The sequence below is a fragment of the Ornithorhynchus anatinus genome, chromosome 14 (genome assembly GCF_004115215.2).
Source record: "Ornithorhynchus anatinus isolate Pmale09 chromosome 14, mOrnAna1.pri.v4, whole genome shotgun sequence".
NCBI lineage: Eukaryota > Metazoa > Chordata > Mammalia > Monotremata > Ornithorhynchidae > Ornithorhynchus > Ornithorhynchus anatinus.
The window spans coordinates 44,178,392-44,320,237 of NC_041741.1; the positions used below are offsets into that span (position 1 = coordinate 44,178,392).

General features: G+C 50.7%; 4 protein-coding genes across 7 annotated transcripts; 1 reads left to right on the forward strand and 3 right to left on the reverse strand.

Annotated features, from left to right (window-relative positions):
• Positions 1–18,488: 18,488 nt before the first annotated feature.
• C1QTNF6 (C1q and TNF related 6) lies at positions 18,489–29,014 on the reverse strand. Of its 2 annotated transcripts, none has more exons than XM_001521323.5 (3): positions 28,936–29,014; positions 22,077–22,335; positions 18,489–20,387 (listed from the first exon to the last, which is right to left on the reverse strand). In XM_001521323.5, exons 2-3 carry the CDS (start codon positions 22,327–22,329, stop codon positions 19,840–19,842), a joined length of 801 nt encoding a protein of 266 aa, XP_001521373.2. In that variant the 5' UTR covers positions 22,330–22,335; positions 28,936–29,014; the 3' UTR covers positions 18,489–19,839. The 2 variants fall into 2 exon arrangements, with proteins under 2 accessions (XP_001521373.2, XP_039770068.1); XM_039914134.1 differs by lacking the exon at positions 28,936–29,014 and adding an exon at positions 25,789–25,917.
• A 9,245-nt stretch (positions 29,015–38,259) lies between these two features.
• SSTR3 (somatostatin receptor 3) lies at positions 38,260–45,701 on the reverse strand. The gene is made up of 2 exons (XM_007656599.3): positions 45,191–45,701; positions 38,260–41,454 (listed from the first exon to the last, which is right to left on the reverse strand). The coding sequence occupies exon 2, from the start codon at positions 41,379–41,381 to the stop codon at positions 40,086–40,088; it is 1,296 nt and encodes a 431-aa protein (XP_007654789.1). The 5' UTR covers positions 41,382–41,454; positions 45,191–45,701; the 3' UTR covers positions 38,260–40,085.
• A 3,570-nt stretch (positions 45,702–49,271) lies between these two features.
• Positions 49,272–69,369, reverse strand: RAC2 (Rac family small GTPase 2). Its single transcript, XM_001513510.5, has 7 exons — positions 69,184–69,369; positions 67,402–67,473; positions 55,129–55,246; positions 54,386–54,448; positions 53,972–54,131; positions 50,515–50,647; positions 49,272–49,518 (listed from the first exon to the last, which is right to left on the reverse strand). Exons 1-6 carry the CDS (start codon positions 69,216–69,218, stop codon positions 50,517–50,519), a joined length of 579 nt encoding a protein of 192 aa, XP_001513560.2. The 5' UTR covers positions 69,219–69,369; the 3' UTR covers positions 49,272–49,518; positions 50,515–50,516.
• A 7,797-nt stretch (positions 69,370–77,166) lies between these two features.
• On the forward strand, positions 77,167–106,393 carry CYTH4 (cytohesin 4). 3 transcript variants are annotated; one of them, XM_029078470.1, is made up of 13 exons: positions 77,167–77,290; positions 84,862–84,944; positions 86,301–86,365; positions 88,100–88,166; positions 89,193–89,311; positions 89,727–89,807; positions 91,454–91,566; positions 91,733–91,881; positions 98,770–98,881; positions 102,342–102,418; positions 102,669–102,740; positions 103,594–103,748; positions 105,175–105,345. In XM_029078470.1, the coding sequence occupies exons 1-13, from the start codon at positions 77,272–77,274 to the stop codon at positions 105,245–105,247; spliced, it is 1,185 nt and encodes a 394-aa protein (XP_028934303.1). In that variant the 5' UTR covers positions 77,167–77,271; the 3' UTR covers positions 105,248–105,345. The 3 variants fall into 3 exon arrangements, with proteins under 3 accessions (XP_028934303.1, XP_028934301.1, XP_028934302.1); XM_029078468.2 differs by lacking the exon at positions 102,342–102,418 and having other exon boundaries at positions 105,175–106,393; XM_029078469.2 differs by lacking the exons at positions 77,167–77,290; positions 86,301–86,365; positions 102,342–102,418 and having other exon boundaries at positions 84,859–84,944; positions 105,175–106,393.
• The last annotated feature ends 35,453 nt before the right edge of the window (positions 106,394–141,846 follow it).

Sequence of the window (141,846 nt, forward strand, 5' to 3'; positions counted from 1 at the left end):
GGGAGGGGAGGGGGCTGTGAAGACCAAGCTGCAGTGGTGGCTGTTAGGGGTGGGGTAGGGTATTTCCTCTCCTCTGCAACCGTCTTGCTCCAGGGTTAAAATTCCTATTCACTTTGATCCATCCTTAGGGAATAATAATAATAATAGAGGTATTTGTTAAGCGCTTACTATGTGCCAAGTACTGTACTAAGTATTGGGGTAGATCCAAGATCCTCAGGTCAGACACAATCCCTTGAGGAGGTCATCTCTGGAAAAAGCTGTCTCTGGAAGAAGGGGGTTCACCGGTTGCCAGCTAATCGTCCCTCCTGCCCTCTCATCTCCGCGGGTGTAGACTAGCCAGGCCCCCTCGGACCACCCGCCCGGGACCCGGCCTTCCGGGAGGGGACGTGGGTTGCTCCTGTGATCCGGACGAGTTAGTCGTATTTATTAAGCCCTTACCGTGTGCAGAGCACTGAACTAAGCGCTTGGGAAAGTACAACATAACAACAAAAAGACACATTCCTTGCCCAGAACAAGCTTACGGTCTAGAGAAGGAGACAGACGTTAATTAGATAGGCGCAAAAACAAATCCACCTTGGCTCAGACCTGAGCTGGTCCTCCCAGCTTCGTGTTTTGTCCCCTACCCCCATCCCATCCCACTCCCACCCCCCCTCCATTTCCACACCCTCATCCCCCCTACTGCAGGTGGGGTGCAAGCTGCTCAGAGGGGAGGCTGGCTGACTGGGTGTGGAGGAATGGAGGGGGATGAGAGGCGGCCACAGGCCCCAAGGTGCTTACAGTCTAGAAGGAGACAATCTAGTAGCAGGATGAAAAACTATAACGATAATAATGACAATACTAATAATTGTGATATTTGTTAAGTGCTTATTATGTGCCAAGTATTCCACTAAACGTTGGGGTAGGCACAAGATAGTCGGATTGGACGCAGTCCGTGTCCCACGTGGGGCTCACAGCATAAGTAGAAGAGAGAATAAAACTATTTGAATGCTTAATTGCTTAAATTCCACTGAGGTGGAAAAGAATAACTCTTATTTTGTAGTCCAAAGGTTTCAAGCTTCTGTGGACCAAAGATTTATGAGATGATGGAAAGATTAAAATTTAGTGCAAACTAGCTGTCTGAAGATGAAACACTGCACCAGGGCTGAAGAATTTAAGCCAAAACTGCAATTCTGGAACTCTTTTAGATTCTTTCATTAGAGTTAAAATAGCAGCTGGAATAAGAAACATGGACCCACACAAAAAGGTAATGAAAGTGGATGAACAAATCCATTAAAACATGTTAAGCTGCAGAAGTTAATTCATTATGCAGTCAATTGATGAGAAACATCCCAGCTCTGCAGCTTACCTCCTGGATGACCTTGGCCAAGTTATTTAACTTCTCTGTGCCTCAGTTTCCTCAACTGCAAAATGGGGATTCAATACCCATTCTCCCACTTACTTAGGCTGTGAGTCCCAGGTGGGTCAGGAATAATGTTCAACCTGATTAACTTCTATCTTTCCCAGCACTTAGTGCTTGACACAGAGAAAACACTTAAAAAAATACCATAAAAAAGACAAGGTTATGTGGCAGAGAAAGACTAGAATTTGGACAGGGTGGATCAAATCAGAAAACATGGCTACACAGTAAGAATAGAAAAAATGATGCATTGAAAAAATATCATTCAAGTCACCTACCAAAAACAGTTCTGCATTTGGTAGAATCTGATACTGATGCAGAAGATGAGATGATTTTTCAGTAGTTATAGGAAGAGAAACATAGGTGCTCAAAATGAATGATGTGCACAATCAATTGTATTGAATGTTTACTCTGTGCAGGGCACTGTACTAAGTGCTTAGGAGAGTACAACACAGTATAACAGACACATTCCCCGTCCATAACAAGCTTATAGTCTAAAGGGGGACAGACATTAATATAAATAAATTATTCATTCAATAGTATTGAGCCCTTACTGTGCAGAGCACTGTCGTAAGCGCTTAGTTACAGATATGTACGTAAGAGCTGTGGGCCTGGGGGAATGGTTGAAAAAAGGGAGTAAGACTGGGCTATGCAGAAGGAAGTGGGAAAAGAGGGAATGAGGGATAAATCAGGGAAGGCCTCTTAGTTGAGATGTGCCTTCAGTAAAGCTTCAGAGGTGGGGAGAGTAATTGTCTGCTGGATTTGAGGAAGGAGGGCATTCCAGGCCAGAGGTGGGACGTGGGTGAGAGGTTGCCGGTGAGATAGGTGAGGTAAATTAAAAATGACAGCAGAAACACTGAACAATTTAAAGTAGAAAACCTAGATACGATAATGGGAAATATAAAATTGAATGGATACAGGCCAGAGTGGAGTATAAAGCTAACGTTAAATGAGTCTGAAGTTGAGTTTTGGTGGGACTCAGCTGCCCAAGCTAATATTACGCCACAAGAGATAGACAATATGCTAAAAATTAAACCAAAACTATATTCCAAGCACTGGTTTTTTCAATATACCAGTAAAGTGTAAGGATAAAAAGGAAATTATACAATTCATTACCATTAAATGCATTATTAAAAGAAATAGTGTACATTTGTAAATAGTGTACATAGTGTAAATAATACACGTTTATTACTTGGGTATTATTTATCTCTGGAAGGCAGTGTCAGTGTTGTAGGTAGAGATCAGGAACTGGAACTTACGCTCTAGCTTTAAAACCGAGCTTAAGGAAGATTGCATATCAGTGGTTCACACTGAAAGGAAATTCAAGGGACAAATTAAAATTTTAAATACAAGGATTTTTGAGAAACGGCATGGCCTAGCGCTGGTATTAAAATACCCAAAGTGGGGGCAAAACAGAGTAAAAGCAAATACGCATTTAGATATAGGTGTTGGGGGTAGGGGGAGAGTTATAGGCAGAAAGTGTAGAATTCAAAATTCCAGTGACTAAAAACATGGCTCTTTCAAGCAATCAATCAATCACTGGCACATATTGAGCACTTATTGTGCGCAGAACACTGTACTAAGCACTTGGGAGTGTCCAATGTCATAGAGTTGAGGACAATGAGGGTTCCAGAAGGCAGTGGACATAGTTACTGCTGTTGGAAAATCTTTGCCCAATCTGGAATAAGAAACAAGTTTTAGAAGGGCGCTACTGAGACTTCGGGCCTCATTCATTCAATCATTCATTAAATCATATTTTTTGAGCACTTACGGTGTGCAAAGCACTGTACTAAGCCCTGGGTAGACTACAATGTAACAGAGTTAGGGAAACGTTCCCTGACCATTCTCTTGAGAAGGCATGCTCTCCTAGAAAAGGAGGTTTGCGTGCTTTCATGCCTTGTCCCGTTTAGAGTCTAATCAATCAGTCAATCAACAGTATTTATTTAGTGCTTAGTATGTGCAGAGCACTTTACTAAGAACTTGGGAGAGTGCAATACAACAGAATTAGCAGACCTGTTTCCTGCCCTTAACAAGTTTACCACCTAGAGGGGGAGACAAACATTAGTATAAATAAATGATTTATATTGTATAATTTAAAGATATGTACATAAGTGCTGTGGGTTTGGGGATGGGGCGAATATCAAATACCCAAAAGCCACAGATCTAAGTGCAAAGATGATGCAGAAGAGAGAGAGAGGCAGGGAAAAGAGGGCTTAATTGGGGAAGAAAGCCAATTCCTTGCAGAAGCTGGTCATGGACTGCTAGTAGCAATTTTCTTTTTTTAATCTGGGAGCTTCCACCTCCACCATTTCAGAGGCCTTGGCTTGAACCTCAGTTATAGGTTATGGAGTGTGGTCCCGGAAAAGACTGATTTTTGCAGTTCACTGTCGAGAGCATCTGAAGAAGAATATCCCAACTTAGCCTCTGAATCGGATATCAGATGTTTAAATTTATTATTTTTTAAATGACAATGATATAAATTGGTGAACGGTTTTTGCAGAGGCTGCACATGGAGATAACACACTGAAAAAAACTACAGATGAAATACAGTTGGCGGTACGCCAGTGGCTATCTCATTACCTTCTGAATTGACTCATGAATTAAAATCAATGGATGGAGTTATTTCCAAAGATAATGGAGGTAGTGGTGCAAACTATCCTATTAATGATAATTGATCATTATGGCATTTATTGAGCACTTAATATAGGCTAAGCACTGGAGTAGAGCCGAGGTAATCAGATTGGACACAGATCAGACAAAGCCTCTGTCCCACAAGCTAAAAAATAGGGAAAACATTAAGTAACTTGCCCAAGGTCACACGGCAGGCAAATGACAGAGCCAAGACTATAACCCAGGTCTCCTGACCCCCTGCCTGTCCCCCGTCAGTCAGTCAGTCAATCGTATTCATTGAGCGCTTACTATGTGCAGAACACTGTACTAAGTGCTTAGGAGAGTACAATACAACAATAAACAGCTTACAGTCTGGAGGTGGGGAGACAGACATTAATATAAATAAATAAATTACAGATATGTACATAAGTTCTGTGGGGCTGAGGGGGAGATTCATTCATTCATCCAATCATATTTATTGAGCACTTACTGTGTGCAGAGCACTATAATAAGTGCTTGGAAAGTACAATTCAGCAATAAAGAGAGACAATCCCTTCTCATAGCGGGCTTACAGTGTAGAAGGGAAGAGACAGACATCGAAACAAGTAACAGGCATCAATATAGATAAACAAAATTAGATATATATATATATATATCTCAAAACAGGTAAACAGGCATCAATATAAATACATGGAATTATAGATAAATACATATCTCCATAAGTGCTTTGGGGTGGGGAAGGGGGGTAGAACAAAGGGCACAAGTCGAGGGGATGCAGAGGGGAGGGGGAGCGGAGGACAAGGGGGGCTTAGTCTGGGAAGGCCTCTTGGAGGAGGTGAGCCTTCAGTAGGGCTTCAAAGGGGGAAAGAGTGATTGTTTTGGCGGATTTGAGGAGGGAGGGCATTCCAGAACAGAGGTAGGACATGGGCCTGGGGTCGACAGTGGGATAGGAGAGAACGAGGCAAAGTGAGAAAGTTAGTACCACAGAAGCAGTGTGCGGGCTGGGATGTAGAAGGAGAGAAGGGTGGTGAGGTAAGAAGGGGCAAGGTGAGCTTTGAAGCCAGTAGTGAGAAGGTTTTGCTGAATGAATGAATGAATGAATGAATGAATGAATGAATGAATGAAGATGAATGAAGGGAGCAAATCAGGCCAATAGAGAAGGGACTAGGAGATAAGGAAATGAGGGTTTAGTTAGGGAAGGCCTTTGGAGGAGACAAGGCCATTGGAATTAAATCCTATTCTGCAGGAGTCTACATAAGGTGTGAGGTTGTGGCAGATAATGGGTCATAATTTAGAAGCACCAAATTCAAGAAATTTACATTGGAATAAGACTTCCTACATTTTTCTTCTAATACCGGATTCGCTCAATCCAAGAGATTAGTAGAACATTAAGAGATGATTGGCCAAAACTAAAGATTTAAAAGTGATCCCATTTTGGCCTTGTTAAAATACATTTCTCTTCCAATCCAGGATCTGCTCAGTCCAAGAGATTAATTGAACATTAAGAGATTATTAGCCCAAACCAAAGATTTAAGAATGATCCCCTTTTGGCATTGTTAAATTACATTTCTCTTCCAATCCAGGATCTGCTCAGTTAAAGAGATTAGCAGAACATTAAGAGATTATTGGCCAAATCAAAGATTTAAGAGTGATACTCTTTAGCACCTTTAAATTACCAAACCACACTAGAGAAGTGAGTGGGAGGAAAGTCAGAAGTACACTTGGGACAGTTGGGAAATGAAAGCAGAGATGGGGAGAAGAGTGAAGAGAGACAATCAGAAAATGAAAGAAAAGGTGTAGAATGGAGGGTGTTTGCCTACATTTCAGAGGTGACGCAGGATAGGGAGTCAGTGGAAAGGAACCGGGAGTCCGAGGACCCGGGTTCTAATTCCTGCTCTGACACATATTCATGGTATGGTATTCATTGCACACTTACTATATGTCAAGCACTTTCTTAAGAACTGGGGTAGATACAGGTTATTTTTAAAATGGTATTTGTTAAAGACTTACTCTATGCCAGGCACTGTACTGAGTTCTGGGGTAGTTACAAGCCGATTATCTTGGACACAGTTCATGTCCCACAAGGGGGTCACAGTCTTAATCCCCATTTTTCTGAGAAGGTAACTGAGACATAGAGGAGAAAAGTGACTTGCCCAAGGTCACAAAGCAAGCAATTGGAAGAGCTGGGATTAGAAGCCAGGTACCCTGACTCCCAGGAGCATGCTCTTTCCACTAGGCCAAGCTGCTTCTTGGTCACACTTGCCGGCTAAGTAACCTTGGGCAAGTCACTTAATTGCTCTATGCCTCAGTTACCTCATCTGTAGAAAGGAGATTCAATTTCTGTCCTCATTTACCTCCTGTGTGACTTCGGGCAAGTAATTTCACTGCTCTATACCTCAAGTCCCTCATCTGCAAAATGGGGATTCAATACCTGTTCTCCATCCTACTTACATTGTGAGCCCCATCTGGGACCTGATTGCCTTGTATCTACCACAGTGCTTGGCACGTAGTAAGCACATTACAAATACTACAGGAGGGCTTTAAAGATGGGGACTGCTGTACTCTGGTGGATTTAGTGTGTGTGCATGGTGGGAAGGGAGAGTGATGGGGAGGGCAAATCTGCTGACTATTGCAATATCCTCCACTCCAACGGCAGGGTTTTCCAATCCACATCCTAATTAGTCCAGTTGCCAGTTATTTGGGAAGACGGGGGGGAAAAATTCTTGTCCCACTCCTAGCTGGAACATGAAGCGAGGTGTAACAACTGAGTCTCAAGTCATCCCCACCCCTCCAACAAGCCACCCTGTTCCCCCCAGCTACCCTGTTCTGATGAATAACTCACACTCTGAACAGCACCAAAACCACCAACATTCACACTTGAACATAACATTGACACTCGTTTCTTTATTTTTAGTCTGCTTTCGCGTGTTTGTCCTTTCATCTCTGTTCACGGTCTATAGTAAGAAATCAGAGGGCAAGGCCTGGGCCCGTCTGACTGGCTTTGTACAGATCCTGTCAGGTTGACCTGTGTCAGAGCTTTGGAAGAAGGAGCAGAAACCACCGGGCAATAATACAGGTTGATGACCTATGAAATAGTCCCTTATCGAATCAATCTAGCAAATCTATTGACCATTTGCTGTGCGCAGAGCACTGTACTAAGTGCTTGGGAAAGTAAAGTAGAACAGGGTGAGGAGACATGTGCCCTGCCCACAACTAACTCCTCAAGTCAGCAGCAGCGTTGGCTTGAGTCTGAGGAGGAGACTGCCGATGCCCACTGTTTGGGCTAGGGGAAACTCAATCAATCAACGGTATTTATTGAATGCTTACTATTTGGAGAGCACTGTACTAACCGCTTGGGAGAGCACAATGCAACAGAATTAGCAGATATGTTCCCTGCCCTAATGAGCTTACAGTCTAGAGGGAAAAGTGGCGTGGGCTGGTAAATATCTTGTATTTATCAGCAAGGCTGAATTACAGCCCACTTGGCATAGCAGGGAAGGGGACGGGGAGGGGGGGGGGGGTGCCGGGAGTGTTTTCCCCAAGCTCTTTGGGCTGAAGGGCCTTTGAGGACAAGTCTTCTCAGGACACCTGGACAACTCTGACCTCATGTATCTCAGGCATCCTGTTTCTCAAAGCGGAGCATGACTTAGTGGATAGAGCACAGCCCTGGGCGTCAGAAGGACCTGGGTTCTAATCCTGGCTCCATCACTTGTCTGCTGTGTGACCTTAGGCAAACCACTTCACTTTGTGCCTCATCTGTAAAATAGGGATTAAGACCGCGAACCCCATATGCGACAGAGGCTGTATCCAACCTAACAAATCTGCGTCTATCGCAGCACTTAGTACGGTGCCTGGCATACAGTAAGCACTTAACAAATACCACCACGATTATTATTATTAGGTTGCAGGGGTGACCCGAGGAATGGGCAGAGACTGGAACCGAGGACATGGACACAGGTCCTCGGCACACCCTCCTCCTCCAGCACAGTGCTCTGCTTCCCGTCCCCAAATAAAATAATAGTAATATTTGAGTGGTCTTTTAAGCGCTTACTATGTGTTAAATACTGTTCTAAGCACTGGGGTGGATATAAGATCAACAGTTCAGACACAGTTCCTGTCCCACATGGGGCTCATGGCCCAGCGCTTAGAACGGTGCTCGGCATATAATCGGTGCTTAACAAATACCAGCATTAACAAATACCAACATTAAAGGGGAGAACGGGTATTTAATCTCCATTTTACCGATGGGGAAACTGAGGTTCGGAGAAGTGAAGTGACTTGCCCAAGGTCACACAGCAAGCAATTGGCAGAGCCGTGATTAGAAACCAAGACCTCTGACTCCCAGGACCGTGGCTGTTCCTTCCCACCCTTTCTCAGTCCTCATCTTCCTCCTTCTCCTTTCTTGCATAGTCCACAGATCAGGAGCTGAAATGAACCAAGTAAGAAAAGATGTTACTTATCACTTTCACTGCCAGGGTTGTTTTCTCTTGATGAAAGAGTTGAGGCATTGGGGAAGGGGTCGGGGTGGCGAGGGTGGAAGGAAGGAGGGAGAAAACAGAGAAGGAGAGGAAGACAGAGAGTCAATCAGTCAATACTGTGTTCAGGACTCTGTACTAAGCGCTTGGGAGAATACGATATAACAAAATAACAGACACAGACCCTGCGCACAGCAAGCTTAGAGACTAGAGGGGGAAAAGGTTGCAGACACAGTAACGTGGAGCAGAGAAGTGGCTTTCTGGCAGGTGGCTTAGTGAGGCAGGGGCAGTATATGCGGTTTTTCAATCAGACATTCAATCATTCTATTTTGATTGCTTTGTTTGGAAATACTTTTATTTCTGCCTCCCGGGGTAGAACGTGGGCTCCTCGTGGGCAGAGACTATGTCACTTGCTTGTTTTGTTCTTCCCAAGCACTTAGTAGGGGGAATTGCACCCAAGGGATGCTCAGGAAATGCTCCTGCTAGAGTCAGGACACAATACCACCCACGTCCTTCCTTCTGCAACTCCCTGGACCCCCGCAGCCCCCCGACCCTAGCATAAGGGGGTGCTGGGGAATGGGGGCAGGGGAAAGGGAACACTGATCTTTTATTAGAAGGGATGTGGGCTGGTTATTTCAGACCTGTGGTTCCACCCTCTTCGGGCCCAGAAGTGATGCCGACGGCTTGGCGAAGATCACCTGGGCCTTTCCCGAAGCCCCTGGCAGGGTGCGAGGAAGATGGGGGGCCGGGTTGGGGGTGGGGATGAGAGAAGAGGAAGAGGAGGAGGAGGAGGAGGAGGAGGTGGAGGAGGAGGGGGGGACGGGTTGGGTTGGGGGCGGGTTGCGTGGGCGGTGGAAGTCGAGCTGCGGTTTGCAGACGTGTTAAGTGCTCCGGGGCAAAAACAAGCAGCCGCGGACACGCGAGCGGAGCGAGAGCTTCAGGGAAAAGAGATGCAGGCCCGGGTCTGCGTCACTGACCTCTTCCTGTTGCTCTTCTCAGGCCTTTCTTGACCGCCTCCTCCCCCTCCCTGCCGCATGCCCCCATTCCCAGGCCCCGTCCCCAATTCCGTCGAGGTCACCCCTTGCTCAAGGTGGCGGGGCGGGAAAAGAGCAGGTGCAGAAAGGCATCCCCTAGCTCATGGCCTGGAGAGCTGCACATGGCGCCTCCCCTTCCCGTACCTTAATAATAATAATCATAATAATACATAATAATGATGATGATAGCATTCGTTAAGCTCCTACTATGTGTCAAGCACTCTTCGGAGCGCTGGGGAAGATACCAGGTTGTCCCAGGTGGGGGGTCACAGTCTTTATCCCCATTTGACAGACGAGGTAACTGAGGCACAGAGAAGTGAAGCGACTTGCCCCAAGTCACATAGCTGACAAGTGATGGAGTCGGGATTAGAACCCACGACTTCTGACTCCCAAACCCATGCTCGTTCCACTAAGCCACGCTGCTTTCTCTTAATATAATATACATTAATTAATTCACTCATTTATTCATTCATTCATTCCATCGTACTTACTGAGTTCTTACTGTAATAAGAACTGTGGTATTTGTGAAGCGGTTACTAGGTGCCAAGCACTTCACTAAGCACTGGGGTGGATACAAACAAATCGTGTTGGACACAGTCCCTGTCACACGTGGGGGTCCTAGTCTGGATACAAACAAATCGTGTTGGACACGGTCCCTGTCACACTTGGGGGACTAAAAAAACCCCATTTTACAGATGAGGTAACTGAGCCCCAGAGAAGTGAAGCAATTTGCCCAAGGTCTATCCACCAGACCACACTTACTATATGCAAAGCACAGTACTGAGCGCTTGGGAAAGTACAATGCGGCAATAAAGAGTGGCAATCCCTGCCCACGAGAAGCTCACAGTCTTGAGCATGGCCTAGTGGCAAGAGCCCAGGTTTGGGAGGCTGAGGATGTGGGCTCTAATCCCGATCCCCTGCCATTTGTCTGCTGTGCCACCTTGGGCAAGTCACTTCACTTCTCTGGGCTTCAATTACCTCATCTGTAAAATGGGGATTATGACTGTGAGCCCCGTGAAGGACAAACTGATTACCTTGTATCTACCCCAGCTTTTAGAACAGTGCTTGGTACATAGTAAGCGCTTAACAAATACTATAATTATTATTATTATGGGGGGGGAGACAGACATCAATACTAATAGACATTCATATAAATAAAGTTACAGATGTATACATAAGGGCTGTGGGGTGGGGAGGGGGGGGAAGAGCAAAGGGAGCAAGTCAGGGTGATGCAGAAGAGAGGGAGGGATGAGGAAAAGTGGGGTTAACTCCTGGACTTTCCCATCACTATAGACGGCACCACCATCCTTCCCGTCCCACAAGCGCAGAACCTTGGCGTTATCCTTGACTCCACTCTCTCATTCAACCCACATATTCAATCTGTCACCAAATCCTGTCCGTCTCACCTTCAAAACATCCCTAAAATACACCCTTTCCTTTCCACCCAAGCTGCTACTAATTAAATAATATTAATTATGGGATTTGTTAAGCATTTACTATGAGCCAAGCACTGTTCTATGTGCTGGAGTAGATACAAGCTCATCAGGTTGGACATAGTTCCTGTCCCACATGGGGGTCACAGTCTTAATCCTTATTTTAAAGATGAGATAAACTGAGGCCCAGAGAAGTGAAGTGACTTGCCCAAGGTCCCGCAGCAGTCAAGTGGCAGAGCTGAATTTAGAACCCATGACCTTCTGACTCCCAGGCCCATGCTCTCTCCACTACACCAAGCTGCTTCTCAATAACCAGAATTTAGTTTTTTTAAATGGAATTTATTAAGCGCTTCCTGTGAATTAAGCACCGTTCTCAGTGCTGGGGTAGATTCCAGGTAATGGGACTCACAGGCTAAGTAAGAGGAAAAACAGGTATCAAATCCCCCATTTTATAGTAGAGAAAACAGAGGCACAGAGAAGTGAAGTGACTTACCCAAGGTCACACAGCAGGCAAGTGGTGGAGCCAGAATTAGAATACAAATCCTCTGGCTCCCAGGCCTGTGCTTTATCCACTAGGCCACAGTGTTTCCCATTTTTTCAACTCTTGCAAGGCATCAAGCACTGTGCTAAGTGCAAGGAAATTGGATCGGACACAGTCCCCGTCCCATGTGGAGCTCACATTCTGAGGGGAGGAAGGAGACGTATTCCCATTTTTACAGTTGAAGAAACTGAGGCATAGAGAATGTAAGTGACTTGCTCAAGTTCATGCAGCATTCATTCGATCGTATTTTCATTCAATCGTATTTATCGAGCACTTACTATGTGCGGAGCACTGTACTAGGTGCTTGGCACCGTACTAAGAGCAGGCAAGTGGCAGGAGCCAGGAATAGAACTCAGGTCCTCTGACTTGTAGCCAAGTACCTCCCCACCCTCTCTTCTCCGCAAGAGTCTAAAAATCTGATCTGGCTGGCCACCGAGGGGAGAAATCACCCCCTTTCCCCCTCTCTTTCCCCTCTAACATCTCCGCTTTGTCCTTCAAGAGGCTCTCAAGCCTCAAGAGGCAGAACCTGCTCTCCCCGTATTCAAAGTCCTCAAAAACACATCTCCTCCTGGAGGACTTCCCGGATTAATTTATCACCTCCCCACCCTAACAACCCCACACGGGCTTTTCGGCACTTCCGTGTCACCTAATTACCGTCGACCTCATGTACTATTTTGAAGCACAACTTCCTATCCATGGTCCGCGGAAAGGGTCACCATCACCTGATCAGAAAGAGGATATTTGGGCAAGCTTAGACTGCATGTTTTGTGTGTGTGTGTGTGTGTGTGTGTGTGTGTGTGTGTGTAAGCCCCCATCCAAGCTCCTATGTTTGCACGACCTCTGACTCCCAAGCCCATGCTCTTGACACTAGGCTCTCCTCCCTCTCCCCCAGACTGGGGAGGAGGAGAGTAGGCCCTACAGAGGCAGGAGGGGAAATTGCCTTCCACTTCCAATAATCATTGCAACAATAACAATAATCGTCAAGTGCTAGTGTCACGCATTGTACTAAGCACTGGTTAGAGAGAAGATAATCACGTCGGACCCTGTCCCTGACCCATATGGGTCTCACAGTCTAGGTAGGAGAGAGAACAGGTATTGAATCCCCATTTTACTGATCAAAGTCGCTTCACTTCTCTATGCCTCAGTTACCTCATCTTTAAAATGGGGATTAAGTGCGTTAGTCTTATGCAGAATAGGGACTCTGTCCAACCTGATGACCTTGTATCTCCTCCAGCGCTTAGAACGGTGCTCGGCACATAGTGCGCTCTTAATAAGCACCATAATAATTATCATCAAAGCCCGTTGTGGGCAGGGCTTGTCTCTCTATTTTGCTTTATTGTAATTTCCTAGCAATCAGTACAGTTTTCTACACATAGTAAGCGCTTAGTAAATACGATTGAAAGAAAGAATGAATGAATAAATGAATGAATGTGGACAAAGGTGGCTCTGCCATGCACGTGCCCGCGGATGGAGCGAAGCAGGGCCTGCGGGGGCGCGCAGGGGAGGGAGAGACCCATTGCAGCTCCAATGTCCGCCACCAGGGGGCGGTGTGCTCCCAGCCCGCCTGATCCTCCTGGCATCTTGAAATCGGATAGTAATAATAATAACAATAATAATGATGGCATTTATTAAGCGCTTACTATGTGCAAAGCCCTGTTCTAAGCGCTGGGTATCCCCCCACCCCGGCCAAGGTCTCTTCCCTTGGGGCACTGATGCCCATCTTAGAGGAGGGTAAAGCTGGGTTTATTCAGTCATTCATTCAATAGTATTTATTGAACGCTTACTGTGTGCAGAGCACTGTACTAAGTGCTTGGAATGTACAATTCGGCAACAGATAGAGACAATCCCTGCCCAATAACTGGCTCACAGGCAAATCTCTGTCTCCACCTCCCCTCTGCCTCAGCATTGGCTAATCCCTCCCTCTGCTCTACCCCCTTCCTCTTCCCCCACCCTCAGCACTTGTATATATTTGCACATATTTATTGCTCTATTTATTAATGATGTGCATTTATCTATGGATCTATTTACCTATTTTCATGGTAGTGATGCCTGTCTACTTGTACCTGTCTACTTGTTTTGTTGTCCGTCTCCCCCTTCTAGACTGTGAGCCCTATGTTAGGTAGGGATTGTCTCTGTTGCCGAATTATACATTCCAAGCACTTAGTACAGTGCTCTGCACACAGTAAGCGCTCGGTAAATATGATTGAATGGACGAATGAATGAATCTGTTGACAAATTGTACTTTCCAAGCACTTAGTACAGTGCTCTGCACACCATAAGCGCTCAATAAATATGATTGAATGAATGAATTATCAAGCACTCAATCATATTTACTTAACATCTACTGTGTGCAGAGTACTAAGCTCTTAGGAGAGCTCCCTGGAATTACTGGAAAAGATCCTTGCCCTCAGAGAGTTTATAAACAAGAGGGGGCTAGAGATTTTAAAATAAATTACAGATGGGAGAAAGAGGAATATGGATAGGAAGTAGCAGATATACCACCAGAAGCAGCGTGGCCTAGAAGATAGAGCAAGGGATTTTAAAATAAATTACAGATGGGAGAAAGAGGAATATAGATAGGAAGTAGCAGATATGGATAGGAAGAAGCCACCAGGGCAGGGATTGTCTCTATCTGTTGACAGATTGTACATTCCAAGTGCTTAGTACAGTGCTGTGCACACAGTAAGTGCCGACTTGTTCATTCCAAGCGCTTAGTACAGTGCTCTGCACATAGTAAGCGCTCAATAAATACTATTGAATGAATGAATGAATGCTCAATAAATACTATTGAATGAATGGATGAATGAATGAAGCAGTGTGGTCTAGTAGATAGAGCAAGCGCCTGGGAGTCAGAAGAACCTGGGTTCTAATCCCGACTCCGCCACTTGTCTGCTCTGTGATCTTGGGCAACTCACTTCACTTCCTGGGCTTCAGTTACCTCATCTGTAAAATGGGTATTAAGACTGAGAGCCCCATGTGAGACAGGGACTGCGTCCAACCTAATAATAATAATAATAATATTGGTATTTGTTAAGCGCTTACTATGTGCCGAGCACTGTTCTAAGCGCTGGGGTAGACACAGGGGAATCAGGTTGTCCCACGTGGGGCTCACAGTCTTAATCCCCATTTTACAGATGAGGGAACTGAGGCACAGAGAAGTTAAGTGACTTGCCCACAGTCACACAGCTGACAAGTGGCAGAGCTGGGATTCGAACTCATGAGTCCTGACTCCAAAGCCCGTGCACTTTCCAAAGAGCCACGCTGCTTCTTTGCAGCCTGGTTAGCTTGTATCTGCCCCAGCATTTAGTAGAGTGCCTGGCACGTGGTGAGTGCTGAACAAATTCCAGAAAAAGCAGTGCTTCAAAGTAGTACACGAGGTTGACAGAATGCCCTGCACACAGTAAGAGCTCCATAAATACGATTGAATGAATGAATGGAAGTGTTAAAGTGTCTGCCAGGGGAGGTGGGGGGAGTCAGAGTTAGGGTGGAGAGGTGATAAATTAATCAGGGAAGCCCTCCCGGAGGAGATGTGATTTTGAAGACTTTGAATATGGGGAAAGCACTGGTCCATCACACTCTGAGCCTCTTAGGAGGCAGGATCTAAATTCCACTTTTATATCCTTCCCAGTGATTTCTAAGAGAGATGCTTCCCACTGACAGCACAGAGGTGTTTGGGTATCTCTGAAGAACTGAGCTCTGGGTAACTCTATATTCAATTAATCAATCAATCCATCAGTGGAATTTGTTGAGCACTTTCTGTGTGCAGAGCACCGTACTAAGTGCTTGGGAGAGTACGATACAACAGAATTGGTAGACACAATCCCTGCCCAAGAAGAGTTTACAGTCTAGAGGGGAGACAGATATTAATGTAAGTGCTGTGAGACCGAGGGAATAAAGGATGCAAATTCAAGTGCAAGGATAATGCAGGAACGAAGAAGAGGAAATGAGGGCTCAGTTAGGGAAGGCTTTTTGGAGGAGATGAGCTTTTCATACGTCTTTGAAGGTGGGGAGAATGACCTGCTGTTGGATATGAAGAGGAAGGGCGTTCCAGGCCAGAAGGAGGACGTGGGCGAGGCTTCAGAGGTGAAATAGATGAGATCGAGGTTCAGATACATGTATCTGTGTTAAGTCACAGCTGCTCCATTCTCTTCTGGGTATCCGGAATCCTGGATCCAAGCGTCTGAGTAGGATGGAGAGAAAGAGAGAGAGTCTGGGTGTGATCATGGTGAGACTGAATCCTGGGGAATATGAGCTTGTGAAATTTGCTTTCCAGGCCCAGGGATGTCCCCTGGACCCTGTGCTTCTCCACTGCCCTGAACCCTATAACCACGTTGTGCTCAGCGCAGCGTTGCCAGTAACAAGTGGAATGGCAGTAAGAACATCACTCGGCGGTGAGGCAGAGGGACCGCAATCCCCTCCTGCCTCATGGCTCCAACTTCCCCTCCTCTTTCGTCCCAAAGCCTCCCTTGGGGTCCTGGACAAATCTCCACATGGCAGGTGGAAAAATCCCAGCTCTTGTCCTCCCCTCAAACCTCCTCCCGAGCCCTTCTCTGGCCCTGGATGCCTCCTGGCCCCTTCCCTCTTCTGGCACCAGCTCTCTTTGCTCTTTTTCCTGCTTCTACAATTTCCCTAGTGTCCATTTCTGACGATGCTGGAGTGAGTTATTTTCCTCTTCGCTCACACGTGGCAGTGAGCTGCTGTGAGGAGCCAGGGGAGGGAGGGAGGAGGGGCTCGTACCAGGAAGATCGTCTATGATTTCCCTTTTAGCAAAGGGAGTTTCTCTTCCCTTCTAGCCCTCCCGCTTCTCTGTCCCCTGTAACCTTACGGGACGAAGTTATTGGGCAGCCTTTCCACTCCAGCTTCCCTCCCTCAAGGCAATAATCGTAACTGTGGTATTTGTAAAACACCCATTCCGTGCCAAGCACTGTGCCAAGTCCTGAGATCGGTACAGTAGTCAGAATGGACCAGTCCCTGTCCCACACCGGGTTCCCAGTGTAAGGGGGACGGAGGTCAAGTATCGATTCCTCATTTTCCAGGAGAGGAGACTCAGGCCCAGAGAAGTTGAATGATTTGACCATGGTCACACAGCAGGCAACTGGTGGAGCCAGGAGGGGGAATTCCATACTCGCCCAGCAACCCGCAGAAAGGGAAGGGAGCCTCCGGGAAGAGAGGGAACCTTAGCTGAGGAGTCAGGAGCCACTGTTCCATTACTGGCCTCGTCTCTTCACCCGCTTGGGAGACCTTGGCCAGAGGGAATTTCAGGCATTGATTGACTCATCCCCATCTCCCAGGATCACTTCCTGTAGACTGTAAGCTCATTGTGGGCAGGGAATGTGTCTGTTTTATTGTTGTATTGTACTCTCCCAAGAGCTTAGTACAATGCTCTGCACACAGTAATCACTCAATAAATATGATTATTTGATTGGATTGATCAGGAAGCTCCTCAAGGCCAGCGCCTGGGTCTTATTCCCCCTTGAAACTCCCAGGCCTCCAACCCTCAGCCCCATCGCCCCACCAGGCAGAGACCATGATCACAGTCACTTCCTACCCCTGTGACGGTCATACCCTCACTCCACTCTCCCACTCCACCTCTAAGCCCAGTCCTTAGCGGGGTGGAGAAGAGGACAGAGGAAGAAGGGGGTTCAGAAGAGGGGGAACTCCTGCCCAGGGTGCCCCCCGCCCTGCTCCACCGCCCCACAGGGCTCAGTACTGAAGCCGGGGAATTCTGCGCTCGGTCCAGGTTGGGCCTCTATTTAATAATAATAATTGTGGAATTTGTTAAGCACTTACCTTGTGCCGAGCACTGTTCTAAGTGCTGGGGTAGATACAAGGTCATCAGGTTGTCCCACGTGGGGCTCACGGTCTTAATCCCCATTTTACAGATGAGGTAACTGAGGCCCAGAGAAGTGAAGTGTCTTGCCCAAGTCACACAGACGATATGTGGCAGAGCCGGGATTACAACTCACAACCTCTGACTCCCAAGCCCATGTTCTTTTCACTAAGCCACGCCGCTTCTAATTCTGCGGTGAGGAGAAGAAGCCGAGAGGAGCAGCCATCCACTCCAGGAAAATCCCAACCCCGGAGACCCTGGACCGACGTCCCGACTCCCCCATCCTCTCCCTCCCCGCACCCAACCCCACCTCCAAAACTGGGCCAATCGTGGCTGGCCTTGCTGGACATGGGCTCCTCCCTGACATTTCCCTTGCTGTTTCCTTTGCCCGTCCCCCATGTCAATTTAGTGTCTGGGCCTGGGAGGTAAGAAGCAGAGAGCCTTCAGACTGGTCGGGGGTGCAGGGGTGGTGAGGGGGCTAAGGGGGCTCATTGCCGAGGTAGAGCTGGGAGGGGCTCGCCGTGCAGCTGTAGCCACAGACCCTCAGTATCCCAAAGACCCCTCCCCCCGAAGCCCCTGCACCCCGACTCCTTCTGGTATTCTCCTGCCTCTGCCCAATTCCTCTGCAAACCACAGAATACCGAGACCATCGCAGACAAAAGCCTTAAACTTCCACTGCCAGACTTCCAGGCCCAGGAAATTCAAGCCAAATAAGCAGAACTGGATATCTGGTCGAGGGGGAGCAGGAGAGAGCGTGGAAAAGGGGAAGCAACATGGCTTAGTGTAAAGAACATGGGTTTAGGGATCAGAGGACGTGGTTCTAATCCCGACTCCCCTACTTATCTGCTGTATGAGCTTGAGCAAGTCACCAAACTTCTCTGGGCCTCAGTTCTCTCATCTGTAAAATGGAGATTAAGACTGTGAGCGCCACGTGGGACTACCTGATTACCTTGTATCTACCCCAGCGCTTAGAACAGTGCTTGGCACATAGTAAGCGCTTAACAAGTACTATCATTAAAAAAGTAGCATGCTTCCCCTCACCACCCTCGGGACTGACCCCCATATCCATCCTTGTTTCTGGAGCCACTGCCCACGAAGGCTGACAGGCTCCCTTCCCCCACCCCTCCGTCCCCACCTCAGAGCCAAGACCAGAGAAAGCAGTCTTGAAGTGCAAACGACCAAAAAAAAAAAAGGTTTAATGAAAACTAGAAAACAATATACAAAAACTTTTTTCATGGTTTGGTTTTGGGGGTTTCATACACATATAGGTCAAAGAAAGCACCAGAAAAATCCACAGTACATCATTGTGAACTCTGTCCCTTCCTAGAAATCCCTTCCCCCTCCCAGGGAGCCCAGCAGGAGGCCCTCCCTCTGTGGACCAAGCCAGCACCGGCGGGCCAACCGGCGGGGCAACCGCCGAGCCCGCGGACGGGGTCGGACCGAACCGGCCCGGTCTGTCGAAGGGCAAAGAGGAGGAAGCGTCTCTCCTCCCTCCCTCCCCCGGCCAGCCGGCCCAAGCCCATCTAGGCCCGACCTCTCCTCCGGGTCACAAGCCCAGGAGTTTCCAGGTAGCCAGAGAAGGGGACAGGGCAGTTTCCCATTTGAAGATTTCCCTGCCTCTGGAGGATCTGCCCACCCCCAATCCTGCTGATTCCCACTGGGATTCCAGGGGGGATTCCTTTGGGGGGATCCCACCCTTGCCCTTCCTCCCCCTCTCCTCGTGAGGGGCCGAGAGGGTTTGATTGGCTCTTCAAAGCTCCTTAGCACCTTGGACAGGGAGGGCAGGGCTCATGAGCATCAGAATAAAAATGAATCAAGTTTCACATCATGGGCCTTGGCCCACCCTCCTTTCCTGGAGGAGGAAGAGGAGGGCTGGGGTGGACAGGCCGGCCCATAGAGCACCTCATGAAGTGGGGAGCGGGGGAAAGGGGAGGCCTGGGAGATCAGGGCGACTGTGACGGCCACAGCTGCCCATCTCTCCATCTCCACCTCTCCCCCAGAGGCCCGAGACCAGTGCTGACCGGAGGGAAGGCGGGACGGTCGGAATGGAGCCTCCGGGCTTTGTCCTTCTGAGACGGGGAGACTCTCTGGGCGGAGACAGGGGACTCATCAGGTTGCGATGCTAGACCGTAAGCTTGCTGCGGACGGGGAATGCTTCTACCAACTCTTATATTGTACTCTCCCAAGAATTTAGCTCAGTGCTCTGCACGCGGTAAGCGCTCAATAAATACCTTCGATTAATAGAGTGACAGCTGTGGCCCAGATGTCGAAGGGGCTGAGCGGGGAACGGGAACTCCTCCACTCCGGCTTCCCTTCCTCAAAACGTCCGGATCGGACGTCTCCCCTCAAGATGGCTCAACCGTTTTCCAGGAATCCCCCACCAGATTTGCCATCGGATCTCAGACGCTCCCCTCCAGTGCCCTTTGGCCCAGACTAAGGGAGCCACGGGCAGAGGGAGCGAGGAGGCTGGGAAGGCAGGGTGGGGTGGGGAGGGGAGGGGACCGGACGAGAGGGGGAGGGTCACTCGTCCGCGGGCTTGATGAGATGGCCACTGAAGGTGATGTAGGTGTCCACGTCATCACTGTAGATGGCATTCTCCCGCTCCCGCTTGAAGAGCCTCACCCATGCCTGGTCCCCATCCTGCAGCTCCATCATGAAGCTCTGCCCCTGCATGATGCTGCGGTCGCTGGGTTGCGCGTACAGGATCACGGCCGGCTCCTCGTTCCGCATGATGTGCATGTACGTCTCCTTGAAGTTCCAGGTGTGGACGTTGAGGCTGAAGAAGTACAGGCCGGCGAAGGGGCAGAAGAAGCGGCCGGAGAACATGTCGAAGCGGCCCTCCAGGTTGACGAAGACCGTGTCGAACACCAGCGGCTGGTAGCCCTCGCTGCTGTGGAGGGCCTTCTTGCGGCCCACAGAGAAGGCTGCGAACCGGGCCTGGCAGGGCTGCCCGGGGACGCCCGCCTGACCCTTATTGCCCTTCAGGCCCTGAGGTCCGCGCTCGCCCTGGGGTCCCTCTTTGCCCAGCTTTCCTGGCGTCCCTAGGAGCCCACGGTCTCCTTTGTCTCCTGCAGAGCAGAGAACAGGGGGTTCAGTTAGACCGGCTCCCTTCCTGCAAAGCTCTGACAGTTCTGTCTTTGACCCTCTCTAGCCCGGAAGCTCATTGTGGGCAGGGAATGCATCTGGTTATATTGCTGTATCATACTCTCCCAAGCACTTAGTACAGTGCTCTGCACACAGTAAGCACTCAATAAATACCACTGACTGACTGACCTTGTGTTCTGGCCACGTATCTGCCCGAAGTCAGGGGATTGGGTCCAGATGACCTCTTGAGGTCCCTTCTGGCTCTAGGGTGCTATGATTCAATCAATCAACCCATCGATGATATTTATTGAGCACTTACTACGTGCAGAACACCTTACTAAGCATTTGGGGGAGTACGGTGCAACAGAATTAGCAGATACATTTTCTGCCCATAACGAGCTTTCAGTCTAGAGGGAATTCATCCAGGAATCAGGGGAACGGATGAAGAGGTAGGGTTCGGACCAACCCTGCAGGCTGTAATAACAATGGTGGAATCTGTTGAGTCCTTACTATGTGCCAAGCACTGCGCTAAGTACCAAGGTAGATACAAAACAGTTACAACCCAGGTCCCAAAGGGAGCTCACAGTGTTAGTGGGAGAACAGGTGCCGAATCCCCATTTTACAGTCCAGGAAACTGAGGCACAGAGAAGTGAAGTGACTTGCCGAAGGTCACGCAGCAGGCAAGTGGCGGAGCGGGGATCAGAATCTAGGTCTCCCCTGTCTACTGCTTCTCTGCCATTCGCCCAGAGGTGGGATCGAGGCTTCTATCCGCCAAGATGACAGTGTCCAGTCCAGCTTGAGCCAAGCCAGTGTGAATGGGGTCTATTTTTGGTCTGGCATCAATCATCAGAATTTGTTGAGCACCTACTGGGTGCAGAGCACTGTCCTAAACGCTTGGGAGAGAATGACAGAATTGGTGGACATGATCCTTGTCCTCAAGGAGCTTTCACTGGAGTGGACTGATTCTTTCGGCCAGGCCTCTTTCACTGACCGGTCATCTGGGGCGCATGGGTGGCCCACAGGTGTGCACTGAATCAGACCCACCTGTCTGACTCTGGGTCTTGCCGGGATTTTCCACCCCAGCAGGGCACGTCTAATTCTGTACGGGTCTGAAGTTTCGTATGGACGTGGCCGCACTGTGGCACCATTTATTCTCAATTCTGGAGCTGTGCGCTCCTAGTCTGTAGACACGCTACATGTAGGGGTGGTGGGACAGGAGTTGGGGAGGAGAGGGGAGTGCAGACATCTTGCCCTGGATCAAGGCTGGTTGTCCTTTCGGAGGCCGGGCTGGATTCTGTCTGCAGACTGGGCTACTCCCTACCCCCCTGGGAGTCTCTGCACATAGTAAGCACTCGATAAATAGGATTGAATGAATGAATGAGTCCACATCTCTCCAGGGTAAGTGGGCAAGGAGTAGTGACTGACCTCTGACCTGCACCTCCTCCGCTCACACCCTTTTAGTGACCTTGCATAGAGTGTCACCACCCCCTGAAGCACTGCCTTCTCCAGAGGTTCATGGGTTCCCGGGCCCCTGCCCAGGGAGGTGGTCCAATTCAAGGTGGGGGCTAGGGGCAAGGTTGGACTATCACACAGCCCTCCCTGACACCAACATCTCCACCTCGAAGGGGCAAGGGGCCCCAGGGCCCAGCAGATGCCCACGCGATCCTACTCACCCTTTAGGATGGTGATGTTGATGTAGGGGCGCACCTCAGGCAGGATATATGCGGGGGTCGAGGGGCTGGCGGGGCCCGGGGGTCCCGTCGGAGGGTCCGGGGGTCCTGGGGAGTCACAGCAGCGTTGGCAGCCCCCAGGGGGAGTGGGAGACATGACTTCCCCGGAGGCAGCGGGCTCCTCCGTCGGCAGGCCGAGCACCAAGAGAGGGAGCAGGAGAACGGTCCAGCGGGGAGGCTGGGGCGTGGTCACCATGGCGACCTGCAAGGGGAGACGGAGGAAGAGGCAGGGAAGAGGGACTGTTGTGCTGGAGTGGAAGTCCGCTTGCCTCCTTGGTGGAGGTGGTGGTGGCCGGGGCCGGGGAGGGGTTAATCTGGATTCGAGTTAAATAATCCACCTGGCTCAGGGAAGGTTTGATCTGGGTCGGTGGTGTTCCTCTGCAGATAGACCAGGTTTAAGTTACAGGTCCACCCTTGACTGACTGAGGGATCTAAACTGCTGCTGCTGCCATCTACCAATAAGAGGAGTGTGGAGAGATGCAGCTAGAAGATCAGTTCTGTACATATCCTTAAACATTCTATTCTAAATGATTTATTTATATTAATGCTTTCTCCCCCTCTAGACCGTTCGCTCATTGCGGGCATGGAACGTATCTACTAACTCTGTTATATTGTATTCTCCCCGTAGTGAGCGTTCGTTAAATACCAAAGATTGAGAGAATGGAGAGGGAGCTGGGAAGTAGAGGCTGGCTGAGAGTCTTGAAACTGATCACGGAGAGTCTTTGGTTGACGTGGAGGGCAGCTTGGGAAGCCATCGGAAACTTTTGAGGAGGGGAGAGTTGAGGGACACTTTCAAATGATGATCAGGGCAGCAAGGTGTTGGAGAGGGGGTGAGGCTGGAGAGAAGGAGGCCAGTGAGGAAGCTGATGCAGTAGTCACGCGATTGTATGAACAGAGCTTGGACCAGCAGGGTAGTAGTCTGGGGTGGTGAAGAATGGGCAGATGTGGAAGCTGTCATGTAGCCCCCTATGATACATGACTCAGTATCCTTAATTCAGGACCTCCCCACCTCACTCTGGCCTCCTGTTGGAGTCTCCGTCAGATCAGTCGATGGTATTTACTAAGCGCTTATCGTGTGCCGTCCGCTGTACTAAGCACATCTCTCCCCGGGGGCGAGATGAGGACAACCAGGACCAGACCCTCTAAGCTCGGGCAGCAGCGAGGCGGTGGGTAGAAGAAGGGGTCTGGGGGGCAGGTCCAGCTGACGCTCTCGACAACAGGCTCCGGAAGGCCACGAGCTTGGGGGGGGGGAGGGGCTTTGCCACCCCCCTCCCATCCCAAGCCCTCCAGGTCAGCGGGGCTACGGACACTCAGGCGTGGGGGATGAAGGCGAAAAAGTCTTCTCTGCCAGTGCTTGGAGACCACAGTCGGGGACTGGGCTGCCCTTCCCAGGCCTCTTTCCCACTATGAGAAAAACCCAAAATAATACCAGTGGGGACAGGGTGGCAATTCACTTTGTAAATTACTGTAATTTACTTTAAAGTCTGCTCCTTCCCTTGGTTGTAAACTCCTTGAGGTGGTCTGTGTTTTCTGACTCCACTATATTTGCCCAGGAAAGTATATACTGTGCAGAGTAAGTACTCACTAAATAGCATTGACTGATTGGTTGGCTTAGGAACCGGAACCAGGGTCCTCGAAGATCTACTGCCCCGGTGAGCCCCTCCTTGGGAAAGGAGACTTCAACTCCATGTAGCGGATAGAGCAGGGACCTGGGTGTCAAAAGGTCTTGGGTTCTAATCCTGTTCTGCCACTTGCCTGCTGTATGGACAAGTCGCTGCCCTTTTCTGTGCCTCAGGTACCTCAACTGTAAAATGGGGATTAAGACTGTGAGCCCTATGAGGGACAGGGACTGTGTCCAATCCAATTTGTTTGTATCCACCCCAGCGCTTAGTACAGTGCCTGACACCTAGTAAGTGCTTAACGAATACCATTATTATTATTATTACTATTCAATCATTTAGTCGTATTAATTGAGTGCTTACTGCGGGCAGAACACTGCCCTAAGCCCTTGGGAGAGTACAATACAATATTAATTAGACACATTCCCTGCCCACATTGAGCTTACGGTCTAGAGGGGGAGACAAACCTTAATATAAATAAAAATATACAAGTCGTAAGGCAGGAAAAGGGGGTGAATAAAGAAAGCAAGTCCTTGCTCCCCCTTAGCCTGTGAGCCCCATGCTGGATAGCAGCAGATTGTATGGCACCTACCTAGTGTTTAGCACATCAGTAAATGCTTAATAACATTTTTATGTTATTTGTTAAGCTCTTATTAGGTGCCAAGCACTGTACTAAGCACTGAAGTAGATGCAAGTTGATCAGGGTGGACACTGTCCCTGTCCTATGTGGGCTCACAGTCTTAATCCCCATTTTACAGATGAGGTATCTGAGGCACAGAGAAGTGAAGTGACTTGCCCAAGGTCACTCAGCAGACAAGTGGTGGAACTGGGATTAGAACCCAGGGCTTTCTGACTCCCAGGCAAGGGCTCTCTCCACTAGACTAGGCTGCTTCTCTAATTATTATTATCTGACTAGGGACTGTGCATTGTGGAAGAAGGGGAGAGAGGGGGATCAGTGGAGAGAGGGCCCCATTCTAAGAAATACCCTCACCCACCTCTTGACCCATTGAAGAATTTGGCAGACTGTGCATCAAATGAGAAGCAGTGTGGCCGAGTGGAGAGAGCACAGGCCTGGGAGTTGGAAGAATCTGGGTTCTAGTTCTGACTCCACCGCTTGTCTGCTGTGTCACCTCGGGCAAGTCATGTAACCCCTCTGTGCCTCAGTTTCCTCATCTGTAAAATGGGGATTAAAGAGAGCCCCAAATGGGACAAGGATATATCCAACCTGAGTAATCTGTGTCCACCCCAGCGCTCAGTACAGTTCCTGGCACAGAGTAAGCGATTAGCAAATACCATAAAAAAATGTGCACTCTCCTAAATTTGGTGGGGAAAGACCAGCTTCCTCCAACCCCACAAAAGATTAGCCTCTGAGCCCCGCTTTGGGGGAAATATCGCCTTCCGCCTTGGCTGGTGAAGCTTTCAGGATGGGGTCGCAGCGCTGCAGTTTCGCAGGATCAGGGTGCGAGGCTGGAAGGCGCTGGGAACATATTTAGTCCAGCTTTAAAATTACACCTTTCCCGGGATCTGTCTTAGAGCTGGGGGTCTTGGCAGCCCCTCCGTAATAATAACGATGGTATCTGTTAAGTGCTTACCCTGTGCCGAGCACTGATCTAAGCACTGGGGGAGATACGAGGTCATCAGGATGTCCCACGTGGGGCCCACAGTCTTCAACCCCAATTTACGGATGAGGTAACTGAGGGCCAGAGAAGTGAAGTGACTTGGACCAAGCTGATAAGTGGCGGGGTCGGGATTAGAACCCACGACCTGAAACTCCCAGCCCGGGCTCTTTCCACAAATCCATGATGCTCCCAGAGGAGCGAGGGAAAAAAAAAAAAAGGGAAGGGGAGGCAGGGAGAGGGAAGCAGGCCAGGGAAGCGGCCGGGATTGCGGGGAGGAAGAAGAAAGTCTGCTCAGGAGCAAATCCAGAAGCTCTTGGAAGCCCGCCTGGAAAGCAGAGGCTGTCGCGGTGACCCCTGCCCGGTCCGGGGTGAGTGGCAGGGTGACCCCCTCGCCCAATGCCCCCCCAAGCGACTCACCACTGAGGAGGAGAGACGTTCAGTCCACTCCGTGTCCGATTAGCCTTGGGTAGGCATGGGGGGCCTTTAACGAGAGCAGGGGGAGGGGGGGGTGGAGAGAGCCTCCCTCTCCCCTCCCTGCTCCGGCCCCTCTGGCCTGGTTAAGATAAAGAAGTGTTAGATTTCTTCCTTAACTCGTTAGTGGCTCGGTGGGAAGGGAAGCTTTTTAAACTCCCTCTAGACTCTTAGCTCCTTGAGGGCGGGGAACTTGTCCGTCAACTCAGTCATCCTCTCCCAGGCGCTTAGTACAGTGCTCGGCACACAGTAAGCGCTCATTTAGGACCCCTGATGATCAATCGCTAATATTTATTGACTACTGACTGTACGATGATGAACACGATTTCTTGATGGAGAGGGGGAAATAGGGGAAAACCGGGAGTCAAAGAGGCAGCTCTGGTTCTCTGAGAAGCCCCTTGCCAGGACCTAAGGCTCTCTCTGTGAATATTAATAATAATAATAGTAATAAATATGTTTAGAGCTTACTATGTGCCAAGCCCTGTTCTAAACACCGTGGAAGATACAAGATCATCAGGCCCCGTGTGGGGCTCGTATTGTAAGTAGGAGGGGGGACAGGCACTGAATCCCCATTTTATAGCTGAGGGAACTGAGGCACAGTTAAGTGACTCGCCCAAGGACACACAGCAGGTGCCGGTTTACTTGTTTTGATGTCTGTCTCCCACCCTCAGACTGTAAACCAGTTGTCTCTCTTTATTGCTGTAATGTACTGTATTGAGAAGCAGCATGGCTCAGTGGAAAGAGCCCGGGCTTGGGAGTCAGAGGACATGGGCTCCAATCCCGGCTCTGCCACTTGCCAGCTGTGTAACTTTGGGCAAGTCATTTAACTTCTCTGTACCTCACTTCCTTCATCTGTAAAATGGGGACGAAGACTGTGAGCCCCACGTGGAACAACCGGATTACCTTGTCTCTCCCCCCCGCAGCGTTTAGAACAGTGCGTGGCACGTCGTAAGCGCTTCAGAAATACCATCATTATTATTATTTCCAAGAGCATGGTAGAGTGCTCTGCACACAGTAAGAGCTCAATAAATACGACTGAAAGAACGAAGTGGCACAGGTGGGATTAGAACCCAGGTCTTCCTGACTCCCAGTTCCTTTATTCCCATTAAGTTACGGGGTTTCAGAGGGAAGAAATCCCACTCGATTAGACTGGGAGCCCGTCACTGGGCAGGGATTGTCTTTGTCTTTTGCCGAACTGTACATTCCAAGCGCTGAGTACAGTGCTCTGGACATAGTAAGCGCTCAATAAATAGTAGTGAATAAAATCAGGATACCCCAGGCCTGCAGCACCTCCTGCTGGCATGGGCAGGGAGCAGCGCTAGGCCGCACAAATTACAGCAGTCACAGTAGGAATAATACAAAAACTTCCTCAGTAGCTCACAGTCCCGGGTCTGGCACGGGCCCCAAAGCGGCTCCACGTGGCATCGGGGTTTCCCTGCAGTAGAAGGGACTGGAGGAAGCAGGGGAGGGATGAAACAGGCATCTGCTAGCCGGGCAGCCTAATAATAATTACGGTATCTGTGAAGCGCTTACTATGTGCCCGGCACTGTTCTAAGAGCTGCGATGGATACAAGATAAATGGATTGGAAACAGTCCCTGTCCCACTCGGGGTTCGCAGTCTTAATTCCCATTTTACAGAGGAGGGGCCTGAAGCACAGAGAAGTGAAGTGACCTGCCCAAAGTCACACGATAGGCAAGTGGCAGAGTCAGGAGTAAAGCCCATGACCTTCTCATTCTCCGATGGTCAGTACGTGTCAGATTAGGGGCTGAGCAACTCAGGGGCTAGGCTAGGCACTATCTCCAGGAAGCGAGGCTGGGGAGGGGGAGACAAGGAGAGAAGACTGAGGCGAGAAGGGAATAATAACAATTATGGTATTTCTTAAGTGCTTACTACGTGCCAAGCACCGTTCTGAACGGTGGGGTAGATATGAGGCGATCAGGTTGTCCCACAGCAGACAAGGGGCAGAGTAGGGATTAGAATGCACGTCCTCTGACTCCCAAGCCCTTACCACTAAGCCACGAATGGAAACAGAACTCAAGAATCCTGTTGCTGGTTTCTGTCCCCTCCCCGTCGCCCCTTACGCACACATGTAATTCCAGAAAGGACCAAGTCAAGAGTGCTAAACGTTGTGGGGTGGGGGGGATGCTGACCAGAGGGAAACTTGAGAGAAGGTGCCATGGCAGAGCCCGGGCTCCCAGCCAGGAGCAGCCGGGCCCCAGGAGTTCCGGTTGGGAAGCTGAGGCCGGACTGGAGACGCTGGTGGAAAGTCTGGGAAAATATGCGGCGAGGAGGGGGGTAAGAGGAGAGGGGAGGATGTGGAGAGGAGGAACGGCAGCAGGGCGGTGATTGGAAGGGGTCATTTCTTTTCCTAGCAGTTTGGTTGGCCCCACTGAAGGGGTCTGACAAAGAAGAAGGGCCTGTTTCAGCCAGGCGCCTTGCCCGTTTGGCCCCTACTGACCAGGGGGCTGGAGGTGGGTGGACGGGGGATGCTGAAGCCAAGCGGACCCACGGTAGGAACCCAGAGCCGGTCTGCAGCACCCTGGCATTGCGAGCCCCTGCCTGCCTCCTGAGGGTTGTGGGGGGTGTTTAGGGGACAGTGACCGCAGGCCGGTCCTAGTCTGACTTCCCAGGTCAGGGACTCCGGGCATCCGGGCCGGGCCCGTGAGACGGCTGAGCTGACGTAGGACCAGAGGGCCCGCTGAGGCCGGGGTCCCCGCCCCTGCTGCCCCAAGCTGCAGGAGCCTGTGACCCAGGGGTGACCTCGTCCGCTTCAGCCTCCTGAGGGACCCAGAAGAGTTCAGATGGGAACACAATCCCCTCCCCCTACTGACCCCTCGACCCACCGGGCTCTCTGCTTTGTTACCGGCTGTCTCCCTCTCTGGGAGTCTGCTGTCACCCCAGCTCTGGCCTTGGTTGTCCCTTTGTCCCCTGATCCCATTTCCTGAACAAGCCTCCTCCTCCTCCTTCCCCTCCTCCTTCTCCCCCACCCCGCCTTCTCCTTCCTCCTCCTCCTCCTCTTTCCTCCTCCACCTTCCCTTCTCCCAGTCCCCTGAGGAAGGTGGCAACGTGAGTGACAGAGAGTCCTCCCTTACCTCTAAGCACCCGAGGAGAGGGTCCGGGGAGGGTGTGGGCTGGCGGGGCCGGAGCTCGCCTGTATCCTCAGCTACTCCTTGGGAAGGGGTGGGAGGGAGGAAGAGAGGGAGGGAGGGAGGGAAGGAGCAAGGCCAAGTTGATTGAAGCCAGCTGCGGGGCCAAGGGCTGTTATGTAATTGCTGTCTCTGCCATCCGGCTGCAGCCCCTCCCCTGCGGTTGGGGTCTGACCAGCTGGGGCTCCGTCCCTACCATTACGTGAGCTGCGGAGAAGCAGAGCGGCTCCCCTCCCGGGCAGGCTGCCAGTCGCCTCTGGCAAAGCCGCAGCAGGCTCCGTCCCCAGAGCCTTCCTCCCAAGGCCCTTCACGGCTTATTGGCCCCCCAGAAACCAAGATCTCAGGCCCCGCCACTTCCCAACTTCGCTCCCCCAGTTTAGAGGTCTTTGGGGACACCATGGAATTGGCGGGGGGGGAGGGTCCCCCTAGAAGGCAGAGATGAGAAGTGGGAAAGGAGAGAGTCAATAGCTTCAGTCTTGGTCCCAACCTCTGCCACTGCTGGGTGGTTTTGCAGTTACTGTCCCGACCTTCTGACCAGCCTGGTCCTGGTCCCCTCCCCACCTCGGCAGGATGAGGTGAAAAGGGAGGAGATGGAGCAGAAGAGAAATCTAACGTGGGTTAGATTTCTGGGGGGAGAGGGACATTTGTTAGATGCTTACTATGGGTCAAGCACTGTTCTAAATGATGGGGTAGATCCAAGTTAATTAGGTTGGACACGGTCCTTGTCCCACATGGGGCTCACAGACTAAGTAGAGGGGAGAACAGAACTGAGACACAGAGAAGTTAAGAGATTTGCCCAAGGTCACAGCAAACAATTGGCAAAGCAGGATTAGAACCCAGGTCCTCTGACTCTCAGTCGCATGCATTTTCCACTAGCTATACTGCCTTTCATCTTCTGGTACTATGCTCTGCTTTATCTTAGATTCTGCCTCTTTCCAGTGTGTACCCCCTCTCTTCCCCTAAACCTGTGAGGAGCTGGGTGTCTGGGGAGAGTTTGGGCACCGGGCTCCACTTCCTTTCCTCCCTATGCCCCCCACCCCTGGTCCTCATGTTCCTTTTCCCTCAGCCCCTCATCTCTTCCTCCCTCCAGAAGCAGGATGGCCAAGTGATCGAAGGATTAATCCCAGCTCCACTACTTGCCTGCTCTGTGACCTTGGGCAAATCACTTAATTTGTCTGTGCCACATTTTCTCACCCGTAAAAATAGGGATAAGACATCTGTTCTCCCTCCTACCTAAAGTCCACTTGGTACACGGACTGGGTTAAGATTCGCTTATCCATCCGGACGCTTAGTACAGTTCTTGGCACGTAAAAAGTGCTTAACCAAGACCACATTTTTATTATTATCGTTATTGCCATCTTCTGCCTCTTGCTCTTTACCGCAACATCCAGCAGCCACACAGAGAGGCCCTATGTGAAAACCAAACTCCCTGCGATCCTCGGACCCATCAGACACTTTCCCAAACAAGCAGAGCTATGGCCTAGTGGATAGAGCACCGGCCTGGGAATCAGAAGGTCATGGGGTCCTAATCCGGGCTCCTCCATTTGTCTGCTGTGTGGCCTTGGGCAAGTCGCTTTACTTCCCTGTGCCTCAATTACTTCATCTGTAAAATGGGGATTAAGACTGTGAGCCCTATGCAGGACAGGCAGGGTCTATGTCCAACCCCCTCTGCTGTGTCCACCCCAACACTTAGTATAGCGCCTGGCACATAGTAAGGCACAAACACTTTTTATTGCTACCGTTATTATTATTATTGCCTCAATTACCTCATCTGTAAAATGGGGATTAAGACTGTGAGCCCTATTCAGGACAACGACTATGTTCAAACGAATCTACTGTATCCACCAGTGTCTGGCACCTAGTAAGGGCTCAACAAACACTTTTATTATCAAACACTTTTATTATTATTATTATTGCCTCAGTTACCTCATCTGTAAAATGGGGATTAAGACTATGAACAGGACAGAGACTCTGTCCAACCCAATCTGCTTGCATCTCCCCCAACGCTTAGTACAGTGCCTGGCACACACGTAAACACCTTACGAACACCATTATTAAGATTATCAATATTATTAACGAGCAATTCATTCTTTCAGTGGTATTTATTGAGCGCTTACTATGTGCAGAGCACTGCTCTAAACGCTGGGAATGTACAGTGAGATAGGGTGAGCTCTGGGGCTGCAGTGAGAGAGGTGGACACCGGAGTTCAGTTCCAACCTAGGCCCTCCCGCTTTAGGAGCAGCAGCAACCTCAACCCCTAGAGACGGTGCAGATCGTGACAGGCAGGGTTGAGGCCGGGTGAGAGAAGGAGATCCAGGATCTCCTTGTATCTGTTGCTACATTCCAAGCGCTTAGCACAGTGCTCTGCACTTAGGAAGCGCTCAATAAATACGATTGAATGAATGAATGAAGCGGGCCTGGATCGGCACGAGGCCTCGGTGGACAAACACCGCCCCCTGCGGGACAAACGGGGAACAGCGGCGGAGGCCTTAAGTGCTAATTTCCCTCCGCCTGATTTCGGCCTGTTCCGCCCTCCTTTTTTAACCCCTGCTTCCCACTTCTTCAGGACCGGACCATCACGGGTTCCTTTTCAGGATAGGACGAGAACAGGTCCGGTCTGCGTGTCCCCCCTCTGTGTCTGGATGTAGAACAGTGCTTCGCACATAGTGAGCGCTTAACGAGTACCATCATTATTATTATTATTACAAGTATGAGAAGCAGTGTGGCCTAGGGGAAAGAGTACGGCCTTGAGAGTCGGATGTCGTAGGTTCTAATAATAATAATAATAATGGTGACGGTATTTGTTAAGCGCTTACTATGTGCCGAGCACTGTTCTGAGCGCTGGGGAAGATGCAAGGTAATGAGGTTGTCCCACGTGGGGGTCACAGTCTTAATCCCCATTTTACAGATGAGGTATCTGAGGCCCAGAGAAGTCAAGTGAGTTGCCCAAAGTCGCACAGCTGCTCACTGGTGGAGTCAGGACTAGAACCCACGACCTCTGACTCCCAAACCCGTGCTCTTTCCACTACGCCACGCTGCTTCTCATCCCAGCTCCGCCACTTTCTCAGCTTTGTGACTTTGGACAAGTCACTGAATGTCACTGCTATTGTTGTGTCTCACTTTCCCAAACGCTCAGTACAGTACTCTGCAGCAGCGTGGCTCACTGGAAAGAGCACGGGCTTTGGAGTCAGAGGTCATGGGTTCGAACCCCGGCTCTACCACTTGTCAGCTGTGTGACTTTGGGCAAGTCACTTAACTTCTCGGTGCCTCAGTTACCTCATCTGTAAAATGGGGATTAAGACTGTGAGCCCCACGTGGGACAACCTGATTCCCCTGTGTCTACCCCAGCGCTTAGAACAGTGCTCGGCACATAGTAAGCGCTTAACAAATACCAACATTATTATAAATACGATTGAATGAATATTTGTTAAGCGCTTATTATGTGTTAAACACTCTTCCAAGTGCAGTGATAGATAACGCATTAATTAAGTTGGACACAATCCCTGTCCAGCATGGGGCTCACATACCAAGTAGGAGGGAGAACAGGAGAAATGAGGCACAGAGAAGTTAAATGACTTGCCTAAGGTCACGCAGCAAGAAATTGACAGTGGTGCTCTTTCCGCTTGACCCAAGGTGTGTGTGTTTTGAATGGAGTAAGGGGAGGAGGAGTTGTATGTTGGGGGCTAGACGTGTATGAAATTAAAGTATTTGATGCCCCCAGCAGGTCCTCTTCTCCCTCTCCCTTCTCCGTCGACCTGATTTGCTCCCTTCATTCAATCCCCCTCCCAGCCACACAGCACTTCTGCCCATAAATGTCATTTATTTATTTATATTAAAGTTTGTCTCCCCCTCTAGACTGTAAGCTCTTGGTGGGCAGGGAAGGTGTCCGTTATATTGTCCTTTCCCAAGTGCTCAGTACAGTGCTCTGCACCCAGGAAGCGCTCAAAAAATACAATTGACTGACAGAAGGACCAAACCGCAGGTGTGCTTCTGTCTACTAAGTTGCAGGCTGGTCGGTCTGTGTTTGCTAGTGCATAAGGGTGTCCCTGGGGGCCCAGAGAGTTGTGGGAATGGGTGCTCCGTCCCTGAGATTCGCAGTGTACGCAGGAAGAGAGGATCCGGGCTCACATAATATTTACATATTTTATGGTTGGAAAGGTAGAGGGCGGTAGGTTTCCATGATCAAATATTTGCATGTTTTCTAGTCATTGGAACAGGTAATGAAGCTGAAGCTCATGTGTCCTCTCCCCTGGGAGACCTGGGGGCTCAGCAGCCTCCCCCCACCCCCCGAGGCTCACTTCCTTCTCTGCTATAAAGCCCTTCCATCCCCCACCTGCCCTCTGACCTCACAGGGACAGTTCCTTTTTCCACCCAGCGACCAAGTTTGTCATTCATTCATTCAATCGTATTTATTGAGCGCTTACAGTGTGCAGAACACTGTACTAAGGGCCTGGGAGAGGACAACATAACAATAAACACTGCCCACTGTGCTGGTCTACCTGTGTAACTCTGTTGGGTCTGGCCAGGACGGGCAGGAGGTCAAGCCTGGGGGTTTCGTTTTCAGACGTGTACCTTTCGCCTTCTAGAAGGGCCGCCGTGACCGTGGAGAACGTTTTGTGACGTGTTGTCAAGCTTGGGTCGCTGTGTGATAGAAGTGACTCACTTCCAGCTCGCTTAATGCACGTTTATCACCCTACGCACATCCCCGGGAGGACACAGAGTGTGCACAGTAGGTGTAGGCACTGCCCTCCCAGGAGCACATATAATAATAATAATAATGGTAAATGTTAAGCGCTATGTGCCAAGCACTGTTCTAAGCTCTGGGTTAGCTACAAGGTAGTCAGGTTGTCCCATGTGGGGCTCGCAGTTTTAATCTCCATTTTCCAGATGAGGTAACTGAGACCCTGAGAAGTGTAGTGACTTGGCCACGGTCACACAGCAGACAAGCGGCGGAGATGGGATTAGAACCCACATCCTCTGATTCCTAAACCCGAGCTCTTTCCACTAAGCCAGGCTGCTACAAGGTGTAAATAGGTGTGGGCACATCCCCCAACGGGTGCCCATGAATTAAGCACAAATCTTAAGGAGCGCATAGCCCAAGGAGTACCCAGTGGGCTCACAGAGGGCAGGTCCACACCCCAAGGAGTGCCCCCGCTGCACATAGGGCAGGCCCACACCCCAAGATGTGCCCTCCAGCTGCACATAGGGCAGGCCCACACCCCAAGAAGTGTCCCCCGCTGCCCGTAGGGCAGGCCCACATCCCAAGAAGTGCCCTCCAGCTGCACTTAGGGCAGACCCACACCCCAAAAAGTGTCCCCCGCTGCACACAGGGCAGGCCCTCACCCCAAGGAGTGGCCTCCGAGCTCAGGGTGGAGGTAGGCATCCACCCCAAAGGGGGCATGGGGCCGGGTCCCGCGGGGCGCCAGCTGCAGCAGCCAGACCCTGCAGGAGTTGCTGGAAGCGTCCGGCCTCGGGCCAGACACGCCGCGCTGGGCTCTACGTGAGGAGACTAAAACCCTGGCTCGGTGCGGCAGCCACTTGGCCGCATCTTTCTTGGCGTCTGTGCCCCCGGCGTGGCCCAGTCCGTCCCCACGGGGGCCTGGGGCGCCCCCCGACCCCCAGCCGCAGCCCACGGCGGCCTCGCCGTGATGTCGGCGGGATGCGGGGAGGACTCCCGCTCTCCTCCAGCATAAACGGAAGCGTCGAGGCCCTTCCCTGCTGGACCCTCCTCCTCCTACCCAGCTGGACCCCGTTCCTCCCCCGCTGGGCCCCTCCTCCCGTGCTGGGCCCTCCTTCCCCTCTGGACCCTCCTCCTCCCCTCCTGAACTCTCCTCCTTCCCCGTTGGACCCTCCTCCGCTGTTGGACCCACCTCCTATGCTGGACCCTTCTCCCCTCCCCTGGACCCTTCTCCTCCCCTGCAGGACCCTCCTCCCCCGCTGGACCCACCTCCCCCCTACTGGACCCTCCTCCGCCGCCGCTGGACCCTCCTCCTCCTCCCGCTGGACCCTCCTCCCTGTCTGGACCCCTCCTCCCCCACTGGACCTTCCTCCTCCCTTGCTGGACCCCTCTCCCCTCCTGGACCCTTCTCCTCCCGCTGGACCCTCCTCCCCAGCTGGACCCTCCTCTCCCACTATGCCTCCCTCTCCTGTCCAGCTATTCCCCAGGCAGCACCCTCTCTCCTCCTCTCTTTAACTGCCGATTTTCCACTGGGCCCAGGGAATTTTCGAAGGGGGCGAAGGGCGGGGGATGTACAGGACAACCAGTAAAGGCTGCGTGGAGAGCCAGTGGGTCAGAAAGCTCTGATGTGGGGCCCTTTCAGACCCTTTCAGAGTCTTCCTTTTTTTTGCTGCCCTGTTCAGAAGCCCTCTCAGATCTTGCTGGGGCAGGGCTGGAGATCCAGTCCCCAAAACGGTGGGCCCCAAAACGTTGGCCAAGTGGGCAGCTGTGGGCTTCCCAGCAGCCCCAGGGTCTCCCACCACTTCTCTGCCAAAGGGCTTTCTGCACCCTGGCAGGTGGTTAATCCCGGGGCTGGTACTGGTGGGGTCCAAAATTCCACCCTCTACTTACCCTCTTTTCTCCCCACCCTGTCCCTTCCTTTGGGGACAGTGGGCCCTGGCTCTGATAGGCCAGGGGGCCGGGAGATAATCAATCAATGGTATTTATTGAGCACTTACTAAGTGCAGAGCACTGTACTAAGTGACTGGGAGAGGACAATACAGTACAAAATAAGAGATAGAGCTAGCCAAGGGCAGCTGAGTCTCCTCTCTCCTTGAGGATGCTCTGGAAATGGGAGATCTCTCCCAGGAAAATGCCAGTCTCATCTCATGCCCCCATGTTCTCATCTGAAGGCACCAGCTGGCTCCTCTCTTTGCAGCCCCACTGCCCCAGAGAGCTCCCTCAAAGGAGCCCCCTGATCCTACAAGGTGGATAAGCTAAAAAAAAATCAGATCAGTGACTTCACCATTGTCTTCCCCCTTCTCTCCTTATTAATTCCTGGCCTCTCCCCACCTCATCTTCTAAATCATCCTCCCTCTCAGCTCTCCTGCATCTCACCCCCCGGCCCTAGCTGGATTCACTGATTCATTCAATCGTATTTATTGAGCGCTTACTGTGTGCAGAGCACTGTACTAAGTGCTTGGAAAGTACAATTCAGCAATAAAGAGAGACGATCCCTGCCCACAACGGGGCTTACAGTTCCCAGCCCGGAGTGCCCTCCCCTCAGACCTCAGATCTCCCCATCCAACACCTCCATAAAATATCACCTCTTCTAGAAGGCCTTCCCAAATTAACTTCCACCTCCCCAGTCACATCCTGCCAATTACCACCTCAGCACTTATGGACTCACTGCCACCCATAGCATTTTTGTGCATAGTGATTTGCAGACTCTACTGTTAAAGCATATATATATTCATGGGAGGTTTTTATAATGTTTTTTTTATAATGGTATTTATAAAGTGCTTACTGTGTTCTAGGTACCGTACTAAGCACGGGGGTAGATGCGAGTTAAGCAGGTTGGACACAGTCCATGTCCCACATGGGGCTCACGGTCTTAATCCCCATTTTACAGATGAACTAACTGAGGCACAGAGAAGTGAAGTGACTTGCCCAAGGCCACACAGCAGACACGTGGAAGGTCTGGGATTAGATCCCAGATCCTTCTGATTCCCAGGCCTGTGCGCTTTCCACTAAGCCACACTGCTTCCCTGAGATCAATCTTGTCCCTGACCCTTTCTTTTCCACCCTGCTTTTCCTCTTCCCCATCCTGTTCCTTTTTTCCCCTCCTCTCTTTCTTCCCTGGCTTCCAGCCCCTGCTTCCTCCCTGCTTTTCCTAGTTTTTGTTCCCTGGGACCATCCTATCTCTTGCCAGCTGACCCCTCCGGTCCCCCCTCACCCCACCCAAGCCCCCTTGTTCCACCCCCTCCCCCTCCCCCACCTAGTCCCACGGCCCTGGGCCCATCTTGCAGCTCGAGGCCCTGTCCCGCTGCTCGCGGGACCCTGGGCTTTGAGTCAGTGTTACCAGAAACGGTCGCCTAGCAACCACCTCTTAGAGAAAAGTTCAAGGTGACGCTTGGTGCAGGCGGGGGTGGAGGGAGGCGGGAACCTGCGAAGGCAGCAGGAGCCTGAGAGGAAGATGCACAAACAGGGACCTCCCTAAGCTCATTCTGCTCCATCCCATCCCCATATCTCCCCTGCATATTCCTGGCCTAAGTGCTAAAGGTGCAAACACATACATGCACACATATGCACACAGCCATCCTTAAATGACAGTTCTCTTCCCCGCAAACCCTAGGAGCCCTATCAGTTACACCCTTTGCCCTGGAAGCAGAGGACATTCTGGGGGCTCTGGGTGCCAAAACCTACCTTTGCGTCTCCCCCAACACACACACACACACACACACCGCCCTCCACCCCCCGAGACTAAATGTGACTGGACTAAATGTGGCGCTGGAGCCAAGAACCAAGGTGCTTGAAGCAGCATGGCCTAGTGGATAGAGCACAGGCCTGGGAGTCAGAGGGTCGTGGGTTCTAATCCTAGCTCTGCCACTTCTCTGCTGTGTGACCCTGAGAAAGTCACGTTACTTCTCTGGGACTCAGTTACCTCATCTGTAAAATGGGGATTGAGACTGGGAGCCCCATGTGGGACAGAGACTGTGTCCAACCCAGTTTGCTTGTATCCCCCACCCCCAGTGCTTAGTACAGTGTCTGGCACATGGTAAGCACATAACAAATACCATAATTATTACTATTATCATTACTGTCTGCTGTGTGACCTCGGGTAAGTCACATCGCTTCTTTTTGCCTCAGTTACCTCACCTGTAAAATGGGGATTAAAACTGTGAGCTCCAAACAGGACTTGGTCAGTGTCCAACTTGATTAGCCTGTATCTACCCCAGTGCTTAGTAAATACCATTTTTTTAAAAAAAGAACGAGCAGAAGCCACTGCTGTGTTCTGGTACCCCAAATGCCCCCAAACTGACTCCGGTGACTGCCCAAATGACTCCGGTGACTGAGGAGTCAGTTGGATGATTCCCAGAGACCAACTCCCCTCCTCCAGCCCTCGTTCCCTCACGGGCCTGCACGTGGCTGCTGCTGGACTCTCTGGACCCTGCCCTGGCCCTGGCTGGAGGTCTCCCCTGCTTGACTGGGAACTCCTCAAGGGTAGGGAATCATGTCTGCCTACTGTATTGTGTGTGCTCTCCCACGCACTTAGTCCAGTGCTCTGCAGTAAATACCATCAATGGACCGCTTGCATTAACAGATTTTTCCAGTCAATGTCTGATCCTTCATCTTTATTAATGGCAGACTGACGCTTTTGGGGCCATCAAAGGTGCCCCCAACCCCATGTCCATCTTAGATTTCTCCAGGCACCCCGAAGGAACAGGATGGGGACAGGGCCTCAGATTGTCCCCCTCAAGCCCCAGATGGGGCTGGACAGTCCTGTGTTTGGGTCAGACCATCTACCCATTGGCCCTGTTTCCATCTCCCCAGCCTGTCCTTCTCGGATCCTGGATTCCTCCTCCTCCTCCCTGTCCTGGTCCTCTGCGCCTCCATTCTCTGCTCCCTTGAAAACCTCACCTTTCTCCTCCACCTCCTTGCCGCAGCCTTTCCCTCATCTCCCTCATCAGCTGTGTGGCTGAGATCCAAGTGGTTAAGTAAACGGTGCAAAGGGAAATATAGCCAAGGCTCTGAGATGGGGGTGAGGAGGGGAAAGAAAACAGAAGTCCATACTACCATTGAACCCTCAGTATCCCAGTAGCACTTCTGAACATATCCAATATATTCTACTATTTCCTCCTATCTGTAATTTACTTTGGTGTCTTGTTTTCCCTCACAGCTGACCCTAGACTATGAGCTCCTTGAGAGAAGGAATCATGTCTGCTAATTCTCTTGTACTCTCCCAATAACTAAGGGCAGTGCTGTGCATACAGTAGGTCCTCAATAAATACTATCAACTGACTGGTTGGTTGGTTGGTTGATTGAATGATTGCTTCTCACCAGCCTGAGTCACTCCCTTTCTCCCTTGGCCTCCATCCAGCTGGTCTTTCTGATTGACAGTTTGGGGTCCCTGGATCCAGGCCCGCCTTTCTGTTCTCTTGTTGGTACCTTCCAACTTTCCATGGAGGAGTGGGTCTGTGGGCCCCTCTCTCTTCACCCTTAACCAGAAGCTCATGGGAACAGGGTGGGCAAATACTCCTCTTGTGATATAAAGCCCTGGATTCTGGGATGCTGCTATCTTTGAGTTAACTGAGTAGGTGAGGTTGTGATTCTGAGCATGTGCGATCGGGCTCCTGAAGTCAAAGATGGCGGCACCCGGAACTTCTTGAGGGACCCCAGGGAGACTGGGGAAGCCTCTGCTCTACACATCAGCCAGAGACCTGAGCTCTCTGCTTCATCCTTGTCCTCATCCTCATCCCAACTACATTTTCAAAACATCAGGGTGGATCCATGTTAAAGCCACGTGACCCAGGACCTGCTCTTGTGTGTATGAGGAGGAGATGGGCAGAGGGAAGAGGCTACCCCGTGGAGAAAGGAAACTCCCTAGAGGAGCTTGGACGAATTCCTGGAAGAAGCCCTAAGGGGTTCCTGGGGACAGTGACCAGACTTGGGGTCGGGAGTGAGGTGGATAAATGCGTTCCTGTAGTAAAAGAATCCAGTTACCCTTCCTGCAGCATGAGCCAGGGCTGGGCAGGGGGGAAGGGATAAACTGAAGCAGGCCCTAAGACAGCAGGAGGCCCTCAAGGCAGATCCTAAGCCCCCGTGACCCCCAGAGCTTAGGCAAGAGAATCATCTCCCCGTCTTGTCCGGTTCTGGCCTCCCCACGCCACCCTCAGTCCAAGTGGTTCTTTATGATACTGGCTTCAGCTCGGGCCCACAGGAAGCCTGGGACCTGAATTCTAGGGGTCCCTAAAGTTCAGACAGCAGCAGCCAATCATTGGGTGGGAAGGATGGGGGACTTGGAGAGCGGTGGGGGACTGTGGAGAGGAGGTTGGTCTGATTCCAGGAGCTCTCAGGCCCCAGCAAAGACCCGAGGATCTCCTTAGCCTCCTCATCACGCTCCCTCGGCCTGGGTCCCGCCTCCCTGCCCGGACCCACCCTACAAGTAGCTGATCTGCAGAGCACTGGGCTTTTCCACAGTGCTCGGCTCCTCGGGCAGAGGCTTCTGCTGGCTGCTGCCCGCACTGCCCCCGGGCGGGGCCTCCCGCCTGCCTCCTCCTTTCCGGGAGATCTGGCTGACGGTCCCGTTCAGCTCCTTGGCTCCTACCCTTTCCTCCTCATCCTCCTCGCCCTCTTCATCCTCCTCCTCCTCCTCCTCCCCGTCTGTCTTCGGGGGCCCGACGGCGACGGCGACCTCCTGACTCCGGACCCGGCGCGAGGGCCTCAGCAGGGCCCGGCGGAAGCCCTGCTTGAAGCGGTAGGAGAGGAAGCCGTAGATGACGGGGTTGGCGCAGCTGTTGGCGTAGGGCAGCACCACAACCAGGAAATAGAGGCCGAAGAGCGCGGGCTCCTCGGGCAAGGGGCACACCACGTTGACGATGTTGAGCACGTAGAAGGGCAGCCAGCAGAGCACGAAGACAGCCACCACGGCCACCACCATGCGGGTCACCCGGCGCTCCGACGGCTTCCGCTTGGCCGCCGGCCCCCGCACCCGGCGGCCGGCCGAGCGCACCTTGACGACGATGAGCAGGTAGCAGAGGCAGATGACCAGCAGCGGGCCGAAGAAGCCCAGGGCGGCCGTGTAGACGATGAAGCCTGTCTGCCAGGCGGAGGCGGGCTCGGGCCACTGGATGTGGCAGGTGCTCATGCCCCGCGGCACGCTGGAGAAGACCAGCACGGGCAGGACCACCACGGCCGAGACGGCCCAGATGGTGGCACTCACGGCGCGGGCCACGGGGGCCGTGCGCCATCGGGAGGACCTCCCCGGGTGGACCACGGCCAGGTAGCGATCCACGCTCATGACCGTCAGGCAGAAGATACTGGTGAACTGGTTGATGGCGTCCAGCGCCATGAACAGGCGGCACATGAGGGAGCCGAATGGCCAGTAGGAGAGGGCGTTCTGGGCAGCCAAGAAGGGCAGCCCCAGCATGAAGAGCTCATCCGCCAGGGCCAGGTTCAGGATGTAGACGTTGGTGACCGACTGGCTGACCGAGTGCCGCAGGACGGCGTAGATGACCAGGGAGTTGCCAGCCAGCCCCGCCACGCACACCACCAGGTACACCAGTGTGATGAGGACACCGCTCACGTCCAGACCCGGGGGGGCCGCGAGTGACAGGTTCCTGGGGCCCGGCTCCACCCAGGCCAGAGAGGCGTTGCCCGGCTCCGACGATGGGGCCGACGATGGGACCGACGAGGAAGCCGACGGGGCCGGGGTGCCGAAGCCCAGAGCCTCCATGGAGGAGGGAGGTGGCCGGGGGGCCCTTTGGCCGGGGGTCGCCCTGCCTGGTCTTGGTCGAACGGTCACGAGCCTGGGGGAGAGAGAAAACAGCCCAGTCGTGTACCCGATAGTGAACCTGACCGAGCTGGTGGCAGGTGCGGGGTGGGTAGGAGGAGAAGGTATTTGGTAGTTGGTGACTGCCTCCCCACCACTAAGTTGCCCCCCTTGCGCAGACGAGATTGTCCCAGCCTCGACTGAACCCCTGGGGTGCGGGCCCCTTTAATAATGATGCCGATCATGATCATGGTATTCTGTAAGCTCTCACTCTGTGCAGAGTACTGTTCCTCCCTCGACTGTAAGCTCACTCTGGAAAGGGAATGTGTCTGTTTATTGTTATATTGTACTCTTCTAAACACTTAGTACAGTGCTCTGCACAGAGTAAGCACTAAATAAATACGATCGAATGCGTGGGCCCAATATCTGCAGGCCAATGGCAGTGCCAGAATTAGAACCCCAGTGTCCTGATGTTCAGGCCCATACTCTTTCCACTAAGCCTGGCTGCTTCTCTATTGATGGATAGATGGATTGATTCATTGATTGAATGACTGAACGATTAGTTACAGGGTCAGAAGGGAGGGCCGACGCTTCAGCCGCCAGTTCCCCAGACTCTGTTCTCCACCTCCTCTTCCCTCCCTTCTTCCCTGGTCCTCGGTAGCTCCGGGTTCCCTAGAAACCAGGGGGCCCTGCATCCCCCCGGCCTACCGGCCCTCAGCCCCGATGTGACACCGAGCAACGCGTGGAGCCAGTCGGCCTGGGTCTTGGTTCTAGCTCTTGGGGGCAGTCTGCCCTGGGCAAGAAAGCTTGGGGGTCTCTGCATAGCCCATTCTCCCCACCTGCACCATTTCCAGACATGCCCCCGTGCACACGTGTGCACACACACAGACACACACACATACACTTGTCAGCTGTGTGACTGTGGGCAAGTCACTTCACTTCTCTGTGCCTCAGTCACCTCATCTATAAAATGGGGATTAACTGTGAGCCTCACGTGGGACGACCTGATTACCCTGTATCTCCCCCAGCGCTTAGAACAGTGCTCTGCACATAGTAAGCGCTTAACAGATACCAACATTATTATACCCACAGACACTGGAGAAGGGGCAAAAGAGGCAGTGTGGCCTAGTGGCACGAGCACAGCTGGGAGTCAGAAGACCCAGGATGTAGTCCCAGGTCCACCTCTTGCCTGTTGAGTGACCTCGGGCAAGTCCCTTAATTGTTCTGTGCCTTAGTTTCCACACCTGTAAAATGGGGATAAAATATTCTCTCCTTCCTTCTTAGACTGTGAACACAGTATTAGAGCAGAGACTGTGCCTGATCTGATTATCTTGTCTCTCCCCCAGGGCTTAGGACAGTGCTTGGCAGTTGGTGACAATTTAATGGATACCTTTCATCTGAATCTTTATTAAAGGGGCCTTTATCTCAGGGCTTCTGTTTAGCTCAGGTTTGAGCGCAAGTAGAATCTTCTGTAAGAGTTCGAAAACTGGGGAATGGGGGCTGGGGACTGGGGGGATGCATCCAGGTTTTCTCTCACAACTACCCCACAGCCATGTCCCAAACCCAAACTCCTTTGTTCTCAAGTTATGTGTGTGCTTTTGTCCACTCTCAAGTGCTCAATGCAGTGCTCTGCACGAAGTGGGTGCCCAAGACGATTGATCGATGGATGGTATCAGGATGGGGGAGAGAAGTGGGAGAAGGACCATTTTTCCACAGGAAAACCTAGTGCTGGGCCCCAAAGAGCAAGTAGAGGCACCTGCCGCCCAGCCATTTCTCTATTTGTGGGAATTCATTGTTTTTCCTGGCCTTTTAATAATCTCGGTATTTGTTAAGCGCTTACTATGTGCCGAGCACCGTTCTAAGCGCTGGGGTAGACACAGGGGAATCAGGTTGTCCCACGTGGGGCTCACAGTCTTAATCCCCATTTTACAGATGAGGTAACTGAGGCACCGAGAAGTTAAATGACTTGCCCAAAGTCACACAGCTGACAAATGGCCGAGCAGGGATTCGAACCCATGATCTCTGACTCCAAAGCCCGTGCTCTTTCCACTGAGCCACTCCTGCCTGGTCAACCCTTCTGACCCCTCTTCTCTTACTCTCCTGGGCCCCTGCCCCCTGGTCCCCCGTTCACGGCCCTTCTGCCCTCCTGGCTGGCCAACTCACTTGCCTTCCAGCCTGCCCTTCTCCGCTCTAGGCTCAGCTCCATTTCTGTGGCGACTGGGTCTCTGGATCCTCTCTTCTTCTTTCCTAGCCCAGCCCAGGGATTTGTCTGAAGGGACTTATCTCTGCTTATCATCTCTGCTTATTTCTGCTTCTCATCTCGGCTTAATTTCTGCTTATCATCTCTGCTTATCTCTGCTTATCTCCGATGGGCCCTGGCAGCCTGGGTGGATGGGGTCCAGCAGAGATAAGCTGAGAGAGTGGCTCTCGAGCTGAGAGAGTGGAGGGGAAAGGTGATGGATGGACTCTTCAGTGGAACAGCCTTGGAAGGACTCTAGACTGGAAGCTCCTCCTCTAGACTAGAAGCTTTTCTAGACTGAAAGCTTCTTCTCTAGTCTGGAAGCTCTTCCTCTGAACCAGAAGCTTCTCTAGACTGTAAGCTTCCTTTCTAGACCGTAAGCACCTGTGGGCAGGGAACACCTCTACCAACTCTAATGTACCGTACTCTCCCAAGTTCTTAGTATAGTGCTCTGCACACAGAAAGCGCTCAATAAATGTCACTGATCGACTGATTGATTGAAAGAGGACTCACAGGCCTGTCAGGGATGAATAATGAAAGGCCCAGCATGGGATGGGGGCTGGAAGAGGAGGGTGCAGTGGGGGTTGGGGAGCACCCCATGCCAGTCTCCCGGGTGGCCCGGAATTATCTGTCCCTGGAGGTGTGAACCCTCCTCTGGGAGGGAAGAGTTGAGTGACCAGCAACGGAGTCCCTCCCTGGGGGCAAGGGAGGCATCTGGGCCCTGCACATCCAACCCAAGCCTGGACTTCCGGGGCCTGCTAGATGTGGGCCACGGCGCCTTGATTCTGAGGATGAAAATGTCACTTGCCCTTCCAGGAGAGTCCCCAGTCAGTCCCCAGGGATGAGGGTTCAGCGGTTGGGGAGAGAAGCCTGTGGATGGCCTGGCCTGGTACTGAGGGCCTGGGGTGGTGGGTTATAGAAGAAGTAAAATCTGATGGGGGGCAGGGGATGTGTTGTAGGAAAGACAGGTGTCCCCAGAAAATCAGAGATCCTCCCTCCACTTCTCCCCCGCCCCAGGCGACTGGCCTAGAGGAAAGAGCCTAGGCATAGGGAGTCAGAGGACATGGGTTCTAATCCCACATTTGCCACGTCTGCTCTGTGGCCTTGGGCCAGTCATTTAATAATAATAATAATAATAATGATGATGATGGTATTTGTTAAGCGCTTATTATGTGCCAAGCACTGTTCTAAGCGCTTAACTTCTCTGGTCCTCAGTTCCCTCATCTGTAAAATGGGGATCAAGACTGTGAGCCCTGTGTGGGACAGGGATTTTGTCCAAACTGATGTGCTTGTATATACCCCAGCACTTAGAACAGTGCTTGGCACATAGTAAGTGCTTAAAAATACCACAATTATCGTTATTATTATTGTTCCTGGCCAGCTCCCTTCCCCGCCCACTCCAAGCCTGGCCTGGGGGCCTGGAGCAGAGGGGGCCACAGGGCCGATCAGCCAATCCTTTACCCACTCCACCCAATCCCCGGCAGCCGGTCAACGAGAGCCTCAGTAGACCGAAGCCCTCGGCCATGCTACTTACGTGCTGCGGGCCTCGATTTCCCCCAGAGCAGTGAAGTTCACATGTTCGCCGCCTTCCTCCCGCTCCAGGGAAGCAGGGACGCCCCAAACACCAGGCCCCCGCAGCCCCCTGGGGACAGAAACCTCTGGAGCTCTTCACCCGCTGCAGGTCTCCCTTGGTGGCCTTGGGCTCCCAGCTCCCAGCAGGCCACCCAGGCCGCCTAGCCCCGGGCCGGCCACATCTGGCTGCCTGAGCTCTTCCATCCAGGCTGGTTTCTGCCGGCTGTCGGGGCCAGGGCCTGGCTCCAGCATTTCTCGGTGGAGCCCGGAGCCCGATGCTCCATCACCAGGAAGGGGTTGGGGCCGGGAAGGCCTGGCACGGGGTCAGAGAGAACACCCAGGGTGCCGGCCCTTCCCGGGAACAGCTTCCCTGACCAATGGAAATGAAGAGATGCTCGGGAGGGGAGTGAGAGGGAGACAGGGAGATTGACTGCTGGGGAGGGAAAGGGAGAGAGAGAGAAAAAAGAGAGGAGAGAGAGAGAGGGGAGAGACGGGTGAGCGAGGGTGAGGGGGAGAAAGAGACAGATAGAGAGAAAGGGATCCGTGACAGGGAAGAGGAGAAGAGGGAGAGAGGGAATGATGCAAGGGGAGAGGCGGTAACAGAGGGAGAAGGAGAATGAGGAGGTGGTGAGGAGTGACAGAGAGTGATTGTGCCACAGATGGTGACAGAAGGAGAGTGAGAAGGGGAAAAAGAATAAGAGGGAGAGCGAGAGAGAGTGGGAGACAGAGAGAGGAGAGGGAGAAGGGGAGGGGCAGAGGGAATGCGGAGAGCAGGTGACTGGAAGGAGGAGGAGGAGGAGGAGGACAGTAGGTTATGCTGAAGGAGGGAAGAAGAGGGGAGGAGGAAGGCGGAGGGGAAGGGGGGCACAAACTGGTTGCCAGGGGAGATTTCTGCCACCCACGTTCACTGAGGATCTGTGGACACTTGAGGACCGCCCAATCTGGCTAAGGCCCCGATCCCAGGGGCCACTCCAGCTGCAGGAAGTCACCTCTCCTACCCCTGGCAAAGGAGCCAAGTCTCTCATCAACCCTCAAGCTCACTGGACTGTGAGGGCCGAGAGCAAAGACAGCTGGGCTCCTGTCAATTCCCAGACTCCCGCTTTCTCCTCTCTCCCCGGTCCAGCCCTCTCACCCCACATCCTCAGGGATGCCTGGATGCTGGCTCTCTGAGAGGTCCGGGTGCTGCTGGGGTCCACCCCTCTCCCTAGATGCCCCCCACCCTCAGCTTCCCATGACCTTACGTGCCACCTTTGCAGATGCTAATGGAGGCAGCATGAGTGGCCCAGACCTTTTGCTCATCCTCAGCGCCCCCAAGCCTGTCTGGCTCCACTTTCCGGGGCCTTCCCAGGCTAGGATGCTATTCCACAGGTAGGTGGGCTCCTCGGCAGGCTAAGGGCTACTCTGCAGGCCGGGGGGTGGGCCTACTTCACAGGGTGGTGGGCTACTCCACAGATTATTGGGCTACACGTTCATGGGCTGGTGGTCAGGGTCTCAGAAGGTGGGCTAACATCTGCCTAGGCTAATTTCTATAGTGAGATGCCACAGGATGGAGATTCCAGGGGTGAGATCCATGATGCTCCATGTGACATCACTAAAGGGGCTTGGGGATGGGGGATGGGCTGGGGAGCAGGGCAGAGGTAGAGCTTGGAGGATCAGTGTCAGTTCCCCTGAGGATCACTGGACCAGCGTGGCCCAGGAGACAGCAGCCGGCTCTGCTTTCTTCTCTTCCAATAGCCCTGGGGACCCCACACTGCCCAGCCCAGACCAGCACCCCAGCCAGGCGGAAGCCACTGCCGATTGCATTACGTGACTGGAATCCTTTTTCTCCCGATTCCAGGTCAGTAGACGGAGCTGGGTATCCGGCTGGGTGACTCATACTTTGTATTCATTCTCATTCCCTTTTCCTCCCTACCTTCCTCCCACTTGCACACACACACACACGCAAGTGCGCATGCACACACACACACACACTCACTCACACAAACACACACCCTTCAACTCTGCACCTTTGCCTGTCTCTCCACCTCGTGCTCTGTTGGGAGGGAGTAGAACGGCAGAGGCAGCATGGCCTAGTGGATAGAGAATGGGCCTGGAAGTCAGACCAGGGCTCTAATCTTGGCTCTGCCATTTGTCTGCTGTGTGACCTTGGGCAAGTCACTTAACTTCTCTGGGCCTCAGTTACCTCATCTGTGCAATGGAGATTAATATCGTGACAGGGACTGTGTCCAACCTCATTAGCTTGGATCTACCCCAGCACTAGTACAGTGCCTGGCACATAGTAAATGCTTAACAAAGATGATTTTAAAAAGAGTGGTGGCACGGGAGTTGATCAGTATAACGTCTGGATGGGGTTAGAGAAATTTGGAGGGAGAGGCCAAACATCTGGAACGGTTTTGGGGGCCCTGCTCCCAAACTCCAGGATTTCTGGGTTAGGATGACAGCTCCTGGACTCAATTAAAAATCTTGATCTTGCTCTCCCTGAACCCAAGCCAGAACCCTTCCCGGCCCCCTCCTTTACGGTGTCTTCCTCACAAGGGAGTGGTGTCATGATGGGGAGAAGGATTATCTATCATCCTAATTCCACGTGAGGCATGGAATAACCCCCTGTCCCTTCTTGCTTGAGGTCCTTGAGACCTCTTTGGGGGACTCACTGAAACCTCAGCTGGAAGCTGCTCTCAACCAAGAAGAGAAGGGTCAGAGGGCTAGGGAGATACTGGACTGTTCTCCCTGGAGGGAGCTGGGGGCCTGCCCTTGAAGGTCACACCCCCAACTCTGTCTACTGACCTGGAATCAGGAGAAAAAGGATTCCAGTCACGTAATGCAATCGGCAATGGCTTCTGGCTGGCTAGGGGTGCTGGTCTGGACTGGGCAGTGTGGGGTCCCCAGGGCTATTGGAAGAGAAGGAAACAGAGCTGGCTGCTGTCTCCTGGGCCACACTGGACCACTAGTCCTCAGGGGAACTGACATTGATCCTCCAAGCTCTGCCTCTGCCCTGCTCCCCAACCCACCCTCAGTCTCCATGACCCTTTAGTGATGTCACATGAAGCGTCATGGATCTCACCCCTGGAATCTCCATCCTGTGGCCTCTCACTATAGAAATTAGCCTAGGAAGATGTTAGCCCACCTTCTGAGACCCTGGCCATGGAACATGAGCAGAGAGGGTGTGCCCGATTCAGGTTCTACATGGGACCCAGAGAAGGGCTCCTCACACAGCAGATGATGACAAAAATGAAAATGATAACATGGTCCCAAGATGGGGGAAGGTAGGATCCCCTGACATAAGAAGAGACCTTTGACCCTGACTACTTCAGAAACACAGTAACATCATGGACAAGAATCACCGTTGTATAATCTGCAGTCTCCCCCTTCAGGGTTTCTACTGGAAAAGAAAGTAGGTGGTGGTGCTAACAAGGTGGTTTGGGGGCAAAATAAATGCAATTCCTAGGTATTCAGGGGTGTGCTGACAGACACACGGATGGATGGAGAGGAGGATGAATGATGGATGGTTGGGTGGGGGGGTTGGGTGGATGGGTGGATGGATAGGTGGATTGATGGATGGGCGGGTGGATGAAGAGAAGCAGCGTGGCTCAGTGGAAAGAGCATGGGCTTGGGAGTCAGAGGTCATGGGTTCTAATCCTGGCTCCGCCGCTTGTCAGCTGTGTGACTTTGGGCAAGTCACTTCTCTGGGCCTCAGTTATCTCATCTGTAAAATGAGGATAAAGACTGTGAGCCCTATGTGGGACAAACTGATCACCTTGTATCCCCCCCCCCAGCGCTTAGAACAGTGTTTTGCACATAGTAAGCGCTTAACAAATACCAATATTATTATTACTATGAATGATGGATCAGTTGGTGGATGGGTGGGTGAATGGATAATTGATGGGAGGATGGATAATGGATGGAGGGCTGGGCAGGCTGAAGGTGTGTGTGACTGCCTGGATGGACCAAGACAAGAGTTGGAGGGGTGGTCCCTGGAGAAGGAACGACCTATTTCACACTCCAGGACCCCAACCCACCACCACAGTGACAAGAGAAACCACTGCTAAAAGAATGTAAGTTTTATTTGTCTCCTTCTGCCTCTCCCACTGGAACTGGAGCAGAGGGGTAAAGGTCAAGGAAGAAGGTGAACGCTCGGACCTAGAAACATCTCTGCGGGCAAAAGATAAACAACCAAGCATAATATCTGCTCATCAACACATTGGGGAGGAGAAGTCTCACCAGCAGGGAAATCATTTCCATCTGGGGGGCAGAGGAGCCAGGGAGACGGGTCATAACAGGCACCCACGGCACCTAGATGGATGAGAAGCAGAAGATGAATATCGGTGGGCATGCCAGGCTCACCCACCATCCCCCTCCTCCCTGTCATTCATTCGATCGTATTTCATTCAATCATATATATTGAGCGTTTCCTGTGTGCAGAATACCATACTAAGCACTTGGGAAAGTACAATATAAAAATAGACACATCCCCTGCCCACCCTTAGGACACCGGAGCCTGTCTGCCAACACAGGAGTCAAGAGACCACCTGAGAGTGAGGGTTTGGGACCAGTGGAATCTGTCTTGTGAGTGGACCTTCAGGAATGGTCCAGGAAGGACCAGAATCCAAAGGAAATGGACCCAGGGCAGGGCCAGGGGCCAAGGGAGGTGTTGGTGACCACACCTCTGGTTAGCCCAAGGACTGAGCAGCTGGAAAGCTTAGTAGTATAGGGGGTGATTGCTCATACACCATATCTCACCACCTAGAGGTCAGACCCAGGGTCCAAGCCAAGGGACATCCAGTATTGATTATATGGTTTGAGACAAGCCTGGCCCTAGAATTTGGTCACAGTCCAGCTCCCTCTTGGACAGTCCGGAGGGAAAGAGGCAGGGAGAGGATTAACTGGCACGAACGTGCCAGGTGACACACATTGACATCTGCTATTTTGGAAGCCCTCTTTTGGGCTGAGGATGGGGCAAGGAGGGGATTAGACGGGCAGGGGCAAGTGCAAAACAGCAGTCCACTCTCTCAGGGTGATCCAGCCCCCCGATCAGTTGACCCAGTGGCCAGATCCTCTTGTTCCACTGACAGGACTCATGTAGGGAAACTGAGGCATGGTGGGGGCGGCAGCAGGGGAGCAGCCAGGGCAATGAACACCCTACCCAAGGCCTGGCATCTAGATAAGGGCTGAGGAGGATCAGGGCTCCAGCTGACAACCTTTGCCTCAGGAAAGGCCCTGGCCCTGCAAATCTGAATTGGGGAACAGGGGCCATGGAACGGGAGAGAGGAAGTCCTTTCTGGCACGTACCTCTAGAGAAGTTGGCAGCCGCGTTTCTGCGGCCGGGTTGGCTGGGGGCAGAGGACGGCCCGGATGGCCTCGTCGAAGACGGTTTTCAGCCCCCGTTGGGTGAGTGCTGAACATTCTAGGTACTTCACAGAGTCTGGAGGGAGGAGAGGGAGGACCAGTCAGTGAAGGACAGAGGCTCTATAATTCCCCCAAAAGCTCCCTCAGGAGAAGCAATACTCAGGGGGACAAAGTCGGGAGCCAGAAGGGCGGCAGGGGCATACCCGAGAATGCCACAGCCTTGTCTGGGCCAGGAATGACTGTCAAGTAAAAAAAAGTTTCATCTTTAGGATCAAACTGGAGAGGCTTCTGGTTGGATGGCTTGGGGGAGGGGAAAGGAGGCTGGTCAAACTTTTGGGTGGACTGGTAACACTTTGGGTTTTATCTGCAAAATTAAATGCCCTTCTCACTGAGCTTGGGTCAGAGGAGAACGGAGGAGCTTCAGCACTAAGTAAATGAATTGAGAACAGGAAAAGAAACCTTCCCTATTTCTCCCCTGCCCTTGGAAATTCTCATTCAGCTCATAGTTTCCACCCTTCCACCTGCTGAGTCATTTTCTTTTAAAACTAGATATAAAATTCACTTCCTCCAGGAAGCCTTCTTTGATTGGTTAGTGCTGGATCCCAAAACACCACTTAGGCCCTCACTAATCAATCAATTGATCATTTAGTGGTATTGACTGAGCACTTACTATGTGCAGAGTCCTGACCAAAGCACATGGAAGAGTTTAATACAACCGAGTTGGCAGACACAATCCCAACCCACGACGAGTTTACAGTCTAGCTTTGAGGTCTTGCACGTATAGTCGTCTATACGAATGGCTCCATATACATGCTATCAATGGGTAGGGTATTATCCAACAGCTCCTCTTCCAACACAAAGGGCAGGGGCAGGGAGCAGGGGCATCTTCTTTCTCTGCCACCCTGTGGAGTGTTGGGCATCTGGGATGTTTATGATGAGAATTATATCTGGAACTGCCCTCTTCTCCCTGGTTCTCCCTGTTCTGCTCTATTCTCCTCTGTTGAAGTAATAAATGTGGAATTTGTTACTATCCATCGATGAAAAGTATTTACTATATGCGAAGCACTGTATTAGGTGCTGGGGTCGATACCATATAGTCAGATTGGCACAGTCCCTGTACCGCATGAGGCTCACAGTCCAAGAGGGAGGGAGATGAGGTAAGTGAGGCACAGATATAATAAGTCACTTGCCCAAGGTCATGCAGCAAGCAAACTGTGAAGCTGGAATTAGAACCCAGGTCCTTTGACTCCCAGGTCTATACTCTATCTACTAGGGCCACAAGATCTCTCTATTCTACTATGCTCTCCCTGCTCTGCTCTACTTTGCTCTGCTCTATGCTGCTCTGCTCTGCTCTCACCCTGTGGATGGGCATCAGTTCCAACATCCAGTCCTGCAAGTCCTTCCCTCTAACTGTGCGTGTGACGGAGGTCGGCGAGAGGGCAGACCTAGCGCCTCAATGGATGATAGGCATTGGCACCTGGCTGGGGAGGCAAACGAGGGGTAGCTGAGAAGCGGCACGGTGTAGTGGATAGAGCATTGGTCTGGGAGTCAGAAGGTTATGGGTTCTAATCCCAGGTCCACTACTTGTCTGCTGTGTGACCTTAGGCAAGTCACTTCTCTGTGCCTCAGCTATCTCATCTGTAAAAAATGGGGATTAAGTGTGTGAGCCCCATGTGGGATAGATACTGTATCCAACCTGATTACCTTATATTTAGTGCTTAGAACAGAGCCTGGCACATAGTAACATAACAAGTACCATAACAAAAGGACCCGCCACAGCTGACAGGGCCCCAGAGCCCTTTCAAATCAGGAGGAAGGAGGTGGTTTGTGGGTGGCGGATGACAAGAGGACCAGTGGGTGAGGGGCAAGGAGGGTTGGGGCACCGCTGCCAGTCACTGGCACAAGTGCCAGGCGGGACTGAGACCTGCAGTAGAGCAGTGGCAGCAGGAGCAGGAAGGAAAGATGAACTCTGCTAGATTGTCAGCTCCTCCAGGGCAGGATCATGTCTACCAGTTGAACTGCAGTCTCCCAAGCGTTGAATACAGGGCTCAGCAGTCAGTGCTGCTGCTGGATTGATTGATTGACAAACTCGTTTTGGAGACAGGGCAGGCGGTCTTCCTCAGGCAAGGGCAGCACCAAGCCGAAGAGGCAAGAGAGGGTGTGAGGAGGAGAGAGAGGAGGCAAGTAGAGGGACAAGCCGACAAACTTCATTTTAGATTAAGCTGGTCACAGGAGAGGAGAAAAGGAAGCTGTGGGTTCCCTTCCTGTTAGAGGAGATGTTCGATACCTCAAGGGCCCTCCCAGTTCCGGTGGCGGAAGGTGGTGGTGGTGAGAGTGAGAGGCAGACCGAGAGAGTGGGGGAAGGGCAGAACAGAGCAGGGTAGAGCGGGGCAGAACAGGGCAGGCCAAAATTTTCTGGACACTAAATACGAGCTCGTGTTTCTCAGCCTGGATTTGGAGAGGGAGGGAAAAGGTGGTCAGTGAAGACCTAGCTCCCAAGACGGAGACAGAAAGAAAGGTGTCGTCTGGGGGCAGGGTGGGAGGACAAAGGGGATGGTAGGGATGCCAGTTCTTTGTTTTTTAACGGTATTTGTTAAGTGCATACTATGTGCCAGGCACTATACTAAATACTGGGGTAGATACAAAATATTCAGGTTGGACACAGTCCCTGTCCCACTTGGGGCTTACTGTCTTAACCCCTATTTTACAGATGAGGAAGCTGAGGCCCAGAGAAGTAAAATGACTTGCCCAAGGTCACACAGCAGACAAGAGGCAGAGCCAAGGTTAGAAGCCAGTTCCTCTGACGCCCAGGCCGAGGATCTTTCCGCTAGGCCAAGCTGCTTCTCTGCTAATCCCTGCTAAGGGTCCTTTTCTGCAAGAGGAAGGGTCCTTGGCTGGCAAAGAGGCATATGACAGAGTAAAGAGGAAACTAGAGGGGAAAAGATTCAGCTCTTAAGGGACTGTATGGTAGGGTGATCTAACGGAAAGAGCATGAGTCAGGAGACTTGTGTTCTTGTCCCAAATTGGCCACTTGCCTGCTTCATGGCCGTGGGCAAGTCCCTTAACTTCCCTGAGCCTCAGCTTCCTCATCTGTAAAATGGGGATGAAATACCCATTCTCCCTCTCCCTTAGACTGTGAGCCCTGTGTGGGACAGGAACTTTGTCCAACCCATTTAATTTGTGTCTACCCTGGCCCTTAAACACAGTGCTACCTTTTTTATAACACTACCTTTTTTATGGTCCCGGTGAGTGGTCGGGAGTTAGACCGCCACCCCCACTCCACACCCCCAGACTCCCCACAGCTGGAATCAGCTCCCGTTCAACCTCCCTCCACTGGTCCTAGGCCCCGGAGGGGAGACCATCTTGGCCCCAGGTGCCCGCTGGAGGGGGAGGCTCCTACCAATCTCCTTGGCTAGTGCGAGACCCTGGGGGTAGGTGATGGGTGCCAGCTTCTTCTCCTTCAGCTTCTCGATGGTGTCCTTGTCGTCCCGCAGGTCCAGCTTGGTGCCCACCAGGATGATGGGGGTGCTGGGGCAATGGTGCCGCACCTCGGGGAACCACTGGCCCCGGCCAGGGAAGAGGATCCGTGAGGGTTCAGGGAGGACAACTTTCTGCCCACCATCCCCACCGCCGACCCTGGGAGCCCATCCCAAACCCAGGCTGAGGTCTCTTCCCCCCACTCGGGAGCATCCCCTGCTGCCTGATGGACTGAGGTCCCAGGCACGGATTCTCTTTGTGGGGGTTCAGTGGAAGCTGCTCCCCGTGCCCTGCTCTGCCCCACCCCAGGACCCCCACCGGGCCACATGGCTCTCACCTTGGCTCGGACGTTCTCGTAGGAAGCTGGACTGACAAGGGAGAAGCAGATCAGGAAGACATCCTAGGAGCAACCAATGTTGGGGCAGAGTGAGGATGAGGGTTACCTGGGGTCAGGGGACACGTGCCTGATCTTCCCCCATGTGCCTCAACTCCTTCACTCTCTCACTGACATACACAAACACAGACGCACAAGTGCGCGCGTGCACACACACACACATCCTGTGGGCCACGTGCGGTGCAGGAAGTCCTGAGCTGAGCTGATGGTGGGGCCAAGCTGAGGGCCACACCAACTAAGTCAGCACATGCCTGGAGTAGCTACCCATTCCAGAGACCCTGTTACCTCCTGAGCTGACAACTCAGTTCAGTAGGCGGGCCACTGGCCAGAGGGACAACAGTGTCTTTCCCCCCAACCTCCCACACTGCCTCCCTCAATCCTGCAGGAAGTGACCCCTAAAATGAGGCCAAGTCAGAACGGGGGTGAGGGCATTGGAGTGCCACTCCCCGCCACTTCTCCACCTCAAAGACCCTCCCGACAGGCCCACAGTCACCCCCCACGGGACCCACAGCCACCACCCAGGGGCCAGGAAGACGCTGAAGATTGGAGTGGATTGGAAATAATCCAAGGTCAGCCATCCCAGCAACATCTCCCGGGAGTGAACAGAAGAGTCAATAGACGGATAATCAGGCGGAGAGGAGTAGTCAGGGGATGGAGGGTAGAGGAGACCTAGAGACCACACCTACCGTTTGGGGGTAGGAGAGGGGCCGCAGACGATCGTAGTCCTCCTGACCGGCTGTATCCCACAGTCCCAAGTTCACCGGTTTGCTGTCCACCATCACATTGGCTGAATAGTTATCGAAACTACGGGGTGTAGGAGATGGTGAGGAGGGGAGAGAGAGAAGCAGGGAGTCAAGAGGGAGTTAGTCCATCCTGGTGTGGGGGTCTGGGGCAGGATCTAGGGAGGGAGCAGTCTCTCTGTCTCTGTTGCTCTCTCCTGTCGCTACGCAGATCCTTCCCATAGTCTCATGGTCGGGGACAGTGAACATTTTGTGAGACCTTGCTTGGTCCCACTGGCAACACCTACCCTGCCTCCTCCTTTCTCTTTTTCTCCTACTGCTCCTCCTCCTTTCTTTCTCCTTCCTCTTTCCCCTCCTCCTGCTCCTCTCTTCCATCCTCCCCTCCCCTCCCCCTTCTTCTTCCTCTTCTCCCTCCTCTCCCTCTTCCCCTTCCCAGCCCAGCAGCATGGGATATACAAAAAAAGTAAAATTGATTATATTGATCAATTCCCCTAACCGAGGAAATGGAAATAGGCTTTTCCATTTAAAAATGTTATTTTACAAATGCTTCAGCCAGGGTACAGTCCTACCACATGATGTTAGTTTAACATTTTGTACTCCTCACTTGGGAATCCAGCCACTTTAGGCGAAGCTAGAAGGCTAAACACCTCCTCCCCACCAGCAACGCCCTCCTCTTGACCTCCATATGAAGTCCCACCCCTGGACCCTTCCTTTCTCTTCTCAACCAGGCTAATGCCCACCTACTCACATGCCCAGGGTCTAACAGAGAGGGCAGGCAGTAACCCACTAAGCTTGGCCTCACCATTCTCTCGGTAAGTTGTGGTTGGGTTTTCAGGAGAATTTGTCTGTGGGGAAAGCTATTTGACTCTGGCGGGTGTCAGCGCATAATACCATGTAATTATAGTACCTCTTACTTCTGAACTACTCGAAACATTTCCGTTGTGGGCAGGGAATGTATTTGATGTTATACTGTACTCTCCCAAGTGCTTAGTACAGTCCTTTGCACACAGTAAGTGCTCAATAAATACAATTATTTAAATAACAATAAATAATACAATAATAATAATAATAATTTCCCCAGGTTGCATTTGCACAATCTCTAGGCATATAATGAGGGCCGCTAGCGAGTTTGGAAACTGGGCAGGGGCATCTAATCCCTGCTCTGTCACTTGCTTGTTCTGTCAATCGCGGTATTTAGTGAGCACTTATTGTGTGCAGAGCACTGTACTAAGACTTGGGACAGTGCAATAGAGTCTGTAGATACGATCCTTGCCCTCAAGGAGCTTACAATCTAACTTCTCTGTGCCTCAGTTTCCTCATCTGTGAAATGAGGAGTCAAAACCCATTTTCGTATTCATTTATGGTATTTGCTAAGCACTTACTATGCGAAACAGTGTTCTAAGCACTGGGGTAGATACAAGCTAACTAGGTTGGACACAGTCCCCGTCCCACATGGGGCTCGTAGTCTAAACTGTGAGAATAATGTTGGTATTTGTTAAGCGCTTGCTATGTGCAGAGCACTGTTCTAAACGCTGGGGTAGATACAGGGTAATCAGGCTGTCCCACGTGAGGTTCACAGTTAATCCCCATTTTACAGATGAGGTAACTGAGGCACAGAGAAGTGAAGTGACTTGCCCACAGTCACACAGCTGCCAAGTGGCAGAGCCCAGATTCGAACCCATGACCTCTGAGAACCGAAGCACAGGGAAGTTTGACTTCCACAAGGTCACACAGCAAGCATTTGGAAGAGCCAGGAATGAGAACCCACGTCGCTGATTCCCAGGCCCGTGTGCTTTCCACTAGGCCATTCTGCTTCTCATACGGCTCTCTCTCCCACAATCTGTCTGTGGGACAGGGAATGTGTCTGACCTGATTGGATTGTGTCTGCTTAGCATAGTACTTGGTACAAAGTAGGCATTTAGCAAACACCACAATTATTTTTAAAGGTTATATCCTCCCTATTCACAACTGTGCCTGGGGAGACTGAAGCATGGAAAAGGTAAGTGACTAGCCTAAGGTCACTCCGCAAAATTTGTTCTTGAACCCACAACTCCTGAGTCACAGAGGGTTCAGTACCCAGCCTCTGAGTCCTAGGGAGTAGTCTTATAGGGAGCAGCAGGAGGTGTGGACAGAACCGGAAAGGAGGAGGAGAGAGAATTAGGGGTATGTGGAAGGTTTAGAATATTTTGTGGGTTGTAAAGAAGTTGAGGCTGAGGTTTCCTGAATTAAACCACAAGACAGCGTCCATTCTGCACCGCAGAAGCACAGTTTGGAATAGGGTTATATTGTACTCTTCCAAGTGCTCGGTCAAGTGCTCTGCACACAGTAAGTGCTCAATAAATACGACTGACTGACTGAAGAAACCGCACACACTGTGAGCAGGAGACCTGGAGGAGAGGGTGAGTTTTCAGTGCCTTCCTGGGCGTTCAAAGAGGATTTGGTTGTGTCATCCGAAGCAGGGAAGTCTGCATGAAGTCTGCAGTCTGAGTCTGTTTCCACATCACCACAAAGGAGAATAAAATCAAAAGTCCCAGAGCCCAGCCCAGGATGAGCAGGCCGGCCATTCCTCTGTGCGACAGCTTTCTAGAATATATAGCAAATATCCACGCCCAACCAAGCCCCCATCATCTTTTCCCAAGTGTAGTAAGTGTGATCTGGGGTGGTTGGGTGTGACTTGGTTTCTATAGCATCTGAAGACACAACAATAATGTGGTGGGTTTTCTGGCTGGCATACGGTGGCTGATTCTCTGAAGTTTTCCCTGGGATGAGGCAGAATGGGGAAAGCTGGGAGAGAGGAAGGAAGCGCAGGCTCTTTCCAGGAAGGGTTGGCCAGAAACAGGTGAGGTCTGGGTCCCCAGACCGATTGCTTATCTCTGGTATGAGGATTGCAGAAGAGGCATGAGGCCCAGGAAGATACTGGGAATATGCAGTCAGCCCTCGGCTGAGCAATTGGCTCCTGAACTAGACTTTTTTTTTAATGGTATTTGTTAAGCACTTACTATGTGCCAGGCACTGGCCTAAGCACTGGGGTACACAGTCCATGTCCCACCTGGAGCTCACAGTCCTAATCCCCATTTTACAGATGAAGTAACCGAAGCACAGAGATGTGAAAAGCCTTGCCCAAGGTCACACAGCAGACAAGTGTCAGAGCTGGGACTAGAACCCAGGTCCTTCTAACTCCCAGGCCCGGGCTCTATCCATTAGGCCACACTGCTTCTCCACAGTGCTCAGTAGACTCCTAGCACTTCACTCTGCCTGAGACATTTACACCGACATATTTTTAGTTTGTGTTTACTGTGTCCTCATTTGGGTTTATATTTGAATCTGCCCACTTAACCACTCGATTGTTAACTACTTGAGGGCAGGAACAGGGGAGACAGTGTACCCTAGTAAAAAGAACATGGGCCTGGGGGGGCCAGGGGCCCAAGATCTAATTCCAGCTTCATCACGGGCTGCAGTGTGACCTCACGCAAGTCATTTAGCCTCCCTCTGCCTCAGTTTCCTCATCTGTAAAATAGGGATAAGACACCTGTTCTCCCTCCCTGTGAGTCTATGTAGAGCAGGGACCGTGCCTGAAATGATTATCATGTATCTACACCAGTGTTTAGCACAGTGCTTGGCGAATAAAAAAATGCTTAATAAATATCATGATTATATACTTGGCTATCCTCTTGCTCTCCTTCCTGCATCTTCTCTGCATTTGGATCTGTGATCTTTTGGGCATTTGGTAATCACTCCACCCTCAACCCCATGGCACTTATGTACATATCTTTAATTTATATATTATAAATTATTTATATCGATATCTGTCTCCCCCTCTAGGCCGTAACCTCATTATGGGCAGGGAACGTGTCCGCTAATTCTGTTGTACTGTTCTCTCCCAAGTACTTAGTTCAGTTCTCTGCACATAGTACATGTTCAATAAATATAATTGATTAATTGATTGATCGCACACATTGTACTGAGCATGTAGGGTAATATAAGGATGTCCCAGATGACATTTTGTGGATGTCCAAGACCACCCAAATCCATAATAAGTTTCTCCAGGGGGATTCCTAGTCACCCTGACTTGCTCCAGAGACATTGGTTCCCAACTCCCAACTCCATAAGCCCTTATTTCCCAACTCCATCTTTCTTCTGTGTCACCCTTGCACTATGATCTGTACCCTTTATTCACCCCACCCTCAGACCCACAGCAGTTATGTACATATCTATAGTTTGTTTTTATGCCTGACTCCCCCTCTAGATTATAAGTGCCTTATGGGCAGGGAATGTGTCTACCAAATCTGCTCGATTGAACTCTCCCAAGCTCTTAGCACAGTGTTCGGCAAACAGTAAGCACTCAAAAAATGCAGTTGATTGATAGATTGATTGATTGTACAGAGAATTAAAAACAGTTTGGTCCTCTTCTGCTCATTTTCAAGTGTCTGCTCTCAAGTGGCTATAGCACTCCAGTGAAAGGGGCTCTCACAGGACAGAAGCAGAAACAGCAGGTCAGACGGGAGTCTAAAGCCCCTTAACCTAAGAGAGGCCACCACCCCAGATCCTAACCCAAGGACTAAGACACAGACCCCGGGATCCTGGCTCCCCAAATCCTGCTGTTTTCTAAGAAGATGGAATTATTTAATATTTTGTGCCAAAGATTCCCTCCTGAGACTTTTTGAATTCCCTGGAGATCACAGGAATTTCTGCCTGCTTGAGGGAGTTCTAGCCAAGTGGCAACTTTGGCAACCTTGTTGCCAAAGGGTCTCTAAACACATGGAGTTATTTAGCACTGAATGCCAGTAGAGTAGTAATAATCATAGAAGTCAGAGTAGTAGTAATAGTAATAATAATAGTGGTAGTCACAGTAATCGTAGCGGTAATAATACAAATAATTGTGGTATTTTTTAAGCACTTACTATGTGTCAGGCACTGAACTAAGCACTGGAGTGGATACAAGCAAATCGGGTTGGGCACAGTCCCTGTCCTACGTGGGCTTCACAGACTTAATCCCCATTTTACAAATGAAGGAAATGAGACACAGAGAAGTGAAGTAACTTGCCCAAGGTCACACATCAGTCTAGTGGAGAAGCCGGGATTAGAGCCCAGGTCCTTTTGATTCCAGGCCCAGGCTCTATCCACTAGGAAGCACTGTTTCTCTAGCAGTAGAATTTCATCGGGTGCAAAATACTGTTCTCATCCCCTTAGACTTTGGAACAGGGAAATGTCTGACTGGATAGTATTGTATCTCTCACTTGGTGGATAGATTCTTCCCACCCACAGACTTTGCCCACCTAATAGTGGAACTTGTTAAGCACCTCCTATGTACCACACACTCTACTTCGTGCTGGGGTAGATAATTATTTTAAAAAAAAGGTTGGACACTGTTCCCGATCCACATTGAGCTCACGGGCTAAGAAGGAGGGAGGAGAATATAATCCTCATGTTACAGATGAGGTAACTGAAGTATAGTGAAGTTAAATGCCTTGCTTAAAGTCACACAGCAGACCAATGATGGAGCCAGGTTAGAACCAGGTCATCTGATTCCTGGGTCCATGCTCTGTCCATTAGGCCACACTGGTTTCCTCTAGAAGCAGGTATTTATGGGATACTCTGTACTCACATATTGAGAGCTGCACAGCAGTGTAGCATCAACAATATTGAGTGCTTACTTGCCAAACAACATACTGAGCGACATCTGATGAGATGTTCATCCCCTTGAGTCTATTTATTGCTATTGTTCTTGTCTGTCTGTCTCCCCCAATTAGACTGTAAGCCCGTCATAGGGCAGGGACTGTCTCTACCTGTCACCGATTTGTACATTCCAAGTGCTTAGTACAGTGCTCTGCACATAGTAAGTGCTCAATAAATACTATTGAATGAATGAATGAATGAATCTGTGTGCCTACCACTGAATTAAATGCCTACTGAATTCAGAACACTTTACTGAGAGTCCACTGTTTGCCAAGTACTGTGCTGAGTGCCTACTGTTCTGAGAAGCATCAAGGCCTGTGACAAGAACATAGGACAGAGTCAGGAGATCTGGGTTCTAATCCTGACTTCACTACTATTCTGTTGTGTGACTTTGGGCAAGTCACTTGACTATTCTTTGCCTCAGTTTTCCCATCTGTAAAATGAGGGTTCAATATCTGTTCTGTAGACTGCAAACTCTTGGTGGGTAGGGAATCTCGTCTTCCAATTCTGTTGGATTGTACTTTCCCCAGCACTTAGTACAGTGCTCTGTACACAGTAAGCAATCAACAATTGCTAGACATAGTCTAGGGGAAAGGAGAACAATCAGTCAATCAATATCAGAGTGCTTGGCCCATAGTAAGCACTTAGCAAATGAATTAATTAACTGCTGTATGTAAAAACTGTATGAGGCCACTAAGGAAAAAGAAGTAAAAAAAATGCAGTCCTTGCCCTTGAGGCGCTTCCAATCTAATGGTGGTAAACAAGAGCTATAAATTGATGGATATATCATAGTCATTGAAGAGAATGGATAAAAATGATGGACATAAGTGAATTACACAAAATCCATGGGAGCTTCTGGCTAGATTGTAAATTCCTGAGGAGCAGGGATCATGTCTACCTACTCTATTGTATTCTCCCAAGTGCTTAGTAATGGGCTCTGCACGCAATTAGATGCTCAGTAACTACTGGTGATTGACTGACTGATTGATTGATTGATTGATTGATTGATTGGGGGCTGATGAATTAGTAAGACTGTTATGGAAGGGGAAGTAATCATGGACTGCCTCCTGGAGGAGAGTTTTTTCGCAAGGTCTGAAGGAGCAGAGGGATATGGGTAGGTGAAAATGAGTGGAAGACGATGAGCAAGAAGAGGTTAGGTCTGAGAAGGTCAGAGACGGGAGAAATAAGAGTTGTGGGCTGGAGGCACATTGGTTGAGACTCTGGGCCCCGTGTGGGACAGGGACCTGATTAACTTGTATGTACCCCAGCGCTTAGAACGGTGCTTGGTATGTAGTAAGTGCTTAGCAAGTACCATAATTATTATTATCATTATTATTATACACACACACACACATACACACACTTACACAGACACTCACACAACATACTCACTGGCTCAGAGAGGGTTCCCTGTTGGGGTAATTAATTCATTTGTTAAGTGCTTACTATGGACCAAGCACTGTAATTGATATAATACTATCAGATCAGACAAAGTCTAAGGCTCTTCTTCGTCCAGGAGACAAAGTCTAAGGGTATGATTGAACACATCTATATCTCTGACATGGGCTGCAGAGAGAGAGAAAAAGCAGGATCTTTGGGAGTCCCCATCCCACTCAATTGGAATGTTCTTCTTGATGAGAGGAGAAAGGAAGCTTGAAAGTCTGAGAGTGGGACTTGTCCCCATTCTCTCCTCTTGATCCAGCACAGAGAAATCCAGAACCTGGCCTCTTCCCCAACCCTGACTTCCCCCAAGACAGTTCCTCCAGGCTGGACTTGTGCCCACCCCAGCAGAAGCTTCTGGTCGTCTCCTCAGGTAGCCACCACCGACCCTCTAAATATCCACCATCAGAAACAAGCTGCCTATCTTAGCCTAGTTGGACACTTTCTCACCCCGAAGTGGCATTTTTTTAATGGTATTTGTTAAGCACTTTCTGTGTATGAAGCACTGTTCTAGGTGCTGAGGTAGATACAAGTTAATCAGGGCAGACACAGTCCATGTCCCACAGGGGCTCACAGTCTAAGTAAGAGGGAGAACAGGTATCGAATCCCCATTTGCAGCTGAGGAAACTGAGGCACAGTAAAGTTAAGTAGCTTGCCCAAAGTCACACAGCAGTCAAGTGGCAGAGCCAGGATTAGAACCCAGGTCCTCTGGCTCCCAGGATTTCCACTAGGCTTTGCTGTTAGTGAAACCCAAATAATGGACATAGGTGTGTTACACAAAATCCATGGGAGCTCTTGGCTAGACTGTAAACCCCTTGGGGGGCAGGGATCATGTCTACCTACTCTATTGTATTCTCCCAAGCGCTTAGTACAGGGCTCTGCAAGCAATTAGATGCTCAATAACTACTGGTGATTGATTGATCGACTGGGAGCTGATGAATTCTTCTCCCTCCCCTCCACCTCAGCCCTCATCACCGTTCCCGTCCTGGAAAAAAATCTCCCTAAAATATGCTTTCTTCCATCGCCAAAGGAAAAAACAGTCACGAATCTATTTTCACTCGAGCAGTGCATTTTTTCCATAAGGAGTCAGCTACTTCATGTGTGGCAGGGGGGGAAAACGGTGCTAATCCTCAATCATTTCTCACTTAAGGGGAGAAGGGATCATCAATATATGAAGAAATCTAACCACAGAGTGGGTTGTCAGGGCACCTGGGAATCCTGCCTGGGATTGCAATATCTGACCAATGAGAAGCTGAGGACAGAACACAATACCAACCAATCAGGAGCTGGACTTGTGGAATCTGACTCTTTGGATTGGTTAAAGCAGAAAGCTCTCTTTCTGTAAAATGCCTTTTAAGTAGCTGTTGATAAGCCCACATAATAATCATCATCATAGTAATGTTTGTATTTGTTAAGCGCTTACTATGTGCAGAGCACTGTTCTAAGCGCTGGGATAGATACAGGGCCATCAGGTTGTTCCACGTGAGGCTCACAGTCCTCCTCCCCTTTTTACAGATGAGGTAACTGAGGCACAGAGAAGTGAAGTGACTTGCCCACAGTCACACAGCTGACAGTGGCGGAGCTGGGATTCGAACCCATGACCTCTGACTCCTAAACCCGGGCTCTTTCCACTGAGCCACGCTGCCCACAACCCAGTGGGGGCACCACATCAGATTTTAACTTTATCATACTTTAACTTTATAGGACTCTGCTATTCCACCATTAATTTTAAAATGACCAGCGAAAGGTCTCAATGTTTTTGTTTTTAAGTAGGGGGAGTTCCCCCCAGGTATTTATGGGCTTATATGATGTAGTGAACCATATATGTCCTCTCAATAAAAATAATTATGGTATTTGTTAAGCGCTTACCGTGTGCCAAGCCCAATATAATTAAATCGGGCAGAGTTGACCAGCAAAAGGTCTCAATGATTGTTTTTGTTTTTAAGTGGGGGGAGTTCCCCCCAGGTATTTATGGGCTTATATGATGTAGTGAACCATATCTGTCCTCACAATAAAAATAATTATGTTAAGCGCTTACCGTGTGCCAAGCCCAATATAATTAAATGGGGCAGAGTCCCCATTCTACATGGATCTCACAGTCTAAGGGGGAGGGAGAACAGGTATTTTATCATCATTTTACAGATGGGGAGACTGAGGCCCAGGGAAGTTAGGTGATTTGTTTGTGGTCACATAGCCAAACAGTGGCAGGCCCAGGATTAGAACCCAGGTCTCCTGACACCCAGTTCCATGCCCTTTTCCACTAGATTCCGCTGCTTCTCAGTACTAAAACTTGTCTCTGTTCGGTCTCATTTTCACAGGGCATAGGGCAGATACCACTCCAGTCATTGCCTCTGAGGCTTCCTGGTGCCCTCCCTCAAAGAATACTAACTTGTCCCAAGGGGAAAGATCCCAGAGTTGGGAATGTCGGGAGCTGGAATCCTAACATGCTGAGGTGATCTTGGGCAAGGCCCTATTCCTCTCAGCATCTGCTTCTCCCTCCAATAAGTCAAGGGGTTAGTAAGACCTGCTCCCTTCCTAGAAACTGCAGCATGGCCTAATGGATAGAGCTCAAGTCTGGGAGTCAGAGTACCTGGGTTCTAATTCTGTCCCCCCCACCTACTTGGTGTGTGACCTTGGACAAGTCACTTAACTTCTCTGTGTCTCAATAGACTCATCTGCAAAATGGGGATTCAATACCTGTTTTCTCTCCTACTTAGAATATGAGGCCCAAATGGGACCTGATTATCTTGAATCTACTCCAGTGCTTGGCACATAGTAAGCATTTGATCATTATTGTTATTATTATTATTACTGTTGTTATCATTTTTATTATTGGGCATTAGGGAGACTTACCCATAAACAATTGTAAAGCACTTTGTAATAACAATAATAAAAATAATAACAGTAATTGTTTAGCACTTACTATGTGCCAAGCACTGGGCTAAGAGCTGGAATAGATTCAAGAAAATCAGGTTAGACATAGACACGGTCCCTCTCCCAAATGAGGCTCGCTGTCTTTTTATTTGTAAATATAAAGTGCTAGCTCCTTGAGGGTAGGGATCCTATCTATGAACTCCCCCAAGCACCTAGTTCAGTGCTCTGCACACTGTAAGCACTCAATAAATACCACTGATTGACTGATTGATTGATATGTCCAAACTCGAGCAGAGCACAATGTGAGATGCCATGGGTTGGGCTGGGCTGACTCCTTTCTCTTCTGCCAAGCTGGGTGTTTTTTTTATTATTATTGTTATTTGTTAAGCGCTGTACTAATTGTTGGGATAGATACAAGCTAATCAGATTGGAAACAGACCATGGCCCACATGGGGCTCAGAGTCTCAAATCCCATTTTACAGATGAGGTAACTGAGGCACAGAGAAGTTAAGTAACTTGCCCAAGGTCACACAGCAGACTAGTCGCAGAACCAGGATTAGAATCCAGGCCCTCTGATTTCCACCCCCATGCACAAATCACAAACCCTTGCTGCTTCTCACTGCCAGGCTTTCAGGAGCATAAGAGTGGGAAAGAGAAGCAACATGGCCTAGTGGATACAGCATGGGCCTGGGAATCAGAAGGACCTGGGTTCTAATCCCTACTCTGCCACTTGTAAGCTATGTGATGTGGGCAAGTCCTTTCACTTCTTTTTGCCTCAGTTGTCTGTAAAATGGGGATTAAGACTATGGGTCCCACATGGGACAGGGGACTGTGTCCAACCTGATGAGCTTGTATCTACCCCAGTGATTAGGAGAAGCAGCGTGGCTCAGTGGAAAGAGCACGGGCTTTGGAGTCAGGGCTCATGAGTTCGAATCCCAGCTCTGCCACTTGTCGGCTGTGTGACTGTGGGCAAGTCACTTAACTTCTCTGTGCCTCAGTTCCCTCATCTGTAAAATGGGGATTAAGACTGTGAGCCCCACGTGGGACAACCTGATTCCCCTATGTCTACCCCAGCGCTTAGAACAGTGCTCGGCACATAGTAAGCGCTTAACAAATACCAACATTATTATTATTATTATTATTAGTACAGTGCCTGGCAGACAGTAAGCACTTAAATACCATTAAAAAAAACAAACAAGAAAAAAGCAGTAGGGCCTGGTGGAAAAAGCCCAGGCCTGGGAGTCAATCAATGAATCATATTTATTGAGCACCTACAATGTGCACAGCACTGCGTACTAAGTGCTTGGGAGAGTACACTACAACAGAGTTGGTAGGCCCGTTCCCTGCCCGCAAGGACCGTACAGTTTAGAGGCAGGGTACTTGGGTTCTAATCCCAGCCCTGCCACTTACCTGCTGAGTGACATTTCACTCATTCACTTCTTCAGGGCTCAGTTTCCTCATCTTTAAAACGGAGATGAAATACTTGTTTTCCCTTCCCCTTAGACTATGAGTCCTATGAGAGACAGGGACTGTGTCCAATGTGATTATCTTCTATCTACTTCAGCGAATAGTACAGAATACGTGCTTAACGAGTATCATTATTATTTATTATTTATGTAAATATCAGTACAATAATGATAATAATCCCTTTGTCACAGTGGAAAGGGAAGGGTGACATGGTAGAGTCCTGAATATGTCACCAACCTGTTGCCACCAATCTCTGGACTGGATGATAACAAGTCTAAAGCAATCAGGGATTTGCTTATGTTTTATAAGCCAGCTGGTTGGGCTGTTCTAAAAGCACAGATGTTCCCACGGATAATCCACGGTGCGGATGATCCAGACTGTGGAAAATTGAGAGTCACCTGTGGCCTCAATCAATCAAGGGTATTTATTGAGAGCTTACTGTGTGCACAGCACTGCACTAAGCACTTGGGAGAGTACGATATAACCGAGTGGTAGACACATTCCCTGACCACAAGGAGCTTACAGTCTAGAGGGGGAACCAGACATTAATATAAACTGGGACTGAAGGTAAGGTGAATAAAGGGTACAGATTCTAGAACAGGCCTTTTTGCCTCAGCTTCTCCACAGGGGACGGGCCTGGTGGGTGGGCAGTGACTTTCTATGTCGCCCCATCCCCAGACTTCCTGTCTGAAGGAAATGCAAACCCAAGTCCTTCCCATCTTCTCCCCACTGCCCAACCCCTTTTGCCCACTGAGTACTCACACGGTGGGGATGTACTCTCCAGGAAAAGCATTGGTGGTGTAGCTGATAAGCAGGCAGGTTTTTCCCACAGCTCTGAAAGACAAGAGGCATAAAGGGAGTGGAAGGAAGTGAGGATGGGTCCCTCTCCCCCTTTCTCCCTCTCCCGCCAGCTCCACACCCTCCACCTCTCCTCTCCCACCCTCTGTTTCCAGCAGAGGGACAGGGTGGATCACGGGAGGATGAAAAATGGTATCGGAAGGCTGATCTAAAGGAAGAAACCAGCAAGTTTCAGCTTAGATGGGTGGTTCCTAAACAGGAAATAGAGACTTCCCAAGGTTTGTGGAGAGATGGGCTTTTAGAACAGCCCATCCAGCTGTTTCCCAGTTGGGTGGTCTCCTCCCTCTCCCCAGTTCTCCCCTGCCTTCCTTAACCTTGTCCCTTCCTCCCTTCTCTCTTCAAGCAGCAGCAGCAACAGCAGCAGCATTTATTGACACCCATTTTGTGTGGTGCACTGTAACAGGCCCTTGGAAAGTACAGAATAATTACAGGTGACGTGATATGTTCTCTCCTTCCTTTCCTCTGCCTTCCTCCCCACCTCCCGCCCCCTGCCCCCACCCCCAGTGTCTCTCTCTTGGTCCTGAAGACCATTCCCCAGACATTTTTTTCTGAGCAGGCTGGCGGGGGTGGGGGTGACATGGAAGGAGTCGAGAGTGGGGGTGTCAAGGGATGAAAATGAGGGGATCCGTGACCCAAGTCGACCCTCCCAACAGGAAGTTCCAGGTGCCTTTCCTTGCCTTCTTCTCTGGGTTCTCTATTTCCTGAGCTGGAAGCCATAGCCACTTTCATCCCCTTTTAAGCTATTTCTGCTCAGCAACAGCACATTTCTCCTCCTCCCACTCTCCACCCCAAAGGTGAAGGTATTGAACACAAACTTCTTAAATGCAAACTCCTTCCTCTCAGGTTCAAAGAAGATGTGAACTAGGTGAGTCCTTACCAGGCAAAGCCACAGCTAAAACACCCACGGTCGTTAACCCTCCAAGTGCCATGGAGGGGCTCGCCATGCTAGCACTTCTCTGACTGGGAGAGACACCAGAGGAAGCCATTGCAGCACACCGCAGCAGGACCAGAAAGAGCTGGCATCTTTCCAGGCCCAGTCCAACTTCCTGCCCGCCCATCCACCCCGACCTCCGCTCACACATCTCCATCCTTTCTCTCCCCAGTTGCCCCCCATCCTGTCTCCATCCTTCTGTTCCCAGGCCTCCCATGAAGGAAGGAAGGGAGAATCAGCAACTAGCACCCACAAGACTCCCCCAAAGACCAGGAGGACTGGGACCAGTGGACCAGCGGTCGGGTGGACCAGGTGGCCGTTTGCTCCGGCTCTGAGCCAAATAGGTTCCCCGGATTGGATCAGAGGCCCGCCCCTGGGCCAGCACAGCCCAACCAGTGGTGGTCCCATGACCTCTGGCTGCTCATCCCACGCACCCTTCCTCCTCCCCCTCTTCTGAGCACTGCATCAGGGTACTATGGAGGGCGGGGATGAACTAGCCCGCTAACCCCCTCAGGGTGGCACTTCTCCCCCAGGCCTCGATGCCACAGGAAGGAGGAAGGTGCTTGTCGAGGTTGCCCCTGGAAGCTTAGAAGCCATCTCCGGGGCTGGCAGATCTTCTGCCTGTGAGTGAGTTTGTGCAGCAACCAGAGAGGTGACGAGAAAGAGAAAAGGGACAGCCCGAGCCAGGGAAAGACACAGAGAAACCCGGCTGGGGACCATGCCCACCCTGTCCCAACACAAACCCTGGTACCTACCCATCTCCCACCACGACACATTTGATGGCCTGCATTGCCTCTGGGTTCCCGGAGCCGTCGGAGGTGGGGTTGGGGATAGGAGGCTGCCTCCTTTCGGGGACACAAGGGGCAAAGACCCAGGCCCCGAAAGAGAAAAAGAAAAATAAAAGTCTGAGGGAGTGTCAGGTCGTTGTAGTAGAGGGAGGGAGAGAGGAAGCGGAACGGGAACTTACTCAATCTGCCTGCCCTCACCCCCGCTCCACAGTTCAGCCGTTTGTAGAGGCGGGGCCTGTGGTTTGTTGCATATGCTTAACCCCCTTCTTATGCCTACTGCCCCAGCTGCTCTGCACTTCCTGAGCGTGCCCACCTGCTGCCCCAAGCCGGCCCCCCGGCCCCCTCTAGCTCCCCCTCGCCTACTGGTCTGTCCACCTCCATCCTGGAGGAGAGCACTGGGAGCCTCTTCCCAAGGCTCTCTCCACTGGTGGGGTTGGGAAATTAGTTACAATTGGTTACACATGTCCTCTCAGGTGGGAAAACTGAGGCAGGGTGAGGGAGATGGAGTAGTGTATGGGGCGAGCTGGCCAGGCTGCGGTGGAGCTAGGGACGTCTCCCAGACTTCCTGGAACTGTGGGGTTTCAGGTCTAGGCCCTGCAGGGCCCCTGACCCAGGAACTTAGCTAATTGGGGAGACAGGGGAGGGGCCCAAAGGACGGGGAGGAGTCTCTGCAACGCCGCTCACCTCATGCTGCCTCTTCCAACACTCATCGTTTCCCCATCTCTGCTGGAAACCAGAGCCAGTCAAGTCAGGCTGGGAAATGGGGCTGCCAGGGGTTTCCGCTTGGGCCCCTGGCCTTGGCCAAGAGAAGTGCTGGGCTGGGCCCCGGACAAAGGCCTGGGCACTTTTCCCAACCCTCCAGGGCCCCTGTTCTCTCCCATGGGGCAACTTCTCTCCATGAGGTCCCATGGACCAGAGAGGAGAGAGCTTCGTTTATTCATTCAATCCAATTCAATCCAATTTATTGAGCTTTTACTGTGTGCAGAGCACTGTACTAAGCCCTGAGGAGAGTACAATACAACAATAGACAGACACATTCCCTGCCCCAAACGAGCTTATCTCGAGGTGGGGAGACAGGCATCAATAAAAATTAATCAATTACAGATATGTACATAGGTGCTCTGTGGGGCTGGGAGGGGGGGGATGAACAAAGGGAGCAAGTCAGGGTGACACAGAAGGGAGTGGGAGAAGAGGAAAGGGGCAGTTAGTCAGGAAAGGTCTCTTGGAGGAGACGTGCCCTTAATAAGGCTTTGAATCGGTGGAGAGTAATTGTCTGTCAGATTTGAGGAGCTTCCTTGGAAAGCAGCATGGCCTAGTGGAAAGAGCAGGGACTTGGGAGTCAGGAGGCCCGGGTCTAATCTCGGCTCCACCACTTGCCTGCTGCGTGATCTCAGGCAGGTCGTTTAACTTCCCTTGGCCTCAAATTTCCTCATTTGTAAAACTGGAGTTCAATACCCATTCTCCCTCCCCCTTAGACTGTGAGCCCTAGGAGGAACCAGGGCTGGATCTGATCCAGCTGTACTGTATCTACTCCAGCACTCTGCACAGTGCTTGGTGCAAAATAGACGTTTAACAAAGATGACAATTATTATTGTTGCTGCTATTATTATTGCTATTTATTAACATTATTCCCACAGAAGCAGGGGACAGAACTCATTATCGCAAAAGTTCTGGCATTCAGAGTCCTGGCACAGAGATCTCCAAAGACTCTTTGATACCTCAGTGTCCAATGGGGCACTTTGGACAGGAATGGGTTTGTACCTCAGTTGCCTCATCTGTAAAATGGGGATTGACCCAGGAACTACATCCGACCTGGTTAACTTGTACAATAATAATAATGTTGGTATTTGTTAAGCGCACTATGTGCAGAGCACTGTTCTAAGCGCTGGGGTAGATACAGGGTAATCAGGTTGTCCCACGTGAGGCTCACAGTCTTAATCCCCATTTTCCAGATGAGGTAACTGAAGCCCAGAGAAGTGAAGTGACTTGTCCACAGTCACACAGCTGCCAAGTGGCAGAGCTGGGATTCAGTCCCATGACCTCTGACTCCCAAGCCCGGGCTCTTTCCACTGAGCCATGCTGCTTCTACCCCAGCACTTAACAGAGTGCCTGGTACATAGTAGGCCCTTAACAAATACCTTTACAAGAAAAGAAAAAGAAATATAAGGGTTCTTGGAATCTTCACCTCAAGCTGCCTGCTCTCACCGCCCTCCTTCCCGGCTGTTCTCTTGGAGGCCGCTGGAGGGAGCTCTAGGCCCAGCTTTCTTTTCCCCGCGGGGCAGGACGGGAAAAGGGACAGGTACAGGGGGAAGGACATAGCCAGGGCACAAAGGCCTTGGCCCATCCACAGGGCTCATCTGCTGCAGAATCGGGAGGACAAAGAGGAGGAGGACAAGAAGGAGGAAGAGCAGGATGAGGATCCTTGACTCTGCTCTCTCACCCCACACATCCAATCCATCACCAACAATTGCCAGTCTCACCTTCACAATATCACAAATATCCGCCCTTTCCTCTCCATCCAAACTGCTGCCTTGCTTGGAGAAGCAGCGTGGCTCAGTGGAAAGAGCCCGGGCTTGGGAATCAGAGTTCGTGGGTTCGTATCCCAGCTCTGCCACTTGTCAGCTCTGTGGCTGTGGGCAAGTCACTTCACTTCTCTGGGCCTCAGTTACCTCATCTGGAAAATGGAGATTAAGACTGTGAGCCTCATGTGGGACAACCCGATTAGCCTGTATCTACCCCAGCGCTTAGAACAGTGCTCTGCACATAGTAAGCGCTTAACAAATACCGACAATATTATAAGCACTCATAATATCCTGTCATTGGGCAGGGATTGTCTCTACCTGTTGCCGAATTGTACATTCCAAGCGTTTAGTACAGGGCTCTGCACATAGTAAGCGCTCAATAAATATTATTGAATGAATGAATATCCCGACTGGATTACTGTGTCAGCCGTCTCTCGGATCTCCCTTCCTCCTGTCTCTCGCCACTCCAGTCTATTCTTCATTCCGCTGCCTGGATCACCTTCCTGCAGAAACGCTCAGGGCACATCACTCCCCTCCTCAAAAACCTCCAGCGGTAGCCTATCGACCTTTGCACGAAACAAAAACTCCTCACTCTCGGCTTCGAAGCTCTCCATCCCCTTGCCCCCTCCTACCTTACCTCCCTTCTCTCTTTCTACTGCCCACCCCGTATTCTCCAATCCTCTGCCACTCACCTCCTCACGCTGTTTCGTTCTCGCCTGCCCCGCCGTCAATCCCTGACCAATGTCCTGCCGCTGTACTGGAACGCCCTCCCTCCTCACTTTCGCCAAACTAACTCTCTTCCCCTCTTCAAAGCCCTACTGAGAGCTTACCTTCTCTACGAGGCCTTCCCAGACTGAGCCCCCTTTCCCTCTGCTCCTCCTCCCCTCCCCGTTCCCCCTTCTCCGGCCCTCTGCTCTTCCCCCTTCCCCTCCCATCATCACTGTGTATATTTGTATATATTATTTATATTACTCTATTTATTTTGTTAATGCTGTGTATATACCTATGATTCTATTTATCTTGATGATGTCTGCTCCAGGCTACTTGTTTTGTTTTGTTCTGTTTTGCTTTGCTGTCCGTCTCCGCCGTTCAGACTGTGAACCCGTTATTGGGCAGGGATTGTCTCTATCTGTTGCTGAATTGTACATTCAAAGCACTTAGTATAGTGCTCTGCACATAGTAAGTGCTCAATAAATACTACTGAATGAATGAATGAAAGTTTTTTGTTAAGCACTTACTAGGTGCCAAGCATCTTTTAAGCACTGGGGTAGAGACATCATAATCGTGTTGGACAAATCCCCGTCCCACATGGGGCTTATGGTCTCTATCCCCATTTTGCAGATGAGGAAACTGAGGCACGGAGAAGATAAGTGACTTGCTCAAGGTCGCACAGCAGATAACTGGAGATGGGATTAGAACCACGACCTCTGGCTCCTAAGCCTGTGCTCTTGTCACTAGGCCATGCTGCTAAAGAGGAGGAGGAGAGGGAGGAAGAGAAGGAGGAGAAAAAAAGTAACATGCAGGCATGAGTGATCCCTCTCCAAAGCTTCAACAGGTTAAGAACCTCGGGGGCCGGGATAAAACACACTACCTCTTTGCTCCAGCTAAGCCCAGCCTGAGCCTCTAAATGGTTGACTCATTCATTCATTTTTTAAATGGTATTTGTTAAGCCCTTGCTATGTGCCAAGCACTTTACTAAGTGCTGTGGTAAATATTAAGTAACCCCATGAGACCCAGTTCCTGTCCCAAGTGAGGCTCATAGTCTTCATCCCCATTTTATAAATGGCAAAAGCACGCAGTGTGGCTCAGTGGAAAGAGCACGGGCTTGGAGTCAGAGGTCATGGGCTCAAATCTCGGCTCTGCCACTTGTCAGCTGTGTGACTGTGGGCAAGTCACTTAATTTCTCTGTGCCTCAGTTACCTCATCTGTAAAATGGGGATTAAGACTGTGAGCCCCTCCTGGGACAACCCGATAACCTAGTATCTATCCTAGTGCTTAGAACAGTGTTTGGCACATAGAAAGTGCTTAACAAATAGCATCATTATTATTATTATTATAGATGAGGTAACTGAGGCCCAGAGAAGTGAAATGACGTGCCCAAAGTCACCCAGCAGGCAAGTGACTTAGCCAGAATTAGAACCGAGGCCCTCTGACTCCCAGGTCCATGCCACTTGTCAGCTGTGTGATTGTGGGCAAGTCACTTCACTTCTCTGTGCCTCAGTTACCTCATCTGTAAAATGGGGATTAACTGTGAGCCTCAGGTGGAACAACCTGATTACCCTGTATCTACCCCAGCGCTTAGAACAGTGCTCTGATCATAGTAAGCACTTAACAAATACCAACATTATTATTATTCCTTCCACTAGGCCATGCTGCTTCCCTTTTGAATTCCCTAACGACTTCATTCATTCCCTCATTATGGTGTTTAATTAAGCACAAGCTGTAGTGCTGTAGTACTAAGCCCTGGGGTAGATATGAAATAATCAGCCCCTGTCCATTGAGGTTAGGGTCAAAGAACACAGGGACAAGGTCATGACATAAACTATGCAGAAATTAAGAAATTTACATGGGAAAACAGTCCTGGGGGTGGGAGAAAACCACAGTCTTTGCATGGGAACGGCTCAGGGCTCTGTCGTGTGGGGAGGGATGAAGAGTCATTAAAGTCTGTAATGGGAATTGGAGATCTAACATAGAGAATAAATATTGTACCTGCCCTCAAGGAGCTCACAGTGAAATATGGGAGGCAAGCAGGTGGTTGCCATCCATACATACAAAGTGCAGAAATAATAAAGGGAGGAGGAGGTTACGGAGAGTGCTGCAAATACGAGGAGGAGAAGAAGGAGCAGTAGTATGGCTTAGTTGGATAAATCTTGGGCCTGGGATTCAGAAAGTCATGGGTTCGACTCCCGGCTCTGCCATTTCTCTGATGTCACAACTTCTCTGTACCTCAGTTAACTCATTTGTAAATGGGGATTGAGACTGTTTGCCCCACGTGGGACAGGGACTGTGTCCAACCTGATTTGCTTGTATCCACCCCAATGCTTAGTACAGTGCCTGGCGCATGGTAAGCTTTAATAAATACCATGATTATTGATTGTAGAAGTATTGGGAGGAGGAGGAGGAAGATGAGAACGAAGAGGAGGACAAAGAAGAGAATGAGGAGTAATAGGAGGAGGAGGAGGAAGAAGAAGAAGAAAAGAAAAAGGAAAGTAGGAGGAGGAGGAATAGGAGGGGGAAGAAGAGGATAAGAAGAAAGGGAGGAAGAGGAGGACAAGGAGGAGAGAAAGAGGAGGAGGGGAGGAGTAATAATAGGAGGACAAGAACTCTCCCAAGGACTTAATACAGTGCTCTGAACACAGTAAGTGCTCAGTAAGTATGATTGATAGTAGCATTATCAGGAAGAGGAGGAGGACATAGTAAATCCTTAACAAATTCCATTTTAAAAAAAGAGGAAGAGGAGGAGGAAGAGTGGAAGAGGAGGAAGAGAAGAAGAATGGGGAGAAAGAGGAGAAGAAATAGCAATAGTGATAGTAATAGTGGTAATATTGGTAGGAGGAGGAGGAGAAAGAGGAGAAGGAGGAGGAGGATGAGTAATTAACCAATAAATCAATTGTCTTTTTGAAGCACTTTCTGTATACTAAGCACTTGGGAAAATACAATACAACAAAGTAGGCAGTGTGATCCCTGCCCACAAGGAATAGCAGCACTTGTTGACACTTACTGAGCACCCACTGGATGCTTTGCACTATGCTTGGGAAGTACAAAACAAAGATATGACATACGAGCGAATGAGCTCCCCTGGAGAGCGGATGTAGCGCAAGATTAACAAAGGACCCAGAGCAGAGCCTTGTGGGACAGCCACAGTTAAGATATGAGAAGAGGAAGAGGAGGTCATGAAGAAGTGATTGGTGAGGTAAGAGAACGAGGATAGTACCATGTCAGCAAAATTACTTAATTAATTATGGTACTTGTTAAGCACTTACTATGTGTCAAGCACTGTTTGAAGTGCTGGGGTAAATACAAATTAATCAGGTTGGTTACAGTCCCTGTCCCACCATGAAGCTCACTTTCTTAATCTCCATTTTACAGATGAGGTAATTGAGGCCCAGAGGAGTTAAGTGTCTTGCCCAAGGTCACCCAGCAGGCAAGTGGCAGAGCTGGAATTAGAACCCAGGTCCTTCTGACTCCCAGGCTGGGGCTCTCCACTAGGCCATGCTGCTTCTCTGCTAAGAGATATTAAGAGCATCTGAGCGTTTTATACCCTTCCCGGTTAAGGGTCCTCCTGAAGGCTCTCTGGACCCCCGTCCCTCCTCTTCCCTCTTAAGGGTCCTGAAGAAGTCTCTGCCATTCATTCTTCTCACACGAGATTTCCCAAACACCCTTTGCAGTCAGGTGCTAAGGTGAAGGTGGCACTGGGCTAGGGACTGAAGGGGTTGAAAAAAAAAATTCCCCAAAAAGCCAAACAGGGACCTGCTGGATTTGAAGGAGAAGGGAATCCAGGTCCTCAGATTCCCAGGCCTGTGCTTTTTCCATTTGGCCGTGCTGCTTCCTTATTATTAGTATTATTTTAATAGTATTTGTTAAGCAATTTCTATGTGCCAGACACTGTTCTAAGCATTGGGGTAGGTACAAGTTAATTAGGTCAGATCCAAGCCCTGTCCCTCATGGGGCTCACAATCTAAGTAGGAGGGAGAACAGGATTTCATACTCTATTTTCCACATATCCATCTTTCCTATTCTCCTCTCTTTAAATTATTTTGTGTCTCCCTCCCCTGGTAGATCATAAGCTCTTCGAGAGCGGCGATCTTGTTTTCTACCTCTATAATATTCGCTCCAGAGTGCTTGGAACAATGCTCTATACACAGTAGGAGCATGATGAATAATGACACTAATAATAGTAATAATGGTATTTTTTAAGCGTTTACTATGTGCGAGGCACTGTTCTAAGTGCTGGGGTGGATACAAGCAAATCAGGCTGGACACAGTATCTATGCCACACGAACGATTGATTGAGATGAGGAAACCAGGCCACAGGAGCGAGGTGGCAGAAGCAAGTTCACCTAGTCCGTTGGAATCAGTATTCCCAATCTTTCCTGGTCCAGCCTGCTGCCTTAATTACTAAGCCAAACCGGGAAGCCGGATTTAGTTGATAGCCATTTTGGGAGCTGGCCCTTGGGTGGGGAGGTGAGATGAGGCCGGACAGAGGGTTGGGGGAAGAACACTAGACAATCGTTTCCCTCAACACAGGATCTGCTTCCACGGTTTATCAAATGCCCTTTGTATTTCCTCTCCAGTGGCAAGAGAGTGCCCGGCAGACTAATTACTACTTCTTAACTTCCTCTTTCTCCAGTTTTTATAGCGTGGGGGTGGAGCCTTCTGCTTGGGGGCGAAGCATTACGCCCCACTCTGAAAAATATTCTCGAAGCATTAAGGGCTGATTACGCCGAGGGCTGGGTGGAGGCCGAGGGTTTCTGTGCGCGGCTGGGAGTGAGAAGCTGGCTGCTGCAGGGACCCCTCTCCCCCGGAAATCAAGATGAATTTCTACCATACAGGTAAGGCCTCAGGGCAAGACTACCCCGGATGGCCCTAGGGATGCTGAGAAGGCAGGGGAACCGAGGGACCCGGAGGGCCAAACCTGCTCAGGGTCAGTCCCGGGGTCAGTGCATTCTGTCAAATTGTGCTGCTTTCTCACTCGCCTGAGAGTCCCTCTAAGGGCCCTGGAGTCCAAGGCAAGAGAAAGGGGAGGGGAAGGTCTACAATGTTCTTGTTTTGTGTCATCTCAAACCGGCAAGGAGGAGGCACGGGAGGGTAGACTGGTGGCTGCCTGCCACTCTTATTGGCTTTAGCTACACCCTAGTATGGAGTTCAGCCCACAGGATATCTTTTCTTGCCCAGTTCAGAATTGCTTAGCCCATCAATCACTCGTTAATATTCCCTGAGCTCCTACTCTGAGTGGAGCACCGCATTAAATGCTTGAGAGGGTACAACAGAGCTAGCAGACACAATCCCTGCCCTCAAGCAGCTTAGAACAAGGAAATGTGAGGGGATTCTTTAGCAGATGGTCTTCTCCCTTGACTCCCCACATCCTGACAGGAAGCTTCCTCTGGACCCACGGAAAGGGTGTCAGGTCTCAAATCTTCCTACCCTAGCCCCCTTCCCCAGCCCCGGGAGACAAGGAAACAAGACCAGGGTGAGAGGAAGATTTGTATTTAAGGAATTGAAGGAGACTAGAGGGGGAATGAGTGTGGTGTGTGGTTTGTTGACTGTAAGCTCACTGTAGGCAAGTAATATGTCTGTTATATTGTTACATTATACTCTCCCAAGTGCTTAATATAGTGCTCTGCACACAGTAAGCGCTCAATAAATATGATTGACTGACCAACGGAAGTCTTCTGTCAGTCAATCAGTGGTATATAATAATAATAATGATGATGTTGGTATTTGTTAAGCACTTACTATGTGCAGAGCACTGTTCTAAGCGCTGGGGTAGATACAGGGTCATCAGGTTGTCCCACGTGAGGCTCACAGTTAATGCCCATTTTACAGATGAGGGAACTGAGGCACTGAGAAGTTAAGTGACTGTGAGCCCCTACTGTGTGCAGAGTACTTTACTAAGCACTTGAGAGAGTACATTGCAATAAAGTTTGTTGAGATAATAATAATAATATTGGTATTTGTTAAGCGCTTACTATGCGCACAGCACTGTTCTAAGCGCTGGGGTAGATACAGGGTAATCAGGTTGTCCCACATGAGGCTCACAGTCTTAATCCCCATTTTTACAGATCAGGTAACTGAGGCACAGAGAAGTTAAGTGACTTGCCCACAGTCACACAGCTGACAAGTGGCATAGCTGGGATTCGAACCCATGACCTCTGACTCCCAAGCCCGGGCTCTTTCCACTGAGCCATGCTGCTTCTCAATGATCCCTGGCTCACAGTCCAGCAGAGAGCCCCAAGGCCCCCAGCCCTGCTGACAGCAAGGCGAGAGGGCAGTACTGAGAGAGAGGCGATCAAAACAACTCAGAGGATCTGGAGATGACCTAAATGGAGAATAAGAGCCACAACCGGGGCACTTAAAAATAACACTGACCACACGGAGAGGTTAGCTCTGCTCTGGGGGTAAACAGTGTACCGAAGAAACCCCCAGAGGGAGCGTCACAGTCTGGGAAATGGGGCCACGGCAACGTCTCCCCCTCCTCATCCCACTGGCTCCAGGCCCCAACGTTTGGGTCTGTGAGGGACTAAAGAGATGACTAACCCACCATTTATTCATTCATTTATTCTTTCGATCGTATTTATTAAGCAGTTTCTATGTGCACAGCACTGCACTAACAGCTCGGGAAAGAACAATACAACAGTAAACAATGACAGTTTCTGCCCACTATGAGTTCACAGCTTAGAGGCAAGGAGACACACATCAATACAAATAAATAAAGTTACAGATACATACATAAGTGCTGTGGGGCTGGGAGTTGGGGGAGAGCAAAGGGAGCGAGTCAGGGCGACGAGGAAGGGAGTGGGAGATGAGGAAAAGTGGGACTTAGTCTGGGAAGGCCTCTTGGAGGAGATGTGCCTTCAATAGGCTTTGAAAGTGAGGGAGAGTAATTGTCTGTCGGATTTGAGGAGGGAGGGCATTCCAGGCCAGAGGCAGGGCGTGGGCCAGGGGTCGGCGGCGAGACAGACGAGATGGAGGCACAGTGAGAAGGTTAGCACCGGAGGAGCAAAGTAGGTGGACTGGGCTGTAATAGGAGAGAAGCAAGGTGAGATAGGAGGGAGCAAGGTGATGGAGTGCTTTGAAACCAAAGGTGAGGACTTTTTATTTGCTATGGAGGTGGAGAGGCAACCGCTGGAGATTTTTGAGGAGTCGGCTGACATATCCTGAACATTTTTATAGAAAGAAGATTCGGGCAGCATTGTGAAGTACGGACTGGAGTAGGGAGAGAGAGGAGGTTGGGAAGTCAGCAAGGAAGCTAAAGCAGTAGTCTAGGCAGGGTAGGATGAGTGATTGTATTAACACTAGCCCAGTCCCGCTCCTCTTGCTGATGTGCAAGTTACAACCCTCTCTGTTCCTCCTCCTGGCCCCTTCCTCTGCTCGCCTTGGGGCCCGTTCCCACTCTCAGAGCCCCCTCTCCACACCCTCTGCAATACCGCTGTGGCTTTGGAAAGAAGAAGTGGCTGCAGCTGTCCTGGAAACTCTCGGTTTAGATCTTGCACACTGAACAGCTTCTAAAAATATGGCAGGAAAGAGGAAGGAAAAAGGAAAAGGCTAAGGCAGCAGGAGAAGTTGTGGTGCCGGGGCTGGGATTCTTTTCCATCAGGCCCCTGGGCAGCCAGAGTCCGGGGCATGGCGGGGCAGGTCCACCCATGTCCTGGTCAGAGCACCCGAAGAGGTCAGATGAGAAGCAAATGTGGCCTAATGAAAAGAGCATGGACTTGGGAGTAAGAAGGACCTGGGCTCTAACTCTCGCACCTCCACTTGTCTGTGTGTGAACTTGGGTAAGTCACTTAATTTCTCTGGCCCTCAGTTACCTCATCTGTAAAATGAGGATTGAGACTGTGAGCCCTCTGTGGGAAAGGGACCGTGTCCAACTCAATTACCTTATATAATAATGTTGGTATTTGTTAAGCGTTTACTATGTGCAGAGCACTGTTCTAAGCACTGGGGTAGATACAGGGTAATCAAGTTGTCCCACGTGAGGCTCACAGTTAATCCCCATTTTACAGATGAGGTAACTGAGGCACAGAGAAGTTAAGTGACTTGCCTACAGTCACACAGCTGACAAGTGGCAGAGCCGGGAGTCGAACTCAAGACCTCTGACTCCGAAGCCCGGGGTCTTTCCACTGAGCCACGGTGCTTCTCCTTATATCTACACTATTCCTTATCTACCTTATCTACCTTATATCTACCCTAGCGTTTAGTACAGTGCCTGGCACATAGTAAGCGTTTAACAAATACCATAATTATTATTATTATTATCTCATCTGTAAAATGGGGATTAAGATTGTGAGCCTCATGCGGGACATGGACAGTGTCCAATCTGATCAGCTTGTGTCTACCCCAGTGCTTAGTACAGCACCTGGCACATAGTAAACACTTAACAAAGACCATAAAAAAAAAAAGATGATCCAGTCCACCCCATCAGATTCCAATTCACCAAGACCCCCAGACTGGTTCAGCAAAGTGGAGAGCTCGCTGCTAGGTTCTCTTCATTCATCTCAGGGGGAAACTCAGCTAAGCTTCAAGCTTTGACCACATCAGTCATAAGTCAATCATATTTATTGAGTGCATACTGTGAATAGCTCTGTACTATGTGCTTGGAAGAGTACAAATATAACAAGATATAGATGCATTTCCTGCCCACAACAAGCTTACAATTTAGAGGTGTGTGGATTTGACAGTACCAGCTAAAGCTGCAGCCTGAGGTCCAGAGGCAGAGGGATGGACTTTAGGGGCTCCTTCTCTTTCTGTGAGGATAAATGAAATCTGGGCATTTTGGATCAGTCAGTCAATCCCTCAGTAGTATTTACTGAGTACCTCTATGTGCAGAACACTGTATTAACCAGGTCTTTCTCTGCTAGACTGTAAGCTTTTTGAGAGCTGGGATATGTGCTCTCCCAAGTGTTTAGTACAGTGCTCTGCACAAGCTACTCAATAAATACCACTGATTAATCAACTGGCTAATTAGGTGACTAATTTGTCACTTTACAAAATCATTCATTCATTCAATCACATTTATTGAGTGCTTAGTGGGAGAGTACAATACAGTAATAAGCAGACACCTTTCCTGCCCACTACCAGTTTACAATTTATCATCTGTCAACTCTCTTCACTTGCTTCAATCGATCAGTGCTATTTATTGAGTGCTTGTTGTGTGCAGAGCACTGTATATGTGTTTGGGAGAGTAGAGTATAACTGCGTTGGTAGATAAATTCCCTGCCCACAGCGAGCTTATATTATAAAGGGGGACTTGCTGCTGTCAAATTTTCACTCTTGGCCCAACCCTACTCTCCCTTAATTAGCCCCACTCCCGTCCTCCGACTCACCCTGTTCCCACCTGCCTGAAATGTGCTCCCCCATCCAAATCCTCCAGATCACAGCTCCCCGAGCTTTAAAACCAAACTGAAATCACACCTCTGCCAAGGAGTGTTCCCCATTTAATTCACAAAAACCACAGCTCTTAAATCTATCAAGCACCCACCCTTAACACTTCTGCACTTTATTTAAAAATAATAATAATGTTGGTATTTGTTAAGCGCTTACTATGTGCAGAGCACTGTTCTAAGTGCTGGGTAGATACAGGGTAATCAGGTCATCCCACGTGAGGCTCACAGTTAATCCCCATTTTACAGATGAGGTCACTGAGGCACAGAGAAGTTAAGTGACTTGCCCACAGTCACACAGTTGACAAGTGGCAGAGCCGGGAGTCGATCCCGTGACTCTGACTCCGAAGCCCAGGCTCTTTCCACTGAGCCACGCTTCGGCCCTTATGTACATGTGCATATATGTTTGAGTACTTATTTGTAGATTTCTTTAATGAATTATTTTGCCATTTCATCCTGAACTAGTCACATGACTTCCCGCAATGACCTGGACTTTCCTCCTGTTCCACTATTCATAGGTCATTTTGCTCTGCCTCCCCCAATGGATTGGAAGCTCCTTGAGGGCAGAGAATGTGCATTTTGCTTCTGTCGTCTTCTCTCAAGTGCTTGGTACAGTGTGTAGCACTCAGTAGGCTCTCAGTGCATGCCACTGATTGATTGACTGAAGAAGAAGGTTCTGAGCTGGAGGGAAAGGGGGAGGGGGCACCGGAAGCTTGGGATGGGGTGGGACAGGTGGGCTATCACGAGTAGAAGGGGTTCCAGAACTGCCCAAACATACCCTCAGTCTGGTCCATGGGGACACCCACCCAGGCTGGCTCAGGGCACCTCTCTCTCCATTCCGTTCCCTTCCAAGGGCCTCCCTGGGTTGTGATGGTGGGGGTGGGTGGGGCAAAGGGGCGAGGGGGTGGGAACGACTCTCCTCTCTTCCAGACTCTCCCCCAGTTATCGCAGCCCTGCCTGCTGGGCTTCGGTTCCGGAAACCAGTCTTTTTCCTCCCAGGTCTTCCATTGCCTTGCTGGGTGACTCCGGGAGCTTCCTTGCCCCTCTCTGTTCCGCCCTGGGGCACCAGCAAGAACTAGATTCACTCTATGCTTTGAGTTTATTAAGGTCACATCTCCAAGAGGCCTTTCCTAATTAAGACATTTTCCCCCTCATTCTCTCCCTTCAGCTTTATCTATGCACTTGGATCCGTGCCCTATTTATATTAATGCCTGTTTACTTGTTTTGATGTGTGCATATAATTCTATTTATTTACATTGATGCTATTGATGCCTGTTTGCTTGTTTGAATGTCTATCTTCCACCTTCTAGACCGTGAGCCCTTTGTGGGCAGGGACTGTCTCTGTCTGTTGCTGAACTGTACTTTCCAAGCACTTACAAGTACAGTGCTCTGCACGCAGTAAGTGCTCAATAAATTGATTCAATAGTATTTATTGAGCGCTTACTATGTGCAGAGCACTGTACTAAGCGCTTGGAATGTACAAATCGGCAACAGATAGAGACAGTCCCTGCCCATTGATGGGCGTACAGTCTAATCGGGGGAGACAGACAAAAACGATAGCAAGAAATAGAATCGAGGGGATGAACAACTCATTAAAACAATAGCAATAAATAGAATCAAGGTGATGTACATCTAATTAACAAAATAAATAGGGTAATAAAAATATATACAATTGAGCGGACGAGCACAGTGCTGAGGGGAAGGGAGAGGGGGAGGAGCAGAGGGAAAGGGGGGAAAAGAGGGCTTAGCTGAGGGGAGGTGAAGGGGGAGTAGAGGGGGAGCAGAGGGAGCAGAGGGAAAAGGGGAAGCTCAGTGTGGGAAGGCCTCTTGGAGGAGGTGATCTCTAAGTAGGGCTTTGAGGAGGGGAAGAGAATGAGTTTGGCGGAGGTGAGGAGGGAGGGCATTCCAGGACAGCGGGAGGTCGTGGCCCGGGGGTCGACGGCGGGATAGGCGAGAACGGGGGACTGTGAGGAGGTGGGCGGCAGAGGAGCGGAGCATGCGGCGTGGGCAGTAGAGAGAGAAGGGAGGAGAGGTAGGAAGGGGCATGGTGATGGAGAGCCTTGAAGCCTAGAGTGAGAAGTTTCTGTTTCGTGCGGAGGTCGATAGGCAACCACTGGAGGTTTTTAAGAAGGGGAGTGACATGCCCAGAGCATTTCTGCAGGAAGATGAGCCGGGCAGCGAAATGAAGAATAGACTGGAGCCGGGAGAGACAGGAGGAAGGGAGATCAGAGAGAAGGCTGACACAATAATCCAGCCGGGATACCATGAGAGCCCGTACCAGTAAGCTAGCCGTTTGGTGGAGAGGAAAGGGCGGATCTTGGCGATATTATAAAGGTGAGACCGGCAGGTTTTGGTGACAGATTGGATGTGTGGGGTGAATGAGAGAGCCGAGTCAAAGATGAGTCAAAGGCTGCGGGCTTGAGAGACGGGAAGGATGGTCGTAGCATCCACGGTGATAGGGAAGTCAGGAAGAGGACAGGGCTTGGGAGGGAAGACAAGGAGCTCAGTTTTGGACAAGTTGAGTTTTAGGTGATGGGCAGACATCCAGGTAGAGATGTTTTGGAGGCAGGAGGAGATTCATTCAATACGATTGAATGAATGAATGAATGAATGAATGAATGAATGAATGAATGAATGAATGGTGTTCACCCCACCTTCAGCCCCACAACTCATGGATATATCCATTCATTCAATCATATTTGTTGAGTGATTACTGTGTGCCGAGAACTGTACGAAGCGCTTAGAATGTACAGTTCGGTAACAGATGGAGATAATCCCTGCCCAACAACGGGCTCACAGTCTAAAATTATTTATTCATATTATTGCCTGTCTCCCCCTCTAGACTGTAACTTCTTGTGGGCAGGGAACGTGTCTACCAACTCTGTTGTACTCTGCCAAGTGTTCAGTATAGTGTTCTGCACACAGTAAGTGCTCAATCAATACCACTGATTGAGCGCTTGGAGGAAAGAAATCCCAAATGGGTTGACGGCAGGATGACCATCGCTGCTCTGTCTGGTTTGCAGATCTAACCGACCTGAGCAAGATGGAAGAAGAGGAACTGGAGAGGATCAAGTGGCATCGGCAGCAGCTGATGGAAGATATTCAGGTTTGTCCCCTCTGCCCAGAATGATGCCCAGACAGACGTTCCCAGATCCATCGGGGGCATCTCTCCCACCCAGGGAACATCCAGGTCATTTCCAGGTCATTTCCCTTCTCTGTCCCCAGTGATGTAGAATTGGCTCTTGCCACTAGGCACTACCCGGAAGACTGGAAAGTGAACCAAACATCAAAAGTTTTCAGGTTCCTGAAGAAATTGGGATGACCTCCAAGGCCTTCAGGCCTTCACCAATAGCTTCACTGTGGCCAGGTATAGAGGGACAGAGCAGGGATTCTCCATGTTTCAGAGGGAAACTGAGGTCCCCACATCCACCATCTCAGGGGAATCCACCCTTTACTGCAGAAAAGCACCCAACCTTGCACCCTGCCACCCCTCCTTAGCAAGGTGGCTTAGTATAAAGAGCATGGGCTTAGGTGTCAGAGGACGTGGGTTCTAATCCCAGATCCGCCACTTGTCGGCTGTGTCACCTTGGTCAAGCCGCTTAACTTCTCTGTGCCTCAGTTACCTCATCTGTAAAATGGGGATTAAGACTGTGAGCTCCATGTGGGACAACCTGATTGCCTTCTAACCCGGCGCTTAGAACAGTGCTTCGCATATAGTAAGCGCTTAACAAATACCATTATTATTATTATTTACTTAGGGGATCAGCTGCAGGGGGTCCCCGCGGGCTCCCCACCTCCAGGATCCCCCGGGATCCACTGAAGGAGCTAGGATGAGACCTCAGCCCTCCGGCCCTACCTCGGCTAGAATGAGGTGCCTCGTTACCCACCTCTCATCCTGGGGGATAGAAGACTCCCCCTCACTTCCTGGCTCAGGCCCCACAAACAGGAAGCCGGGTGGCTGGAGACTGTTAACATTTTGGGTGATTCAGTCTGCCAGTTTAGGCGTGGTCCAAGGGAACCCCAGGGAGCCCCCAAAACCCACATCCTGAGGACTTGGGGGAGGGGAGGCAGCCTGCCAGTTCCTCACTCAGTGGAAAGACCCGTTTCAGAAAAGAAAGCTTCAGCTCCTAGCAGATGCCATGGCGGGTGAGTGGAGGGGTGTTTAGGACTTGTTACCGTTACGATCCTTCACCCATTCAATCTCCGCACTCTCCCCATCTCTCCCTTTCTCTGCATCTCTCCCCATCTTCCCATCTCTTCCCATCTCTCTCCCTCTCACCATCTTTCCCACCCCTCTCCATCTCTCCCTCTCTCTCCATTTCCTCTCTCTCCATCTCTTTCTCCCCATTTCTCTGTTTCTCTCTACCTCTCTCACCATCTCACTCACCATCTTTCTCTTTCTCGCTCTCTTTTACCCTCTCTCCTCTCTCTCTCCATTTCTGTGTGCTACTTTCTTCTACAGAAGCTAAAGGACGAGATTGCAGACGTGTTTGCACAAATAGACTGCTTTGAAGATGCGGAGGAGAGGTGAGGGCCAGTGGGGGAGGCAGGGGATGTGGGAGCAAAGGCAGAGAAACGGCTGACATTTAATGAAGCCCACAGAGGACTGGAATGAACACCAGACACGCCTGCTGCTCTGGGGGAGTCCGCCCTCCCGCCTCAGTGACCTGTGAAACCAGCTAGGGGATGAAGTGGGAAGTCCAGTGGAGGAAATCGGGGGCTGGGGCCTGAAAACCCAACACCTGGCTCAGCTGACCCAATGACCCCAGAGATCCTGTCTACCATCTCTGTTGTAGTGTATTCTCACAAGTGCTTCTTTTAAAAAAATGGTATTTATTAAGCACTCACTATATGCCAGGCACTGTTCTAGGCACTGGGGTTGATACAAACTAATCAGGTTGGACACAGTCCCTGTCCCACATGGGGCTCACAATCTTAATCCCCATTTTACAGATAGTAATAATGATCATCACTGTGGTATTTGTTCAGTGCTTACTATGTGCCAGGCATTGTACTAAGCACTGGAGTGGATACAAGCAAATTGGGTTGGACACAGTCCCTGTCCCACATGGGGCTCACAATCTTAATCCCCATTTTACAGATGAGGTAACTGAGACTCAGAGAAGTCAAGTGACCTGCCCAAGGTCACAGAGCAGAAATGTGGTAGAGCCGGGATTAGAACTCAGGTCCTTCTGACTCCCAGGCCTGTGCTCTATGCATTAAGCCATGCTGCTTCTCTATCTAAGTACAGTGCTCCTCACACAGTAAGTGTTCAATAAATATCACTGATTGATCCCATTTCCCCACCAACCCCTGGCCCCAGCACTTATATACTTTAATTCATTCATTCATTCAGTCGTATTTATTGAGTGCTGACTGTGTGTAAAGCACTGTACTAAGCACTTGGGAGAATACAATATATCAGCCACAATCCCTGCCCACAACAATCTATATACGTATGTAGGGAGGGATGTTAATAATAATAATAATAATAGCAATTATGGTATTTGTTAAGCACTTACTATGTGCCAGGCACTGTACTAAGCGCTGATGAATGAAGGTGCAAGTATGAGTGACGCAGAAGGGAGTGGGAGAAGAGGAGAGGAGGGCCCAGTCAGGGAAGGCTTCCTGGAGGAGATGTGCTTTCAATAAGGCTTTGAAATGGGGGAGAGCAATTATCTGTCTGATACGAGGGAGGATGTTCCAGGCCAGAGGTAGGATGTGGGTGAGAGGTCGGCGGCGAGATAGACGAGATGGAGATGCATACACACGTACAAGATACACACTTATAAGTGTTTAACAAATACCATTATTATTATTCATTCGGTCGTACTTATTGAGCGTTTACTGTGTGCTGAGCACTGTACTAAATGCTTGCAAAGTACAATTCAGCAATAGAGACAATCCCTGCCCACACCAAGCTTACAGTCTACTATTATTATACTCTGTTGCTTCCCCTACCTATAATTTATTTCAATGTTTATCCCCCCTGCTGGATTGTAAACTCCTTAAGTGAAGGATTAGGTCAATTTACTATAGTACTCTCCCTAGGGTTTAGTACAGTGCTACGCACAAAATGAGCACTCAATAAATGTCACTGATTGGTTGTCTCGTCTTCTAGACTGAAAACTCCTTGTGGGTAGGGAACGTGTCTACCGACGCTGTTATATTGTACTCGCCCAAGCGGTTAGTACAGGGCTCTTCACAGAGTAAGCATTCAATAAATATGATTGACTGATTCACTGATTCCTCTGCCTGCAGCCGGATGGCCCAGAAGGAGAAAGAGCTGTGTATCGGCCGGAAAAAATTCAACATGGACCCCATAAAGGTGGGTGGAGATGGAGAAAGGGGGGGTGGGGGGGCTTTTCCTCATGAACTCACCGGCTTTCCATCCTTGGGAGGAGGCGGGGAGACAGGCATTCCCAGGAGTTCCATCTTGCCCTCGCGCACCCGGTTCCTGACATCTTGGACATTTGAATCACCCCCAGTGCGTGCATCTCGACCCTCAGATTCCACTATGAGGCTTCCCGTTCAATCTGGTTTCATGTGCGTGCAAACCACCCCAAGAGCTGGGTTCTGGGGACGCCTGGGACCCAGGCCTCCAGCAGGCTCACAGGGCCCAGAGATAAGTGCTCCGGCGTAGATCCAACCCCCCCAGCTAGGCCAAGTCAGTTTCCGCTCAATATCGCTCGAATGCATCGTCTTGCCGACCACCTAGTCTGCAAGCTAGACAGTGAAAAGAAAAGGAAACCACAAGTTGAGAGATGCAAGCGATCCGCAGCTAGTGGAAGTTCAAGCTTGTGCTCCAGAAGCAGTGTTGCGTAGTGGATAGAGCTCAGACCTGGGAGTCAGAAGGATCTGAGTTCTAATCCCGACTCTGCCAGATGTCGTCTGGGTGACCTAGGGCAAGTCACTTTACTGTTCTGTGCCTCGGTTATCAAATCTGTAACATGGGGATTAAGACTGTTCTTCCCACATGGAACAGGGACTATGTCCGACCTCCCAACCTTGTATTTACCCCCGTGCTTAGTTCAGTGCCTGGCACATAGTAAGCTCTTAACAAATACCATATTTTTTTAAAAACAGCTCCAGTAGGAAGCCCAGGTGTGGGGACCCCTGCCCCCACTCAGTCCAAGTCTGGACCCTGGATTTGGAGATTGAGAACTGATTTAGAAAAGAAGAAAAGAGAGAGGAAGGCCACAGTGTCCAAAAGAGAAATGACTGCAATGTGGAGTCCAATCTCTGACCTGCTCACTGAACTTCTCTGACCATCTTGAAGCTGCTTCCCCACTCTCAACCCTCACTAGCACCCCGCTCCGCTCCTGACCTGTGTCTCTTCCTCTTGCTCCTCCAGGGAATCCAGTACCTGATAGACCACAAGCTGCTCTCTTCCAAAATGGAGGACATCGCTGAGTTCCTCTACAAGGGAGAGGGGCTGAACAAGACGGCCATTGGCGACTACCTGGGGGAGAGGTGAGGGGGCGTGCCCCGAGGGGGTGGGATCTGAGAAGGTCCAGCCCCGCTTGGGGCTGGGGACAATGAGGGTTTAGCAGAGCAAGGAGCAATGGGTGGTGAGGAGGAGGGAAGTTGCCCTGGGGGTCAGGACTCCTGGATTTATTCTAAGCACTTCCCCTAATTAGGTCACAGCTTGCTGGGTGAATCCTCCATCTCAGTTTTCCCTTTTTCCTACCTCACCTGAGCTCCAGGTGGATGGGTGGAGTCAGGGAGGACCAGGGGTTTTTGCATTCAAAAGGAAATTGGACGGGCCCAAAGTGGCGACCTTCGAGCCAGGGAGACCAGGGAGGGTTTGGGCGGCCAGTTAGGGGACAGGCTTCATGGAGACCCAGTGATCACCAATCGCTCCCCACTTCTTCCTCCCCATCTCCAGGGACCCTCTGAACCTACAGGTCCTCCAGGCCTTCGTGGAACTCCACCAGTTCTCCAACCTGAACCTGGTGCAGGCTCTCAGGTGGGGCGGCCGGGTGACGAGTAGGGAGTTGGGGGGGGGGGGGCAGCAGACGGTGGGCAAGGGGTGGGCCGTGGTCAGAGGGTGGGCAGCGGGTGGGGTCTCCAGCACACGCTTAGGGACCACAACGGGTTCATTCATTCATTCAATCGTATTTATTGAGCGCTTACTGTGTGCGAAGCACTGTACTAAACACTCTGTACCCAGGGCGACTGGTTGGCCCACCCCAGCAGGAATCCCAGACCATGCCCTTGCGCGGAGCCCGGGCTGGAGTGGGCAGGGTCAGTGCCCCGGCCAGGAGGGAACCTGATGCTTTCCAGCTCTCCTGTGGGTAGTATTTGGCACTTGGCCCTTTGTTCAACCCTCCCTCAGCCTCACAGCTCTTATGTCCATATCCATCATTTATTTATATTAATGTCTGTCTGCCCCTCTAGACTGGAGCTCGCTGTAGGTAGGGAACATACCTGCCAACTCTGTTATAGTGCACTTACCTATATATCTGCAATTTATTTATATAAATGTTTTTCTCCGTCTCTAGACTATGAGCTCATTGTGGGCAAGGAACTTATCTACCAACTCTGTTATACTGTATTCTCCCAACCGGTCGGTCACTCAGTCGTATTTATTGAATGCTTACTGTGTTCAGAGCACTGTGCTAAGTACTTGGGAGAGTACAATATACTTGGGAGTGTACAATACACCAATGTAACAGACACGTTCCCTGCGCGCAGCGAGTACAGTGCTGTGCCTGCCGTAAGCACTCAATATATACGGTTCATCGATTGATCGATTGATTGATTGGAGAAGGGGGAGAGGGTTTGTAGTGCCGCCATGGGATCCCTTCATGCTGGGAGCCAATTCTCCATCAGCACCATCACCAATTGTATTTAGTGAGCACCCACTGTGGGAAGAGCACTGAACTCAGCATTTGGCAGAGCACAATAAAGATGTGGTCTAGTGGAAAGAACACCAGACTGGGAGGCAGAAACCTGAGTGCCAATCTCCGCTACATCACTTCCCTACTATCTGAGCTGGGGCAAGTCACTGAATTGCTCTGGGACTCAGTTTCCTTATCTGTAAAAGGGAGATAAAATACTTGTTCTCCTTCCATCTGGGACAGTGAGCCCTTTGTGGGATGGGGTCTGTGTTCCACTGGCTTATACTGTTTCTAGCGCAGCACTTAATACATAGAAACCCAAGTTATTATCATTATTATTGGGTTTTCTGTGGTATTTGTAAAATGCTTACTATGTTCCAGGCACTGTATTAAGTAAGGGGGTCTAATCAGGTTGCATGCAGTCCTTGTTCCACATAGGGCTCACAGTCTTAATCCCTGTTTTCCAGAGGAGGTAACTGAGGCACAGAAAAGTGAAGTGACTTACCCAAGATCACTCAGCAGGCAAGTGGCAGAGCTGAGATTAGAACCCAGGTCCTTCTGATTCCCAGGCCCCATGCTCTATCCACTAGACCACGCTGCTTGTTGTTTTTATTATATCTTTCCCAAAGCTTAGCACAGCACTTGGCACATAGGAAGTACTTATTAAATACCATCATATTATTAGTAGTAACAGCCGTGCCGGTGTACCTGAGCCCTGCTGTGGTCAGGGAGCTTACGGACTCACTCTCTTCCACCCACGTGCCCTTGGCAGGCAGTTCCTGTGGAGCTTTCGGCTGCCGGGCGAGGCCCAGAAGATCGATCGGATGATGGAGGCGTTCGCCACGCGCTACTGCGTCTGCAACCCGGGGGTCTTCCAGTCCACGGGTAAGGGGCAGCCGGACACCCGTCTCTCCTGCCGGTCTGTGCTGTGGGCGGTTGGGAGGAGCCCAGCTGATCTGTCCCGCGGCAGCTCCAGAACGGGCCTCGAGGGCGGAGCGGTGGCAGGGAGGGAGGTCGAGGATGGTGACCGTCGCCCCTTCCCGCCCCACAGACACCTGCTACGTGCTCTCCTTCTCGGTCATCATGCTGAACACCAGCCTGCACAACCCCAACGTGCGGGACAAGCCCCCCTTTGAGCGCTTTGTGTCCATGAACCGGGGCATCAACGAGGGTGGAGACCTGCCCGAGGAACTGCTCAAGGTAAGAGCCGGTGGCAGCCCCTCCCCGGGGTTGACTCCCGCTGCCCATGACCTCTTCTTCTCCTGTCCTGGGGGGAGCCGGAGCAAGGGGGCCCTGACCCTGCATCTGAGGACTGGGAGCGGGGGACCTGTGTTCTAAACCCGACTCCGCCACTCGCCTGTCGTGTGTGACCTTGGGCAAGTAGGTCATTCAGTCAACCGTATTTCCCGAGCGCTTACTGTGTGCAGAGCACTGTTCTAAGTGCTTGGGAGAGTGCAGTACAATATAGTGGACATATTCCCCGCCCACAGCAAGTCTAGGAAATCACTCGACCACTCTGGGTCTCAGTCTCCTCATCTGTGAAATAGAGATTCCGTAGCAGTTCTCTCTCCCCTCTTAGACTGTGAGCCCAGTGTTGGACAGGGACTATGTCCAATGTGATTATCTTGTATTTACCCCAGGGCTTAGAACAGTGCTTGGCACATAGTTAACAAACACCATTATAATTATTATTATCATCGTCATTATTAGAGTGAGGTAATTGTGCTTCTGAGTTGGGAGTACAAGAGCTGGAAGGAGGCCAACGGAATTAGCAGATACAATCCCTGCCCATATGGAGCTCCAATGACAGAGTAATCAAAATTAATAGTTGTGGGTGCAATAGAATAAACACATATACATATGTTCAGAGGACAATAATAACCATTCTGGTATTTGTTAAGTGCTTACTATGTCCCAGGCACTGTACTAAGTGCTGGGGTGGATACAAGCAAATCAGGTTGGACACAATCCCTGTCCCATGTTGGGCTCAGAGTTTCAATCCCCATTTTCCAGATGAGGTAAGTGAGGCACAGAGAAGTTAAATGACTTGCCCAAGGTCACAGTGCAAACCAGTGTCAGAGCCAGGGTTAGAACCCATGACTCTCTGACTCCCAGGGCTAGTGGAAAGAGCATGGGCTCGGGAGTCAGAGGTCGTGGCTTCTAATCCCAGCTCTGCCACTTGTCAGCCATGAGACTTTGGGCAAGTCACTTAACTTCTCTGTGCCTCAGTTACCTCACCTGTTAAATGAGGATTAAGACTGTGAGCCCCACCTAGGACAACCTGAATAACCTTGTATCTCCCCCAGTGCTTAGAACAGTGATTGGCATATGGTAAGCGCTTAACAAATACCATCATCATTATTATTATTATGGGGGTGGTGGGTTTATATGACTTGGGGTGCTCAGAATGAATCAGGGAAGGGAGTGGGAAGGGCAGTGGTCTGTCATATGTAAAGAGGGAGTTCCAACCTGGAGGAATGTGGTGAGCAAGGGATGGAAGTGATGGAGAGGGGTCAGTCAATCATATTTATTGAGCGCTTACCGTATGCAGAGCACTGCACTATGCACTTGGGAGAGTACAATACAACGGACACATTCCCCACCCATACGGCTCTTACAGTTTAACGGGGAGACAGACGTCAATATAAATAAACTATAGCTATGTATGTAAATGCTGTGGCACTGGGGTAGATAATCCTTCCCCATTCCTTTTTGGCATTCACTCCCCCCAAGCACCACCCCCATCACTTCTCAGCCTCCCAGTAGGAGAGGAGACAAACATTTTCCCATTTCACAGATGAGGAAGCTGAGGCTTACGGTCATGCAGCCGGAAGAAGGGTCCCCTGCCTTTCTCTGGAACTGTGTCAAGTGGGGAGGGGAGTGGGGAGACTTGATCATCTCATCTGCAAGAAGCACCACAGTTTAGTCTGGAAGGAAAGGATAGAGAGGATTGGGAAGTTGTGGGTGAAGAGAGCATGTCTGTAGCGGGGGTGAGTTGGTGAAGAACCTTCAAACTGTTCATTAAACATTAACAAAGAATCAAGGCACCAGCATGTTATATTCTCAAAAGACGTCTTCCTCTTCCCCTTCTCTTTGACTTCTTCTTCCTCCTTCTCATCTCCCTCTTCCTCCTACCCCCTCCCCCTCCTTCTTCTTCTCTTCCTCCTTCCCCCTCCTCCTTCTCCTCCAGGAAACTTTTCAGGAAGACTCATTGTATTGCAATGGCTGTCACGAGGGAGCCATTCAGTAGTATGTATTGAGAAGCTACTGAGGCCAGGGTATTGTACTAATGCCCGGAGAGAGTATAGTCAAAATAACAGACCTGATTCCTGCTCCCAGAGAGCTTACACTCCAATGGGGGAGACCAGCAGACGAACCTTTTTTGCTCCCTAAACCACGGGCATCGTCCCCACATTTTGCTGAGGTTTGGGGAGTGCGACCAGGTGCCCGGCATTGGGCAGTATGACCACGGTTTAGGAGACTCTATCTGCCACCCTGAAGGCCTCCAAAGCAGTCCTGGGGGATCCAACATCTGCCCTGGTGGTGGGGTTGGGGGGACCGCTCCGCAGTGAGGAGGAAAAGAAAAAGGAAGGAATTTGGGCAGCTTCCCTTGCATCTCTCTCTCCTTCACTTCCCCTTCTTGTTCCTCCTCCTTTTTCTTCTCCTCTGCCTCCTTTTCTTGCTTCTCCTCTTCCTGAGCTATGGGAGCACTGGCTGCCAAGGGGCCGAGTGATTGCAAATCCAGGTCGCGTTATCTAGTGGATAGAGTAAGGGCCTGGGAGTCAGAAGGATCTGGGTTCTAAGCCCGGTTCCACCACTTGTCTGCTGTGTGATCTCGGGCAAGTCACTTCACTTCTCTGTGCCTCAGGTCCCTCATCTGTAAAATGGGTATTAATACTGTGAACCCCATGTGGGACATGGACTGTGTCCAACCTGATTAACATGTATCATGTACCTTAGTACAATGCCTGGCACCTAGTAAGTGCTTAACAAATACCATAAAGAAAAGAAGAAAGAAGAAATCCGAGGGGCCAGTGGGCAGAGTCCACAGAAGGGAGAGCCAGGGCCGCTGACCTCTGACCCTGCTTTCCAAGCACAGCAGCCCTGGCTCTGCTGCTCCTTAGCTGGTCATAATTATTGTTATTATTATTTTATATCTGCCATTTTCACTTTTAAACAGCAAGCTTACCTCCACCTCAGCTCCTGCCGCCATCTCGGAAGTGGCGGTGGGTTTCCGGGACCTGGGATGGGAACCGGGAGGCATTAGAGCAAGGAAGGGCAGGGCTGAAAGTCTACCTGGTGGCAAGCTTGGCAAATCCATATAGGCTCCACCAACTTAATAATAATAATGATAATTATGATACTTGTTAAGTGCTTACTGTGCGCCAGGCACTGTTCTAAGCATCGGGGTAGATACAAATTAATCAGATTGGAAACAGTCCCTGACCCACATGGGGCTCACAGTTTTAATCCCCATTTTACAGATGAGGGAACTGAGGCATGGAGAAGTTAAGTGACCTGTCCAAGGTCACACAGCAGACAAGTGGCAGAGCCTGGATTAGAACCCAGATCCTTTCGACTCCCAGGCCTGGGCTCTACCCACTTAGCCAAGCTGCTTCTTGTAGACAGAACCTTCCGGTGAGTGTCCTTGGGTTGCGTAACAGAATGTCACGCACGCAAGTCTGTCGCTTGCACAAAGACGGGAATTTGCAAAGGGATGTCCGGACTTTTTTAGTTCCAACCGTTACCTCTTTTTAATCCTAGAGCCAGTCCTTCCCCTTGACCTACCCTGTGGCTGGAGCCAAGTTATTTCACCTCTCTAACAATAATCACCATCCTCATCATTGTGGTATTTGTTAAGTGCGTACAACGTGCCGACCACTAAGCTAAGTGTTGGGGTGGGTACAAGATTGTCAAAACGCAATCCCCATCACAAAAAGGGCTCAGTCTAAGAGACAGAGAATGGGCATTAAATCCCGATTTTACAGATGAGGAAATGGAGGCAAAGAGAAGTGAAGTGACTTATTCAAGGTAACACAGCAGGAGAGAGGCAGAGGCAGGATTAGAACCCAGTTCCTCAGACTCTCAGGCCTTCCACCAGGCCACACTGATGCTCACCGGGCCTCTGTTTCACCTTCTGAAAGGGAGTTGAGGGGGGCTGAGATTATGGTTGTGTAAAGCCATTAAAAGATAAAGGCATTAAATAAGTCCAAACTTGTATTATCCAGGTATCCCATGGGTATGAATTCCCCCTGCCCCCTCAGGTCTATGCAGAGTCAGCTGTGTGACTGTGGGCAAGTCACTTAACTTCTCTGGGCCTCACTTCCCTCATCTGTAAAATGGGAATTAACTGTGAGCCTCACGTGGGACAACTTGATTACCCTGTATCTATCTCAGCGCTTAGAACAGTGCCCTGCACGTAGTAAGCGCTTAACAAATACCAGCAATATTATAAAGGGGGAGGGTGATTTGACTTCAATTCCCAGTATCTCTTTAAAAAAGAAATGAGTATTCATGAAGTGCTTGGTATGTGTCAAGCAAGTCAACGGTCCTGGGGCCGGTGTGGACATTTGCAGCCAGGATTGGGAGGCAGGTGGGGAAGAGAAAAGACGTCTCCTCCCCTGAAAAGCTAGGGTGACCAGTCAACTTGTTGTATTCGGGAGAGTTGATTTTCAGATGGTCTGTCCCCTGCTGATTCAGTCAAACAGTTTTAGACTACCTAAGCGCTGAGGTAGATCCAAATGAATTTTGTTGGACACAGTCCCTGTCCTGCATGAGGCTCACTGTCTAAGTAGGAGGGAAAACAGGAGAACAGAGCCATGGAGGAGTTAATCAGAAGGTCATGGGTTCTAGTCCCGGATCCACTACTTGACTGCTGTGTGACCTTGGGCAAATCACTTCACTTTTCTGTGCCTCAGTTCCCTCATCTGTAAAATGGGGAGTGAGACTGTGAGCCCCACGTGGGACAGGGACTGCGTTCAACCTGATGGGAAGCAGCACGGTGAGGTGGATAGAGCACGGGCCTGGGAGTCAGAAGGTCATGGGTTCTAATGCCGCATCCGCCACTTTTTTGCTGTGTGGCCTTGAGCAAGTCTCTTAACTTCCCTCTGTCTCATTTACCTCATCTGTAAAATGGGGGTTAAGACTGTGAGCCCCATGTGAGACATGGACAGTGTCCAACCTGATTTGCTTGGATCCACCCCAGCGCTTAGCAGAGTGCCTGGCACATATAAGCGCTTAACAAATACCATAATTATTATTATTATTAAGTGATTTGGCCAAGGTCACACAACAAGCATTTGGGAGAACTGGGATTAGAACCCAGGTCTTCTAACTCCCACGCTCTTTCCACTAGGCCACACTGCTTCTCTTTTGGCCAAGGTCACTCTCTTGGGGTTCTCCGAGGCCCCCAGATGGGGACCGGTGAGTCACGATGCCCAGTTAGTGACCGCAGGAAGTGAGAACCGTCTGGCAAAGGGGCTGGGGGAGGTGGAGCCATAAAGGCTGCTGTGTGTGCCTTAAGTGCCCCCCACCATCCGCGCCCCCCACCATCCCGGCCCTCCCTGGGAAACGGGCAGAGCAACCCCCACTGCTGCCATATCCTGGGGTTCCATAGATCCCCACCGTCTGCCCCCCGCCCTGCCCACCTGATTACAGGAAGTTGCACGATCTTCAAATATTAGTCAATCAGGGATGTCCTGGCTGGACCGCGCAACTCCGGCCAGGCTCCCGATGAGGAACTCTCCAACCGGTTGGACAAATAACCCACGGATGTGACGCTGGCGTGTGTGACTCAGATCACGTCCTCCCGGGAGGGGAGACCTTGGGGAAATGGTGAAAGGGGAAGAGATGGCTGGGCTTCCCCATATTTGCCATGGACTCGGGGTCAGGCTGCCGGTTTGTGCCTTGGGCTGTGAGGCGAGGGGACCCGGTGCTCCTCGGGCTGCCTGACTCCCTCTGAAATCAGGGGGTGGGAGCCTGCCCAGCTGACCACACGCTTCTTGCTCCATAAAGCCCTTTGCCAATCATGCTGGATGGGATGGGCAAATTGAGGGGGGTGAAGGGGAGGAATCTTACGTATTTCCCTCCGATTGGCCAGGGTTCCTCTCTGCCCATGTGCCCGGGTCTGTAAGCGAGGCCGGAAACCCAGCTCCCCCCTCCAACTTGCCGTCACCTCCGGGGGTCTTGCGGCCATAGCTGCCACGCTTCTCTGGTATCGCCTGGATTTCACCCCCATCTCACCCAGGTCTCACCCAAAATGCAGCCCATTCTCTCCGCCTTCCCTCCCCCGTGCCCAGTGGTGAGCAGCTATTAGTGATGCTGAATCCCCTCTCCTCTTACCTCTCCTCCCAGCCCCTGGCCTCCTGCCAGCCCCCTCGTCACCCTTGCTAGCCCCGGACCCTGGGATCCTGCTGGACAGGGAACATGTCTGCTAATTCTGCTATATTGTACTCTCTCAGTGCTCAGTACAGTGTTCTACACGTAGTAAACACTCAATAAATACCATTGATTGATTGATTGGGTTTTGTGTGCAAAGCACTGTACTAAGCGATTGGGAGAGTACAATATAACAAAAACATGAGTGAGTGAATGAATGAATAAATGAATAGACACATTCCCTGCCCATAATGAGTTTACAGGCTAGAAATCAGAATGGTGCTAACTGAGCACCTACTGGCTGCAGTGCACTGGACTGAGCACTTGGGAAAATACAGCCGGAGCAATAACAGCAGCTGACATGTTTCCTGTCCCCAAGGAGCTCCCACTGTAATCAGAGCGATGCAGTGTGTAGATGTGAGCCATGGGGATTGTCTCCAGGTCCTGGGAATGGGTTTGGAGGCCCAAGGCAGCCCAGGGAAGCCCATGGGTGCACCTGCCCAGGTGTATTTCCAGTGGAAGGGGGTAAGGGGATAAGGTAATATTAATGGGCCACTAGTTCCTGGGCACAAACCCCCTTAGCTGCATGGGTGAGCAGCAGGCTGGATGGTCCAGAGAAATCCAGAGGTCTCCCCAGCCCAGGGGGAGAGACCTCTCCCTTCCCCCATCACCTCAAGGTTCCTCCCTAGAGCCCTCTTCTTCCTTGTGCAGAATCTCTTCGAGAGCATCAAGAGCGAGCCGTTCTCCATCCCTGAGGATGATGGAAATGACCTCACTCACACCTTCTTCAACCCCGATCTCGAAGGCTGGCTGCTCAAACTCGGTGAGAGGCCAGTCATCTCTGTCCCTGGAGACTGGGGCTGGGGTTGGACCTGTGGGTGGGGGAGGGGAGCAGTCACCTCCTGACCTTCATTCATTCATTCAATAGTATTAATTGAGCGCTTACTATGTGCAGAGCACTGTACTAAGCGCTTGGAATGAACAAGTCGGCAACAGATAGAGAGGGTCCCTCCGTTTGACGGGCTTACAGTCTAATCGGGGGAGACAGGCAGACAAGAACAATGACAATAAATAGAGTCAAGGGGAAGAACATCTCATAAAAACAATGGCAACTAAATAGAATCAGGGTATGTACAGCTCATTAAACAAAATAAACAACATAAATAGGGTGATAAAGATATATACAGTCGAGCGGACCTGAGGATAGCCTAGTGGAAAGGACACGGGACTTCATCCGTTAGTGACTTCCTGATCACTTTGGAAACTCATCCATCGAGCTTCTCTTCCAGCATTCACTGTTAAATATGAGGACCTTCTGGAGACTGGAAGCTCCTTGTGGGCAGGAATTGTGTCTACTCTGTCGTATTGCACTTTTCAAGCATTCAGTAAGTGCTCAATAAATACCAATGATTGATTGTTTGGGAGTCAGGAGACCGGGTTCTAATCCCAGCTCCTCCCCTGGCCTACCTTGGGACCTTCGGCTAGGCACTTCACTTCTCTGGGCTTCAGTTTCCTCATCTGCAAAATGACAAGACATCAGCTCTCCCTCCCTCTTAGACCATGGGGGACAGGGACTGTGCCTGATCTGATTATCTTCTTTTGACTTCAGAGCTTAGCACAGTGCCTGGCACATGCTAAGACCTTAATAAATAGAATAATAATAAAAAGTGCACCTCCCGCATCTCAAGCAGAGATTTAATCTATCAAATAGCACGGCCTAATGGAAAGAGCGTGGGTCTGGGGGTCAGGGAGCCTGGGTTTTAATCCCAACTCTGTCAATTGCTTTTTGTGTGACCTTGGAAAAGTCACTTAACTGTTCTGTACCTCAGTTTCCTCAACTGTAAAATGGAGATTAAATCCTTCTCCCTCCTACTTAGACTGTGAGCTCCATGTGGGGCAGGGACTGTGTCCTACCTGTATCTCCCCCAGCACTTAGAACAGTGCTTTGACACATACTAAGTCCTTAACAAATCCCATAAAACAAAAATGAACCAAACAATCAAGCTGACCTCCTTGAGTCTCTCCAGGGAGACTCAGTCTCCAGGGCTGATCTGTTGACCCCACTGTGGGGAGAGTTCAGGGGTTCAGTAGCTTCTAAACAGTGCTCTCTGGGCTGAGGGTCAACAGGGCATGGGAGCACAGAGCTTCAGTCGATTGAGCAGGGGTGGAGAGGTGGAATAGGCCAAAAGGGATAGGAAAGATAAGGAAACTATCCTGAAATGGAAGCCTTAGAGTGGGCAATCTAATGAATTAATGTTGGTATTTGTTAAGCGCTTGCTATGTGCAGAGCACTCTTCTAAGCACTGGGGGAGATCCAAAGTCATCAGGTGAGGCTCACAGTTAATTCCCATTTTACAGATGAGGTCACTGAGGCACAGAGAAGTGAAGTGACTTGCCCACAGTCACACAGCTGACAAGTGGCAGAATAGCGTGGCTCAGTGCAAAGAGCCCGGGCTTGGGAGTCAGAGGGCTTGGGTTCGAGTGCCGACTCTGCCACTTAGTTGTGTGACTGTGGGCAAGTCACTTAACTTCGTTGTGCCTCAGTGACCTCATCTGTAAAATGGGGATTAAGACTGTGAGCCTCACGTGGGACAACCTGATTACCCTGTATCTACACCAGCGCTTAGAACAGTGCTCGGCACATAGTAAGCGCTTAACGAATGCCAACATTATTAGAGAAGCAGCGTGGCTCAGCGGAAAGAACCCGGGCTTGGGAGTCAGAGGTCATGGGTTCGAATCCCGGCTCAGCCGCTTGTCAGCTCTGTGACTGTGGGCAAGTCACTTCACTTCTCTGTGCCTCAGTTACCTCATCTGTAAAATGGGGATTAACTGTGAGCCTCACGTGGGACAACCCGATTACCCTGTATCTCCTCGGCGCTTAGAACAGTGCTCCGCACATAATAAGCACTTAACAAATACCAGCATTATTATTAGAAAAGTGCGGACTGACTTGTAACGTGCAAATCTATGTAAATCAAATGACAAGAAGAGGGAAGTATGAACATATCAGGAACTGCAGTGTACAGAGACAGATCACGGCCTTCAGTTCTTGAGAACATACAGCCGACGTGAAAGACGGGGTCCCTGCCCTCCAGGAGTTTACAGTTGGATGAATCTGTCTGCAGAGTTTTGTGGAGCAACACAAGGCCCAGGGCGGTGCTGTTCTAGGTCTTTGCTAAATTCCCAGGGTGGAGTCCTCGGATGGCATTCGGCCTGATTCTCCACTGGATCTCCTCAAGCGATCAATCAGTGATATTTATTGAGTGCTTTACCATAAGCGCTTTGGAAAAGTACAGTACTATAAAATCGATGCATACAATTCCTGCCCCCAAGAAGCTCACAGTCTCCGGGGCGATTACCTGGGAGGGGGGTCAAAGAGAGGGGCGGAATGCCAGTCTAGGGAATCAAGACAATATTGTAGAGAACACTTGCGGAGGGGTGAATGTGTGTTTGTGGCTAGTACAGTGCACCTCACAAAGTAAGCGCTCAATAAATACCCATTCAAATGATAAATGATGATGGTTGTGTTGGTGTGTACGTGTGTGAGATTGTGGGTGGGAATGATTGTGTGACTGTGCGAGTGGGTGGGAGTGAATGTGTGAGAGACTGTATAGACGTGTGATTGTGTGGGTGTATGCGTGACTGTGAATGTGGATGTGAAATTGTACGAGGGAATGATTGTGTGGGTGGGTGGGTATGGGCGATTGTGTGGAGGTGCGTAAAATCTTGTGTGGGTGTGTACGTATGACCGTGTGATTTTGCGGATGGGGAGTCAGGGGTGGTTCGTGTAGGTTTGGCTCTGCCCGGTCCCTCGCGGCCCTCCATGGTGCCCCCACCCCAGGGAAGCAGGGACCTGGGAGTCATAAGGGCCTGGGTTCTAATCCCTTCTCTGCCACCTGTCTGCTATGTGACCTTGGACAAGTCACCTCACTTCTCTGGGCCTCAGTTTCCTCATGTATAAAGTGGGGATTAAGAGTGTGAGCCCCATGTGGGACAGGGACTGTGTCCAACCTGATTAGCTTGCATCTACCCCAGAGATTAGAACAGTTCTTGACACAGAGTAAGTGCTTAACAAATGTTATTGTCATTATTATCAATTTCTGCATCCCACCCTGCACGATTCTGTGGGAGCGTCTGCCGAGCTGGGCGTGGGAGGTCCGCGGTGCAGGGGCCCGGCTTGGCCTTGGGTTCTAGCCTAGGTCTGGGCCACCTGCCATCCCGCCACCCGTGCCCCCGTCCCCTGCCCCCGTGGGCTGACCGTTGGCTTCCCTCTGGCTGACCAGGGGGCAGGGTGAAGACCTGGAAGCGGCGCTGGTTCATTCTGACCGATAACTGCCTCTACTACTTCGAATTCACCACAGTGAGTCCCACCGCCCACCCCTCCCCGGCCCCCACCCCCACCCCATCCTGTGTGTGGGCGGGACCGTGGATGGGAGGGATGGTCCGGGAGGGCCCCCGCTGGCCTGACCCTAGCTGACCTCTTTGCACTCCTCTTTGCCCCCATCATCCACTCCATAAACTGTGCCCCTGCCCTCTCCCAAGACCCTGGTGAGGTCTCCCCGTGCCCGGCACCGGGGTGCCAGAACTCAGGATGGCCTCTTCCCTTCCAGGACAAAGAACCCCGGGGCATCATTCCGCTGGAGAACCTCTCTGTCCAGAAGGCGGAAGACCCCAAGAAGCCGGTAGGTTTCCGCGGGTGAGGGATCCGACCGATAGCTGCCCGGGGAGCAGAGCGGAGAGTTGAGAGAAGCAGTGTCGCCTAGGGGATAGAGCCCGGGTCTGGGAGTCACAAGGACCTGGGTTCTAAACCCGGCTTCCCCACCTGCCTGCTGTGTGACCTTGGGCAGGTCACTTCGTTTCACTTCTCTGTGCCTCAGTTACCTCATCGGTAAAATATGGAGTAAGGCTGTGAGCCCCATGTGGGACAGAAAGTGTCCAATCCGATTTGCGTATATCCACTCCAGAGCTTAGTACAGTGCTTGGCACATAGTAAGTGCTTAAGAATACCAGAATTATTATTATCATTATTGTTAGGGAGCAAGTACACCGGGCCAGGTCAGGAGTTACCCTTGTCCCTCCACCCACAAGGTCACTTGGGAGTGGTTCCTGAAGCTTACCTTGCTCCCTGCCCGCTGAGCCCTGAGGTCAAAGCTGGGCAGTGAGTTTATCCTGTGCCTGTGCTCCTACGGATGGAGGCTTCTCTCTGGCCTCCTCTTGCCCACTGGGCCACCGAGCTGACCCATAGAGGAGCTGGCATTGAGGGAGTGAATCTCTGCCCTCCTGGAGGTTGGATCTCGTGCTCCATCCCAACCACTTAGAGGGTGTCCAGAAAGGGAGGCCACCCCCCACCAGTGTGCTCTTGCCCATCTCTGCCAGCTTCTGGGCCCACCGGCTACCCTCTTCTGCCCGTTGGGATCTCTAGAGCCCTCGGCCAAGTGTCCCCAGCCTCCGCCCTTCTCACGGCATCTGTCACCCCCATCTTTCCCCCACCCATTCTCCTCTCCCTCCGCTTCACTCTCACTTCCTCCCTTCCAGTACTGCCTGGAGCTCTTCAACCCCAACTGCAAGGGGCAGAAGATAAAGGCCTGCAAGACGGACGGGGATGGGAAGGTGGTGGAGGGCAAGCACCAGTCCTACAAGATCTCCGCCTCCAGCTCGGAGGAGCGGGACCAGTGGATCAAGGCGATCCGGTAAGAGGGTGGGATCTTGCTAATAATAATCACAGGGGTATCCGTTCGGCGCTTACTGTGGGCTAAGCCCTGGGTTCGATAGAAGACAGTCGTACTGGTCACGGTTCATGTCCCTCGCGGGGCTCCCGGTCTAAGGGGAAGGAAGGACAGGCATTGAATCCCCATTTTACAGATGAGGAAACTGGGGCCCAGAGAAGTAAAGTGACTTGCCCAGGGTCACTCACTAGGGGAAGAGTTCCCTGCAGTCTCACAGTAGGAGGTGAGACTCCCAGGGGAAAGGAGTAAGGGGAGATTTCAAGAGATGGGAGAGACTCTCTGGGGGCAGAGCCTGTTCTTTGCGGGCTCTCCCTCTTTAGGAAAGGGCAGCTAAGGTGTGGGAGCAAAGAGGAAGGATTAAGAGAAGGGCGATGAGGGAGAGAAGGGGCACTGCACATTCCGGCGACATCAATCAATAGTATTTATTGAGCACTTACCGTATGGGGAGCAGTGTGGCTCAATGGAAAGAGCCCGGGCTTGGGAGTCAGAGGTCAGGGGTTCTAATCCCGGCTCTGCCACTTGTCAGCTGTGTGACTCTGGGCAAGTCACTTCACTTCTCTGTGCCTCAGTGACCTCATCTGTAAAATGGAGATTGAGACCGTGAGCCCCATGTGGGACAACCTGATTACCTTGGATCCCCTCCAGCGCTGAGAACAGTGCTTCGCACAGAGTAAATGCTTAACAGATACCATTATTATTATTACTAAATGCTTTGGCGAGTACAATATAGTCGGTAGACATAATCCTGCCCTCATATCCGGGTAGCTGGTCAGACCCGAAGCTGAGGAGTCAATCAGTCGACCGCCGTGGCTACAGCGCCCTCTCATGGACACCTCAGAAGTAGAAGTGCTTGGCACATAGTAAGTGCTTAAAAATACCAGAATTATTATTATTATGAATATTAGGGAGCAGAAATGCCAGCCTCAGGTACACAACTAAAGAGAGGGGGGAATAAGGAGAAAATGATGTATGTGTCATTAGTGAGATGTTCACAGTCAACCCATTAAATATGAAAAAATACCAAAAGAGTAGTTCTGCTTCCAAAGTAAAGGTATGGGAGTGAGATGGTTGCCCCTGGGGCTTGTGGGAACCTCCAGTCCTTCCCAAACCTGGCCTTTGGGAGTCCCACATGTAACCACTGCTTCTGTGGTCCCCAGGCTCAGCTCTCCGGCCCTGGGACAGGTCCATGGCTCTGGCCTGTGTCTCCGGGTTCGACCGGGCACCAGGCCTCCAGGTCATCAAGTCCATCCCCTGCCTCCAGGCCTCCAGGTCATCCAGTCCATCCCCTGCCTCATCCCAGATTCAGTTTATTGAGAGGGCACCACCTCCATCAGAAGTGCATCCAGGCTCCCTTCTTCACCATCCTCTTCCTCTTTCTCCTCCTCCCCAGGGCCAGCATCACCCGGGTCCCCTTCTTCGACCTGGTCTCCGCACGCAAGAAGAAGATCGCCAGCAAACAATGACCCCCCCACGGGTGACTTTTGACTCCTTAAGACGGCCTGATAATTACCACCTTCCGGAGACTCCGGAGACCCTTCAGCCATCCCGTGTCCCCAAGTCTCCAGGTTCTCGTGGAAACGGCACCTGGGGCTGGGGCGTAAATTGGGGGCCGACACTGCCAGCTTTAGGGGCTTCTAGGGGCCCTGAGGCCCCCAAGAGCATTCTTCTGGGACAGAGCCAGCTGCATTTTCCAGCCAACGCGATGAGGAACAGAGCAGGAGTTGGGGAATTTGCTCCCTTAGATCTCCGTCTTGTGGTACCAGCCTGCCACTGTCTTCTGTAGACATTTGGGGGCAGAAAGGGGGCAACTTGGGGCTGCATTTGGGGCTCCATTAACGGGGCCTGGGCCTTGAGAAGAGAGGGCCTTGGCTGGTGGGAGAGCAGGTCCAGAAGCCAGCAGGCCCCAGGCTCCCCTCCCCAGGATGACAGCTCTGGCTAGTTCGTCTTTCTCTCCAAAGCGGATCCGCCATGGTCTCATCCCCCTTGCCTCCCCGGGCTCTGGGCAGCCAGAGCCACTGGCTTCCTGGGACTGGCAATCTGGGACTTCCTGTTAAGCTCCAGAAACCCAGCCAGTTGACACTCAACACTAGTCTCTCCTCCGGCCCTCAACCCGCCCGTTCCTTGGGTCGCGCCCACCCCCGTGGGCCAGATCTCCAGTGGAGTCTTAGCGGCCATTGTCTTGGGGGAGAGGGCTGCCTTCTGATCATCCTTGTCTCTCCAACCGTGGCCGGAGCTCACCCTCTCCATTCTGCCAGGGTTGGCAGTGGATCGCCCAGAGCTGCAGAGGTCCGTAGAACTGAAGTCTTGAAGGGATTGGCTCTCGAGGAGTTGGGGCTTGTGGGGGTATGTCTCCCTTGTTAGGGTGTCAGCTCCTTGAGTGCAGGGATCGTGTGTACTTTATTGTGCTCTCCTAGGTGATTATTATAGTGTTCTGCACACAGTAGACCGTCATCTCCTAGAGGGCAGGGATCGGGTCTACTTCATTGTGCATTCCCAAGTGCTCCACACACAGTAGTCTTTCTTGAGGGTTAGGATTGTGTCTTTCTCTACTGTGTTCTCCCAAGTGCTTAGTACAGCACTCAACACACAGTAAAATGTCATCTCCTTCAGGGCGGGGATTGTGTCTACTTTCTTCTAGAGCGCTCTTCCAAGCTCGCAGTACAGTGCTGTGCACGCAGGAATCACTCAGTAAATACCACTGACTGATTGGGAGGAAACTTGCTTGGAGAGAGGATTTACTCTGGAAATGCAAGACACTGAACCTCTCACTCTGCCTCAAACCCTGTCCACGTGTCCTTGCTAGAGGGAAGTGGGAGGCACCCAGCCTCCAACAGAGCAGGAAGACAGGATGGGGTTTGATCTGAATGATAGATCATCTGAGGCTTTATATCAGTCCTGAGGGGAAATGGCTCTCCCATCTGGGGCCCCACCCCGCTTTCAGTTGCAGCCCACGCCCAGGCCAGCTGCAGGCTGGAAACTCCAGGACCTGAGACATGAGCAGGCCCTAGAAGAAAGTCTCAGTCGGGTCTACCAACTCAGTTAAATTGTTCTCTCCCAAGAGCTTAGTACAGTGCCCTGCACACAAGAAGCAGCGTGGCCTAATGGCAAGAGCACGGGCTTGGGAGTCAGAGGACGTCTAATCCCGGCTCCGCCACTTGTCTGCTGAGTGACCTAGGGCAAGTCGCCTGACTTCTCTGTGCCTCACTTCCCTCGTCTGGAAAATGGGAATTGAGACTGTGAGCCCTATGGGGGACAGGGACTGTGTCCAACCCAATTACCTTGTATCTACCCCGGCGCTTAGAATGGTGCTTGGCACCTAGTAAGCACTTAACGAGGACCGTATATTATGTCTACCATACCAGAGTTAGTAGACATGATTCCTGCCCACAAGGAGTTTTACAGTCTAGATGGGGAGAGATATTAAAATAAATTTCGGATATGTCCATAAGTGCAGCGGGGCTCAGAGCGGGGTGAATAAAGGGTGTAAATCCAAGTATTCAGGCCATGCAGAAAGGAGATGGAATAGAGGAAATGAGAGTTTAATTGGGGAAGGTCTTGGAGAGGAGATGTGCCTTCAAAAAGGCTTTGAAGGTGGGGAGAGTGACCGTCAGTCAGATATGAAGGGGGAGGGAGTTCCAGGCCAAAGGCAGGACATGGATGAGGGGTCAGAGGCAAGACAGACAAGATCAAAGTGGGACACCAGCCCCATAATATTTATATAAATATTCTTGTACCCTACTAACTCCCTTTATTGCTGAATTGTAGTTTCCAAGTGCATAGTACAGTGCTGTGCACAAAGTAAGCTCTCAATAAATATGATCGAATGAATGAGTGAACTCTTGTATCCCTAATCTATTTTAATATCCATCTCCCCCAGTAGGCTGAAAGTTACTTGTAGGCAGGGATCATCTCTACCAACTCTGTTGTATAGTACTTTCCCAAGTGTTTAGTACAGTGCTCTGCCTGTACTAAGCATTCAATGAATATGGTTGATTGATAGATTGATTCCTGTGATAATAGGGTTGGAAGAGAGTCTCCCCTCGCAAGGAAGCAGCCGGCAGAGGCCAAGAAGGAAGCGCTTAGTACAGTGCTCTGCACACAGTAAGTGCTCAATAAATAGGATTGAATGAAAGACGGACAGGTCCCCACTACCTTGGGGAAGACAGGGTTTAACCCAGCCCAAGAGCATCATGGAAGAAAATCGCAGGGAGGGCCACGTTCCTAGCAATGATACTAATTGTTGCATTTGTTTAAGTGCTTACTATTTGCCGAACACTGTACTAAATGCTGTAGATAGGTGAAGTAAGAACAATAATAATAATTGTGGTTTTTGTTAAGTGCTTACTATGTGTCAGGCACCATTCTAAGCACTGAGATAGATACAGATTTATCAGGTTGGGCACAGTCCCTAGCCCACTCTGGGCTCACAGTCTTAATCCCCATTTTTCAGATGAGGTGACTGAGACACAGAGAAGTTAAGTGACTGCTCAAGCTGAGGTGATTGGGGAATCCCAGGTGAGTTTGTGACACAGCCTGATCTGTGTCACAGATCAGCACGGATCCCGGGAGTCAGGAAGCTTGGGTTTTATTCCCAGCTCCACTCTACGCCTGTTGGGTGAACTTGGGCAAATGGCTTAATTTCTCTGTGCCTCGGTTTCCTCACCCGTAAAATGGGGATTTAGATACCTGTTCTCCCTCCCGCTGAGACTGTGAGCCAGGGACTGCGTCTGATCTAATTGCATTGAATCCACCCCAGCGCCCGCCACAGAGTAAGCACTTAACAAATATCACAGCTATTATCATTAATAACCGCAGTGCCGAGGCGGGTATTTAGTGGCTGCAGCAGGAGAGCTGGCCTGAGATTAGAATGTTGTCTCCCCCTCTGGTCTTTGGCGAAGCTGGACCTTTGGAGAAATGCCCGAGAAAGGGAGAAAGGGCTAGGGATGAGATGTGGGCTAGAGAGATGGGCTGGGGACTAGACGGATGGGCTGGGGGAAACACCTCAAAGGTCCAGTTTTCCTCCTGGGCAGGGGAAGGAGACGATGTAGGTCGGGGATGGGGGACCCGAGACCCAAACCGAGGAGGAGCCGCCGAGAAGGACGCGGTGGGGACGGACGGGCCGGAGCGGACGGAGGGGGAGTGAACGCTCCTCTCCGGGCTGGCCGAAAACCAGGAGCCACCTCTCTGCTCTGCAGATGCCGGGCCGGGGAGGAAACGGGGGAACCGTCGTGGAGAGTGCAGCTTCTGCGACCCTCTCCCCCAAACCCGGCACACCCCAAGCCCGAGGAGACCCCTGGCTCTCGGCCTGAGGATTCCAGGGCCAAGAGGAGGGAGACTCAGACAAGGGGAAAGGGAGGGAGCCCGGGCCTGGGAGTCAGAGTACCTAAATTCTAATCCCCGCTCTGCCACATGTCTGCTGAGTGATCTTGGACAACTCATTTCACTTCCTCTGCGTCTGGGCCACCTCATCTGTAAAATGGAGATTAAGACTGTGAGCTCCACGCGGGACCACGACGGCAACCGAACTGGTCAGCCTATATCTACCCTGGCGCTTAGTACAGTGCCTGGCGCACAGTGAGCACTTGACAGATGCAATTAAAAGAGAGAGGGGGAGAGAAAGAAGATGCCGGCAGCTGGAGTGGGAAGGAGATTTTTCCAATTTGGGGGTCCGATTTAGTTGCGGACGTTGGGATGGGTAGGCCCCGTCTCCGCTCCTTCGCTATCCCGCAGGGGGGCGCCAACTGCAAGCAAATGGTCATTGATGTGGTCAATCTGCTAGCCCGGCTGCGGGCCGAGGCCACGGCGACCACCCGGATTTCGGCTCCATTCACTTATTCAATAGTAATTATTGAGCGCTTACTATGTGCCGAGCACTGTACTAAGCGCTTGGAATGTACAGATCAGTAACAGAGACAAGCGGAGAATCCCGGAGGCGAGGAGCCTTCCCCAGGGGATGAGATGGGTGGGAGGCCCGCCCAGAGGCTTGGGCCTGGGAGAATAATGATGTTGGTATTTGTTAAGCCCTTACTATGTGCAGAGCACTGTTCTAAGCGCTGGGGGAGATACAGGGTTATCCACACGAGGCTCACAGTTAATCCTCAATTTACAGATGAGGGAACTGAGGCACAAAGAAGTTGTGACTTGCCCACAGTCACACGGCTGCCAGGTGGCAGAGCCAAAGAAGCATGGCCTAGTGAGCAGAGCACAGGACTGCCCTGCCTACAGCCCAGCCGAACCCCTAGGTACTTTGTGCACAGACCGATCAGTCCACCTCGGCCCAGTCCCCCCTGGTCCGGCCCACCCTGACCCAGTCCAGAAGCAGCGTGGCTCAGGGGAAAGAGCGTGGGCTTAGGAGTCAGAGGGCATGGATTCTAATCCCGGCTCCACCACCTGTCAGCTGTGTGACTTTGGGCAAGTCACTTGACTTCTCGGTGCCTCATTACCTCATCTGGAAAATGGGGATTAAGGCTGTGAGACTCAAGTGGGGCAACCTGATTACCCTGTATCTACCCCAGCGCTTAGAACAGCGCTCGGCACATAGGAAGCGTTTAACAAATACCAACATTATTAGAGAAGCAGCGTGGCTCAGTGAAAAGAGCCCAGGCTTGGGAGTCAGAGGGCATGGGTTCGAATGCCGGCTCAGCCGCTTGTCAGCTGTGTGACTGTGGGCAAGTCGCAACTTCTCTGTGCCTCAGTTACCTCATCTGTAAAATGGGGATTAAGACAGTGAGCCCACGTGGGACAACCTGATTACCCTGTATCTACCCCAGCACTTGGAACAGTGCTGCTCTGCACATAGTAAACGCTTAACAAATACCAACATCGGTCCACTCTGCCCCAGCTCTCCCTGACCCCTCGAAAACGCAACACCCCAAAGACCGCTTGCTCAAAATCTCCCCTCCGTTCAATCTCAAAGAAGCTTGGAGAGGAGTGACAAGAATGATGAAGGAGCTGGGGAAATTGATTTATTAGGAAAGATTAAGCGAGCTAAATATGTATCACTTAGCTCAGCGACGACTAAAACCACGATAACCGTCTACAGGGATTTGGAAGGTGTAAACACCACCGACGGAGATGTTTTCCCTGATCTGATCTCTTAAATTTTCTTCCAATTAATCACCTGCCTCGTTCCGCTTCTCCCTACCCACCCCCATCCCCAGCTCTGGAAAATGGAAGGGGAGAGCGGAGAGAACAGAGAGGAAACACTTCCTGGAGAGCAGGCCGGTCTGTGCTGGCTTGGGAGTGAAGACGTGCCCGTAAAGCCCTTGGCAAACATCACAGGCTTCAAATAAGGGTTCTGTCTGTGTCAGAGCTTCCTCCAGCCCAGAGTGCTAGGGGAATGATGGAAACTTCAAAGTCCCTCATCTATAAAGACCACTGTCTATCCTCAGCTCTGCCCCCTCCCTGGGTGTCTTTCCCCGGTGCCTTCAGGCTCCCCAACTCTAAAATGAGGCTCAGACCATCCAGAGTGAAACAAACACACACACACACGCACACACACACACCCATGAAGGGGACGGGGGCGTCCTAAGGATTTGTGGTTGGGGTCAGAGGAACAGGGGACACAGGGGTCAACAGCCCATGGAAATCCAGGCCTGATCTAGAGCCATGGGTCCGTTTCAGTGGTTTGGGTTTTGAGCCCCTGTGAATCCCACCCAGCCCCCCCACCTTTCTGAGTTTAGGGCCTTTTCATGCTCTTTGCTCACCACCCCCGCCAAGAGCCTCTCCAGCTCGGCGTCTGTGTCTGGAGAAGTCTCCGCCTGTTTCTCTCTGCTTCATTGATTCTCTCTCTCGCTTCATGTCTTGACTGCAAATAGATCCTCTCCCCTCTCTGCCCCAGCTCCTTCATTTCTGCTTTGGCTATTATTCATCTTTGGAGCCGCAGCACCAAGTGCAGCAAAGGCTTCTGGGAAGAGGCTCTTAGGAGACTCAGAGAAGCCGTGGCTGGAAGGCATCAGTTGCCAGTCTCTCACTCCCCTGCCTGGGGCGGGCCTGACCTCTACCATCCCAGGCAGAGAGCTGCCCTCTCTGCCCTGAAAATTTCCAGGAAAAGAAACTTCACAACTTCTTTTTCATTCCTGGACCTGATACTCACCTGCTGGGCAGGAAGTACCTCCAAATGTTTAACCTAAACCTCTCATGCCGCCAGGAAAAAAAAAGGGCTCTCCCTCTCGTCCTGTCCCCGTGGAAATAGAACAGCTGCTCCCTGCGCCCAATCGATCGATCAGTGGCATTTATTGAGTGTTTTCTGGGTGCAGAGCACTGTACTAAGCGCTTGGGAGAGTACAATATAACCTATCTGGGAGACATGTTCCCTGCCCACGATGAGCTTACAGTCTACAGACCCCCTTTTCCCCTATATACACCCTCAGCCCTCTCTTCTCCAGGCTGAAGAATCCTTGCTCTCAGAGGTTCTCCTCCCAAGCCTCTTTCCCAGTCCTCCCATTTTGCATGTTGGCCCCCCCCAGATTCTCTCCCACATCCACCCCGTGTTTGCCTCACCTTGCTCCTCCCTTCTTTCTTTTCTCCCATCCCCACTGGGGAGGGGCTCAGGTTTGGTAGCAGCTGGTCCCCGTGGCCACTGCCTTGGTCTTGGTCCCCCTGGCTTCTTTGGTAGGAGGTGGGAGAGGGCAGAGTTGAAGAAGGATCCACCCGGTGACACCCCCAGCTCTCCCCCAGACCCCGCCAAGCCTGGCTTCACATCTTTCACTCTCCAGTCCAGCCTGCAGCCCTTGCGGGCCCCCCTGGATCAACCCAGACTCACATCCCTCCCACCCCTGCCAGTCCCCCAGACCACCCCTCTAAAGCGTGACTCCAGGGTTCGTGCCCCTCCCATCCCATGCAGTCCCCTTCCCCCGGGGCTTGACCACCACCCTGCCCATCTCCACATCCTTCCCCGGTTTCTCCCCCCTCCCAGCTCTCCCAGTTCCTGCTCTTTCCCCAGCCCCGCTGGACCGGTGGCCTAGGCCCCATCAGATAGCCTGTTTGACAGATTGCCGGCTGGGAAATGAGCTGCTTTTTCTCTCCAGGCCCCCTCCCATGTGAGCCTGCATGCACGCGCCCGCACACACACACACACGTGTACCCCCGACACACACACAGATGGATGGCTGGCACTTTTATTTATTTCATTTTTTCTCCTTTTATCAAGGACTCTTGCACACAGCTGGTGATTTATTTTCATAATAAGCGCCCATATATCTTCAGGAAAAGGCCGGGAGGGGAGCCGTCCCAGCATGGGGGAAGAAACAGCAGCAACGACCAAGCCTCTCTCCCTTCTCCCACCCTCCCCTCTCGCCTCCAGCCCCCCTCCCCTCTCACCTTCCCCTCCCACTCCCCCAGGGTCAGCTCCTCCTTCCGAAGATAACATATTTTTTAAGGCTTTTGAGAAACGCTCTGTGATTGAGGAAGATAGAAGCCGGGAGAGAAGCCAGAGAAGCTCGTTCTAGTCTGATACAAGAGGAATTCAAGGGGAGGGAGAGAACATTTATATACATATACATTATTTATTTATATTTATGACTGTGACCCTATAAGCTCCTTGTGGGCAGGGAACTTGTCTACAATAGCTCTGTTCTATTGTATTCTCCCAGGGGCTTAGGACAGTACCCAGCAAACAGTAAATGCTCAGAAAAAACATTGAAAGAGAGGGAGAGAGAGAGGGAGAAGATATGTCCTTTAGTAGAGAGACCATTTGTCAAGGTTTATGTTGGTCAGCTTGGTTTTCAGTTGGTCTGTCCCCTGTCCAGAACTGAGTGGGTGTGGAGGAGGTTGCCAGAGGGGGTGTCCCGGGAGTCTGGAGAGTCACCTGATGAGAAAATACTCTCAGCATTCCATGAGCGTTATAGTAAATAACAATTATTGTGGTATTTATTAAGTGCTTACTATGGGTCAAGCACTGTTCTAAGCTCTGGGGGAGATTCGAGATATTCAGGTCAGGCGCAGTCCCTGTCCCACACCAAGCTCACAATGTAAGTAGGAGAAGAGATATTGAATCCCCATTTTATAGATGAACTGAGGCACAGAGAAGTGAAGTGACTTACCCAAGGTCACACAGGAGACATATGGCAGATCCGGGATTAGAACCCATGACTTCTGACTCCCAGCACTGGGCTCTTTCTACTAGACCACACAGCTCCTCCCCTGAAAATGAAGCAGCGTGGCTCAGTGGAAAGAACTCGGGTTTAGGAGTCAAAGGTCATGGGTTCTAATCCCGGCTCCGCCACTTGTCAGCTGGGTGACTGTGGGCAAGTCACTTCACTTCTCGGTGCCTCGGTTCCCTCGTCTGTAAAATGGGGATTAAAAGTGTGAGCCCCACACGGGACAACCTGATTACCCTGTATCTACCCCAGCTCTTAGAACAGTGCTCAGCACATAGTAAGCGCTTAACAAATATCAACATTATTATTATTATCTTAACTACCCCATTACTTATGCATTAACTCAAGTGTAGAATGCCTTTCCTTCAGCTTGGCTTGGTGGCAAGAGCAAGGGTTTGGGAGTCAGAGGACGTGAGTTCTAATCCTGGCTCTGCCACTTGTCTGCTCTGTGACCTTAGGTAAGCCACTTAACTTCTCTGTGCCTCAGTTACCTCATCTGTAAAATGGGGATTAAGATTGTGAGCCCCACGTGGGAAAACCTGACTACCTTGTATCTATCCCAGCACTTAGAACAGTGCTTAGCACACAATAAGCGTTTAACAAATACCATAATTATTATTATTATTCCCCATATTTGTAATTTACTGTAGTGTCTTTCTCCCGGCTAGATTGTAAACTCCTTGAAGACAGGGATCATGTTGAACTAAAATTCTATTGCATTCCCCCAAGAGTTTATTACAATGCTCTGCATAGAGTCTTGCCTTGTCTTATGGCACTTAATAAATACTATTGATTGGTTTCCCACTCCTTCAAGAGGCCACCAAGAGCTGTGATATTTCCAGCCACGACCTCCAACAGTGGTTCTGAGGAATGGGCAAACACTCTCTTTACGGATATAGAAACTGAGGCACCAAAAAAAAAATGGAGAAAGTTGTCTATATCACAACCAGCACGTATTTATTGAACTACCATAAAGAATTTCTTGACTTGACCAGACTGTCCAGGGAGGATGTGAGGATCTCTGGGATTGTAGAGCTGTGAAATGGAGTGAAGGTCAGTCAGTCAGTCGACTGTATTTACTGAACACTTACTATGTGCAGAACTACTGTGCAAAGCTCTTGGGAGAGTACAATGCAACAATATAACAGATAATAATAATGATGACATTTGTTAAGCACTTACTATGTGGCCAGCACTGTTCTAAGCGCTGGGGGGGATACAAGGTGATCAGGTTGTCCCACATGGGGCTCACAGTCTTAATCCCCATTTTTACAGATGAGGTAACCGAGGCACAGAGAAGTGAAGTGACTTGCCCAAAGTCACACAGCTGACAAGCGGCAGAGCTGGAATTAGAACCCATGGCCTATGACTCCCAAGCCCGTGCTCTTTCCACTGAACCACACTGCCTTCCCTACCCACAAAGAGCTTACAGTCTAGAGGGGGAGACGGACATTAATATAAATAAATAAATAACAGATATATACACAGCGCTTCAGGGCTGGGAGGCCGGGTGAATAACGGGAACAAGTCAGGGCAATGCAGAAGGGAGTGGGAGAAGAGGAAAGGAGGGCTTAGTCAGGGAAGGCTTCTTGAAGGAGATGGGCCTTCAATAAACCTTTGAAAGGGGAGACAGTAAGGTCCAGGAGCGAGAGGGCCAGTCCAGAGAGAAAGAGGTGAGGGAGAGGTGTGAGCATCAGCAGCCTAACCTGAGGCCATGAGCAGCCAAAGGCACCATGCCTGTTCTCACTACCACCTCTGCCAACCTTCACAACCCCTCACCATCATCCGTACCTGCTCTGGAGAATGAAGAGTGGAGGGGTTGAGGGTGCAGCTTTAAAAAGGTGGGGATGGGCACCCCTGCTCCTGCAGGGGGCTGGCAGCAGCAGGCACTGTGACTGAGGGGAGGATTTGAGGCAAAATGGGATAGCTGCCTCTCAGTGCAGGAGAAGAGGTTTGGGAGAGACAAGGGGGTGAGCAACCTGACTCTAAGGACCATCTCACCCCTCCCGTCTGCCCTCCCAAACCCCTCTAGGTGTTGGGGTGCCTAAAACTCTAATTTGTCCTTAGGATTCTTGAGGTTTCTGCTCCCACCCCCAGCCAAGCCCAACATCCTCTCTCCCCATAGCCTGCATGCCAGCTGCCGCCAGAAGAAATTCAGGACAGACTATGTCAAGCCAGAGGAGACAGGCAAAGTTCCCCTCCCTCTCCACTGCGCTCGTGTCCTCCTGCAGGCCCATTCATCTTCATCAACGTGAGGAGGATGGATGGGAAATGGGCTGGCAGAATTAGGCTGCTGTGAACCCCTGTCACAATCCCTTAAAATCTGAAGTGTCCGGTTGTGGCTGCTGGTGACCCTCAGCGGTCTGGCCCCTGAGGACTGGGGACTGGCCCCCGGGGACCCGGCCACCTCCTGGCTAGCTCTCCCACCTCCCTCTTTGCCATGCCCCTCAAGGAGCAAAGGCCAAATTCTTTGTAAGGCCAAATTCTTTGTAATCCTGTGCCAAGTTCATTCAATCCATCGGGCGTATTGATTGAGGGCCTATTATGTGCAGAACCCTGAACTAAGCACTTGGAAGAGTACAGTGCAATAGAGGGATGTTTTTGTTTGTTTTCTGTTTGGTTTTAATGATATCTATTAAGTGTTTATTAAGTGTCAAACACTATTCTAAATGCTGAGGTAGATATGAGATAATCAGGTTGGACATAGTCCCTGTCCCACCTGGGGCTCACAGTCTAAGTCATAGGAGGATTTAATTCCCAGATGAGGTAACTGAGTCACAGAGAAGTTAAGTGCCTTGTCCAAGGTCACAAAGCAGACAAGTGGCGGAGCTGGAATTAGAATCCAGGTCCTCTGACATCCCAGCTCCATGCTCTTTCCACTTGGCCATACTAGTTCTCTACTAGAATTAGAAGACATAATTCCTGCCCCTTAGGAGCTGATAGTGTAGACCGGGAGACAGATACGAGAAGCAGCGTGGCTCAGTGGAAAGAGCACGGGCTTTGGAGTCAGAGTTCGTGGGTTCGAATCCCGGCTCGGCCACTTGTCAGCTGTGTGATTTTGGGCAAGTCACTTCACTTCTCGGTACCTCAGTTACCTCATCTGTAAAATGAGGATTAAGACTGTGAGCCCCACGTGGGACCACCTGATTCCCCTGGGTCTACCCCAGCGCTTAGAACAGTGCTCGGCACATAGTAAGCGCTTAACAAATACCAACATTATTATTATTATTATTATTACTACAATAAACATGTGCCTAGTTGCTGGAGACCCATCATCCTGTGTGTACTGGAGGCTTCTAATAGTCTTGGGCAATCATTCATTCATTCAATCGTATTTATTGACTGCTTACTGTAGGCAGGACACTGTACTAAGCACTTGGAAAGTACAGTTCAGCAATAAAGAGAGACAATCCCTGCCCACATTGAGTTTACAGTCTAGACAACACTCAGACTTCTGTGTCTTTGACTCAGTTTCAGTTTAGTGCAAGGTGGAGATGTTCGGGTTTGTTCTGTGTAGACCCGGATTTTCAACTGTGGGATTGTATTTACCTGCGTTAACTCCAGACTGGTCTAGGAAGCTATTATCACTTCCCCTTCCTCTCTTCCAGACACTCTGCCCTATTTAGAAAGGGGAGAGTAGCCACACAGTCACACAGCTGACAAGTGGCGGAGCCGAGATTAAAACCCATAACTTCTGCCTCCCAAGCCCAGGCTCTTTCCACTTAGCATCGCTGCTTCTCTAGTAGCAATACCAGTAGTAGTTGGTAATTATTATATTTATTATATTTATAGTATATTAATTATAGTTATTGAGCATGCCTGGGGTATAGTAAGAGCTTAGAAAATACAAAGCAAACAAGTGACATATTCCCTGCCCACAAGAGCTTTTTATTTTTCTGTGTTTGTTTTTTATAGCATTTGTTAAGCACTTACTATGCATCAAGCACTGTACTAAGTGCTGGGGTGGATACAAGCTAATCAGGTTGGACACGGTCCATGTCCCACAAGGGGCTCACTGTCTGAATCCCCATTTCACAGATGAGGTAACTGAGGCACAGAGAAGTGAAGTGACTTGCCCAAAGTCACACAGCTGACAAGTGGCAGATCTGAGATTAGAAACTAGGTCCTTCTGACTCCCAGGTCCATGTTCTACCCACTAACTCACGCTGCTTCTACTCTAATGTGGAAGACAGATGTCAACATATTTACCAACAGGGTAATCAGAAGAAATAATGGAGGGGTCCGTGTTTCTGCAGCTGGAATGTGGTAGACTCAGACTGCTTTAGCCCAGGAAGCCAGGCACCAAATGACCTTATCAGCCCCGACCTCTCACCTGCCTTACAATTTCCCAGAAGTTCCTGACCACGGGGGTTCCAGCCATCTCTCTCTCTCTCTCTCTCTCTGTATCTCTCTCTCTCACACACACAAGCACACACACATATACACCTGCTGGACCTCTTCACGCCTCCCAACCTAATTTTCCAACTGGTCCTGGCTATCCAACTCTGCCATCAGCAGCCCCTCACTCACTGAGAGGATCCTGGACCTTGATAGAAGGGATGGACATGACTCACAGTCCCTAATTTCCCCAGCCCTCCAGCCAATGGCAGACCGAGACTTAGGGAAGAGGGAGACAGATGGAGGGATCTTTTTGGGTGATTCAAGGCAAGAGGACTTGTCCCCAGGGTTCCACCCCCAACTCTTGATCTGTTCGGTGAGTAGGGATCTGTGCTGGTCTTCTCCTCGTCCCCTCTCTCTGGGATGCTGCCAGGTCCTGGGAATACTTAACGTAGGCCACAGACAGATCCTACGAAAACACTTCTGGGCGCACTTCACCATGAGCTAGCTGCCTGCCTGTGCCTAATAGTAATAATAATAATAATGATGGCATTTGTTAAGCACTTACTACATGCCAAGCACATTCTGCACCTATTAACCGGTCGCCCTCGGGACCCCTAAGGGAAGGCAGGGGGTGGGTTCTTAAAAGCACAACTCCTCCAAGAGGTCTTCCCTGACTAAACCCTCATTTCCTCTACTCCTCCTCCCTTCTGTGAAGACAGGGACTGTGTCCACTCTGATTATCCTAACCAGGGTGACCTTTCTCTCATAGCTTCTCTCCTAGCTTCTCCTCCACCACACCCTTCCTTTATAATGACCGTCCGCTATGCTAAGTGATGACTGAGTGGGTGACTGTGGGTCTCTGGAGGGTGACAACGAGTGTATGGATGTGTGTGTCAGTATGGGTGTGTCTCCAAAGGGTGACAGTGTGAGTCTCTAGAGGGTGACTGTGTGTGTTGGGCAGGGGGGGGTTTGATGGAAGATATGTGTGTCTCTGGAAGGTGACAGTTTGGTGTGTCTGGAGGGTGACAGTGTGTCTCTGGAGGGTGACTGTGTGTGGGTGTGTGTGTGTGTGGGCTTGTGTTTGAAGGTTGACTATTTGTGTGACTGAAGGGTGAAAGTGTGTGTCTCTGGAGGGTGGCTGTGTGTGTGTTTATGGGTGTGTGTCTGGAGGAGGATAGTTTGTGTGTCTGGCGGGTTACTACTGGCAGGAGGTGCTGGTAGTCAGCTTCATTTTCCCAGGCTGGTTGTATGAGGAATCTTAACTCTTCAGTTTATACTTAGATTGTGAGTCCCATGTAGAATAGGTACTGTGCATGATCTGATTCCCTTCCATTTACCTCAGTGCTTAGTACAGTGTCAGAACTTAGCACATAGTCAAAACTTAACAAATTATTATCATTATTGTTATTATTCAGCTCTTCCTCCACTGCGATCTTCCCCCACTACATTAACCCTCCACTATTCTCCTTCTACACTACGCTCATCCTCTACTATGCTCCTCTGCCTCTTGTCTCCCCCGATTAGACTGTGAGCCCATCACTGGGGCAGGGATTGTCTATATCTGTTGCCGAATTATACATTCCAAGCGCTTATAGTACAGTGCTCTGCACATAGTAAGCGTTCAATAAATACTATTGAATGAATGAATGTTCCCTTCCTAATAGACTCCTGCTCGACTTCAGTGCCCCCTGCTGGCAGCTCCCGGAAGTGTGGCCTAGTGGAAGGAGCACAGGATTGGGAGACAGAGGACCTGGGTTCTAATCCCAACTCGACCATTTGGATGCCGGGTGACCTCGGGCAAGTCATTTCACTTCCCTGTGCCTCAGTTTCCTCATCTGTAAAATGAGGATTCCACCCCTATTCTCCGATTCCACACCTATTCTCCCTCCTAATTAGGCAAGCTTGTGTCCAACCTGATTAACTTATATCTACCCCAGAGCTTAGTCCCGTTCTTGGCACATAAGTGCTTAACAAATACAAGAATTATTATACCGTAATTATTAAATCTACCATAACTCTGCTCCCCATTCCCTAGGAGCAGATATGGGGGATGGTGCAGTGAAGGGTGGAAGAGGAGGTAGGGAGAATAGGTTTGGTGACTCTGACTGCTAGTGGCCCCAGGTGTCCACACCTCTTCCAATCAATCACTTGTGTTTACTGAGTGCTAAGAGTGTGCAGAACACTGTACTAAGCACTTGAGAGAGTAGAGTTTAACAGAGTTGGTAAACACATTCCCTGTCCACGATGACCTCACTGACCCTTCACCTTGAGCTCCTGGGCTGGAAGGGGTTCATTCATTCATTCATTCATTCAATAGTATTTATTGAGCGATTACTATGTGCAGAGCACTGTACTAAGCACTTGGAATGAACAAGTCGGCAACAGATAGAGACAGTCCCTGCCGTTTGACGGGCTTACGGTCTAATCGGGGGAGACGGACAGACGAGAGCAATGGCAATAAATAGAGTCAAGGGGATCGCCCCTTGAGGACTGAAATGGCTGTCAAGGAGGGAGATGACTGGCCCAGTCCGGGGAGGGGGTGGTGATGTGGAACTTTGAGTATAAGGACCCCCTAAAACATCTCAAAACTTGTGCCTTCACCGTAGTGCCGGCCAGGGCGAAGGAAGGGAGGGTGATCTCACTTTTAATTATGTCTAATCAACCATATGAATATTTATTCTTCTTAAGCAAACGAGTCGGCCCCAGAGGGCTTTGATGGGCTGCTATCCAAGTTCTCCCAGACCTCTTTCACGGACATCAGAGATGTCACTGGGTGCCGGGTTTCTGTGAGGGTCAGAGCTTCCTGGAGGAGGACTTCCATCCCCGGCCCAGGAGCAGGGGGACCCTGAGTTCCTTTCAGCCTCCTGCCCAACACCTGGCTTAGCATTCTCCACCTCTGCGGCTTCCTCTGCCCCTCATCCCCTGCCCACCTGCCCCCACCCTACCTCCCCTTGCTGGGTCCTCCTGATCTCCTCTTGCCCCAAGATGGGTACATCCTGCTCAGCTCCTGGCTGGGTTTCTCAGCCTGGCACCGGGGTCTCTGCCTCCAGCCCCACGGACCTCTGGGAGAGGAGGTGGAGTCGGTCAGCCGGGTCTGGTCCAGCCCCAAATCCTGAAGAAGCAGCAGAGGACGGAGGAGGACAGGATGGCACTGACAAAGTGCTTAACAAACACCATTTGAAAAACAACCAAATGAAACCCGACCTTGCAGACTTTCCTCCAGAGGGATAGCTGGGCTGTTTTAAAGTAGCTGGATGGAGAGGCAGGCAGATAACTGAGTACTTGAAGACTGTCCCTCAATCTCCATCTCTCACTGCCCCTAAAGGCCCTCCATTCTCCTGTCCTTCCCATCTCCCTAAGTCCCCCTAGACTGCAAGCTCCTTAAAACAGGCGGGGAATGTGCCTGTTTTATTATTATATTGTACACTCTCAAGCACTTAGTTCAGTGCTCTGCACCCAGTAAGCGCTCAGTAAATATGACCCACTGACCAGCAGCAGGCTTGTGGGATCAGGGCTGCAAGTTTCAGTGGGAGGAGGGGAAGTTTTGGAGGGAGTTCCCTTGTTTCCTCTTCTTCTCCCTTTTTCTCAGCCCGACCCTCCTCCCGGAGTGAGGAAGCAGGGCTGGAGTTGGGATTCCAGGGAAGGAGGGAAGAGAAAATCCAAGCCCAATCCTACTCCGGGGGACACCAACAACCCCACAACTCTCACCCCTGCAGGGACCTCATCCTCCTCACTCCATCTCATCCCAAGTTGGGGCGGGCAGTCATGATTCTTCACCTGTTACCAAAAGGGAAACTGAGGCCCAGCAAGGTTAAACATCAGCCATCAGTGACCGACGTAGAGCAGGGTCCAGGGCTCAGACTGGTTCGGCTTGGCTCCTGGGCCCAGGAGATTATAGGTGGGAAAGATGTTACCTGGCTGCAGAAGGGGTCCACTGGACAGGGCCAGGCCGGGGGCCGGGGGCCAGAGGCCAAGGGCAAGGGCCGGAGCTAGAGGGAAAGCCCCAGCTGCAGCAAGCATGCACATGTGCCATCAGGAACTAAAGAGGAAGCTGTCAGCTAAAATACAGCACCCAACCAATCTGAGAAAATAAAGCGGGCTGCTGGTAATTTATTTATTTCTATTAATGCCTGTCTCCCCCTTTAGCCTGGAAGATCGTAGTAGGCTTGGAATGTGTCTCTTTATTGTTCTATTGTACTCTCCCAAGTGCTTAGTTCAGTGCTCTACACATGTTAAGTGCTCAATAAATATGACTGACTGACCATCCAGCCTGGACCAGTCCCTCCTAGCACACCCACACTTGTAGCCAGGCTGGTGCAGGATCCAGCTCAGGGTCCAGGGGTGGGAGTGGGACAACCGTGCTCCCTCTGGGGTCCTGGATGTTCCCTGCCCTCCCGGGAAGGGACGTGGGTCCGGGAACTGCCCCCCCCCCCCCCCCCGACAGGGGAGCAGTAGTACTACTAACTGGTCACTTAGTTAATCATATTTATCGAGCACTTACTGTGTGCAGAGCATCGTACTAAGCACTTGGGAAGAACACTATAACACGGAACAAACACATTCCCCTCCCACAATGAGTTTACAATCTAGAGCTGGAGGGAGGGAGGAAAAGGTTGGGGGAAGAGGAGGAGAGGAAGTTCAGGGGATGGAAGGAGAAGGAAGAACAGAAGAAGGAGGAAAGGAAGGAGGAGGAGGAAGAGCAGGAGAAGGGAGGAGGAAGAAAAGGTGAGGGAGAGGAGGAAGAAGAGGCAGAGGAGGAGGAAGGGGAGGAGAAGAGAGGAGGAAGAAGATATGAGGGAGAAGAGGGAGAAGAGGAGGCAGATGAGGAGGAAAGGGAGGAAGAAGAAGAGCAGGAGGAGGTGGAGGAGAAGGGAAGAGCAGGAGGAGGAGGAGGGAGGAGGAAGAAGAAGAGGTGAGGGAGAGGAGGAAGAAGAGGAGGCAGAGGAGGAGGAAGAGGAAAGGGGAGGAAGAGGAGCAGAGGAGAAGGAGAAAGATGAGAGGAAGGAGAGGGCAGAGGAGGAGAGGAGAAGGAGTAAGGAGGGGTGGGAAAGAGACAGCTGTGTTTCCCTTCCAGCCGGGCCCCACGGCCCTGAGCGTCTGACACGGACAGTGGCAAGAATACCAATGAGCCCAGAGCCCCGGGCATGGCCAGGCCCCGCCAGCCTCAGCCTCAGCTAGCCCAGCCCCCAGGGGCACAAGGGGAGGGGTGGGGGAGAGGCTAGTGGTGCGGGAGGGGGGAGGGGAACCCCCAGGAGACTGATGAGGGGTCCAGGGTCCAGGGTGCTGGAAGGCCACACTGCCCTGAGGAAGATCCAAAAAGACATTAGCGGGCTCCCCTTCTCTCTCCAACCACTTCTCAAGGCTCAAGCTGAAGGTCATTCCATCTGCCGCAGGAAACTCCGCTCTCTGGAAGTGGGGAGTTTAGAGGAGCGGGTGCTTGCTGTGTGTGTGTGCCTGTGCGTGTGTTTGTATGTGTATGTGTGTGTATGTGTATGTGTGGGTGGGTGTGCACATGGGTGTATGTGTAGGTGTGGGGGGGATGGGGGGTTGGGGGACAGAACAGGATCAGACCAGTCAAGAGGATAAGTAGGAGTTTCCTTAGCTGTGATGTATGGCTACCTAAGGTAAAGGCTGAGGTTTTATTAGAAATAATAATGATATTTGCTAAGCACTTACTGTGTGTCAAGCACTGTTCTAAGCGCTGGGGTAGATACAAGCTAATCAGGTTGGACACAGTCCCCGTCCCACATGGGGCTCACAGTCTTAGTCCCCATTTTACAGATGAGAGAACTGAGGACCAGAGAAGTGAAATGACCTGCCCAAGGTCACCCAGCAGACTTGGTGGAGTCAGGATTAGAAGTAGAAGGAGTAAAATGGGGATTAAGACTGTGAGCCCTACGTGGGACAGCCTGATTCCCCTGTGTCTACCCCAGCGCTTAGAACAGTGCTCGGCACATAGTAAGCGCTTAACAAATACCAACATTAGGATTAGACTTCCCACTCCCAGGCCTGTGCTCTATCCACTAGGCCATGCTGCTTCCTTTGGCCATATGCTTCCTCTGGGTTCAGTACTGGGCACAGTATCGTTTGAGGATAAAGCACCTTAGCCCTCTGAGCCCTAATGAGCTCTTTTCAGGCCTCCAGATAAATTACAATAATTGTGATTTTTTTAAGCCCTTACTGTGTGTCAAGCACTGGAGTAGATACCAATCAGATCAGATGTTGTACCTGCCTCTCAGTCTAAAGAGGAGGAACAACAGATAAGCTTGGGGTGCATAGGGATTGTGTCTACCAACCCTGTTATATTGCACTCTCCGAAGTGCTTAGTGCTCCGCACTAAGAACGTGATAAATACCACATTGTGCAGGGAATGTGTCTGTTATATTTGTGTTGTACTCTCTCAAGAGCTTAGCCAGTGCTCTGCAAAAAGTAAGTGCTCAATAAATGTGATTGATGGGTTGAACAGATAATGAATCCACTTTTACAGTTAAGGAAACTGAAGCACAGAGAAGTGAGTTGACTAGCACAAGGTTACACAGCAGTTAAATGGCAGAATCAGAATCAAAACCTGAGTCTCCTGACTCCCAATCCTGTGCTTGTTCCACTAGATCACACTGCTTCTAAGTTTCTCTACAAGCCATGTGGGTTTTTAGGGGACGTTCTGAGTTGGGCTGGTTGCTGGGGGCCGGGACCCTCCCCTAAATTGACCAACTTTGTCGGTTCCTCACAAGTTTCACTTTGATTGGATTTTGACTGACGACGGAGTCTCCAACAAAATCTAGCAAGTCGTCTCTCGTGATGACTATTTCATTCCATCAACTATATCAAAAATCAAAGTTCAATTGCTGCCAGGCTTGCCCCCAAATTGCCCCAGGGTCAGTGCTAAAGTTAGCTCAAGAATCGGTGTTAGAGGCAGCCTGTGGTGATTGGCTCCTTCGACTCCTGGTGTTCAATGGTTGGGTGTGCCGATAGCTATTGGAAAATTGTAATGATAACTGTGGTATCTGCTAAGTGCTTACTATGTGCTAAGCACTATACTAAGAGCTGGAGTAGGTACAAGATAACCAGGTTGGAATTAGTCCCTGAGTCACATGGGGGTCTCCTATCTACAGGGAGATACTTAATACTTAATCTCCATACTAATAATAATTGTAGAATTTATTAAGCACTTACTATGTGCCAGACACTATATTAAACGCTGGGATGGGTACAAACAAATCGGGTTGGACACAGTACCTGTTCCAAATGAGGGTCACAGCCTTAATCCCCATTTTACAGATGAGGTAACCGAGGCCCAGAAAGTGAAGTGACATGTCCAAAGTCACATAGCAGATATGTAGCAGAGCCCAGGTTAGAAGCCAAGTCTTTCTGACTTCCAGGCCCATGCTCTGTCCACTAAGCCGCACTGCTGCTGAGGACAGGGGTGCCACAGGAAGGAGTATTGCGGCCCAACCTGCCAGTGACAACGGTTATCCCCCCTGAGGAGGACCCGAGAAGGAACTGGCATGAAGGGGAGTGGCCAGACACAGGTGAAGGGCGGCTCTGCAGTTTTCCTCCAGAAATCTGTTCTTTCTCCTTGGGATTTTGGTCCCTGAAGCAGGTCGGGGGGTAGGGAGTGAAGAAAGGGGTGTTTGTGCATCCATTCTCCATCGGTGACCCCTCTGTGATGGGGGAGGGAGGGAAAGGGTGATTTGGGGGAGCAGGCAGGTGAGGGTTGGGCCCTCGATGGTCGTTTGAAGGACTTAATTCATTATCATTATTATTATTATTATTATTATTATTGTCGTTATCATCATCATTATGTTTGTTAAGCACTTACTATGTTCCAAGCACTGTTCTAAGCGTTGGGATAGATACAGCTTCATGGCAGAATCTGGTTCCTGGCCTGAGGCAGGAGAGAGGAGTGATTTTTAATAATAATAATAATGTTGGTATTTGTTAAGCGCTTACTATGTGCCGAGCACTGTTCTAAGCGCTGGGGTAGACACAGGGGAATCAGGTTGTCCCACGTGGGGCTCACAATCTTAATCCCCATTTTACAGATGAGGTAAGTGACTTGCCCAAAGTCACACAGCTGACAAGTGGCCGAGCCGGGATTCGAACCCATGACCTCTGACTCCAAAGCCCGTGCTCTTTCCACTGAGCCACGATTTTTGATGGGGGAGGAGCAGAAACTCGAGGGGTTAAGGATGAAGATGGCAGGGGATGATTCTGGGGCAGAGTCGAGAGGAGTGGAGGCCCAAGTGGCCACTTGAGACCTGAGTCCAGAATCTCTGGTGGGGGTGGGGGAAGGGAGGAGCTGCCCCCTCCTCTGGGGGGATCCCTGTGGGGCGGGGCGGGGGCGACAGGGTGGAATTGGAAATCTAATGGAAAATTTCAACCCCTCCTCTGGGTTCCAGCGCCTCTCCTCCCTGCTGCCTCTGCCCTGTCTCCTTCATCTGCTAACTGTTCTCATCCGGGAGTTGGTGAGCTCTGGCTCCGTGCTGAGTCCCAGAGGAGGACCAAGACACTCTCTCCGCCTGAGGTCCTTTGCAGCAGTAGAGCAGCGGCTCTCCTCCGCAGCACCTCCCCCGCATCTCCCCCCTCTGCATCTCCCCCTCAGCAGCTTCCCTTCTGCAACTCCCCCTCCGCAGCTCTCCCTTCGTCGCTCCCCCTCGGCAGCTTCCCCTCCACAGCTCTCCCTCCACAACTTCCCCTCAGCAGCTCCCCCTCCTGCAGCTCCCCCTTCTTCAGCTCCCCCTCCGCAGCTCCCACTCTGCAGTTCCCCCCTCCACAGCTCCTCTTCTGCAGCACCTCCTCCGCAGCTCCCCCTCTGCGGTTCCCTCTCCCCAGCTCCCCCTCCGCAGCTCCCCCTCTGCAGCTCTCCCTCCACGATTCCCCTCCTGCAGCTCCTCCTCCGCAGCTCCCTCCAGCAACTCCTTCCTCCTCTCCATCAGTGCCTCCCGCGTACGTACACGTTTTCCAGGTGGCCAGGCATAGGGTCACAGCCGGGAGGAGCGATGGCTTTTCCACATTGCGCCTGGGGAAACCGAGGCAGGGGCTGGGGAATGGCCTGTCCAAGGTCAAACAGGGAAGCAGGGGTGTCTGAGGTTGGCACACTGTCAGGGATGATGCTAGCTCTTCGTTCATTGTTTCAGCTTGCTGATTCTTCTCTCGCCTTTCTCGGGATCTCTGGCAGGGCTGGGATAACCCTGGGAAAGATTGGAAAGAGGAAGAGGGAGGGGATGTGAGGGGGTGCTACTTTAGGTGTGGGAGGAATTAGGAGGGGGAAGATCAGGAGAAGAACAAGGAGGGGTGGGGCAGGGTAGAGTGGGTTTGATTCGGAAGGCAGGAGAGTAGGCTAAGGAGGATGATGGTAACGGCTGTGGCATTTGTTAATCCATCAATGCTATTTATTGAGCACTTACTTTGTGCATAGCACTTTTATTAAGCACTTGGGAGAGTACAATATAACAGAGTCTTTTTATGGTACGTGTTAAGCATTTACCATGTGACAGGCGCTGTTTTAAGCAATGGGATAGACACAAGTTAATCAGGTTGGACACGGTCCCTGCCCCACAGAGTGCTCACGATCTTAATCCCCATTCTGCAGATGAGGTAACTGAGGTACAAAGACGTGAAATGACTCGCCCAAAGCCGCGGAGCAGACAAGTGGAGAAGCCGGGATTAGAACCGAGGCCCTTCTGACTCGCAGGTCTGTGCTCTATCCACTAGCCGTAATCTACCTCAGTGCAATACAACCAAATTATCAGAAGCATTCCTTACCCATAACTATCTTACAGTCTAGAGGAGTCATAGTGTACTCTCCCAAGTGCATAATACACACAGTAAGTACTCAGTAAATACCACTGATTGATTGATTGCCTGAATGGAGTAGCAGCATGGTGTAGTAGTTTGAGGACGGGCCTGAGAGTCAGAAAGTCATGGGTTCTAATCCCCGTTCTGCCATTGGTCTGCTGTGTGACACTTGGCTTCTCTGGGCCTCAGTTACCTCACCTGTCACATGGGGATTGAGACTGTGAGCCCCACGTGGGACAGGGACGGGGTCCAACCTGATTTGCTTCTATCCACTCCATTCATTCATTCAATGGTATTGATTGAGCCCTTACTATGCGCAGACCACTGTACTAAACCCTTGGCCTGTACAGTTCGGGAACGGATAGAGACAATCCCTGCTCGATGACGGGCTCACAGTCTAGTGTCTGGCATATAATAAGCGCTTAACATATATGAAGCAGCGTGGCTCAGTGGAAAGAGCCCGGCCTTGGGAGTCAGAGGTCATGGGTTCGAATCCCGGCTCTGCCACTTGTCAGCTGTGTGACTGTGGACGAGTCACTTAACTTCTCTACGCCTCAGCGACCTCATCTGTAAAAGGGGGATTAAGACTGTGAGCCTCACGAGGGACAACCTGATTACCCTGTATCTACTCCAGCGCTCAGAACAGTTCTCTGCACATAATAAGCGCTTAACAAATACCAACGTTATTATTATTACCACAATTTCGATGATTATTATTAATAGGGGGAGTTGCCCACCTCAGCTCGCCCATGTCGACTCCCAGGTCTACCACTGGGTGTCGCCATCGCTCTTGGGAAGAGCTTTGGGCGCCCCTGGTAGAGAGGGAGGAGGGAGAGGACGGGGCTGGACGGGGTGACCCGTGGGCAGTGAGGAGGTCGTGGGTGCCCACTTTCTACCAGCTGCTCATCCCTCACCTGGCACAACTTCCCTGGGGGGTGGGCCGGAAGGGGGTGGGAGGGGGGGTAGGACCAGGTGGGTTACAGGCCTCAGCGCCCCCTTCTGGCCGTCTAGGGAAGGGCAGGGGAGCTCAAGCAGAGGCGTCAATTAGAACGAGGATCTATGGCCATCTGGTCCCCGCCGGCTGGCAGGTGGGCTTCCCCAACCCTGTGCCCACTACCTCCTCCCTCTGGGATCGCCCGACGAGCCTGGGAAGAAAGATGAAGAGCTGAGGGTGATGGCGTGTGGCAGGGAAATGGGTCCACGGAGATGCCCCGAGCTGGTGGCAAGCGGGCTGCTCTCCAGCAGTTAGGGGAACATAGACAATTAAAACAACGGAAGCCTGGGGATCCGCTGCCAGCCCCTTCCCTCTTCCCCACACACCCGTCCTCGTCCCATCCTCTGCCCATCTTCCCGTTACCCATACCTCACCTGAGGAGGGTGGGGGTGGGCGATGGGGGAAAGAAGGAGAAAGGGAGAAAAGGAGAGGGGGGAGAGAGAGGTAGAGAGATGAAACTAAAGGGAGGGAGAAGAAAGACAGATGAGGAAGGAGAGAGAGGAAAAAATGAGATGGAGAGAGATAAAGAGAGAGGGAGAGAAAAACGGAGAGGGAGAGATGAGGGAAAGGGAAAGAGAGGAGAAAGAGGAAAAGGAAGGAGAGCAGGGGCAAGGGAAGGAGAAAGAGGGAAAGACAGGGGGTGAGAAAAAGTGAGAGGGAAAGGAAGAGAGGGATAGAAAGGGGCTAAGGAGGGAGAAAGACAAAGTTTGAAGAAATGAGAGGGAGAGATGGGGAGAAGGACGGGGGGGTGTGGAAACTAGGGAGGAAGAGAGAGAAAGAGGAGAAAGAAAAAGTGAGCGGGAGAGATGGGGAGAGCAAGGGAGAGGACAGAGAGGGCAGAGAGAGGAAGAGAAGAAAGAAGAGAGGGAGATCAAGGGAGGGAGAGAGATGAGGAGAGGGAATGAGTTTGAGGGAGGGAGATAGGAGAAAAAGAGGAAGGGAGGGAAAAGATGGAGCAAGAGAGAGGGAGAGACCCCTCCTTCCTAAAAGGGCTTCAACTGCGCAATATGCTGCTTCTGATTGCTCCCCCTCCGGACCCCCAGCTCCAAGATCGAAAGGATCTGGGGGGGGGGGATACCGTCTCACTAAATCTTGGAGCTGACACTTTTAATATCCATTAGCGCTGCAGCCCTGCCGGGGACCATTAGGAGAGATATATGGACAGCTCTCTCCCGCCTGCTCTCCTGCCTCCCGCCTGCACTGGGCCATGCACAAATCCACCGTGCTCCTTCCCTGGTCGCCAAGCCGGATTCATTCGGTGTCGGCACTCATTGCCCTCTTGGTCCTGGGGAAGGTCTGTGCCAGCTGGAAGGAACAGGATTAGCAGTGGTGGGGGGACAACAGGAAGCAGCGAGGCCTTGTGGAAAGATCATGGGCTGGGGCGCCACATTGTGGGCAAGGATTGTGTCAGTTTATTGTTATATTGTAATAATAATTATTATTATTATTATTATGGTACTCATTAAACACTTACTAAGTGCCAAGCACTGTTCTAAGCACTGGGGTAGGTACGAGTTAATCAGGTTGGAAACAGTCCCTGTCCCCCATGGGGCTCACAATCTTAATCCCCATTTTACAGGTGAGGTCATTGAGGTCCGGAAAATTGAAGTGACTTGCCCGAGGTCATAGAGCAGGCACACGGCAGAGCCGGAATTAGAACCCAGGTCCTTCTGACTCCCAGGCCCGTGCTCTCTTCACTAGGCCATGCTGCTTCTACAGGCACTTGTATTCTCCCAAGCACTCGATACACTGCTCTACCAATGGTAAGTGCTCAGTAAATACGATTGAATGAATGATTGAATGAATTTGGGTTCTAATCCCAGTTCCGCCACTTACCGGCTGTGTGACCTTGGGCAAGTCATTCTTCTCTGAGCCTTAATTTTCTCCTCTGTAAAACAGGGGTGAAATACCTATTCTCTCTCCCCCTCCCTTAGACTGTGAGCTCCACATGGGACGAGGACTGTGTCCAACCTGATTTGCTTCTATCCACCTCAGCGCTTAGTACAGTGCCTGGCACATAGAAAGTGCTTAACAAATACCATAATTATGATCATTATTGTTATTATGAATGGACAGAGCATGAGCCTGGGAGTCCTTCTGACCTGGGTTCTAAGCCTGACTCTGCCACTTGTCTTCTGTGTGATCTTGGGCAAGTCACTTCACTTCTCTGTGCCTCAGTTACCTCAGCAGTAAAATGGGGATTAAGATTGTGAGTCCATGTGGGACCGTAAGGCACTCAATCACCTAGCCTCCTCCTACCTCACCTCGCTGCTCTCCTACTACAACTTAGCCAACACATTTCGCTCCTCTAATGCCAACCTACTCGCTCTACCTCAATCTCGTCTTTCTCACTGACGCTGACCTCTCGCCCACATCCTGCCTCTGGCCTGGAACACCGCCCCTTTTCTTATCTGGCAGAGTCCAACACGATATGCTTGATTTCATCCCAGCGCTTAGTACTGCCTCTGACACATAGTAAGCGCTTAACAAAGACCATAATTAGGTCCAAGTGGGTGGGAGCTTGGGAAAGAGAGGCCTCTCAGTATTGCCAATTGGAAATCAGAGGCCCAGGGAGGGAAATGGTCTCCCTGAAAGTCCCAGAAGGAACTCCATTGTAATATATTCTCCCGAGAGCTCATTACAGTGCGCTGCCTCCAGTAAGTGCTCAATAAATAGCATTCATTTATTGATTGTGGAAGTGTTGAAGTGAGGGTGGGAAGGAAATAAATTAATCTGATTAACTTGTATCTAGCATTCATTCATTCAATCATATTTATTGAGCTCTTACTGTGCACAGATCAGTGTACTAAGCACTTGGAAAGTACAATTCCCAGTAATTAGAACTGTGCTTGACACATAGTAAGTGCTTCATAAATAAGTGCTTCACAAATACCATAAAAAACATTGGGTGGGGAGATGAGAGGTTAATCAGGGAAGGTATCCTGGAGGAGATAGGCTTTCAGACGCGCTTTGGAGATGGGGAGAAGTGTCTGCTGAGTTCTAGACAGGAAGAAGGGTGGGAGAAAGAAGTTGGCAGAGGAAGAGATGAGAATTTAGAAGTAGCATGTCCTAGAGGACAGAATCCGGGCCTGGGAGTCAGAAGGACCTGGGATCTAATCCCACCTCTGCCATTTATCTGCCTGTGGGCAAGTTATTTAACCTCTGTGCCTCAGTTACCTCATCTGTAAAACTGGATTTAAAACTGTGAGCCCCATATGGAATATGGACTTTGTCCAAACTGATGATCTTGTACTTACCCCAGCACTTAGTAAAGTACCTGGCACATAGTAAGTACTTAACAAATGACATAAAAAGAAAAAAAAAAACCGAGGCCCAGAAAGTAGGTTGGACTGAGAGGAACGAAGAGTGCAAGCTGGGGTTTAGTGGGAGAGGAGCAGAACTCCAGAAGTCCTGCCGCGCTCCTCTGGCCTCCTCACTCTTCCTAGGATCCGATGTGTTTCCCGGTCAGTATTCCCACCTGATGGCCGGAACCCAGATCCAACCTCAGCCTCCCCCTGACCTTGACGGGACAAGCTTCCAAAGATGGCAGCAGGTCCCCTCCTCTCACTCCTGGGGGAAGAGGGGGGAGGAATAAGGATCTTGCCCCATGGCGTCTGGCCTCAGCTGGAGATGGAGAGGAGCCTCCTGGGGTCACAGTCGGCATCTCCACAGTCCCGGACGCCCGAGGAGCCGATGACGCAGTTTCAATCAGGGCAGCTGTCACTCACTTGATTGCCGGCACCAGATGTAGAACGGGACACGCTGGTGAGTCAATGCCCTTTTGAAAGGAGCTTAATAGGTTGTCAGCGAGCTGACTTTGGTGCCTCAGGGACAGCCGGACAGCTCGGGATTTTTTTGTCGTTGTTATTTAACCCGAAGCCAACCCTGGGTTTGGGGGATTTTTTCAACCTTTATGGATAGAGCACAGGTCTGGGAGTCAGAAGGTCATGGGTTCTAATCCTGATTCCACCACTTGTCTGCTGTGAGATCTTGGGCCAGCAACTTCACCTCTGTGGGCCTCAGTTCATCTGTAAAATGGGGATGGAGACTGTGAGCCCCACATGGGGCAGGGACTGTGTCCAACTCAATTTGCTTCTATCCACCCCACTGCTTAGTACGGTGCCTGGCACACAGTAAGATCTCAGCTAAGACCACAGTTATTATTATTCTTATGTCTTCTCCCCACTTTGTACCTGGCTATTAGCTGGCCAGAAAGGTCATGAGAAGGAGAGCCAAGGAGGGGTAGAGAAGAAGCAGCGTAGTCTAGTGGATAGAACCCAGTCCTAGCAGTCAGAAGGGCCTGGGTTCTAATCTCGGCTCTGCCACTTGTCTGCTGTGAAACCTCAACTAAGTCACTTAACTTCTCTGTGTCTCAGTTACCTCATCTGTAAAATGGACATGAAGATCCTAAGCCCCATGTGGATCAGTAACTGTATCCAACCTGATTAGCTTGTATCTTCCCAATGCTTAGTACAGTGCCTGGCATACCGTACGAGTTTAACAAATACCACTTAAAATAAGAAAAAGATGAACATTGCTGGTTAATGGTCCCGAGGTCTTTGCCCTGCTGCTCTCTGGTTGTTGGTCTCAGACTACCCGAGCCTGGTGGAGGTAGGTTACTATCACCCGAAGAGGAACAAATCATAGCATTAGTACAGACTTTTCTATCTGACTGAGGGGTCGGGGATTCGGGGAGCATATGGCTCTGGAGTTGGTGAGGGCCAGCAGTGCCCGACCGTTTAGTTCAGTGCTCTGCACAGAGTAGGCACCCAGTAAATACCACTGATTCCTTGATTGATTCAAAGAACTAACAGGTCAGAAAGGCTCAATCTGGGGTCTTTTCGGTTGTCTTCGGGTAGCCCCAGGCCCACTGATGAATGAGGCCGTGAGTCAAGCTCAGACAGCTGCAGGATGAAAACAGTGGCTTCATTTCAGAGAAGCAGCATGGCATAATGGCTAGAGTATGGGCCCGGAAGTCAGAAGGTCATGGGTTCTAATCCCCACTCCGCGATTTATCTGCTGTATGACATTGGGCAAGTCACTTCATTTCTCTGTGCCTCAGTTATCTGTAAAATGGGGATTGAGAGAGTGAGCCCTATGTGGGACAAGGGACTATGTCCAATCAAATTTGCTTGTATCTACCCCAGCACTTGATGTCTGGCACACAGAAAGTGCTTAAAATGCCATTACTATTATTATCATTATTCTGTTAGACTATAAGCTCTTTGAGGGCAGGGAAAATGACTACCAACTCTGTTGTATTCATTCATTCATTCAATCATGTTTACTGAGCGCTTACTGTGTGCAGAGCACTGTACTAAGCGCTTGGAAAGTACAGTTCGGCAATAGAGACACTCCCTACCCAACAACGAGCTCGCAGCTTTCCCAAGTGCTTAGTATAGTTCTCTGCACACAATAAGTGCTCAAAAAATATGATTGATGGAGTCACCTCCACAGCGGGAAAGCCCAGGGCTGTGTCCCTCCTCAACCCTATAGATTTAGCTCCTACCAATCATCATTAACATAATTATTATTATTATCATTACTATCATTACTGTTGTTACTATCATGACATTTGTTAAACCCTCACCATGTGTCAAGCACTGTTCTAAGCACTGGAGTAGATACAAGTTAATCAGATTGGACACAGTCCCTGGCCCAAATGGGGCTCACAGTCTTAGTACGTGGGTGAACAGGTAATTAATCTCCATTTTACACTTGAGGAAATTAAGGCACAGAGAAGTTAAGTGACTTGCCCAAGGTCACACAGCAGGAAAATGGCGGAACCAGGATTAGAATCCAGGTCATTAGAACCCACGTCTTCTGACTCCCAGGCTATGCTCTTTCCACCAGACCATGCTGTTTCATGCACTATTAATGCTGCGAGGGCCCCCAAAGGTCACGAAGCCCATTCCCCTCTTCTGTCCTTTTTACCAAACACTGAGCTAAGTGCTAGGGGAGAGACGCTACAATCCTTTCTACTGTCACTGGATCTCGGGTAGCACTCAGGGTTGTAGAGTCATCAAAGGCCTCAGGTCTCTAAGCTGAGAATCCTAGAACTATAAGAGCCCTCTAAAAGTCAAGTATTCCAGTCCCCTGCCTCAGGGAAGGGGAAAGCCCAACTCATCCAAGACACTGGCAAGTGTCTTTTAGAGGACCTCTAGGGATACTACTAATGATGATAATAATAATTATCATTATGTGTTATTTGTTAAACCCTTCCTATGGGTCAGGCCCTGGGGTGGATACAAGCAAATCATTTTGGACGTGGTCCCTGTCCCATGTGGGGCTCACAGTCTCAATCCGCATTTTACAGATGAGGTAACTGAGGCTCAGAGAAGTGAAGTGGCTTGCCCGAGGTCACACAGCAAACAAGTGGCAGAGCCAGGATTAAAATCCATGACCTTTTGACTCCCAGGACTACGCTTTATCCATTATACCGTGCTGCTTCGCCTGCAACTCCAACTATTACTGCTACCAATAATAATAATAATCAGTAACGATAATAATGGTATTTGTTAAGTGCATACTATGTGTCAAGCACTGGTATAGACACAAATTAATCAGGTCAGACCCAGTCCCTGTCCCACATGGGCTCCCAGTCCAAGTAGGAAGGAGAATAGGTATTGAATTCTCTCTCTTTCTCCCTCTCTTTCTCTCTCCCTCTCTCTCTCAATCATATGATTGAGCCCTTACAGTCCTGCTTCCCTCCACCCTCCCCTCGAGCCCCAAACACTCCCACAGACTGGAGAGAGAAAGGGAAAAGTATCAGCACAAAGGAACCAAAGCCAGAGGGGAGGGAAAAGGAGCCTGTGAGCTGCAGCTTCTCACCGTATTTACCTTCCCACCAGCCAAGAGGAGAAAAAGGTTCCCCCGAAGCCGGGTTCACTGCCCTGTGGGACTTGGCAGAAGTCTGGGCCAGGGACAGCGTTGCCAGAAGCTTAGATAAAAGTCAGCCCTGCATCCTGCTGCTCCTCTGCCTGGGACATCTCAGCGAGGTGGGGACGAGGTGGACAGGTCCTGGTTGGGGGGAAGAGCCCCTGGCATCCGGCCGTATGGGGGAGGGGGTGATTGGGGCTCTGCCAGGTCAAGATGGCAGCCACTTCACTTGCCAGCTTGCATCGAGTAAGTGCCAGGGTGGAAGGCGGGGAGAATTTGGGCAGTGGGCATCAGGGAGGGAGGATAGAAGTGGACTGTCCAGGTGTCGGGCTCTCTGGGTAGTTGGCGGGGGCCTGACTGGGAGTCAGGTTCCAGGGCTAAGGGGGCACAGTCTCTACAGGCCCTACGGCAGGCAACTGCCCCATCACTGGTCATTTCTAAGGGACTTCTGAGAGCCAGGTAAGGACATCCCAGAAAAAGGGGACAGAATCAAGGCAGACGATCCCTTTTCCCACCTTCAAAGCCTTATTGAAGGCACATTTCCTCCAAGGGGCCTTCCCTGACAAAGCCCTCCTTTCATCTTCCACTCCCTTCTGCAACTCCCTTGCACTTGGATTTGCTCCCTTTATTCACCCCTCCCTAGCTCCACAGCACTTATGTCCATATCCGTCATTTATTTATATTAATGTCTGTCTCCCCTTCTAATATACAGATATATACATAAGTGCTGTGGGATTGGGAGGGGGGAATGAATAAAGGGAGTAAGACAGGGTGATGCAGAAGGGATTGGGAGAAGAGGAATGGAGGGCTTAGTCAGGGAAGGCCTCTCGGAGGAGTTGTGCCTTTGGTAAGGCTTTGAAGCCGGGGAAAGTCATTGTCTGTCGTTTGGTTCGGGGTCCGTCTGCCCCAACCTCGCTCTCAGTTGTGGATTGTGGCACAACTCCAAGAGGGCACTCTTCAGTCTTTCCATTGGAACCTTTCCTCCCCGCCTTCTCCCTCAGCTTTTCCGAGCCCTCGCCCAGGGCTAGGGATTGAATACGTTTCTTAATGATCGAAACCAGGCAGATAAGAGGCAGATCTCCAAATGAAGACTCGGAAACTTGATTATGCTCGTTATCATGTTTTCCTACTTTTTCCCCCCTCTAGAAAATAAATCGACTCGATAAATTATATCTCTAATCTGCACCGAGGAACAGGCCAAGCTGGGCCTCCTCTCCACCTGCCGCCCTGCCCAAGAACCAGCCCCTTCCTTCCGCCCCACCGAACCAATCTAATAGACTTTTAACAGTTCCATTACTTTACAATTTCTTCTATGATTAATACAAATTGCCGCCACTCACTTTCAATTAGAGGCTTTTTATTTTCTAATAAATTCCAATCCTATCCTTCCGGATTCAGTCTCCGGTCCAGGAATGCCAGGGCAGGGGTCCGTCGACACGAGGCCTCTGACCGCCGGCCACCGGCCACAGATTCTTCTGCCCTGGACTCGCCCACTTCCCTCTTTCTGCCTTCCTCTTGGTCCTCCCTTCCTCCTGTCCCCTCCCAAATAACAATGATAATTCTGGTGGCATTCATTAAGCCCTTACTTTGCGCCAAGCACTGGGATAGAAACAAGACAGTCCCACGTGGGGCTCTCAGTCCCAAGAAGAAGAACAAATATTTAAACCCAATTTTGCAGATGAGGACCCTGAGTCACAGAAAAGTTCAGTGACCTGCTCAAGGTCACATGGCAGAGCTGGAATTAGGATCCAGGTCTCCTGACTCCCAGCCTGTGCTCCATCAAGCTACACAGCCTCCCTGTCTTGTCCTTCTCTCTTTCCCTTCCACATCCCCTTTACTCACCTTTTCCTTCAACTATTAACACACACACACCCCACCCACACATACCCTTGCGTGGCTTCTTGGGAATCTGCAGAATCTCCCAGAGTTCCCGCTGTCTCATTAATTCCATTGATTTCCATTTACTGATGTTGTTGGGTCTGAAGGGCCCAGGGCTGTGTCATTCCTAGGATTTCTCCTGCCCGTTAGAACCCATCCGTCAGTGAGTCAGTCGCATTTACTGAGCACTTACCGTGTGCAGGGCACTGTAATAAGCGCTTGGGAGAATACAATACAACAATAAACAGACACATTTCCTGCCCACAACAAGCTTACAGTCTAGAGGTGGAGACAGACATTTATAGAAATAAATAAATAGCAGATATGTACGTTAGTCCTGTGGGGCCGAGGATGAGTAAAAGACTGTACTAAGCTCTGGGGTAGATAGATGATGATAAGGTCGGACACCGAGCACATTTTAGAAAATCGTTTTCCAAGGCCACATTCCTTTTGGGATTCAATCTGACCCAGGCAAACCTAATTTTCATACCTAGGTAAGATTATCCGGGTTTCTCGTGCAGGTAGGGAGGCTGTTTCTGGAGTTACATACCACATGGAGTTCATTTCTAGGAACCCTAATGGCAGCGTGATGTCTACTTTCCGGGTTTGCCCACCCTAGCCCTGCTTGCCTTACCCCACAGCCCCATATAGCGTCAGGTAGGTGGATAGGGGAAAAGGGGACAATATATTCATATCTGTAATTTATTTATTTATTTACAATAATATCTGTCTCCCTCTCTAGACTGTAAACTTACTGTGGTGAGGGAATATGTCTGTTTATTGTTATATTGTACTCTCCCATGAGCTTAGTACAGTGCTCTGCACACTCTAAGTGCTCAATAAATATGATTGAATAAATGAATGAAGAAATAGCACAAAGCTGCTGGCACCTCTGGGCAACAGCTGTCACTTGATGGGGGCTCTGGGCCAATCAGGAGGCAAGTGTGGGAGTGTTATAAAACAATAATGACACACATTAATTGCTTACTTGGTGTCGATGCAAGAAAATGAGATCAGCCGTGGTCAAGAGGGAGGAAAAGACCTACTCCAATTTTACAGATGAGAAAACTAAGGCTCAGAGAAGTGAAGGGTCTTGCCCAAGGCCCCCCAGCAGACAAGTGGTAGAGCTGGGATGAGAACCGTGCTCTAACTACCAGGATTCCTGGCCTCCACTGCGAGGCTTGCCCAGGCAGCCTCAGCCCCGGCCTGAATTGGGAGTAACTTGGTCCAGGGCAGGGACGGGGGGAGGACTAGCTCTGTGCTGGACGGATTGGAGGGGAGGGGAGGGGGTGCTGAACTTACACTGATCTGGTCCCTCCCTCGCTGAGGCGCCTGAGATTCACTCTGGGCTCAGCCACTCATTCTTATGGTGACTAAACACTTGAGTCTCGGGATTCTGGATTTTATCGCTCTGTGTGGGAGTGTGGGATGCTTTCTTGTGATCATGACAGATTTCACAGCATAACAGTCGGCTTCTCCTTTCTGACACTTTCAAGCCCCACGGAATACCGGGTGCTTTCTGGAAAATGGACAGGAAAATGTTAATAATAATAATAATACTTATTAAGTGTATAATATGTGCCAAACACTGTGCCAAGCGCTAGGGCAGATATAAGGTAATCAGATAGGTCCATTTCTTGTCGTACATGAGACTCACCGTCTAAGAGAGTGGGAGAAAAGACATTAATTTTATCTCCCATTTTATAGATGGGGGCACACAGAGGTTAAGTGAACTGCCCTAGGTCATATGGCAGCCAGGGTTGACCCCAGGATTAGAACCCAGCTCTCCTGACTTCCCGGCCATATTGTATCCCCACTGTCTAAGCCATGCTGTCAACCCTCTGGGTCTCAGTTTCTGCTTCTGTAAAACGGACATTCCACATTCTTGCCGCCTTCCTGGAAGGCAGGGACTGAGGAAAGATGGGCCAATGAGAGTGCAGAGCTTCGAGCCCTAGGATCCCTGGACTCTCCAGATCAGCACTGAGGCACAGTGGACCTCGAACACCGATGACGCTACCCACCTACTGGGGGGCCGCTCTTAACCCTGGGGAGAGCTACCAAACTCCAGATGCACTTGATACTATGTGAGTTGCTCCAGGCCGAACGTGATGACACCATCTGCCCCATCTTGCGGAAGTCATCTCAGGCCAGCCTCAACCAGAGCTTTTCCCTGGGTGATCTCTGTCCTCCCAACAATCACTCTATTCCAAAACCATTGTGTTCCCTTACCAGGTCCCTATAAAATGGGGCATCACTTCTGAGCTACAAAGCCAGAAGGCAGGAGCCACGGCAGAAGGAGGCCGAGGACTGAAAAATTAAACCTCAGACATAAAGAGGTCCAGTGCCAAGACCCAGCTAGTTAGAGGACAGGCAATAATAATAATAACTGTGGTATTCATTAACCGCTTATTATGTGCCAAACACGACTAAGCGCTGGAGTAGATACAAGATGATCAGGTTCCACATGGGGCTCACAAGAAGAAAGAACAGGCATTAAATCCCCATTTTGCAAATGAGGGAACTGAGGCACAGAGAAGTGAAGTGATTTGCCCAAGGACACACAGCAGGCATATGGCAGAGATGGGATTAGAACCGAGATCTTTCTAACCCCCAGGCCCATGCTCTTTCCACTAGGCCATGCTGCTTCTGAAAAACAGCTGAAATGTGGGCTGCCCATCTGAGAACTAGACAGATGTCCATCCCATCCCCACCTGAGGAGTCCGGCCCCCCACAGACAGGTGGCCACACGTGACCCACAGACTTCAAAGGACGAGCCAGTGTCGGAAGCAATCACAGACGCCCGCCCGGCTCTTGACGGTCTCTTCCTGGCTGCGGCAGCTCCCAGGCGCAGATCAGGACTGGAGGAGGAGAAGGAGAGGGAAGCCGGGCCTCGGTTCCCGGGGTCGGGGGTCGGAAGGATCTCGGAGAACGGAATGAGAGCTCCTCTGGGGCCCTCCCCCAGCCAGGCTCTCTGCAAGCACTGCCCGGCGATGGAGGCCGCGTTCTCCCTGAGCATGGACCGAGCGGCACTCTCCGCTGCCATGGCAACTGTTTCTAGCTGGGCACTGGAGAGATGAGGGCTGAGGGGGGACGACTTGGGGGTCTGGATCTGGAAGGATCCATTGGTGAGAGACTAAGACCCAGGCCGGAAGTCGGAGCTGTGAGCAGTCAGTGGAACCTTCTGCCCGGGGGCTGGGCTGTAGGGGAATGAGCCGGACTCTCTTATCACAGACCCATAACCCCCTCAGCTTCTCCCAAGCTCCAAACCCTCACAGCCACCCATCCCTCATACGTCCTCTGTTCTGTCATAGTGTACTCTCCCAAGCACTTAGTAAAGTGCCCTGCATATAGTAAGCGCTCAATACATACTGCTGATTTTGATTGATTCACCCACCCACTCTCCCAACACACTCACCTCCTCAGAGACCCCCAGCCTGTCCCCTACAGTACTCTCTCCTGCCCAGCCCCAACTCACAGCCTTCCCCCTTCTACCCTGAGCCTTTGCCCAGCTGCTCCTGCTCCTTCCCCTCTTTAGAATCAGAGCTCAAAAGTCTGCCTCCTCCAGGGAGCTTTCCCTGATCTCCCCAACCCGCCTAAATGATGTGTGACCAACTCCTTCCTAGATTGTAAGCTCACTGTGGCAGGGAAAGCGACCGTTTATTGTTGCATTGTACTCTCCAAAGCACTCAGTACAGTGTTCTGCGCAAAATAAGCACTCAATTAATATGATTGAATGAATGTATGAAAGAATGAGTTTTCAACTCTTTGGTATATCTGTTCGTGTATGTTGTTGCTGATTTATAGATTTGAGACATTAGAAAAGCAGCACGACTTTGTGGAAAGAGCATCGGGCCAGGAGTCAGAAGACCTGGGTTCTAATCCAGCTCTGCCGCTTGTCTGCTGTGGGACCTTGGGCACCGGTCTTTAGGCCTCAATTTCCTCCCCTGTAAAATGGGGATTAAATGACTTTTCTCCCTCCCCTTAGACTGCGAACTCCATGGGGAACAGGACCTGTTTCGGAACTGATTCTATCGTATCTATCCCAGAAGTCAGCATAGTGCTTGGCTCATAG

What these genes read in the sequence shown, in the direction of transcription:
- C1QTNF6 (XM_001521323.5), bottom strand. Translation starts at nt 22,329, where the DNA reads ATGGTGACCACGCCCCAGCCTCCCCGCTGGACCGTTCTCCTGCTCCCT. An exon ending in CAACATCACCATCCTAAAGG is followed by an intron (nt 20,388 to 22,076) that starts GTGAGTAGGATC and finishes TCTGCTCTGCAG; the next exon opens with GAGACAAAGGAGACCGTGGG.
- SSTR3 (XM_007656599.3), bottom strand. Translation starts at nt 41,381, where the DNA reads ATGGAGGCTCTGGGCTTCGGCACCCCGGCCCCGTCGGCTTCCTCGTCG.
- RAC2 (XM_001513510.5), bottom strand. Translation starts at nt 69,218, where the DNA reads ATGCAGGCCATCAAATGTGTCGTGGTGGGAGATGG. An exon ending in TGTGTCGTGGTGGGAGATGG is followed by an intron (nt 67,474 to 69,183) that starts GTAGGTACCAGG and finishes CTTGTCTTTCAG; the next exon opens with AGCTGTGGGAAAAACCTGCC. An exon ending in ACGAGAACGTCCGAGCCAAG is followed by an intron (nt 54,132 to 54,385) that starts GTGAGAGCCATG and finishes GGCCGGGGCCAG; the next exon opens with TGGTTCCCCGAGGTGCGGCA.
- CYTH4 (XM_029078468.2), top strand. An exon ending in TTTGAAGATGCGGAGGAGAG is followed by an intron (nt 86,366 to 88,099) that starts GTGAGGGCCAGT and finishes CTCTGCCTGCAG; the next exon opens with CCGGATGGCCCAGAAGGAGA. An exon ending in GGCGACTACCTGGGGGAGAG is followed by an intron (nt 89,312 to 89,726) that starts GTGAGGGGGCGT and finishes CCCCATCTCCAG; the next exon opens with GGACCCTCTGAACCTACAGG.